The 144,179-nt window shown below is 46.3% G+C and overlaps 2 long non-coding RNA genes across 2 annotated transcripts; both read left to right on the forward strand.

Annotated features, from left to right (window-relative positions):
- Positions 1-13,699: 13,699 nt before the first annotated feature.
- On the forward strand, positions 13,700-72,563 carry LOC115899721. Its single transcript, XR_004059336.1, has 3 exons — positions 13,700-14,160; positions 16,194-16,275; positions 72,099-72,563. It is a non-coding gene; the product is annotated as an uncharacterized LOC115899721 (long non-coding RNA).
- Positions 72,564-79,556: 6,993 nt separating this feature from the next.
- On the forward strand, positions 79,557-97,445 carry LOC115899626. Its single transcript, XR_004059248.1, has 4 exons — positions 79,557-79,712; positions 96,390-96,626; positions 96,956-97,051; positions 97,324-97,445. It is a non-coding gene; the product is annotated as an uncharacterized LOC115899626 (long non-coding RNA).
- The last annotated feature ends 46,734 nt before the right edge of the window (positions 97,446-144,179 follow it).

A 144,179-nucleotide genomic window follows, 5' to 3' on the forward strand; every position in this document is an offset into this window, starting at 1 on the left:
TATACAGTGAGGACACTGCATTTGCTTTGTCTCTGGCCGCTTGATAGCTTTTACGTTGCTACTCTCAAGACCTGGATCCATAACGTCTCAGACAACTTTAAAGGGCCACCAATAGTGTGTATTAGTTTCCTGAGGTTGCTGTAACAAATTAACACACATTTGGTGGCTTCACAGAAGTTCATTCTCTTCCAGTTCTGGAGGCCAGAAGTCTCAAATCAAAGGTGTCCAAGGCTCTAGGGAATTCCTTGCCCCTTCCAGCTTCTGGTGGCTCCAAGCATACCTTGGTTTGTGATGGCATACCTCCAATCTCTATCTCTGTCTTCACAAGGTCATCTTCTCTGCCTCAAGTGTCCCTCTGCCTTTCCCTTACAAGGGAGCTCTTCGCTGGATTTAGGGTCTGCCTAGATGTCAGGATTATCTCACTTTGAGATCCTTAATTACATTTGTAAAGACTCTTTGGCTAAATAATGTAACACTTGCAGGTTGTGGGGGTTAGGGTATGAGCATACCTTTTGGGGGGTCACCATTAAACCTACTACACAGGCCCTGAAGCCCCAGACAGAGGAGCCACTAGTTCCAGGAGGGCTGAACTTCCTCTGTGTTCAGTGCTGTCCTCTCATGGTTGTTGTAGAGTGGGCTGCCTGCCCCAGAACTCTCCCCTGTAACCACTTTGTAAACCTATGAAGAAGAGTGACAGACAGGAGTGAAGAGAAGAAAGTCCAGAGACCCTGGGCTGATGGCTAGGTCCCCATAAGGGTAGTTCAGCTAGGCAAGGTCACGGTGAGCTATCTTGGCACTTTTTAGGAATGCAATAAAAATTCCTCGAGCAGCCTGGAGGCAGCACAGGTGGCAAGGCTCCCTAGGGAGCAGAGAGGGTCATTAGAGGAGCAAGACAGGGAGTAATAGTAATAAGGCTCAGCTTGGATTCCCCTAGCCGCCCTTCTGTGTGGCCATTCTGGAGTCATGTTTTCCTTTACCTTCTCCCAGTACCAGCCTTGTTTTCCAGCTGAAGACTCTGGACCCCCAACTCGCTGGCTCCTTATACCCAGGCTATAGTCCCGGGAACGTGTGATGGTTAATTTTATGTGTTAATTTGGCTGGGCCAAAGTGCCCAGATGAAACATGGTTCTGGACGTTTGGGGGAAGGTTTTTGGGGGGATGAGTTTCACATTAAAATCTACGGACTTTGAGAAAAGCAGACCACCCTCCGTAATGTGTGTGAGCCTCATTCAATGGGTTGAAGGCCTGAATGGAACAGAAGGCTGACCTTCCCTCCTGCCACCAGAAAGAAGAGAATTCTGACTTGAACCGCAACATCGCAACATCTCCCTCCTGGATCTCCAGCCTGCTGGCCAGTCCCACCATTTTGGGTTTGCCAGCCCGCATAATCTCTTAAGTCAATTCCTTAAAATAAATATCTTTCTCTCTCTCTCTCTCTGTACGCATCCTATTGGCCCTGTTTCTCTGGGGAACTCTGACTAATACAGATCGTTTCCACCTTCCCAGTCTAGGCAGCAGCCTTCGCAGGAGCGAGAACAGCCTCTCTTCTGGGCTCTGTACTCACCTTACACACCCTGCCTCTGCCTCTGATCTCTATCCAGACCCCAGCTTCAAGTTCAGAAAATTGACTTTTAACATAGATAAGAAACTCATTTGGGGTCTCTAGTATACTTTTCTTTGTTTCAAACAGCTGATTACAATTTTACCCCAGCCAGGAGCCATCCCACCCACTGGCTCAATAGGATTCATGGAGGGGAAACATTTGCATGATGGGGAATGTCAGGGGAAGAGAATAATGGTACCAGCCCAGCTGGGGGGGCAGAGGGGTCAGCCAGGCTGAGTCAGCCAGGATGGCGGCACCAATGCAAGTGAATACAGAGATGCAGCTGTGGGCGACAGCTAATCAGGTCTTCCAGCAAGCAAGGCACTGAGGCCTGGGCGGAGCAGAGCCCAGGAACATCAGGGTCATGTGAATAAAGACCTGCCTGGCAGGAACCAGAAAGAGGTCATGAACCAGGGAGTGTGAAGAGACAGGACTGACAAATTTTACTGACAAAGGGAATTGTTTCAGCTGCCTTTTAGCCCTGTTTTTGCCACTCACTTAAAGGAAAATCACCATGTGGTGGTAGGAAACCTTGTCGTCAGTGCTGGGAGAAAAGCCCTTTGACAGTCCGGCACAGGGAAATGCAGAAATCGTCTTTCTCACCTGCAGGATGAAGTTATCTTTTCTATAACCCTGGAGGGACACAGCGGCACCCTGCAGGCTAGATAGAGGCGCTCTAGGCAGCACAGCAGAGCCTCATGCTGTGCATTTAAAGCATACCCAGACTTTCGAAATCTAGGAAAAAATTGTGGCTGGTTTTGAAATTTACTGGGTGTCCTGGCTAGCTCCACCCTCTGCCTTTATCTTTAACAAGGCTGTTTTACAACTCTGTAGAGATAGATATATGCCTGTAAGAAACTAATGGTCATAATCCCTGTCCATAGGAATGTAAATTGTGTCCAGTGGAATGCAGCTGATGATCACCCTGTGGACAGTGAACAGTTTTGCCAGTTTTTCAGCCATTTGTCAGTGCATTTCAGCATTCCTCATCTGACTATAAATGTGAGGAATTTTGAGTTCTCTTTTGAACTCTCTTTTGTAATAACTACAGCATTACCGGCTTTAAATGCTGGATTCCCTTGCTAATTAATGAGTTAAATAAAAAATCTTTGACATGTGATCATTTTATATCTGTATGAAAGTAATGATTTTACCTTTTTGTTACATATACTTTTTAAAACTAAGATTCTTTCAGCTAATAATTTTTATTTATTTATTTATTTTTGAGATGGGCTCTTGCTGTGTCACCCAGGCTGCAGTGCAGTGACGCAATCGTAGCTCAGTGTAACCGTTCGCTCCAGGGATGCTCCTGCTTCAGCCTCCCAAGTACGTGGGATTACAAGTGTGTGCCACCACACCTGGCTTAACTTATTATTTATTTATTTATGTATTTATTTTTGAGACGGAGTCTCACTCTGTCATCCAGGCTGGAGTGCAGTGGCACGATCTCGGCTCACTGCAACCTCTGCCTCGGGGATTCAAGTGATTCTCCTGCCCCAGCCTCCCAGCTAGCTGGGATTACAGGCGTGCCACCATGCCCAATTTTTCTTTTCTTTTTTTTTTTTTTAGAGACGGGGTTTCACCGTGTTGGCCAGGCTGATCTTGAACTCCTGACCTCAAGTGATCCGCCCACCTCGGCCTCCCAAAGTGGTGGGATTGCAGGTGTGAGTCACCACACCTAGCCTTTTTCTTTTTTTAAAGTTATCCCTTAACAGAGGCTGATCATTCTCAAACACACTCCCAAAAGGAGACTGCTTTGTCTCGTTTAATTTCCTCCACAACACTGTACATTAACATGTATTAAGATCACAGAATTGAGGTTTATAGGTGCAAAGAATGAGACTAAACCTTGAAAACAAATAGAAATACGTTCAAAATGTCCTCCCCTCCCTTATCTTAAAGGGAGAATATTGAAAAGGCCAAACATGTGAATATAAACTTGCCTTTCCCCTTCTTTAGGCCTAGCTGAACTCTGAGATACATCAGAAGTACTATATAGAATTTTATACTTAGGGCTGGGAATATTATTTATGAAAAAGATTTGAAAGACTTACTGTATTTTAAGAAAGGGCGATGGTAATGTTGACAGTATAAAGATTTTTGGCCGGGCGCAGTGGCTCACACCTGTAATTCCAGCACTTTGGGAGGCCGAGGCGGGTGGATCACGAGGTCAGGAGATCAAGACCATCCTGGCTAACACGGTGAAACCCTGTCTCTACTAAAAACACAAAAAAATTAGCCAGGCGTTGTGGCAGGTGCCTGTAGTCCCAGCTACTAGAGAGGCTGAGGCAGGAGAATGGTGTGAACCCAGGAGGCGGATTTTGCAGTGAGCCACTGCACTCCAGGCTGGGCGATAGAGCGAGACTCCATCTCAAAAAAAAAAAAAAAAAAAAAAAAAAAAAGATTTTTGACTCCCATAATTCTGAAACTACCGACTGCCTCCTTGTCTCCCTAAAGATGACTGCACTGTACTTGCATTCAGCATCAAGGTGCCTGGGCTCAAACTGTCAGTTGCTTTGACTTCACATTGCATCTCCCTTGAAAGGCAGGTCTCAGGTGACCGAGGCCTTAAAAATCTGTACCATTCAGTGACAGTGCCTACACAATACTGAGCAGCTACCCCTTCAATCAAGTTCCAAAGCATTTTCATCATCTATAAAGAAAACCTCGTACCCATTAAGCAGTCGCTCCCCAGTATTCCCTTTCCTGGGAACTACCAACCTGCTTTCTGTCTTTATGCATTTATTCTGGGTATTTTATGTAAATAGAATCATATCCTATGACTCAGCAATTCCACTCCTAGGTTATACTCCAAATAATAGAAAACGGGTATTCAAGCAGATACTTGTACACGGATGTTCACAGTGGCTGTAACTGTTAAGTTTGTCCTGGTTTTCGCTAGGCACTTTGCCTGCTTCTTTTTGCTTCTACAGGTAAATCTTTCTTCCTCTGAGCTGGAAACGCAAAAGCCAAAATGAGGGTGTGGACAGGAGTGGCACCCAGTTACCCTTGTCAGGGTTCTACTTCCTGAGCATGACAGTCCCAGGAATGGGTGAATGCTGTCCACTTAGGGGTACTGACATGAGGCAAACATACCCAAGAAAGGAGGGGCCTGGGAGACACCGTCAGGTGATTTACTGAATTCAGAAGGCTGGAAGTGCCTGCCATGGCGGCCATGGAAGTGGGACTTGTCCAGGGTCCCTCCAGCTCAGAGATGAATGCTACAGGGAAGCTTGTTATATAAGCCAGCTGGATTTCCAGCCTGAGGCAAAAAATGTGTATGAGAACCTTCCTAGGGGTGGGAGGCATGGTTCTTGGGGTCATCCTGGTCACTGCCTGGAATAAGCCGGAGGCTGGCTGACCCACTGGTAAAGCAGATTTGTTTTTAAATCTGAACCCAGAGCATGAATTGTAAAGCATTTTATTCTAACCTTCTGTGGGCTCAGGGGCTTTTGGCATTATAGTCCTTGGTTTGCAAATGAAGAAACTGGAGCTGAGGCCTTTTCCAGTATTTTCTTCCCTGCTCTCATTTCCAGCAATTATTTTAAAGTGCACTCATTATCCTTACAATGGTTTGGAGATTAAAGCTTAATTTGGTTTGTTATTTCTGTGGCTTTGCCTAATAACATTTGTACCTGTACCAGCCCCACTAGGCTGTAAAGCCAACAGCTCCTTAAATCACCAGGGGCTGCAGTTTGCATCCTCAACTTTGTTCCTATTGGTCTGGCCAGAGGCAGTTTTCATGAGAACATTTTAATGGGTCACCAGGGTTTTCTGTGGGGACAGCTGTCTCTGTAACAGGCAAAATGGGACTTTCCTAAGAGAAGAGCTGGCCTGCAGGAAAAATGATCAGGCTCAGATTCTAAAATGCAGTAGTTGAATCATTTGCACCCTTCCTTGAAAGCAAATGAGAATGAAACCACTCTCCTATTCAGGTGAGGTACTCTAGTGTACTGTTGGGAACTAGGCAGATCTGTGTTCAAATCCTGACTCTGCCAGTTTTCTATGTGTTATTAGTACAGGTCTCTAAATTCCCTGAACATCAGTGTACCCAAAGATGGAGTATGGTGATAAAACTAGAGTTACTGTACAATTCAATGAGATAATTTTTGTAAGTAGCTAATACAAGAAAGGTGTTCAAGGATGACAGAATTATTATTCATTTTGTACTAATAGCTGCCTCCAGTCTAAAACTGGCCAAAAAAGATTAGGCAATTTGGGGATTTTTGCAATCTTAGAAGATGTGGCTTATGGGACATCAGGCCTCAGAGAGCTTTCCAGATCTCAACTTGGCAGTGATCTGGGGTTCTCTTCTGTAATAGTGAGCCCTCTACTCATCTAGCCATGTGGTTTATTTAATCATTTGGAGGCTTAGCCAAGTTAAAGCAGTATTTTTAGATCCACAATTTTTGGGGGGACAGTGTCTAGAGAAGCCACAGGGTGAGTAGAATGGGATAGGAGAGTGGGGAAAGAACAATCATTTTCTTTTTCTATATTGCATTTAAAGCTGTTTTGGGTCTATGTGAGTTATCCAGAGACTTTTCTATGTCAGTCATTCAACAGATGTCAACTGGGCACCTGTTATGTGATTGGCTGCTATTCCAGTACCTCCTTATACACACATTCCTACCTCCTTTCTGCCTGCTATCTTAGCAAGATCACTATAAAACACTATTTCCTTCCTAAGAAGAGGAAGGGGTATAGGGAACAGCTGGAGGACAGTGTGAACAAAGAGGGTATCTGAGAGGGGGAAGACTTACAGGTTCAGAAAGGAGATGGGAGAATAAAGAGAGATGGCACCTGTTTAGAAAAATTGCCGGCTGCCATGGGTACCCTTCTCTCCCTACGCCTGGGCTGTGGAAATCACCCCTATGGTAGCTCTGCCATGAAGGCAAAGGTGATGGAAGTCTAGCTGAATAACTCTGGCCAGAATTTCTTAAGGGGTTAGAAAATTGCACATTGCATGTGTGCATGTGCGTGCGTGTTGCAACCTTTCTCCGTCCTCTGGTATAAGAGATGCTTCCCTTAGACCTACTACCCTTAGGTTTCCTTTGCACAAATTGTCCCTTGGTCAGGCTCAGGGGACTCTGGAGAGATGTGGCAGTGCCACAAAAAGCACAGCCAGAGGCCCAAGCAGTCCTGGGACGCACCAGGCAAAGGAAAAGACAAATCTGAGGGAGAGGGGAGTCAGTGCCTTCCTGCCTGGCTTGTTTGTTATTACAGCTTAGGAAGGAGGAATGTGCAAGCTGTTCTGTTATGGCAGAAACCATGCCTTCTCAATTCTTCCCCCCCTTTTCCTTTCTCTCCAGCATTCTCCTGCCTCAATTCCCCAACAGCCGAAGACAAATTCCAGCTACCAACAACGCCCTTATATTTTCAGCATGTGAGAAGAGAATTGCTAATACCCTCTGGGTAATTCGTTTAATTAAAGCTCAGGACATATGTTGGTTCCTGGTATAGGTGAAGACACGGGGAAAAAAAAAAAAGGAGAGTGGTCGAGTGAGTTAATTACCCATGGCCAGATCTGTAAGCTCTCCTGATTTCTCATATCCTTTATTCACCAAAGAAAGGAGTGAAATGGAGAATGGTGGCAAGATTGTCAGTTTTGCTCAGTACCAGACATGCAAAAGTTCTGGATTCATTGTGGTGCACAATGTTAAGCAAAACGTTTGACATATCTTTTTACATGCTAGATTCCTACTTGATTAAAATGGCAATTTAATTTATGCCGCCTTTGTTGTTTTGCAACTTTTTTTTTTTTTTTTGAGACGAGTCTCGCTGTGTTGCCCAGGCTGGAGTGCAGTGGCCTGATCTCTGCTCACCTCAAGCTCCGCCTCCCGGGTTCACGCCATTCTCCTGCCTCAGCCTCCCGAGTAGCTGGGACTACAGGCACCTGCCACCACACCCGGCTAATTTTTTTGTATTTTTAGTAGAGATGGGGTTTCATCGTGTTAGCCAGGATTGTCTCCATCTCCTGACCTCGTGATCTGCCCGCCTCGGCCTCCCAAAGTGCTGGGATTACAGGCCTGAGCCACCGCACTCCGCCTTGTTTTGGCAATTTAATCAGACCCGCTGTCTCACTGCATCAGCCCCTAGAAAATAAGCTTCTAAGACTTTGGAAGCGAGTCCTGCTGTTATACTGCGGTTATTTCTATGGCATCAACCATTAAAGGAAAGGAAGTTGGTCATCCAGTTGGGTACAGTGTTTAGTACTGAGATGTGTTTAATATTATTCATGGATGTCTTCAGACATTGAAGGGAAATGGCTGTGCAAAACAGTACAGTTATGCCCAGTGTAATCCTCCCAACACCCCCGCCTCAAGAACACCTGGAATCTGCCAGTTTTGAAATTTCTGTATACCCATAGATTCAATGTGATGTTTTCTAAATCCCAGAGTATGACTTTTTAAGTGATGAGATATATAGTTGTAGTACTATATCATATTTGTAAATACCCCCCCGCCGCTTTTTTTTTGGTACCGAGTATCGCTCTTGTTGCCCAGGCTGGAGTGCTGGAGTGCAATGGCGCGATCTTGGCTCACTGCAACCTCCGCCTCCTGGTTCAAGTCATTCTCCTGCCTCAGCCTCCCAAGTAGCTGGGATTACAGGTGCCTACCACCATCCCCAGATAATTTTTGTATTTTTAGTAGAGAGGGGATTTCACCATGTTGGTCAGGCTGGTCTCAAACTTCTGACTTCAGATGATCTGCCCGCCTTGGCATCCCAAAGTGCTGGGATTACAGGTGTGAGCCACTGTGCCTGGCCTAAATACACATTTTAAAGCCTTCATTCACTGATTCGCTAAGCAACTGTTGAATGCCTGTTCTATGCAGGTAGTGCTGTTGGTGCAGAAGACACAAACTTTATATCCTTCCAGGTCACTCTCTTCTGCTCTTCCTTAGCCAGTCAGCCGCCCGGTAACACCCTGCAACTTGATAGTCTATCAGAGATACCTGATGAAAAAGTGGCCCCTGGAAACTCTAGGCTTTCATCTATTGGCTTGTCAACCCCATGGAAATAGACTGCCTGCTCTCTAATGGGTCCAGCAAAAGCTTGGGTGTGATTTTTATGGGTTGGCCCAGTTTGGGTCACATGATCACACCTGACCCTGTCTCTGTGGCTAGCGGTTGGTGGGCTCTGCTTGGATATGTTTGGGTTAAATGTCTACTCTGAGAGGTTAAGGGGGTTATTTTCTCACAACTACATGGTTTTCTGAAAGGGTAGCTCTTTCAGAAACAAGATAACAAGATAGGTAGGATGGTCAGGTAAAAAAAACCCAACCAAACACAAAAACCCAGCAGCTGGCTGCTGCCCAGCCCGAACCTCCCTTATGAGGACCAGACCTCCATCTTGCAGTTGCTTACTCGGTGTCTCCACCTGGATGCTCCACACGCACCTCCAGGTTACCATACTGAAATCTGACTTATCTTTCCCTGCAAATGTATATCTTTCCTTGTGTAGCTCATCTTGGTGAAGCATACAGCTATCCTCCCAACTGCCCAAGCCAGGACCTGCTCGTTGACTGATAGGCCTCAAACCTCCTCTCCCCCATGGTCAATCTGTCATCAGGCCTGAAACATTTCTTGTCTCTGTTCTTCTCTAGCCTTACTGCCACCTCCTTGGTGCAGATCGTCACCATTTCTTCCCAGATGGCTGCAGTGGCCTCCTAACCAGCTTTCTTCTCTTTAACCTTACCCCTTTCCAGTCCATGTGGATCTTTCTATAACTTAAATAGGACCATGTCCACTCACCTGTTTTAAACCACTCAATGACTACACCCAGTGCCTTCAGGATAAAATGCAAGCTTTTAAAACTTGGCGTACAAAGCCCTTCCTTTCTTTCTTTCCTTCCTTCCTTCCTTCCATCCTCCCTCCCGCTCCCTCCCTTCCTTCTTTCCTTCTCTGTCTTCTTTCTTTCTTTCTTTCTTTCTTTCTTTCTTTCTTTCTTTCTTTCTTTCTTTCTTTCTTTCTTTCTTTCCTTTCTTTCTTTCTTTCTTTCTCTCCCTCTCTCTCTCTCTCTCTCTCTCCCTTCCTTCCTTCCTTCCTTTCCTCTCTTTCTCTCCTTTCTTTTTCTTTTTCTTTTTTCTTTTGGAGTCTTGCTCTGTTGCCCAGGCTAGAGTGCAATGGCACCATCTCAGCTCACTACAACCTCCACCTCCTGGGTTGAAGCAATTCTCCTGCCTCAGCCTCCTGAGTAGCTAGGATTACAGGCATGTGCCATCACCCTGGCTAATTTTTGTATTTTCAGTAGAGATAGGGTTTTGCCATGTTGGCCAGGCTGGTCTTGAACTCCTGACCTCAGGTGATCCGCCCACCTTGGCCCTCGAAGTACTGGGATTACAGTCGTGAGCCACCACGCCCGGTCTCTCTTTTTTGAGACAGGGCCTGGCTCTGTCGCCCAGGCTTGAGTGCAGTGGCGCAATTTCAGCTCACAGCAATCTCTGCCCCCTGGGCTCAAGCCATCCTCCCCTCAGCCTGCCGAGTTGCTGAGATTACAGGCACATGCACTGCATCCAGATTTTTTTTTCCTTTTTTTTTGTAGAGACAGGGTCTAGCCATGTTACCCATGTATTAATATTAGATACAATAGTTTATTCTATATGTTATGATAATCTAATTTCTTATAAAGCACTTTTATTTTATACCATATTTAAAAACTGGAAAAATCATTTCACTTTCAAAATATTCAACCATGGAAATTGCAAAGCAATTATATGAGTTCACTGTGTCTAACATCTTAATAAATAATCTTTATTTTTTAAAAAAGAAAATAGTCATTTTAAATTTAGAACAATAAAATTAAAATGTAACAACCCCTTTTTAAAAAAAGCAAAATATTTCTTTCTTTTCTTTTTTTTTTTGAGACGGAGTCTCGCTCTGTCACCTAGGCTGGAGTACAGTGGCATAATCTTGGCTCACTGCCACCTCCACCTTCTGGGTTCAAGCGATTCTTCTGCCTCAGCCTCCGGAGTAGCTGGGGCTACAGGCACATGCCACCATGCCTGGCTAATTTTTGTATTTTTAGTAGAGACATGGTTTCACCATGTTGGCCATGCTGGTCTCAAACTCCCGACATCGTGATCCACCCGCCTTGGCCTCCCAAAGTGCTGGGATTACAGGCATGAGCCACCGTGCTTGGCCACAAAATATTTTTTTATCTTTTGTACAAAGCCACCTCATCTGGCTCAGGGGTGCTTCTCTGGCTTTCACAGCCCACCAGTACTATGCTGATAATACAGTGATGATTGTTAACTTGCTTGATTCTCTTGATTCTCTCCCTAGATTGGTGTTCTCTTTAAGAACAAGGATATTGAAGTTTGGCTCATTCGACACCCTTTCCATAGCCTGATGTCCTATCTGAGTTAACAGATAAAAATTGCATTTATGAAACTCCCTTGCAGCTGGGATGTAGAAACGTGATGTAGGATCCATCGTGCAGATGTACCTGCAGGAGACTTCAATTAGAAGCGAGCAATGAAGATGGAATCTTCTGGTAAGCTTGGTGCCAGAATATCTGGTTCTTCTGGACCAGGTACAGTTGGGTTTCTAGGGTCCAGCCCCTAGCATGGGTGGCTATGGTGACGATGCTTCCACTGGAACATCTCCTTGGTGTATTTGGTCATCTTCCTTAGTCCCACCTGCATTGTTTCTGCCTGCATAGACACCATGCCTGGCCCTGGCCATTCTTAAGATTCTGTCAGCTACCCAATTTTTTTAAAATACTGAAATTCTTTCTGCCTAAACTAGTTAGAATGAATGCCATTGTCTGCAACTAAGCACCCATAGATGATGTCTAATGGATCTTTGCATTTGCAGTGCCCAGCACAATACCTGACCCATAATACATGCCACATGCCTGTTTGTTGAATGAATGCTTGAATGGATACATTTTTTCTGTTCTTGGGCTTCTCACTGTATGATAAGGGAAGCCCACATGAGAATAAATAATAAATATTTCTTTTTTTTTTTTTTTTTTTTGAGATGGAGTCTCGCTGTGTCACCCAGGCTGGAGTGCAGTGGCACAATCTTGGCTCACTGCAAGCTCTGCCTCCCAGGTGCACGCCAGTCTCCTGCCTCAGTCTCCCAAGCAACTGGGACTACAGGTGCCCACCACCATGCCCGGTTAATTTTTTGTATTTTTTAGTAGAGACGGGGTTTCACTGTGTTAGCCAGGATGGTCTTGATCTCCTGACCTCGTGATCTGCCCGCCTCAGCCTCCCAAGGTGCTGGGATTACAGGCGTGAGCCACTGCGCCCGGCCCCGAGAATAAATATTTCAAGACAAAAGTTACAATAGAGTTACGTGCAAAATCTATGAAAATGGGAAGATGGGAGCACTAGAGACATTCTAGGGAAGGCAACATTTGAGATGGCCCTTTAGGAATGAGTAGCAATTTACTAGCTAGACAAGGAGATAAAGGCAATTTCAGGTAGGGGAATAGCTATGCAAAGACACAAACATATGTGTGGTAGGACGTGATTTGGGAATGAGTGTGGTTGCCTAGGATATTCCAGATAGTCAAGAGATGACAATGGAAGGGAGGGAAGCCAGGGTTCGAAAAGCAGCAACAGTTACAGAGGTGAGCATTTCTGGTACTTTCTGGACACCTGATACTGAAACTATGTTACTTATATATGTTATCTCATTTAATCCCATAATTGTTATTTTATAGGTAAATAATATAATTTAAGTTTTTCATTTTGCATGTCAAATGTGAAAATCTGTAAGAGTAAGTAACTTTGATTGTACAACACATAAAGATTCTTGAAATTAGTTGTAATTAAAAATATTTTGCTCTTTTAAAAATGGGAATTAAACTTTAATTTTTGTTCTAATTAAAAATGACAATTTTCTTTTTTAAGAATAAAGATATTAGACACTAATGAACTCATATAATTGCTTTGCAGATTCCATGGTTGAATATTTTGAAAGTGAAATAATTTTTCCAGTTTTAAAATACGGTATGAAATAGAAGCATTTTATAAGAAATTAGATTATTTAGAATATATAGAATAAATTATATTGTGTCTTATATTAATCCTTATTCCTGTTAATAATCTCAGTTTATAGGTTAAGTGACTTGGCCAAGGTCATGGAATTGCACATGAAAAAACTTATATTCAAAATATGGGGCAATGATTGTTTGCTTGCCTGATTCTCTCCCTCATCCTTGCTTTAAGAGCAAGGATATTGTAGTTTTGCTCATTTGATACCTGTCTGTGACTAACATGCTGAAGAGTTTAGACTTGATCCTCAAGTTAATAAAACCAGTGAAAACTGGACCATAATACGAATATGATTAGATCATTGTGACCAAAGGATTGGAGAAGGGGAGCTTGATTGGAAGGGCTTGTTAAGAGTCTAGAGGAGATGATATCAGCTTCAACAAGTCGGGGATAGTGAGGATAGGGAGGACTTGGAGACTGTGCACATACTGCAGGGTTAAGGGTAAGGCCAAGGCAGGGGCTTGGGCAGTTGAATAGATTGTGACACCAGTGGTGAAAATCGAGAAAACAGGTGAAGAAGCTGGCTGGGTATTAATGAATGATTTTGGTTTTAGATACCTTAAGATGTGATTCCTTCAGAACAATAGCTTGGAGATCATCAAGATATCCCCTTGCCCAAATCTATAGTCCCCAGGCCCCTGGAGCAAGGCCTGCTGTCCTGGGTGTCTTGGCAGTTGTTCAAGCACGACCGGAATCTGGCTCAGCATTAGGCCAAGTGAGCACAGAGCCTTGCACTGCTGCATATTTAAAATTACTTGTCAGGAAAAGGAGCTACAGAGAAGAAGGACTGTGGTGGGGGAAGGCAAACATCCTCACCGTTCAATAATTCAGCGCAGAGCTGGTCTTGGCTGCTGAGTTACCGTCACAAGGAGCATTGTTAAAGTCAAACCCAATTTCCGTGCGAAGTCATGCCTGAGCAAGCTGGATCGTTGCCAAAAGACAAGAGAAGATTCCAGACCTTTCTATAAACAGGCCCTGAGAGATACGGGGTACTGCATGATAAAGCTGTCAGTCTGGTCGCAGCAGCCTGGCATGTGACTCATTTGCATATGTCACTTCCTTTAGCGTAATCCAGTCCATGGGCCTCTAACTTCCAATCCTGTGGGCAAATAAAGCTGTCCAGCACAACCTGCGACTATCAGATTCAGGCCGTATTTATGGGGGTGGGGTCTGGCCTCATATCCTTCATCTTTATGCTGCTCTGCTCCAGCTCACAGCCCCTCCAGTCGGATGGAACTCTTTGAAGGGAGGGGCATTTCAGAGTAGGGTCCCAGGGATAGCCCGTTTGTGGGGCTGGGCCACCAGGTTGGGGAGAGTGGAGCTGCTGGAACTCTGGAGGCACTGGCTGAGCCAGCTTTCCTAGCGCACCCCTCTGGGAGGGCAGACTCTGGGTGTAGGCTGCCCATCTCCTTGCTCCCCTCTAGCCCTGCTTCTATGCCCCCTTGGTTAGCCTGGGAGCCCATCCTACCCAGTCTTGGGGTCAATAAGCAGAGGACCTGGACCTGTAAGGAGTCCTTGATGAGACGTACAGCCCTGCCCAACCCTGCACAAGGTAGGGTATTGATGTTTGTTGCGTGGTGAGCTGCCTGCTTAGGGCTGGGTTCCGGCCTCCATCTATTTTTATTTTCTTTAAATTGGACTCTGGGCAAAGCTTCTCCCAGCAAGAGGAATCTGGCTTGGGTGCTCCAGCTTCTCTCACCTGCCTGGCCTCCCAAGAGCTAGAGAGCTCCACATTTCAGCTCATCTATAACCCATTTTACAGAGCTAGCAGCTAGCAGAAACTAGGAATAATAAAAATGTGCTGTATTTTTACAAGCTGGGTGCCAGGCTGGGTGGTCATGACACAGACTGCTTTCAGCTCCCACATGCCCCTCCTGCTAGCTGCTTTGTGCAGAGCACTGGCTACATGGCTGCAGGTGAGAGCCCTGCCTGTGAACAGGCTACCAGGTTGCTGGGACATACCAGTTGGTAAGTTTGGCTTTACAGACCCTTCTGCCATCCTCCCTCTGCCCTGCCATTATGTAATTCAAAATAAAAATGATCCTGACTCTTAAAACACAAAACTGATACAGATGCTGAGATTAAAATGATTTCACTTGAGATATTTAGATTGCAAAATTTTAGTTCAGTTCTCACTGAAGCCAAACATTTTTCAGTTTTGTGGGAGATGCCTGCTGAGCTGGGTCTCTAAATCCATATTTCAGCTACCTATTGAGTCATCTAGCTCTACACCCAAGGGCCCCAGACCCCAAGACTGCTTTCCTGCTCCTGCCATCCCCTGTGGCTGGGCCTCCCTGATGCTGCCTGCCTCTTGGGGCCTGCCCATGCCTCCTCGATTCTATCATCCAGCTTAAGGAAACTCCTCAGACCCTAGCTAACAGGGCGTATGTCTGGCTTCTTGCCCTTTCATGCTGGTTCCCTGAGTTTGGAGGAAACGTCTGGACCCCCTCAAGGGCTCCATCCCAGAAGTGACACAGTTTTGCCTGCGCTCTTTTGTGTTTAGATTCCAAATCTTTCCTGATAATGTCTGAATCCTAATTTTAGTCTTGCCAATAACTGGATCCATAGTCATCCATCACACTTGGGGGTGGTCAGGACAATGGAGAAAGTTTAGGAACTCTGGCTTCCTTTGTGCCCTGTGGTGGCTTTAAAATAAGTCCATGCATTGTTTGATACTCTTCCCTTCAAGAGATGGAGCTGAATTCTCCTCTACAGTATGAGCTAGACTTAAGAAGTTGCTTCTTTTAAACAGAATGTGGCTTCTTTCTTGCTCTTTCTCTTGGATCAAACATTCTGGGGGAAGCCAGCTACCATACTCTGAGGACATTCGAATAGCCCTAGGGAGAGGTCCTTATGGTGAGGAACTAAGGCCTCCTGCCAGCAACCAGCAATGGACAGTCATACGAGAAAGCCACCTGGGAGTGGGAACTCCTGTCCCAGTCCAGCCTTCAGATGATTACAGCTCAGTCAACTTTTTTTTTTTTTTTTTTTTTTTTTTTTTGGAGGCAGAGCCTTGCTCTGTTGCCCAGGTTGGAGTAGAGCAGTGGCGTGATCTTGTTTCACTGCAACCTCTGCCTCCCAGGTTCAAGCAATTCTCCTGTTTCAGCCTCCCGAGTAGCTGGGATTACAGGCACATGTCACTATGCCTGGCTAATTTTTGCATTTTTAGTAGAGATGGGGTTTCACCACGTTGGCCAGGTCAAACTCCTGACCTCAAGTGATCCACTCTCCTTGGCCTCCCAAAGTGCTGAGATTACAGGCATGAGCCACTGTACCTGGCCCCCAGTCAACATTTTGAGCACAGCCTAGTGAGGGATCCTGCTCCAGAGCCTGCCAGCTAAGACACTTCCCAAATCCCAACTTTGTGAGATAATAAATGTTAACTGTTTTAAGCTCCCAAATTATGAGGTAATGTTGTTACACAGCAATAGATAACTAATACATGCTCAAAAGGTGGAACTAGAGAGAGGGATGGGAGAAGTCTCACCAAATGCTTCTCTGTACAAGGAGCCTTCATTTGATTTAACCCCCCTTTCCCATGAGAACATCACATCCTAATGGCTTGTTTACTTCTCTGTCTCCCAGATGACCCATGGGCTCCTGAGAGCAGGGATTGTGACTTACTCATCTTTGATGTAGCCAAGTTCCAACAAACCTAAATGTGCAGGTAATGTAAAATTATTTATTTTTCTATTACTTTCAAATATCTATTTTGAGTATCTGCTCTGGGTGGCAGAAACAGCCAATTCTGGGGCCCTTTACCTCTCAGATCTGATTTTGCTCATTCCTTCCATACCCTTTTGAGCCATGGGAAGCACCTGGCTGCCTCTGTACCCTGCAGGATGGGGAAATTCTGCTAGGGGTTCTCAGATCTGCTGGGACTGTATAAGGTCTGCCACTTCCAGGCCTCTTCTCTGGACAGGAGGCTAAAATCCCACTCCCACTGCAACCTTAGGACTTACCACAATGGCTAATTCTCTTGCTTTCACCTTTACTCTTAGTTACTTGCCCCTGACTTCCAAATCTATTGTTTAGGACCAGGGACATTCAGGGCCGTGTGTGTGTGTGTGTGTATGTATGATTTTTAAACTTTTTAACAAATTATAAAAAAAAATTTGATATACAGGCCAGGCATGGTGGCTCACACCTGTAATCCCAGCACTTTGGGAGGCCAAGGTGGGCAGATCACTTGAGCTCAGGAGTTCGAGACCAGCCTGGCCAACATGGTGAAACCCCATCTCCACTAAAAATACAAAAATGAGCCGGGTGTGGTGGTGGGTGCCTGTAGTCGCAGCTACATAGGAGGCCGAGGTGGGAGGATTGCTTGAGCCTGGGAGGCAGAGGTTGCAATGAGCCGAGATCATGCCACTGCACTCTAGCCTGGGTAACAGAGCCAGACCCTGTCTCAAAAAAATTTTTTTTTAATGTACAGAAAGATCAGCAAATAATATGACACTTTTGTATCTACTACCAAAAGTAAACAGATGTTAAAATGTTGTCATGTTTGTTTTAGATCACTCTTTTCTTAAAAATAAAATAAATCACTACAGATAGAGCCAAGTACCTCCACTCTCCTCTGCTCCCTGAAAGTATCGACTATGCTGAAACTGGCGTTTTTCTGTCTCTTGTAGATTTTTGTTCTGTTATTATTTGTTTATGCATTTAAAAATAATATATTTGATTATATACATCTAAAATATTTTCTTATTATATGTATTTGTCACTTTTTTCCTACTCCATATTATGTTTATTTTCCTCATTTTAAGGTAATAATTTACTTATAGCTACTTTTACTCTTTTCAGTGTAGTATACACTTCTATATGTTTTGATACATATGTCCAAACATGTAATTACCACCACAAGTAAGATATAGAACAGATTTGTTACCCCAAAAAGTCGCTACTAGGACCTTGATATTTGACATACATATACTAGGCTCTAGAAAATGGAAAGCCTAGCCTTGAATCTCAAGAGTGCTTTGTCTGCCATTCTGCGGTGTTACTTCCTGCTTGAAGCAATCAGTGCCTGAGAACTGAGGGGGAGATGGTGGCAGAGAGCTATGAAATTCACAAGCAGGAATCTCAGTTAATATGCAGCCATCCTTGCCTGCCCCCAGTCAAAGTCCTAGGGCCTAGCCAAAGCTAGATCCACGAGAAATATTGGTCTTCTAGTGAGTAAATAAATGAATAAATGAAACAACTTACGTAGGAAGGTAGATAGTGATTGTTCTCTTCTCCATCCTTTCTGAGTGCCAGGAGTTACCAAGGAGGCTTCAGGGTTGGGCTTTAGCCCTGTTCCTTTGGTCTCCAATGTTCGGGGAGATGCGGATTGATTTCCGCCCCAGGAGCAAGGTGTCCTGCATTCCTATCTCGGATATTGCTCAATACAGTCTCATAGGCTCTTCTCGGTTATGTGAGTGTCTCCTTATGGGATATCTGAGCTCTTGCTTGCCATCATTCACCCAGTGAACCAGCAGTTCATCGCTTTTTCTCCCCATGAGAAGAATGAATTCACTTGGATTGTTAAGTATAAAAGTGTTAGGGAAAGACTCTTTTAAACTGCTAACCGTAAGGCTTAACCTCCCCGGTAATGGAGATCAGTGCTCCTTTCTACTTTCTTTACAGCCCAAGGATCTTCAGCAACTATGGCTCCCAGGATGGTACGTATTTTCCAAAGGAAAAATGGGTTGTGATTGATTAGTTATGTCTGCACAAGAGATAGACAGACAGAGCAAGAGAGTAAATATAGCTATGCTGTATTTACCAGCCCTGACTCATACCTTTGATGCTGCCATATTACTTCTCTAAAATGTTGGTAAAACAGGCCCTTCTATGGCAAAAAGCCTCCTTGCGCGTCTGGGATGCCCAGTTTCTTTTTCTTTCTTTTTTTTTTTTTTGTTTTTTTGTTTTGTTTTGTTTTTGTTTTTGAGACAGGGTCTCACTTTGTCACTTGTGCTGGAAACCAGTGGTGTGACATAGTTCACTGTAGCCTTGACTTCCTGGGCTCAAGCAATCCTCCCAGCTCAGCCTCCCAAGTAGCTAGCACTACTGGTGCACACCACTGTACATGACTTTTTTTTTTTTTGAGATGGAGTCTTGCTTTGTTGCCCAGGCTAGAGTGCAGTAGCACCATCTCAGCTCACTGCAATCTCCGCCTCCCGGGTTCAAGTGATTCTCATGCCTCAGCCTCCTGAGTAGCTGGGATTACAGGCATGAGCCACCACACCCAGCTAATTTTTGCATTTTTAGTAGAGACGGGATTTCACCATTTGGCCAGGCTGGTCTTGAACTCCTGACCTCAAGTGATACACCTGTCTCAACCTCCCAAAGTGTTGGGATTACAGGCATGAGCCACTGCACCTGGCCAATAACTTCTAAATTTTTTTGTAGAGAGGGTGTCTTGTTCTGTTGCTCAGGCTGGTCTCAAACTCCTGGGCTCAAGTGATCATCCTGCCTTGTCCTCCCAAAGTGTTGGGATTATAGGCGTGAGTCACCATGCCCGCCTGCCCAGTTATCTTATGGTGTCCAAACAGCTAACTGACCCAGACAGACTCTGTCTGGAGGCAGCAATGATGGAGGTGTTCTTCTTGTGGCCAGGCTGAGAAGATGACAGCAATGGAGTTGGCTTAGCACTCCTGCAGACCCTCTGTGCCAGAGACAAACCAATACAGATGCCTGAACTGGGCTTCATTTCTTATGGAAGGTCTTGGCAGGAAGTCCCAGGGTATTTTCATTATTTAGCATCCTGATTGAGGTGTGCGTCTGTGTGAGAGAATGAAGCACACAGGTCCTGCATCTCATTACTTCCTCTGATGAAAGGAAACAGGCAGCCTAGCCTTGGGAATTCTAAGTTGCAATGGAAAAAAGAGCAGTCCCAACTCTTATCCACTTTCCTGTTGCATGTGCTGGCCCTGTTGGGGTGGGCTGTTCACTGGGGGTTTGTTGACTTTTTGCTTCTGCTAACTGTTCACAGGAAAAAATCAAAGCAGAATCTCTGTGTTTTAAAAAGTACTTAGCTAAAGTATGCAGCAAATCTCTTTCTTCTGCCCCATGGGGGACTGGCAAGTCCAGTGCCCAGTGGAAGCAAAGTCTCTGCACAAAGAGGTGATGCCTTCACCCTGCAGGGCTCCTGGGGACCCCCTGGGGGAGGGACAAATTTGGGGAACAGCAGCTGCTGAAGGCCAAGCTCCAGTGATCTTCAGTTCTTGCTCACTGCAGATCAAAGAAGTCTTGCTGTGTCCAGATCACATAAATATTGAATAAGGCTGCTTGGAATCCTTAAAAGAGTTTGGAGAGGAGGAGGAGTCCAGTGCAGAAGATGGTATCAGAAAATGCTGACCCTCAGCTAAGAGCTAATACAAAAGTCAGCAACAAAGGAATGAGAATGGATCCTATCAGGCATGGCTTCTATTTTCGGCTTGGAATTTGCACACGCATTGCTTTTAAGGTATAAGTCATGCAAGAATTTGACTGTCTGGGTCAGAACAATGAGGAGAAAAGCATTTATCTCTTGGTTTGGTTTTCTAAACTTTCTTCCTTTATTTGGAAGTCCAGTATATTAACTTGAGGCTCCTGACCTCACGCTGGCTTTCTACCCTTGTTGCCGGAGAGTTCTCTACCCACTCGTGGGGCAGATGCTCTCAGGGGTCTTTCACAAGTAGGCTACTCTCCAAAGGACCCAATGTTTGCTGGGAAGCCTTTCATGGCACCCCAAATCTGAACCAGGCCCCTCTATCTGCAGCCCCACAGGCCCCGATGCTCTTTCACCAGAACACACGTAACACTGGCTTGTGTGCATGTCCACCTCTCCCACTGCACTAGAGCAGCTGGGGCAGGCCCAGTGCTTTACTCACCAGTACATCCCCAGCCCCTAGCACAGTGCCTGATACACAGCAGTGCTCAACAAACATGTACTGAATGAATACACTAGAAGTGTATGAGGGAAGCTCCCAGGGCGGCCCTCCAGCCAGAAGCTTCCTGAGTTCTTCTAGGTACTTCTCTAGGTAATCACTGGTACCACCCAGGAAGTCAGAATACCAGTCCCCCAGCTTGTCTGCCCTCAAGTGTAGCGCATCCAGTAGGCTACCTTATGAGACATGAAACTCTTTTCCTATGGTGTGGTGAGTCTGGGTGCAAACCTTTTTGGAGCAAATGGTGGGCACATAGGCATGAATTCTACCCTGTGGTTTAGGGTTAAAGCCTCGTTTCATGAGTCTCTTCACAGGCTTTTCAAATTCTCTCGCCATCTCTGGTTGCTCTAAGCCCAGATTCTTGAGGTTTAATGTCTTTCTTCACATTTTACCTTTGTGTTTATTTATTTTGAGACAGGGTCTCATTCTGTCATCCAGGCTGGAGTGCAGTGGTGTGATCATGTCTCACTGCAGCCTCAACCTCCCGGACTCAGGCAATTCTCTTGCCTCAGACTCCCATGTAGCTGGGACCACAAGCACACACCACCATGCCCAGCTAATTTTTTATTTTTGTAGAGATGGGGTCTCACTATGTTGTCCAAGCTGGTCCCAAACTCTTGGTCTCAAGTGATTCGCCCTCCTTGGCCTTCCAAACTGTTGGGATTACAAGTGTGAGCCACCACACCCAGCCATATTTTACCTTATTTTCCTTGCCAAAGGCTGGGACATCTCTCACTCTTTCTCTTCTTTGTGGGTTTTTGGAAGATGAGGGCATTTTGGAGTCAAGGTCCCTTGGTTTCCAGTTGAAATTCCTCTTCTTGTAGCCCCTTGGAAGATTCTGTAGGTCTGGTCTTGAGTCCCCTGTATCCATACTTTGTGTCCTTCCCCGTGCTCTGTTCTCCATCCTCTTGTCCTCTCTGGAAGCTCTGTCCACTGAATGCATGTGCCCAGGCCTCGTGTCCCATTGAGGCTCACCCCCCAAACCCATCCTCCACAGCGCCTGCCCTGCAGAAGATTCCTCATTCAGCCCCATCCTCACCGGGACTGTCATCAGCTCCGCCTCCCACCGGGGGTCTCCCGCTGACCTCCTCCCTCAACTTCCCAAATTCCACCGCTTCAAAGTTGTTTGCCAAGCCTAGGTCTCCCCTCCGTGCACTGTGATTTGGGGAAAGGACTTGAGGTTTCCAATAGTCACTCACCTCTGTCCTCACTTGCTCTTTCTAATGAGAAGGTGCCATAGGCCTTGAGAAAGTGAGCAGGGATTTACCAGGAGGACAAAGGGAAAACCTCATTCCAGGAAGAGGAAATAGCCAATGCAAAGGCCCAAGGAAGAAAAAGAAGTGAAAAACAAAACCAAAAACAAAACAAAAAAACAAACAAAAATGGCCAGCAACCTGGTATGACATGGGGTGGTGGAAGCCTGGGGGACAGGGCTGAAATCCTTGCCTTGAAAATAATTTTACAGAGAATCATCAAAATATCTTTGGGTAAGACTGTTATTGATTAGCTCTGTGTTTATATTGTATTCCTCCATTCACAGACAAAGGGCTAGTCTTGAAATCGATAAAAACATTGATGAGAAAAAATAATAAGAAACTGATTGTTAAAAGTAGCCAAAGACCCATAGAATGAGTAAAAGATATGATTAGAAGTTCACAGAGGCTGAGTGTGGTCGCTCACCCCTGTAATCCCAGCACTTTAGGAAGATCACTTGAGCCCAGGAGTTCGAGACCAGCCTGGGCAACAGAGCAAGACACTGTCTCTACAAAAATATATTTTTTGAGACAGAGTCTCCCTCTATCACTCAGGCTGGAGTGCAGTGCCGTGATCTTGGCTCACTGCAACCTCTGCTTCCCAGGTTCAAGTGATTCTCCTGCCTCAGCCTCCTGAGTACTGGGATTAAAGTCATGCGCCACAATGCTTGACTAATTTTTATATTTTTAGTAGAGACAGGGTTTCACCATGTGGGCCAGGCTGTTCTCGAACTCCTGACCTGAAGTGATTCACAGACTTTGGTCTCCCAAAGTGCTGGGATTACAGGTGTGAGCCACTGTGTTTGGCTTCTCCAAAAAAAAAAGGCATGTGCCCAGGCCTCATGTTCCATTGAGGCTCAGCCCCCAAACCCATCCTCCACAGCGCCTGCCCTGCAGAAGATTCCTCATTCAGCGGCATCCTCACCCGGGCTGCCACCAGCTCTGCCTCCCACCGAGGGTCTCCCGTTGACCTCCTCCCTCAACTTCCCAGCTTCCACCGCTTAGATAGCGTAGACCTGAGTGACCTGTATATATAAAATATATCTCACCTGGGCATGGTCACACACACCTGTAGTCTCAGGTACTCAGGAGGCCAAGGTGGGAGGATTGCTTGAGCTGGGGAGATCGAGGCTGCAGTGAACTGAGATCATGCCACCGCACTACAGCCTGGATGACAGAGCAAGACCCTGTCTCAAATAAATAAATAAATAAATAAATAAATAAATAAATAAATAAAAGTTTTAAAAAGAACTCAGGATGGGTGCAAAAAAACCTAACAGTGGTTGCCCAAGTGCAGGTGGGAGAAGTGTGGGAACTAGGCACATAGGAGTAGGGGCGAGGCACTGTTCACTGTGAACCTTTTAATACACATTTCCTCAGATTTGAATCATGCAACTACATATCCTATTCAAAACCTCACATAAAAAATAAATTGCTTGTTCCCACAGTCTTTTTTTCAGAATAACTCTTCTGTAGCTCAACTGCCCGGGGAGCCCAGCATCCAGCTTTATGACTCACAAACCATCTCCAGTGATCTCAAGTGTTAAAAAATATTTCCCCCAAACAAATTCCTGGACACCTTTAGGGAGCAGCTGCCAGGGGTCACCCATCTGTGAGCTACTACAACTCCTCCCAGGTTGAAGATGACCCCTGGTCTCCCTGGTGGCTTTGAGTTAAGTGCCTGCGTTTCTCTACCTGCTTCTCTCCCACACAATCCATCAGTTTCACGTGGTGTCTCCATGCCCTTTATTTTGGTATCTTTCTTCCCTGAGCATCTCTGCTCTAAGATGGCCTGGCTGAGAAGTTCTGTGAGAAGTTCTCACCCTCTTTGGGCTTTGGGCTCCCTTTTCGAGACCTTGTACTTGGTGCATAGCCAATGTGCTTGCCCAATTTGAACACCTTATAAAAACCTTTGAAATCACGATGTGAAAATTTGCAAACAAGGAGCAACTGAACTGGGGAAAGAGCCAGCCAGTTGCTCACTACTTTCTCAGAAGTCCGGTGGAAAGCACCGTGTCCCAGAGTTCCAGGAGGTGAATGGCAATGTTAACCTTCGCAGCCCTGGGATATGACTGCCTGAGACAACGGCCCTCTCCTCTACCAGTGGTGTTCGTGCAATTGCCCTCCTTAGGACGCACAGTCAGAAATTTCCCAGGAGAGCTTTGGGTCTGAACTTTCCTCCTTTTGGCCTAATTACCCTGTGTCTGTCACATCAGTCACTCAGGTCTAAGCTATCTAAGCTAACTTACTACCCACAATTCCTTAAGCAGATGCTGAATTAAAGATTAATAAGCCTAAGTCCAACCAGGCCGACTCATTTCCCTGCTCTTCTTTTTGAACGCTGACCTTTTTTCAGAAGCATTCTGTTCATTTGTATATCGCTTTTTTCAGTCCCAGAATGAACGGATTCTGTATCTTTGGTTACACATTTGAATTCCCAACCAGTTATAAACTCTTAGCGTGTGCAGGGACCACCTGTTTGCCATCTTTGTTCACCCACAGTCACTAAAACACAGCCGACCCTCTGTAAATACTTGAGTAAATGAATGAATGAGAAGTTGAGTGAATCTCTAACACTATGTATTTAGATCACCTCCGTCCAGTGGAAATGTCTGTGATGACAGAGACATTCTATAGCTGTGCTGCAGGCAGCTACTGAGCTCTTGAAATGTAGCTGATATGGCTGGAGAACCAAATTTTAAATTTTAATTAATTTTATTGAAATGGTCATGCGTGGCTAGTGGTTATCATATAGAATGGTATAGATATAGGTCATTAGCTTTATAATTTGATCATCCATATTGATATACTATGAAACCTTCATAATTAACTCTTCTTATTTCACAAGGCCCAAAAACTTTCAGCAACAGTTTTAGAAGCAGCAAAAAAGCATATAAGCACTTCCCATGATCACCATAGGTGAACAGAGGCCAAAAGGAGAAAGAGTGAATAGAAGTTCATTCCACCTGCTTTTTTTCTGAGAAAGTCTTGGGTCCCCGGGAGTATAAAGAGTCAGCCTCTTGGTTTCTGACTCACCCAAGAGCCACCTCCTAGATTGCTCCAAACCCCCACTAGCAGGCCAGGCACAGAGTCAGGGCTGCGTCTGAGGAAGAGTGCCATTTGCTGAGTCATCGGCACCATTTCTCAGAACAGGTGTTCTTTGGCCATCCTCCTGGGAGGGCGCCCCACCCGTGGTGCCCTCACCTGCAGGGTGACTGCAGCCCATGGACAGGCATGAGGCTCATTCCTGCTCAGGAATGTTGGAGGTGATGTGGAGCTACCAGAAATGTATGCCCAGAGACCCTAGTGGAATGAGATCCAGAAGTTGATTTTATGCTATGGCACAGGGGATCTGCCAGAGGCTGAGTTCCCTGCAGCAACTTTAATGCACACGAGGACATTTTCTTCAGTACTTGGTCCATCTGGCTACACCCAATGTCTCCACTGGCAGAAGGCAGAGTACTTTGTCATGCAGGGTGTGTGGGGCTCAACAGTCACAGCAGGAGGTGGCTGGAGAGGAGGCACTTATGGATGTGTGTGTGTGTGTGTGTGTGTGTGTGTGTGGTAGTGGGGGGATCCCCTAGGTGCTACTGTCCTTGAAGCGCTAAAACAGGACAATCTCTCCACACCCAAGGTGAGCAGTGCTTGTTCCTGTCTGCCAAAGGAAGGCAGTTCCCCTTTGCATTCTGGGTTAGAGAATGTTCACAGAGCAAGTTATCAACACTCCCATGATGCCAGGTCACTAAGCCAGAGTTCCCAGGGCTGCCCGCATCCTCTGCTCTCACCCCTGAGGGATACAAGCAAAAGGTACCTACCGCCTAGCATGTCCCAGTCCTGAGCTATGCCGTCCCCTGTGGGCAGCCCAACCTGCTTACCAGGTCTCATTTGGAAGACAAAAAGATTGCAGCGACGGGTCCCTGACACAGCAGAACTCCCAGGGTGCCTGAGGCCTAGGGTAGTGTCTGGGTGCAGTCTTGTTTTGACATAAGCTACACACCCTACAGGCCCAGCAGGCAGGGCGGGTGCAGCCCAAACTGCACATGACACACAGGAGAAGCTCCGATTCCCAGTTGCACAAACAATGCCTCATTCAGGGGCTCAGGGAAGCGCAGAGGTAGCTGTGACTCCACACTGATGTGCCTCACCCTTCTCTCACTCTGACTCTTCTGCCAACCACATTTTCAAAATCTTCAGGGCAGGGGCAAGTGTAGGTTTGGAGAATAACTTGTGTCCAGGTATCCAATTGCTGCAGGAGTAAGATGCTGGCATAACGGCAGGCTAGTGTCAGCTTGTCATCCGGGCCTTTGCTTCTTGAAATCCCATCCAGCTGTGTCTAATAGTCCTGTGGTTTCAATCGCCCTACTTTTTCAGAGCAACTTATCCCTGCAGACAGTGTGGCTATTTCTGGGTCAGGTGTGACTGAAAAGGCTGGTGTGAGCAGACCAGCCCCGCCATTCCGGAAGGCTCCTTTCGGGTTTCCTGGAGAAGGATTATCTCAGCCTATAGCTGTGGCTTTGTGCATTTCTTGGGATGCTGAAGGTTAATGCCTCCAGAAATTGTTCCCTAAATAAAGAATACTTAATTGAGGGCAAAGCTATCTGTGCAGCATAGTCAGAGAATTTTAGATCTGGATGGCTAAAGAGAACGTCAAGATCACAGCTTCATCTGAAGGGCGAGGAAAACAATATCAAAGAGGTTAGGGAATTTGGCCAACGCCACTCAGCTTATAGGCAGAGCTACCAGAACCTTGAGGAGGCGGTTGGTCAAGACAATGCTTAAGTTCATGAGTAGAGACTGGCTTTGAATGAACACAGGATACTTACTCTGGACTCCTCACTCAGCAGAAGGGGTATGGAGTCAAAATCATTTTGGTGAATGTTTTCCTTTTTCCCCCACTATCAGACCCTGGATTTTATCATCTCTTAAATAGGGTAATAACTTGTCCTCATCATCAAATGTTTTGCTTTTTCTTTTTTCCTAGATTGCACATACTGGATTTATGTAATTTGTGATTCACTCGATTGACTGAATCTGATTGCAGGGGAAGACTCAGATCCACCTTCCCATCTCCAGGGAAGATTGTGCTGGGGTCAAAAGATGCCAAGACCTCTTGGGAGGGTGACCTCCAAGGTTGAACAAGGGGCAAAGCTTAATCTGCCCTTTCTCCCTGATAACCTGCATGTCAACTCTCAGGGAATTTGGACTGGTTCCTACTGAGATGAGAATGAGAGGGTGATACCCTCTTATGCTTTATGTAAACTTTGGTCAGATGAACTCCTTTGGCCGGGGGAGAGATGTGCAGGGCCTCCTTGCCATGGACTGGGATACGCCACAAGATGAGTGAAGCCTCTGCATTTTCTGTGAGCCAGATATTTGCTCTCTTCCCTATCTTGCCCTGGAAATGCAGGGGCCTCTCAAAATAGGGTTTGGTAAAAGGATCAGCTAATGTTTTCCATAAAGTTTTTTTTTTTTTGAGACCGAGTCTTGCCAAGCTGGAGTACAGTGGCACAATCTTGGCTCACTGCAACCTCCACCTCCCGGGTTTAAGTGATTCTCCTGCCTCAGCCTCCTGAGTAGCTGGGACTAAAGGCACGCGCCACCATGCCCAGCTAATTTTTGTATTTTTAGTAGAGACCAACAGGTTTCACTATGTTGGCCAGCATGGTCTCAATCTCTTGACCTCATGATCCACCTGCCTCAGCCTCTCAAAGTGCTGGGATTATAGACATGGGCCACCATGCCCGGCCCATAAGGTTCTTTAAAAAAAGTTTTTTAAAGAAAGTTCTTTAAAGAAAGTTTTTAATTGTTCTGCTGGAGGTCATTCCAGTTCCGTTTCTGAAATAGTTGCTGGTTAAGAATCTGGCGGCCACCCATCCTCCATGGCAGGCCAGTTCTGTGGTGGAAACCCTGCTATTCTGGACATGTCAGGGTTATAAATTGGTTCTGGGGTTGATGGTTGATGTACCCCACCGAGCTAGGAGTGTGTTTGATACTATTTGGTAAAATTCTCTCAACAAGATTTTACATTTCAGGCCAAGTATGGTGTTCATGCCTATAATCCCAGCACTTTGGGAGGATGAGGTAGGCAGATCACTTGAGGCCAGAAGTTCAAGACCAGCCTGACAACATGGTGAAACCTCATCTCTACTAAAAAATACAAAACTTGGCCAGGCATGCTGGAGCATGCCTGTAGTCCCAGCTACTTGGGAGGCTGAGGCACAGGAATTGCTTGAACCTGGGAGGCAGAGGTTACAGTGAGCTGAGATCGTGCCACTGTACTCCAGCCTGAGTGACACAGCAAGAGTCTGTTTCAAAAAATCAAACAAACAAAAAAGATTTCACATTCCTTTAACCCAAATAATGCAGTTTATATTTTCTTTGATTTCCCTTCTAGTACATAGTCTGAACACACTGTAGACAGCAAAATTTAATTTGAGTTTTTAAAGGCTTAAATTAGGCAGAAACATACATGTGAGTAAAATAGCCCAAGTGTTGAAAATAGAGTACAGATTTATAGTAAAAATATAGTGTTACTTATTCAAGTTGACAATGAGAAACAATGATTTTTTTTTTTAATGAAAAGTTATCTCAGTAAAGAACTGATTCAAAAGTCCAAAAGTTTTCAATAATATTCCTCAAAAAATGTGACAGTAAATGTTGCAGAGAGCAATTATTTAGCTTGGAAGGTGTAAACTTTGCATTTATATTCGTGAGGAAGACAAATAACACCTCTGAAAACTTAAAACTAATACGAATAAAAGTGTTGATAGGCCAGGCGCAGTGGCTCATGCCTGTAGTCTCAGCACTTTGGGAGGCTGAGGCAGGTGGATCACTTGAGTTCAAGACCAGCCTGGGCAACATGGTGAAACCCCATCTCTACAAAAATTACAAAGCTCGGTGTGGTAGTGCATGCCTATAGTCCCAGCTACTCAGGAGGCTGAGGTGGGAGGATCACTTGAGTGAGCCCAGGAGTTGGAGGCTGCAGTGAGCTGTGACCACACTACTGCACCCCAGCCTTGTTGACAAGCAAGACTCAGTCTCAAAAAAAAAAAAAAAAAATTGTTGAGAAATGCCACAGATATTGAAGTCATCCTTAAGATGAGATGATTTATTATTCTAGCATGTGTTGAAAGGATAAACTGGGCAAACATGTCAGATATTTGAACAGATCAGGGGAAAGTGTGTCTTGAAAATGCCCTCCCAGAGCTGGAGAGCCGGGGCCACGATGTCACCGAGAGCCACCACGTGTCATCCTTTCAAGGGGCTTTCCCATACCTGGGGCCTGATGCTAGCTTGAGGAAGCTGAGTCCCCGGAGGCATTTGCAGCCTGTGTACACCTAGAAATTAAAGATAGTATCTGGCTCCTGTTCTTTTAGCTGAGTCAAAGGCAGAGTTGGTGCCTGATCATTTACTTTAATTTCTAACAACATGGGGGGCTGATGCAGTCCCTGCTACAATGACTTGATCTCCAGCTGATAGGGGAGAGGGTAGGAGGCAGGGACTCAGGCTCTGGAAAGTAGCACTTTACTGGGAGACAATGAGCAAGAGTAGCTATCATTTTAAAGTCCAAATTGCTCAGCTCTGGAAGGTTCTGTCAGGGCAGGAGGCCGAGGAAGGTTGAAAGCAGGAATTGTTTTACTTTCTTGGGCACGGTAGCAGATTGAATACCAACAATAGCACGCGCACTTAAATCATTCCATTGGGCTGGAGATGTTTTAGCCCAAGGTCACTTATTTTCAGTTTGAAGTAAAATGATCTAAGTTGTTGCCTTAACATTTTCAGATGCATTTTTGAGTTGAACTTTGGCCATGCTGTCAGGCAGGTGCTTGGAGAAATGTTAGCTTTGGAAACTGCTCCTTCTGCAAGGACCTGTGTGGCCTGGAGAGGTTAACCCATTTCCCAAGCCTCCTCTTTGGGCCGGGAGACCTCGGTGCCCCTCTGACCTGCTTTTGTCCTGGTTCCTAGTTCGCGCCCACAGAAGTCTTTCACCTTTGCTTTTCTGAAGGACTTTCAAAAGTCTGGAAAAAAACAACAAACAAAACCCAAACACACACACGTGGGGTCAGATTTCTGCATTTGGACGCTGCTTTGACCTACAATAATGTCTATTCCTTAGAAATGTGTCACTGCCTTTTATTTTCAATAGTCATGGCCAACTTTAACACGAGGAGCTTTGGTGTCTGAAATACTGAATGTTTTCAGGCTGTGATGGTCTCAGCCCAAGAGCGATGGGAGCAGGCCCAGAAGAAGGGGTACTCATGGGCGTGACTCCCTGGCTCACTCTGCACCCCTTGGGAATAAACTTCCATCCTCGTTTCTTTGTTGGGGGCTCCACAAGCAAATGGAAGGTGGTAAAGTTTGAGCCTCCTGTAAAACTATTCTTCCCTCTCCTGGGTGAGACAGGCCTGGAGGGAGGAACTGCTTCATTGCTGAGTTATGCAGCACACACTTGCTGGGCGTCCTGAGCTGAGCTGAGCTATGTAAGATCAAGAGCAGAGTGGGCTTTGTTCTTGGCTATTGGGAGCTCCATGCAGAGATATGGAACCCCAGAGGCCTCAGATGCAGATTGAAGAGGGTTTAACCAAGGCCTGCGACTTTCTGGGGACATCTCTTGCCAGGCTCAGCTATCTGGTGGGCGCTAGGTATGTATTCACTCCAAGAGTGGTACCGAGAACGTCCCCTTTAGGCCCAAAGGTGAACTTTGAACTTTGAAATGAACTTCCAAAATATATATGTTTAATGTGTAACAACCAGCTCTCGGGGTGGGGGAGAAGCCCTGATTTTGTATTGTTTGCCAATTTCTGGGGGATAAATACTCACCACGGCTGATTCGAAGCTAGCAACATCATGTCAACTGGCTTGCAACATTTCTGAAAATTAACAATGGGCTTTTGCAAGTAAAGTCTAGCTGCAGCTCACTACTGGCTCTAGCCCAGCATGGTACTACCGAAACTGACCTGAAGACGCAGAGCTTTGGAGTCGACAGACCTGGAGAGGACTCTAGGCGCTTTCTAATTCTCCTGTGTTTCATCAGACTTGTGAATAAAACCCACCTGCATGTGGGAGACATTTTGATGGAGGGACAGACTCCCTTCACTGAAGATTAATTATTATTTCTTGGTACAGTAGAAGGGAAAGAGGAAAGTGGGAATTCCACCACACACGTCTTTGTGAAGCACTTTCTGTGTATCAGAGTCTGTGCGAGGAGCTGGGAGAGATTCAGGAGGAATATGACCTGCCCTTGTGGAGCTCCCAGTCTGAGTGGAGAGACAGACAGGACAACCAGTAACTGCAGAACAGAGCAACGTGGAAAATGTCCTATAGTATTTGATCTAACAAAGAACTGAGGGAGGGCAAAGGAGAAACGATCAATTCAGATTTATGGAATTGGAAAAAGGCATCGTGTGATTGATGGATGGATGTAAGTCTTCCAGCAGAAGGTCAGATGTGTAGCAGAAGTTCCCTAAACACTGATTCCCATCTAGGGTGCTTTCCACTCTAAGAATTCTGTGTCCTAGTACCAGTGTGCCAAGAAAACTGAGTAGATGCTAGATGAGCTGTGCCTACAATTATCTGCAAAATGAAAGCTAAAAAGCCGAAGGCCTATTTGTAGCTGAATTACCAAATGCTGAGAGGATCTGCCTGGCAGGATCTGGGTTGGCTGTCCTTGCTGCCCAGAAACAGTGCACAGTTTTCTGCTATCCATTTCACTGGAGCTGGGGGCTGGGGCATCCCAATCACAGGTACTAGGGGGCTGGGGGAGGTATTGAGATGGGGAGAACATAGTGGGGGTGGTTATCTCTCCAGGAAAGATCCAGAACACAGTGGCATTTTCAGTACTGGCTTCTGCAGTCTTTGCAGATGTGCTTCCTGCATTCCAGTGCCCTTCTGAAGGGAGGATTGGAGAACGGGCTCCAGCAGGAGGATGCAGACATCACACAGATTGGCGAGGCCCGCTCTCCTATTTATGGGGGAGAGAGTGTGCTGTGGAGCCTGATGGCTGAGAACTTGTTCCTAGGGTGTGCAAAGGGGTGGGGGAAGGAGAGAGGAAAGGGAAACATCTGATTGTTTGAGCCCAAGCCCAGGACCACCAAGTGAAACCTGCCCCCGGAAAGGCAGCGTGAGCCTTCCTTAACTTGAGATTTAGGGGAGCTCTTGCAGCTTGCACCCTGGGAATTCTCCTCAACCCTCCCACATATCAAGGAAGATGCCTGGCAATGTGTGTTTGCCTGCCTGACTGTCTGCTGCCTGGGAGAGGCTCCCGCTCCAGCAACTCTGCCAGAATCTGGAGCCCTGGATGGGTGTGTGGGAGTGGGGCAGGGAGGGGATGCTGGGGAGGGTCTTTGCTGCTCTCACTGGCTGGAAGGGGGAGCATCTGGGGATGAGAAGCAGAGTGAGAAGGTACTTGGGCTATTAGCTGGTTCATCCAGCTCACTCACTCTGAGGGGGCCAGGAAGAGATGATTTGTAAGTTCTTGTGTGTGTGTGTATGTGAGTGAGAGAGAGGAGAGAGAGGGAGAGAGGGAAGTCATGAGAAAGCAACTTGGAGTAAATAGGCAATACTTGTCCTTAGCAATGATTGCCCTAATCCAAAGTAATTTAAATTATTTTACAAATGTATTTATTTGTCAAATAAATATATAAGTATAATTACGTATAAATTGGATTGTTGGTTTTGTTGATGGTTTGTTTAAGGGATTATTGAAGAATGAAAACACTTGCTGGAACATTCAGGCCCTCCCTCCCCATTTTACTCAAAAAACAACAGGAAAAAAATCTTTAGAGAAAAATATTCTGTCTCCCCATTTTTTCCTACTCGTCCATTACCTCTCACCACTGCAATTACTCTCTCTCCTTCCCTTTGATCCCCTTGTCAGTTCACTCTGTTTAACCATTCATTCACTCACTCATTCATTCAATCAATCAGTCAACCAATTAGTCAGTCAACAGACATATCTCGGGCACACGTGCCAGGCATTAGTATCTAGGGGTGGAGGCTGTTACAGAAGCTGATTTTCATTTTCATTTAGTCTCAGAGTTTCCGAACAGTTCATTTCACTCCCAAAAGGAGTGCACTTACACTCTTCTCTCAGGGAAAATGTCTGATTATCTGAGCCAGCAAAGGCAGCTGGGATGCCCTGGAGGATTCCCACACCCTGCCAGGCTTGGCCAACATGACACCAGGGGCTGTCGCCGATGCTGAGATTCCATGGTTTTGTTGTTATAATTTTTAACGTAATTGAATAGACACGAAGGAAGGACTGTGGTCCCTAAATTAGATTTTCCCCCTTAACTCCCAAGTGATTGATTCCAGTGAAGTCAAGGCCAGACGGGCTCCCCAACTCATGCTGAGCTCTGCCTTCTCTCCAGTGTTTGATTACCTGAGAGCTGTCTAGATTGAGCTGAAGGAATTCAGAAAAGGGCAGTATGAATTCTCCAGCGTGGAGGCCGACTTTGTGGAGAGGAGGCAGGGCCTATGTCGATGCTGCTCGCTCTATTTTCAGGGCTTGGCAGCATTCATCCTCAAAAAGGCTACGGAGGCCGGGCACAGTGGCTCACGCCTGTAATCCCAGCACTTTGGGAGGCTGAGGCAGGCGGATCACCAGATCAGGAGATTGAGACCATCCTGGCTAACACGGTGAAACCCTGTCTCTACTAAAGATACAAAAAATTAGCCAGGCGAGGTGGTGGGCGCCTGTAGTCCCAGCTACTCGGGAGGTTGAGGCAGGAGAATGGCGTGAACCTGGGAGGCGGAGCTTGCAGTGAGCTGAGATCGAGCCACTGCACTCCAGCCTGGGTGACAGAGTGAGACTCCACCTAAAAAAAAAAAAAAAAAAAAAGGCTATGGGTCTTCACTCAGAATTAAAGGTAATGATTAAAAATTATGGACAGCACAGGCCGGGTGCGGTGGCTCACGCCACTAAGCACCTTGGGAGGCCAAGGCGGGCAGATCACGAGGTCAGGAGTTCGAGATCAGCCTGGCCAATATGGTGAAACCCCATCTCTATTAAAAATACAAAAATTAGCCAGGCTTGTGGCGTGCGCCTGTAATCCCAGCTACTTGGGAGGCTAAGGCAGAAGAATCACTTGAACCCGGGAGGCAGAGGATGCAATGAACCGAGATTGCACCACTGCACTCCAGCCTGGAGGACAGAGCGAGACTCCATCTCAAAAAAAAACAAACAAACAAACAAAAAAAAAAAACAAAAACAAACAAAAAAAAAAAAAACAAAGAAAGAAAGAAAAGAAAAGAAAATTATGCACAGGACAAAAGGCAGAAATCAAGCACAAGACTATTTTCTCATTGGAGATCTGGCAGCCTCTCTAAGTCACACCGGGCAGAAGGAAGTGGAGTTTCACTTCAGACCACATCAGTTCTCCCTAACAAGCCAGTTTTGGCATCCTCACGAGGCGTGTCTGCACTCTGGGAACCTGCCAGAGTGAGCTCCATGCTGGCTACCCTGAGGACATGAACCCTCTGCCTGCTGCCCTGGCTGCACTGGATGCTGGGGAAAACCTGCATTTTGGGTATGCCTAGGGCCAGGGCTCAGACCGTTATCTCCCTGCAGCCTTGCATGCCTTCCCTTGCCTGGTTACCGTTCTCATCAGAAAAAGCAGGATTCTTGCTTTAAGTCCTGGTGATTTACATGGAGAATAATAAGTTCTGGCTTAATCATACCTCCAAGGAAGAAGAAATTCTCCCCCGAGCCCACCCTTCTCTTGACTTCTGTTCAGAAATCAAGTATTAATATAAATCAAGGCTCTCCCCTTCCTCCCATGCCAGAGGCTGCTCTGCAAACCTGCCATTCATAGGGAGAACTGGCAATGAAGTGTCTGTCAAAAGGACTGTTTTTACAATTGGGACCTGCCTATAGTGGTGATGAGGTAATTTCTTCTTAAGCTTCTGGTATCCAAGGAGAGAAAAAGAACAGCAAAACAAGCTCTGTTAATAAAGGTGAGAGAGTCTTTGGGTGTTTGCTGTTATTAAAGAGACCTTAAGGAAGGCTGCTTCTGAGCTAAAAGCAAACTTTTGTCAAAGATTCATTTTAGAAGGTTCAAAAGACACCAGAGAGAGAGAGAACAAGAGGCAGGAAGAGGCAGGCACAGAGAGAGGGGATGAGAGGAAGAGAGGGAGCAGGCAGGAGAGCCACGCTGTGCTGGGAGTCACGCATGCGGGCTTGGGCAGTTTGATCACTGAAAAAATGTTTTCTGTTAAGGTTGATGCAATGGAAAAGAGAAATCTCTCGATTTTTTTTTAAGATGTGCTTTTGCTGCTGCTGCTCTGTTCGCCTAGAATGCTCTTTTCTGCCCATCTTTAGCCCATCTTTTCTAAATGGCTCAGTTCAAATGGCCCCTCCTCTGTGATGCCTTCTTTGATATCTCCAGTGAGATACATAATTATTTCACCTTCTGTAGGTCAATAGTAGTTTTTTCTTTAAAATTTTTTTATTTTTATTTTATTTAATTAATTTATTTATTTTTGACACAGAATTTTGCCCTCGTCATCCGGGCTGGAGTGCAATGGTGCGATCTTGGCTCACTGCAACCTCTGCCTCGCAGGTTCGAGAATTGTCCCTGCTTCAGCCTCCCAAGTAGCTGGGATTACAGGCGCCCACTACCACGCCCAGCTAATTTTTGTATTTTTTTTTTTTTTAGTAGGGACGGGGTTTCACCATGTTGGCCAGGCTGGTCTCGAACTCCTGACCTCATGTGATTCACCTGCCTTGGCCTTCCAAAGTTCTGGGATTATGGGCGTGAGCCACCGTGCCCGGCCTAGTTTTATTTTTTGAGACGGTCTCTCTCTGTTACCTAGGCTGGAGTGCGTGGCGTGATCCTGGCTCACTGCAACCTCCGCCTCCCAGGCTCAAGTGATTCTCATGCCTCAGCCTCCCAAGTAGCTGGAACTATAGGCACGTGCCACCGTATTTTTGTATTTTTAGTAGAGACAGGATTTCACCATGTTGGCCAGGCTGGTCTTGAACTCCTGACCTCAAGTGATCCATCCGCCTTGGCCTCCCAAAGTGCTGAGATTACAGGCATAAGCCACTATGCCTGGCCAAAAATTTTTATTTTTAATCATGGTAAAATACACATAAGATAAAATTTACCATCTTCAATGTTTCTACGTGCACAGCTCAGCAGTGTTCAGTGTATCCACATTGTTGTGCAACCACTCTCCAGAACTTTCTCATCTTGCAAAACTGAAACTTTATCCATTAAAAACAACTCTCTATTTCCCAATCCCCCAGTCCCCACAACTACCATGTTATTTTCCGTCTCTTGACTACTCTAGGTACCTGGTAAGTGAAGTCACACAATAGTAGTCTTTTTGTGACTGGTTTATTGCACTTAGTATGATGTCCTCAAGGTTTACCCATGTTGTAGCATGTGTCAAAATTTCTGTCCTTTTCAAGGAATAGTAATTTAATTTTTAAATGGCATTTATAACATGCTGTCTTATTTTTAAGCTATGTGTGCATATTATATCTCCCCTGTGGAATTTGAAATTCTGAGTTTCTCTCCCTTTGGAGTACCTATAGCCCAGTGCTTGGCAGGGAGTTTGCGCTAAAGAACATTAGTTGAGAAGATCAAAAGACCAATGCTACCCTATTGCCTTGAGTGGGCACTCCTAGACCTCTCCCTCCCTCCATACCATACCCCCAAAAGGCTCAACAGCAATTTTGTTTGTTTGTTTTCTTACAGACAGGGTCTCACTCTGTCACTCAAGCTGTAATGTAGTGGCGTGATCATAGCTCACGGCAACCTTGAACTCTTGGGCTCAAGCAATCTTCCTCCTCAGCCTCCTGAAGTGCTAGGACTACAGGTGTGCACCACCACACCCAGCTAATTTTTAAAATTTTTTGAGAGATGGGGTCTTGCTATGTTGGCCAGACTGGTCTCAAACTCCTGGCCTCAAGCAATCTTCCTGCCTCAGCCTCCCTAAGTACTGGGATTATAGGCATGAGCCACCATGCCTGGCCTCTATGGCAGTTCAACCTAGTCCGTGTTGTCAAGGAGCGATGAGCAGAAAGGGATTGGTATCAGCAATTTTAGCCTTGTCTTAGCCTTGAACCATGCCCTCATCTTCTCCTGACTTGAGCCTCTGCTTCCTTTTGGGAAATACCTTTGAAACACCTTTCCTGAAACAGGAAAGCTGACCCAATCTTAAAAGAACAGAAAGTCGGGACAGAAAGAGTGAGAAGTGCAGGAGACAAGTCATGCAAGAATGGAAGCTGGTATTTAAATTTGTTATCCTGTTACTTTCTGGGTGTGTGTGTCATCCTTGGTGGGGTTGGTAATGGGGTGGGGGGCAGGGGACTGTGGAGGTCTTGCTATTAATCATACTAAACATCTTTTCTCAGCTTCTCCCCCAAGTCGCCCCTATGGAAGATTTGCCTATTATGCAACTCAGAAACAATAAGGGAAGCCTTGCTAAAATGTGGCTTAGGATCTTGGAGAACTAACTGTAACTTTACGCTTGGTCTGTAATAGCTATTTTTGGAGTTACTTTAGTTAGCTTAGCTCCTAACCCTGCCCTTTCCCTTTGTTCTCCCACAACCATTTGTAAGAGAGGATCATGAAATTAATACAGGCGTTGAGTCAAGCAGTCTGTGTTCCACTGGCGGTGTGACCTGGGGCAGGCCATTTCACCTCACTGAGCCTTAGTTTCCTCACCTGTAAAATGTGAAAAATATCACCTTCCTTACCAGGCTTTTCTGAGGATTTAATGACACCATGTTCAGTGCCCAGTATGGTGTCTGAAACACTGTGGGTGGATAATACCCAGGAGCTTCTTCCTCTTCTCCTCCTAAGTTGACTTGATGCCCCCTTGCTGAAGACTGTGGCTGAACTGACTCAGTTTGGATCCAGGATTCCTGGCTTTGTCTCTTCCCTAGTTGCCCGCCACACCCATGGGCACCCTTAGACAGTTTATCCTTTTGGGACAACTGGACTCATTAGAGAAGGGTATTCTGGGGTGGAATAAAGTCCTCTTCAGTCCTCATGGAGCCTTTTTGAAAGATGAAGTTCTCAAACCCACAAGAGAATTCATAGAAGAGCACACCACCCACAGTTAGATTTCCCTCTCAAGTGCTTTATCTCCACATGGGGCAGATGGCTCTTTGTCTGCATATGTTATTGGAGCTTTTGGAGTCCAACATTCAGAAGAGCTCTAATTTTTGGATTCATATCAGTTTATTAGAGAAGCGTAGTTCTAAGGATTAGCAAATGGGTAGGTGCTCAGACATCCCAGAACAAGCAGAACCATGACAGAAGTTTCTGGAATGATCTCACAGAGTCGGTGCCTTCATGGACCCAGCGGGCCTAAATCCAATAGCCTGGATTTGTCACTTTCCCTTATTCACTTATCAAACTCTTCCCTTTTGGACGTCAGAGAAGGAAAGTGCTTCCTGCAAGGGGGCAATTTGCAAAGCTTCATGGAAGTGGCATTTGAGTGTGACCTTAAAGGATGTGTAGGATTGGAAACCATAGATATTTAGAGGAAGCCTTTCCTGGCAGAAGGAACAGCACCAGCAAAACACAGAAGTGGAAATTAGTAGCAGCATTAATGGAGAATAATTTGGGAAATAAGATACACAAATGGAATAATAAAAATAGCACTGATTAAACATTGTGGGAGTCATTCTGTAAGATGGCCCCTGGTGATCTCTGCCTCCTGTTCTTCATGCCTTATGTAACCCCTCTCCTTGAGTGTGGTCTGGAATTACTGATTCACTTTCAATGCATAGAATGTATCAGAAGTAATGGGATATTCCTTCTGAGAATAGATTATAAAAAAAGAGTGTGACTTCCTTCCTGGCATTTTCACTTGCTCTCTCTTGAACTGTGTGCTCCAAACAAAGCCAGCTGCCATGTTGTGAGGAAGCCCTGTGTGGAGGACAGCATGGTGAGGACGGAGGCCTGCCAACATCCATGTGGTGAGCTTAGATGCACCCCTTTCCAGTTCCAGCCAAGCCTTCAAATGGGACCACTTGACCAGTTGCTTGACTACAATCTCATGAGAGACTTTGAACCAAAAGCTGAGCTGTGTCCAGATTCCTGACCCATATGAATAATGGGGGTAACATGTTTGCAGCAATAGATAACTAACAAACTAACATAAGCACTTAACTATAATGTGCCAGACACTGCAACAGGTCCTTCATAGATCTGATATTTAATCAACAATATTAGGTGGGTATTACTATCCTTTTTTTTTTTTTCAATTGAGAAAACTAAGGTTTAGGCATCTGCCTAATTCCTATTACTATCTAGAAAGTGAAGGATCTGAGATATGAACCTAGGTAGTCTTATTCCTGGGTATATGCCCTGAACATGGACTCTCTACATTCTATAAGCAGTGCCTGCGGTTACAGTTTGGTCCACTTCTGCTGCCCCCTGCATTGCCCCTCCCCACCTTCCCTGAAGTCGCCAGCCACCCAGCCCTCATGTCTCAGCAGAGTCTGAAAGGAGCCCTGGGGATTCCTCTTAAGTGTTTTGAGCAGTCTCACTCTCCATGCTCAGTTGCCTCAGCCCGGCTGTGCCACCCAAATCCAGCTCCGTGCCTCCGTGGACAGCTGTGGCCTGGCCCCTAGGAACCCAGCCTCTTGTCCTTGCCTACTTGCCACCCCTTACCCTTGGCAGTTTCTGGGGTCTTAGAAGCCTGGGATAGTGGTGTAACCCTCGGCTGGGGTAACAGTACCCTTTCCCTGACCCTGGGCTGAAGGTTACTTCCTTGGAGGCCATATCATCTCTTTTAGGACCCCCAAAATACAAATTTTCCATGGATTTAAATCATGGGGCTGGGGGAACCCAAAGGGTCCTGCTCCCACTCTAGGGGACAGAGAACCCTAACCCTGTGGATCTCTCCCTGGTCTGCCCAGCCTTACTCTTCTTCCTCCACAATTTCACTGGATAGGGGGCAGCAGGAGTGGACCAAACTGTAACCGCAGGCACTGCTTATAGAATGTAGAGAGTCCATGTTCAGGGCATATACCCAGGAATAAGACTACCTAGGTTCATATCTCAGATCCTTCACTTTCTAGATAGTAATAGGAATTAGGCAGATGCCTAAACCTTAGTTTTCTCAATTGAAAAAAAAAAAGGATAGTGGTTTGACTGAGGAGTCATGTGAGAGATCCCCTTCTTGGGCCTTTGCAGGGAGGCAGGGGTGGACATGTGTGGGATGCTACGTGCTCAGTCCTGGGAGACTGTGGAATTCCTTCAGATCACAATATCTATTGGCAATGTCATCAAGACCTTTGGCACATTGGCTGAGTCTCAAGAGGTCTATAAATGAATGATTATCTCTGGCTAATATTAAAAACAAAGAAACATACTAATTAAACAGAACCTGAGGAGTTAAAACTGATCCTTCCATCTCTGTTCTCTGTTAACCCTTGGCAGGAATGAGCAGTGCCCTATGGCACAGAATGAGCTTACAATGGGCGGATCAAGGTCCCAAGGCAAGCTTTCCCTGGTGGCAGGAGAACTGGGCACTTGTCCCAGCTCCACCACCTGCTGTCTGGATAATCCTGGAAGGTTCACTTTACTCCCTGAACCTGCTTCCTTTTATATTAAACAGGAGCCTGGAGCAAGTCACCGCCAAGGTCCTTGTAATCTTAACTCTGCGGTTTTATGGGACTTTGTTTAATAATTGTTTCTAGGGCTGGCCGATGAGCAGGGTACTCCCCCTTCCGTTCTGATCCTCTCCTCTGCTCACAGGCTCCCCGGTCCCTCTGCCTCCTCTGGAACCAGTGTTGCTTTATCTGAGCCACGGTTTCATATAGAAGTGCTCTGTGAGTCAGAGGCGGAAGCACTCAAGGCCCAGGAACAAAGTCTTGGGTAAAGGAGCAACATCTGGCTTCCCGAATCATTCTCAACAAGCCAGGAGTTTTCTTTCAGAGGCAAACACAATGTACCAGTCTCTAAACACCTGCAACAGCCCTCCTAATGCCCAATGGGAGGTGGGGAAAGGGGTGGCACAGTGACCACCTAGAAGGAGCCAACTCCCTCCTTCTAGGAATCAGGTGCCACACTGGGGACGATCCTATATGTAGACTCCATTTTATAGAGATGGGAAGTCAGAAAATGCTAGAATCAATACTTAAAACTCAGCTTTTTGATTCCCAAGTTCATGAGAGAAGACATTATTTCATTAATTCACTCCTCACATATTTATTAAAGGAGTCTCAATGGATCATCTGAGTTGGCTTCAGGGTGGTTTATGAAGCAGAGAAGAAAAATGCTTTACTAAGTCACATGGCTAGAGAATGCATTTGACTTGCATTATACATTTAGACACCTTGCTCTGGTAGGACTGACTCAGAGCCCATTTAAAATAAATTCAAGGCCGGGTGTGGTAGCTCATGCCTGTAATCCTAGCATTTTGAGAGGCCAAGGCAGGAAGATAGCTCGAGTCCAGGAGTTTGAGACTAGCCTGGACAAATAGTCAGACCCCCATCTACAAAAAATAAAATAAAATAAAATTAGCTGGGTGTTGTGGCATGTACCTGTGGTCCCAGCTACTCAGGGGGCTGAGGCAGGAAGATCACATGAGTCTGAGAGGTTGAGGCTGCAGTGAGCCTTCATTGCACCACTGCACTCCAGCCTGGGCAACAGAGCAAGACCCATTTTGAAAAATCAAAACTAAAAATAATAACATAAATTCAAGAAAATGACAGTTGGGTTACTCCGTCTTCCTCTGGTTTCTAACAGGACTTCTCCTATTCCAATGGATGTTCTTTGGCCTCCAAAACAGCAGCCCCACCTGGTATTGAAGGGCCGGTGTAGAAACAACCTTCCTTCTATCTTACCCTGGCTGGCTTTATCAGATTTCACTCACTCCCTGGAGCCCCTTGCAAGGACTGGGCTGGGATTGCAGGGCTGAGCAGGAACCGGCTTCTCTATCAACTTCAGGGAAGGGCCTTCTAAACTCCACTCTGCTCCATACCCTCCAGCTAGAAACCCAACCTCCTGCCTTTGGGGAATTTGGCCCCAGTAGGGGCTCAGTGTCTTTTCCACAGGCTCTTTTCCTATGGCCTTTAGGGGGGCACATGACTTTGAGGAAACCAGACAGCTGGGGGGACATGAGAATCAGGGCCGGTGCTTGCAGGAAAGAAAGCAAACGCTCTGAATGTGAACCAGATGGCAGGTCCCCCACGCAAGGCAGGGGACTCAAGAACACTTCCTTTCATGCTAGCAGTACTAGCTGCTCCTACCTTCATGAAATGCATTTTTGAAAGCAGAACAAATGATTGTTCAATTCGAGAAGCCCACAGCCCTTAATACTCATAGTATTTTCACCATCACCCTAGCCCCTGATCAGCTGGAAGAGCAGCAGGGGAGGGGAAGCGCCACTTTGGTTTCTACCTCCCAGCTGGGGCAGGTGCAAGGCAGCACATTCCATCAGCTCCTTGCCCAGAAGGGCAAAATGATGTCTCCTTTCTCCCTCTCTTCCTTTTTCCCTCTCTCCCTCCCTCCTTCCTCCTTCCCTCTTTTCTTTCCTCCCTTCCAACATTTTTTGAGTGAGGATCTTCTGCCAGACATTGTGTAAAATTCGGGGAATCCAAGGTGCAGAGAGGAGGCCTGGCTCTGCCCTCCTGGCCCTTCCAGTCCAGTGGGGAGGAGAGGCCTCCTGCCAAGACATAGCAGCTGAGAGGAACGCTACAAAGAGTTCCTGGGTCCTGCAGGGCGGAGTGACTGAGGTGACCCACCTGGGTGGGGTGGGAACAGGACAGGCTGTCTTGGAAAAGTGATGTTTGGGCTTATACCTGAAGGGGCAAACGCAGGATGGAAGTGAGGGCATCCCAGGTGGAGAAGAGGGCCCGGGCAATGGCTGTGAGGGAGAGCCCAGGAAATGGGAAGGCCACCAGGGTGGCCCAGGGCAGAGAGGTCAGGTGACCAGGCAGGAGACAGGACTGGAGTCAAGTTCGTGTTTATGCTGGGAGCCTGGGGAAGCCGGAGAGAGACTGGAGCGGGAGTGGCCTTCATGGCACACTGGACGGTCTTGGGGCGCCCAGTACAGTGCAAGTGATCGGCTGGGGCCCCTCCGCCCTCCTTGTCAAGCAGTGTCCACGAATAAGGGCGTCCCAGGGGGGCACGTGGGCGAGGAGATGGTGGTGCTGGGGGCAGGGACAGGAACAGAAGGCAGGAGAGTCGCCCTCAGCGTCACCTTCTCTCCCCTCCCCACTCCCGAGGCCAAGCTCCCCAGCAGGAGGCTTCCCTGCCCGCCTCGGCCCCGCTTACACCGCAGGTGCTGTGAGTCACCCACCTGCGTGGTGAGTCAGGGGAGGAGGCGGGGAAGGCAGGTGGGCGGCGCGGCAGGGTGCCCGGCTTCGCGGGGAGGGGAGCGCTCCCTCCCCACGTGCCCCTCCCCCAGGAGCGGCTTCCAGAAACCCGTTTGCCCATCCCCGGCAGGAGGCCTCCGCCCGGCTTCTCGCTCCCTTCCCTCTCCCCGACCCCCTCCCGGGCTGTCAGCCGACTGCCACCGTCACCATGGCTACGCGGCTCCAGCTCAGTTCCACAGTCAGCAGGAGTCGAGCAGGGGAGGCGGCTGTCTCTTCGGTCTTCCTGCTGCACCGGGTTCTTTGAAAATCAGCTCCTAGCTGCATGCTGCGGATTCCAGGCCCAGCCCCTTACCTGGAAGGCTCACCCTGAAAGACGGCAGGATGAGAACCAGGAAACGGGACCACGGGCTTAACAAGGAGGCTTATCTTGCCTGGCTTCCCTTTGTAAGCACGGATGCATACCGGTGTGTTGGACAAGACCGATGAACCAAGATTTGGTGGAAGGCCACCACTGAGTGACTGGAGGTAGATGTGGAAGGCTTTGGTTGCCATAGGCAACTTGAGGCCAGAGAGACCTGGATTCAAATGCGGCTCTTATCAAAGGGATAAACTGGAACAGACAATTTTGCCTTGCTGGGCCTCAGTCTCCTCATCTGTAAAATAGGGATAATCCCCCCTTGGTAGATTGGGATGAGGATTAAAGATAATGTATGAAAAATATTTGGCACCTAGCAGGTGCTACCAAATGCTTATTGTTGTTATTACGGAGTTCAGAGCCCTTTGAGATGCTCCACCAGTGTTTGCTGATTTGAGGGTGGCACAAAAGGCAGTTTTCCCCAACACCAATGGAAAGACACCTTGGAGTGTGAATTTCAAGATGGTGGGGTACAGCAATTCCACCCTCTCGTCCAAAGTCTCATCTCTGCTGGGAGACTATGTGACCCATAACCACACTATAGGAAGATGGTGGAAGGTGAAGGCATAGAGAAGAGGGAGGTCCAAGCTGAGTGCCTACAAACAGGGGTGGCCTACATTGGAGAGGCCAGTTGCTATGGCCCATAGAACCTTGCTAGGTCTCAAGGACTGGAGCATTAGCTGCTGTGGAAGGGAGTAAGGTGAACACAGAGACATTATTTAGAAGTCTTTACAAGTATTTACAACAGGCAGATAGACTTGCAGATCTCAAACCCTACCCTCTCCTGCAGGAGAGGAAGTTTATTTTCTAGAGAAATTGGACCAAAAAGACTTTATGCTAATAACACCAGGTTCAGAGGGAGGGGGTGAGTTTGCATAATGAGTGAGCTCTTCCCCTGACCTAGCCTCAGAACAACAGGGACAGGAAATTGAAGGATTTCTTTTCTGCAAAAACCGGACCCACTCACAAACACACACACAAAAAGCCCATCCCCGGCAGCAGCTGCCCATACATATATTGACGTTTTAAAAATGTTTTATTGTGGGTATATAGTAGGTATATACAGAAAGAGACATTTGGAGGCTCCTAGCAAAAAAGCCCATTATCTATCTGATCACCCTGGAATAAAATCCTATCCATGCACACAGAACTTCCAATCAGCTCTCAGCTCTTCAGGGCCTCCTTAAATTTGAGGGGCAGTCAGGGATCATCACTGAATAAAGTGTCCAACATCACAGAGAATAAAATAATCAAACAGGGAAACAAAAGCATCTAATGAAGGCAGTAGAAATAATGAAAAAGCAGGGGAAGCTGAAGATAAATTATAATAAATATCTTTAGAGGTATAAGGGAAGATGTTACATCCACAGGATGTGATGAAAAAGGAACAAGTAGGACAAGAAGGAGTTCCAGGAAGTTAAAAATACGAGAGCTAACATTTCAAAAATTCCATACAGTGTTGGAAGATAAAGTTTAGGAAATTTCCCTGAAAGTGAAGCAAAGAAGGGCAATAGGAGAAAAAAAAAAAAGATAAGAAATCATAAGAGCAGTTCAGGAAGTTCAATATCCAATAGGTAGTTTTAGAAAGACAGAACAGAGAACATGGTGGTAAGAAAATTATTTAGAAAAAAATACAGGCCGGGCGCGGCGGCTCAAGCCTGTAATCCCAGCACTTTGGGCGGCCGAGACGGGCGGATCATGAGGTCAGGAGATCGAGACCATCCTGGCTAACACGGTGAAACCCCGTCTCTACTAAAAAATACAAAAAACTAGCCGGGTGAGGTGGCGGGCGCCTGTAGTCCCAGCTACTCGGGAGGCTGAGGCAGGAGAATGGCATAAACCCGGGAGGCGGAGCTTGCAGTGAGCTGAGATCCGGCCACTGCACTCCAGCCTGGGCGAGACAGCGAGACTCTGTCTCAAAAAAAAAAAAAAAAAAAGCCATAGAAGAACACAGATCTTCAACTGAAATGCTCCAAATGCCCAAGATAATATCTGATTACAGCCCCATACCAAGATACACAGTTGGGATATTGCATGACTCCTAGAGATGGAAAGAAGATAGTAATAGTTTTCAAAAAGAGAACTAAAACGCTTACACAGAAAGGATCAAGAATTGGAATGACACTGGACTTCCCAATAGCAGCATGGGAAGCTACAGTACATCAGAAAAATGCCTACAATATCCCCAGGGATATTTATTTTTGTCCTAAAATTCTATTTCCAGCCACACTATCAATCAAATATGATTGATAGCATTAGTCACTGCCAATCCATAAAGACATTTGCAAAATACAAAAAAAAATTACATCCAGTGTATCCTTTATTGGGAAGCTACTGGAAGATGCTCTACCAGGAAAAAAGAAGGTTTCTAATTTTTTTTTTTTTTTTGAGACAGAGTCTAGCTCTGTCGCCAGGTTGGAGTATAGTGGCGTGATCTCGGCTCACTACAACGTACTCTGCCTTCCTGGTTCAAGGGATTCTCCTGCCTCAGCCTCCCGAGTAGGTGGGACTACAGGTGCCCGCCACCATGCTGGGCTGATTATTTGTATTTTTAGTAAAGACGTGGTTTCACCATATTGGCCAGTCTGGTCTCAAACTCCTGACCTCATGTGATCTGCCCATCTTGGCCTCCCAAAATGCTGGAATTACAGGTCTGAGCCACCTCACCCAACCAGAAGGCTTCTAATCCAACAAAGGGGAGAGGCACAGGGAGGTTCCAGGATGAAGCTACGGACAGGCTCTAGAACAAGCTAGTCCAGGTCAGAGCAGAGCATTGCAGGGTTCTGGGAAGAATTTCTCCAGGGAAACAATGGAATGATTGTAGCCAGGTTTGAGATGTCAAAAATTGTATAAAATGTTGATTTGCAGGCTTCTCAGAAATATGGAAAGACTCAGATGTTTAGAGAAAACAAAGCAAAAGCAAAACATGGAGGAATTATCAACTCCAGGAAGAAGAAAATGTTGAAATGTACTATCATTTCACTACTTGGCTCAGCAGTAAACAATGTTTACATTATCATAATAATGAAAGTGCTACATGTGGATTTAACAAAAAAATTGATAAACAATTAGAAGGATAGAAAGCAAAGGAAGGGGAGGAGTAAGTAATCCAAAACATTCACTTACTATAGTGGGAAATAAGTGAATCAAGAGAGAGAAGTATTTGCCTGCTATCTAAAAATATAAATGTAAATATATATATAAAAATCTATGAATGTTGCTTCTGAGGAACAAAAGGAAGAGGGGGTAGGAAGGTAGTCAAGGGACTTCTACATGTATTTTGTTCTTTTTTTTTTTTTATTTTTTGAGACAGAGTCTCGCTCTGTCACCCAGGCTGGAGTGCAGTGGCTCAATCTTGGCTCACTGTAACCTCTGCCCCCTGGGTTCAAGCAAATCTCCTGCCTCACTCAGCCTCCCTCGTAGCTGGGATTACAGGCATGCACTACCATGCCCAGCTAATCTTTGTATTTTTAGTAGAGACAGGGTTTTGCCATGTTGGCAAAGTTGGTCTCAAATTCCTGATCTCAAGTGATCCACCCACTATGGCCTCCCAAAGTGCTGAGATTACAGGTGTGAGGCACCGCGCCCTGCCGGATTTTTTTTTTTTTTTTTTTTTTTTTGAGATAAAGTCTCACTCTGTCGCCCAGGCTGGAGTGCTGTGACACGATCTCGGCTCACTGCAAGCTCCGCCTCCTGGGTTCACGCCATTCTTCTGCCTCAGCCTCCCGAGTAGCTGGGACTACAGGCACCCGTCACCACGCCCAGCTAATTTTTTGTATTTTTTAGTAGAGACGGGGTTTCACCTTGTTAGCCAGGATGGTCTTGATCTCCTGACCTCTTGACCACCCGCCTCAGCCCCGCAAAGTGTTGGGATTACAGGCACCTCACCTAATTTTTTTGTATTTTTTGGAGAGATGGGTTTTCACCATGTTGCCCAGGCTAATCGCAAATCCCTGGGCTGAAGTGATCCTCCCACCTTGGCCTCCCAGTGTGCTAGGATTACAGGCGTGAACCATGGAGCCTGGCCAACAGAGAGGTTCTGTTAGCAGGGAAGGATGGAAAGGAAAAGCATGTAGGGTACAATTACCAAAGTTCGACTGCAGGACATCTCCTCTGCCCTCCCTTTGAGATCTAAATTGCTGGTTGAAACCTCTTTGGCTCTCCTCTCTCTAAGCCTGGTGGAAACTGTTGTAACTATGCCCATGGGGGGAAAGGGTGTTGATATGGGAGGAAGCTGGGAGATCATCTAGTCTAACCCCCTCACTTCACTGAGCCAGAGAGAGGATGTGCCAGGACCCCCCAATCCAAGTCCCACATTCTTTCCACCACTTCAACAAGGAAACAACTGTGATTGAGGTTATTTAGGTGGCAAATGGACACATTTACCTTTGGCATACAGAATACAGTTGTCCATGTTGGCCTAGCATGACTGTCGGCTGTGTGAGTTTGCTAGGGCTGCCATAACAATGTACCACACACTGAGTGGCTTAAACAACAGAGATGTATTGTCTCTCAGTTTTGGAGGCTAGGAGTTCATGATCAAGGTGTCAGCAGGGTTGGTTCCTTCTGAGGACTGTGGGAAAGAACCTGTCCCATGCTCTCCCCCAGCTTCTGGTGCCTCGCTGGCAATCTTTGGCATTTCTTGGCTAGTGGATCTCTGCCTTCATCTTCACACGGTGTCCTCCCTGTGTTTTTCTGTGTCCAAATGTCCTCTTTTTATAGAGATAACACCCCTATTGGATTAGGGCCCACCCTGCCTCAGTATTACTTCATCTTTATCTTAACTAAACTAATTGCATCTGCAAAAACTGTTTTCCCTCCCTCCCTCCCTCCCTCCCTCCCTCCCTCCCTCCTTCCCTCCCCTTCCTTCCCTCCTTCCTTCCCTCCTTCCTTCCTTCCTTCCTTCCTTCCTTCCTTCCCTCCCTCCCTCCCTCCCTCCCTCCCTCCCTCCTTCTTTCCTTCCTTCCTTCCTTCCTTTTCTCTCTTTCTTTCTTCCTTTCTTCCTTTTCTTCAGGGTCTCACTCAGTCACCCAGGCTGAAGTGCAGTGGCATGATCATGACTCACTGCAGCCTCAACCTCCTGGGCTCAAGGAATCCTCCTACATCATCTTCCTGAGTAGCTGGGACTACAGGCACACACCACCACACCCAGCTAATGTTTTCATTTTCTATTTTTGTAGAGTTGAGGTGTCTCTATGTTGCTTAGGCTGGGCTCGAACTTCTGGGCTCAAGCGATCCTCCCGCCTCGGTCTCCCAGAGTACTGGAATTACAGACATGAGCCACCGCACCCAGCTGACTATTTTCTTTAAATAAAGTCTTATTCTGAAGCACTGGGGGTTAGAACTTCAACATATAAATTTGGAGATGGGGAGGGATACACAATTCAACTCAAAACACTGATGGGATAAACTCAGGTGCTGTATGTTTCCCATGGGAAGTGTAACCTTGAAGATCTTCCAGTTGCATCTTGCTTTTTGACTCTTGGCTTAAAACTCTGTATAAAGCAGTAGATCCACCTAAAAGATTTTATTGGCCCAGGTGAGACCAGGAATCTGTCTCTTTTTTCCTGAGATGGCATGTTGCAGCCTGAGTTCTGTTATGGCAACTATAGAAAATCTTTGACGGGCCTCTAATCTGCTTCAGTGGACACACCTGTGTCAGCTGTGACCTCTCTGTGAGTCATATTTTGCCTTCAGAAGGATCTGAAAGTGTATTAGCTGGCTGAAAACTCCTAAAAAATGCAGCCACCTGGGGGAATAATGCGTCTTACAGCTTTAGAAGCACAAGGTATTTGTGGACAGATAATGGAATTCAAGAGAATATGGGAAAAGCTTGATGTCATTGCAAGTCTAGGGAGATGTATTCAGTCATTTATTTATTCATACATTTTTTTAGGAAGTTCTTATTGAGCACTCAAGATGAGCCAGACACTGTGAAAATCCAGCGAGAAAGAAAACCATACAAGCGATTTCTAATTGTGATAAATGATGCAAAGGCAATTCACAGTCTGCAATAATAAGGCACAATATGGATATCGAGTTTTAAAGGTGTTCCAGGAGCCCTCTGTAATGAGGCACCATTGAAGCTAAGACCTGAAGGGCTTAGAGATGCATTCCAGGTGGCAGGGCAACTTGTGTACCGGCCGTGAGTTGGGGATGAACTTGGTGTGTTTAAGGAAAAAGTAAATATTCAATGGAGGAGGAAATAGGTGAGTTGGAGAGTGAGGTGTGGGCATGGACAGGGAAATAGGATGCTATGCAATAGATGAAAAGCCCCTGAGAAATTTCAAGCAAGAGAGTGACATGATTTGACTTCTGTTTTGAAAACAATGTCTCCCCACCCATCAGAATGGCAAAGATTAAAGTTTGAAACACACAAAGATGTGGGAAACAGACAGACTCATCTATTGCTGTGGAAGTATAAACTGATGCAGACCCTAAGGGGAGAAATGTGGCAGTATTTATCAGAACAAAAAATGCACATACCCTTCAACCCAGCAACTTTTCTTTCATGAATTTATCCTGCATGCAGTATGTTTTAAAATCAATATATGGAATGTTACTCATTGCAACATTGTGTATAACTACAAAAGACTGGAAAAGACCTAAATATCAATGAAGGACTAAATCTAACAATATCAACCAGTGAGGATTTGGATAAACATACATTGTTTATCCACACAAGGTGCTGCTGGGCAGCTGTAGGGATTGAGTGAGCTCTTTATGTACTGATACTAGTCAGTCTCTGACATATACATATAGTCAGTTCTTAAAACCACATGTATAGTGTATATATCATTTGTATAAGTAGAGGATGTGTGCGTGTGTATGTTTGCTTGTGTGTCCATTGGGTCCTCTAGGAAGCAGATACTAGGTTGGAATTAGAAATGCAAAAGATTTATTGGGGGAAATGACCATGCAGGAAACAGGGGAGAGGGGCAAGCAGTAGGGCAGGAAGAGCTCTTAGATCCCAAGGCTGGTCTGAAGCCTGGAAAAGGATTGGGAGAAAGAAGGAGGATGGGGTAGGAAGAGCCTCAGACTGCAGTGCAACTCTAGAGTATATCTCAGCCATAGAGCCAAGAGTACCATTAAAGGAGTCTTGATCAGGCAGAACTGGCCCTGCTCAAGGCCTTCCGCTGGGCTGTCACTGGCTGGGAGCAACCTGGGGAGAATGTGGCCTCAGTGTGACCACTGTGGTGGGTTTCTAAGTACAGCAGCCAGAGGCTGTCAGCTGACACTCCTCACTGTAGGTTCTTTCTTGAAGACAGGTGTGTGCCGCCACTCCATGGCTGCCACAGATTTATATGTATGGAGCACCTCAGGAAGGATGTAAGGTACAACGTTGCATACCGGCTACTCCGGAAGAGAGGAAATGGGTGGCCGGACCCCAGAAGTGGGAGGCAGACTTTTCACTATGTCCTCCTTCCCACTATTTGAATTTTTTTTCAACATTTAATTGAGTGGCATTTAGTGCGTTCAAAATGTCATGCACCACCACCTCTGTCAGTTCCAAAACATTTTCATCACCCCAAAATGAAACCCTATACCCATTAAGCAGTGACTCCCCATTCCCTCTTCTCCCTCCCTCCCTCAAATGCTGGCAACCACCAATCTGCTTTTCGTCTCTGTGGATTTGCCTATTCTGGATATTTCATATAAATGGAATCATACAATACCTGACCTGTTTCATCTGGCCTTTTTCACTTAGCATAATGCTTTCAAGGTTCATTCATGTTGTGGCATATATTGGTACTTCATTTCTTTTTATGGCTGAATAATATTCCACTGTATGAATACACCCTAATTTGTGCATCCATTAATTCATTGATGGACATCTAAGCTATTTCCACCTTATGGCTACGTGGATTAGCACTGCTAGGAATGTGCCTGTCTGTGTATTTGTTTTTTGGCTATACACCTAGAAGTGGAGTTGCTGGATCATATGGTAATTTCATGCTTGACTTTTGGTGGAAATGCTGAACTATTTTCCAAAGCAGCTGCATTGTTTTACACTCCTATCAAGGTTCTGATTTCTCCACATCCTCACCAGCACTCGCTATTTGTTTGGTTTTTGGATAGTGGATGTCCTAATGGGTAGGAGATGGTATCTCATGGTTCTGAGTTGCATTTCCCTTATGATTAGTGGCTTGAGCATCTTTTCCTATGCTTATTGTACATTTGTATGTCTTCTTTGGAGAAATGTCTACTCAGGTCTTTTGCCCATTTTTTAGTTGGCTTTCTTATCTTTTTGTTGGTAAGCTGTCAGAGCTCTCTATATAATCTGGATACTAGGCCCTTATCATCATTTGAATTTTATTCCATGTAAATTTGTCACCACCTCAAAAAGGAAATAAAATATAAGATGCTAAAGAATAAAGAAGTCTTGACTGTGGACAATAAGTGCGTGTGGAAGCCCGGGGACTAGTCGCTAAGCTAGCTCAGTGTCCAGGCTGGAGACGGTGGTGGCTTAGGCACGGTGGGGACAGTGGGGATGGAGAGAATTGGGAAATGTGAGATGGGAATATGGTTTGGATGTAGGGGTGTGAAGAGAGAAAAGGAGGAATCAGGGTTCTTGTTTGAACTTCTGGGTGGGGGTGCCATTTACCTAGAGGAGGGGCAGGCTTGGGACAGGGTGTAGGAGTAAGGAATGAGGGCTTGGCTTTGGGCATGTTAGGTCTGAAGCGCCTGTGAGTCACCTAAGTTGCGAGGCTGCACCGGGAGTGTGATCTGTGAATGTGCAGTTTAGATTTCCTGCTGATCCTTTCCCCTCAAAATACTGCCAGTATCTGGAGAGGACAACTGGCTGTTTCCAGGTGGGGAGAGGAGGCAGATATGCTCCTGGGAGGGCAGAGAGGAGGAAAAAGGCCTGACGTCAGATCGTGGTTGATTCAGGTGCCCACCCGAGGGGTCTTAAGCTTGAGAATGGCATGACATGGTTTGTGTCATGGAAAGATCTCTCTGGTGGCAACAGAACAGACAAATGGAAGGGAGGTCAGAAGGAGGCACAGGGGAGAGTATGAGAGTGGAAGCAGCGCAGGGCCTGTGGCTGTGGAGATGAGGGTATGGCCTGGATATGGCTGGGATATGGGATGGGGAGGGGTGGGCGGGCTAGAGCCACTCCCAGCTTTCTGGCCTGAGTTTCTGTGCGGGCAATGGCACCAAGTCCCAAAAGCAAATGGAGGAGGAAGGGCAGGCTGTGTTGGAGGAGAAAGAAGGAAGCCAATCCTTAAGTAGCATAAACCTGACTCTGTTCTCACGGACAGGCCTGTTGTGGTGAGAATGCATTTCTCATGCTGGCTCTTGCCACACCACACGGCAGTCTTGTGCCGGGAACGTTAGGAGATCCTCATTCCACCAGGGTCAGCGACTCTTCCCTTCCTGGCCCCCACATCAGTCCTGTCACCTTAAATATCCTGCCGTCACACATCTTGCTTCAGCCACCTTCCTGACCCTGCTGCACACACCCCTGCAATGTCTGTCGACCTGTCCCCACCTTCAGTGCCCCCATCAGTCCTTGACACAGAGGCCAGTCTACATCCTTACATTCTGCCATCAGTTACTGCCTTCTCCCCACCTTCTTGTCAAAATCCAGTAACTTTTGCTGCCTGAGAGTTAAGCTTCGTGGTCCTCACATTCTGAGCTCCCCCTTCTTTTCACCTGTTAATACATTTATCTTCTTTCCAGGCCCAGCCAAAGTCCTTTCCTCCTGCAACCCTCCTCCCTCAAAGCAGCCCTCCAAGAAGCCTTCTCAGGGCACACTGAGCTCCTTTCCCTGAGCTCCGCAGGTCCTGCAGTCTGCTGCAGAATCCACACTTCCTGACATGGGGCCCTGGGCTCTTCCTTGCCTTCCCTACTTGGCTCTTGGAGGTGGACACCAAGACTTGTGTCTAGAGAAGTCTTCACAGAGAAGCCAGGTCACTGAGGGAGACAGTGACCATCTGCCTCTGCTGTCCCCGTGCCACCGCTCTGTGCTCTTGGCTCCCAACCTATCCTCCCTGGATGCTTGTCTTGATAGACAAGAAAGACTGCCCACCATAGCCCTTGGCCTGGCTCTGCTGCTCCCCAGTCCCCATGGCCAGCTGTTCATTCTCAGCAGCCTTGGTGGTGTGCGAGCAGACCTGATGGAGGATCCTACACTGAGATCCCCCAGACCTCACCAGGGAAGTTGGTTGCCACGGGTGGTGCAGAGCTGCGTGGACAGGGATATGGCTGAGATCATCTTTCCCTTTCCCTCCTGCCCCTTCCCATCCTTCCTCACAGCTGCAGCCCCTGGCTGTGAATCACAGGAAGGCAAGCACTGGTTTGTGGAAATACCTAAGAAGGCCGTTCCGTTCCTCTCCTCTCCTCTCCTCTCCTCTCCTCTCCTCTCCTCTCCTCTCCTCTCCTCTCCTCTTCTCTCCTCTGCCCTCCTCTCCCCTCCCCTCCCATCCCTTCCTTCCTTCCTTCTTTCCCTTTCTTTCTTTCCTTCTTTCTTTCTCTTTCTTTCTTTCTTTCTTTCTTTCTTTCTTTCTTTCTTTCTTTCTTTCTTTCTTTCTTTCTTTCTTTCTTTCTTTTTTTCTTTCTTTCTTTCTTTCTTTCTTTCTTTCTTTCTTTCTTTCTTTTCTTTCTCTCTCTTTCTTTCTTTCTTTTCTTTCTCTCTCTCTTTCTTTCTTTCTTTCTCTTTCTTTTCTTCCTTCCTTCCTTTCTTTTTCTCTTTCTTTTCCTTCCTTCCTTCTTTCTCTTTCTTTTCTTTCTCTCTCTCTTTCTCTATTTCTCTTTCTTTCTTTCTTTCTCTCTTTCTCTCTTTCTTTCTTTTCTCTAAATATTAACTGGAAGAGCTTAGGCTCAAGAGTTGGGAGAAAATCATTACTTTCCTCAGTAAAACTAAAGCTCAGACCTTCCAAGTTTAGCTACAATGGAAGATTTTCTACAAAGAGGGCGGGGGCATTTTCACTCGAATCTCTCACTCTTCTTCCCAGCATCAGTTTCCACTGGGCTCTCTCTTTCCAAACTGACCACACAAGAAGTGTGTTTAAACAAGAAGTGGCTGAAAGCTTGGGGATACCTAAGAGTTAGTCTGCTGTTTACACAGTGAGATGGCTCAGCCTGGCTGTGTAGACGTCACCTGCTCATTGGCCCTTAGGCCAAGGCTTACTGGAGCTACCAAGGAGTCTAGAATCCTCCAGTTCCCCGCTTGGATCTCATATGGGCCCCGCACTCCTGCAGGAGGAACCCACAGTGCACCAGCCATTTAGTCCTCACAAGCAGGCAGGGTGGAGTTGGGCAGGATTCAAAATGAGGTGGCCTGAGAGGCACCACCTGAGCTGATTCCCCGCAGACGATGAGGGGCTGCTGTCCTGCTGGTGTGACATGAGGGTCACTGGACAGACCCCCTTGTCCTCAGATCATCTTCTCTCCTCCTTCTCAAGGTGCCTAAAATGGCTCCATTCAGGATTTGCACTGCTGAACTTACTGTGTTTTGGCCTTCAAAAATTCCCTAATAAACGCAAATACTCCATAGTCTGGTAACACTTTCCCTTTGACTGATGAGTCTGGATGAGGCAGAAAAAAAGAGAGTTTTATTTTAACCATTTTAAAGTGCACAATTTAATGACTTCCAGGACATTGACAGTGTTGCACAACCATCACTTCTAACTCCAGAACATTTTCATCACTCCAAAAAGAAACCCTATACCCATTAAGCAGTAACTATCTATACCCACCCCTCCAAAGTTCCTGGCATCCACACATCTAGCTGCTTGCTTTCTCTTTCTTTCTTTTTTTTTTCCTTCCTTCCTTCCTTCCTTCCTTCCTTCCTTCCTTCCTTCCTTCCTTCCTTCCTTCCTTCCTTCCTTCCTTCCTTCTTTCCTCCCTTCCCTCCCTCCCTCCCTCCTTCATTCCTTCCTTCCTTCCTTTCCTTCCTTCCCTCCCTCCCTCCCTCCCTCCCTCCCTCCCTCCCTCCCTTCCTTCCTTCTTTCTTCTTCTTTCTTTCTTCTCTTTCTTTTTTTTGAGACAGAGTTCCACTCTTGTTGCTCAGACTGGAGTGCAATGGCACGATCTCAGCTCACTGCAACCTTCACCTCCCAGGTTCAAGCAATTCTCCTGCCTTAGCCTTCCAAGTAGCTTGGATTACAGGCATGTGCCACCATGCCTGGCTGATTTTATATTTTTAGTAGAGACGGGGTTTATCCATGTTGGTCAGGCTGGTCTCGAATTCCCGACCTCAGGTGATCCACCTGCCTTGGTCTCCCAAAGTGCTGGGATTATAGGCGTGAGCCACTGGGCCCAGCCCACAAATCTGATTTCCGACTCTATGGATTTGCTTATTCTGGCCATTTTGTATAAATGGGACCCTATAATACATGTCCTTTTTCATCTCACTTCGACTTAGCATCTTGCTTTCAAAGTTCGTCCATGCTGTAGCGTGTATAGTACTTCCTTTTTATGGCTGAATAATATTCCATTGTTTGGATATATCACATTTTGTTTATCTGTTCATCAGTTGATGGACATTTGGGTAGTTTCCAAGTTTGGGCTATTAGGAATAGAACTGCTGTGAACTTCCATGTACCAGTTTTTGTTGGAACACCTGTTTTCGATTCTCTTGGATCTATACAGTACCTAGGAGTGGAATTGCTGGGTCATGTGGTAACTCTACCTTTGACCTTTTGAGGAATTGCAGACTGTTTTCCAGGAACAGAGATTTTTAAGAATGATATGTTTTGAGAGGGGAGAGGAAGCCCAGACACCGGTGCTGCCAGGGGGTGAGAAGGTTAAACAAGGAGCTCAAAAGGGGAAGAGGGGAAGGTTCGAGGCAAATTACCCAACTTTCCAGTCTGTCCCAGAAGCTGGATGACTGTGGTAGTCAACAGCCACATTTCTCCCCAGATCCTTCCCATCTCTCTGCCTACCACCCAGTGCCTGGCACAGAGTGCTTGCTGGTAAACACTGGTTGGACACATAGCTATCTACTGAGCACCAGCTCTGACCCTCACTGTAGTGCCACCATCCTCCGTTCCATTTTCTCCCAATGTCTCCATCTTTGCCTCCTCTGGCTTGAAGCAGAGCTTTGTTCCAATGTCCTAGTTGTGTCTCGGGCATACGAGTGCAGCAGTCCTTACCCTTTCCAGAGCATGGTGCATTTGGAGGCTGGGCGCTTACAAGGTGAAGGCAAAGATGCAAGCCAGGGAGCACACATTGAGATGGAGGAAAGAGACTGTGACTGGGAGCATAATTACTCACAGGAGTTAAGGCAAGGGGGCATACCGGGCAGCATGAAAGTTTGGATTGCTTTGCAGTGCTTACCTGTGAGGCTGGGCCATGAGGTGCCCCTTCCTCTTCTGCCTCTCCTCAACCTGGCTGTCTGAAGAAATTGCCAGCTCCCTCTAGGGAAAAGCAACCAGCAGCCTAGGATGGAAGTCAAGGAGAAGACACAGGCCTCAGAGCTGGGGAGTGGGGAAGGGCAAGGGGAGTAGCAGAGTCTGAGAGATTGAGAACCCAGAGGGAAGTAGTAAGGAGAGAGGAAGATCTCAGGTGAGGGTTGGCAAGCTGAGGGTAGGGGCCACACACTGGGACATTTGGAAGGTCTTCCCCCTATTTACTGGGTCATTGTTTCCTACAGCCTACTTTTCTCAGGATATCCAAAGTGACTCTTCTAGAATAGGACCCAGATCATGCCACTCCTGCACCCCAACACTTCTGCGATTTCCCATCTCACTCAGATTAAAAGCTAAAGATTATAAAATGGCCCACCCGGCCCTCCGTAATCTGGCCCCCCATCCAGACCCTCCACTCCTTCTCTGACCTCTTTTCTGCCCTCTCCCCCTCTTTCCCTCAGCTTCCCTACCTCCTGCTGCTCCTGAGACGTGCCTCGGGGCCTTTGCATGCCCTTTTCTCTGCCAGCTAAACCTTCCCCTGATGCCCATGTGGCCAGGAGACTCACTTTCTGCACTTCTCTGCTCAAATGCTACCATGTGGGCGAAGCCTTCCTTTACCACTGCTTATAAAATGGAAACTCTACCCCCACCCTTTGCACCTTCTAATCCCCATTCTCTGCAGTATTTTTTCTCTACAGAATGCACGATCTGGCACACTTTAGATTTCCTTTGCTGTCTTTTTTATTAGGATGTTACTGCAGAAAGGCAAAGAGTCTATTTTGTTCTCTGATATATCCCCAGTCACTAAACCAATATTGGGCACACAGTAGGCCTTCAATATCGTGAAGTGGATGAATAAACAAATAAATTATTGAAAACTTTTTTTTTCTGGAAATCAATATATTTATGTAAGAAAAGTCTTAAAAATCACTTGGATTCTTAGCGCCTTGTTTTGTTTCAAAACTCATCATGGAAAAATAATTTTATTTTCATGGTTGGGAACTACAACGACAGGCAGCGGCCAGAATCTCTGGGTACCTGTCTCTGACCACACTGTGCCTTTCTCCAGTGTCTTAGCAGAGGCGTCGTCCCACAGTAGAGGCTACTGTGCATGAGGTGCTGCTGCTGCAAGCTGCCTGTCGACTCTGTAACCATCACCAGGAGTTTTCCTCCTGCTAGCGTGCTGCCAAGTATTGTCTCTTCTCATAGATCATGCTGGCTAAATCTGAGGTTAGAATTCAGGGGAAATTCTTCTGAAATTTTGGAACCAGGAAAGACCACATGGCTGCCCACCGCAGAGAGGGCCTGACCACAGAACCCAGAACGTCTGACACAGTGAGCCTTCTTTGCTCTGAGAGACCTGCTACCCTCTATGGGCCACAGAGCCAAACTGTAGCTTAGCTCCCTGCTTTGCATTTGGGGAGAGTGTGAGATTTGCACCCAAACTGGCCAAGATACTTAATGTTGAGGTCAGCTAAGAGAAGTGAGAGGAGTGTGTGGAGGGGTGGGGGGGTCAGGGGAGAAGAGAGAGGGAGAGAGAGAAAGATTGCAAGAGCGTCTGTGTTCTTGTGGTCCAGTGGGGGTGGGTGGTGATGGCTCAGGGCTGGGGAGGAAGAGCACATGGGTTTGGGAGTTAGTAGTCAGTGCAATGTGGGTTCAGGTCCTAGCCAGCCCCCTATGATATGTACAACGATGGGAAAGTCATTTCACTTTGGTAAGTGTCCCGTTCATTAGCTGTCAAATGGTAGGGGTTTAGCCAAATAATGCTTCAGATACCTTCTAGTTAAAAAAGAAAAAAAAAAAAAAAAAAAAAAAAAGCACAAAAATTCTATAGTCTCAATATCCAAGGCTGTATTTAGGCCACTACACATTGTCCACTAAAGATTTTTTAAACATGTCTTTGGCCATGTTAAGCTGAATATTTCTACTGTCTCTGGAATGGAGGTTGCACTTTGGAGAACTGGGAGGTTGAGGGGGAGTCTTTTCCCTTCCTGCTCACCCTGTCTGGGTCCACTGACCCCCTGATTATAAAGTAGAGGGTGTGAGTGCGTGAGTGAGTGAGTGTGTGTGTGTGTGGCAGTGGAACATGCCAGAATGACAGGCTCCCAGCCATGGTCTTTGGGTAGGCAGAAAATGTGCAGAAAAGACGATGTCCGTCATCGTGGCCCTGGCAAGGGGAGCTAGCCCGTGCTTCTCACACTCAGTGTGCTGCTGCTCCTCAGGACTGGCTGCATCCTGAGGCTGGGCTGGCGGCCTCTATTGTTTCTCAGGATCCCAGCAAAGCGGCCAGAAGGTGAGGGAAAGAAGTGAGTGAGTCTGCCTCCTCCTCTGTTTGACTCATGGTAACTTGTCAGCACATTGACAGGTTTTTTGTTTTTCAGTCAAATGGCACTTTTGTTGGATGTCTGAGTGAAAAGCATAGTACACTCACATAATCAAAGCCCTGCTGTGTGTGGGGAGCGGGGTGAGGGGCAGTCAGTCTTTATTGTGTGAGCAATTGTATATTCCTGAAAGCCAGAATAATTTGAGGCACAAAATCTAAATAGATTTCTGCTGCTATTAGATTGCTTGAATGCATTTTATGAGAGAGATTGAGAGAGAGAGAGAGAGAGAGAGAGAAGCAGCTGCTTTTGCTGGTCTTCCCCCTGACCTTTGAGATGGTTGGCAGCTCACCTTGCAGGGTACAGTGGTTCGGGCGGGGAGGAGCTGTGTGGTGTGGGCGTGGGACGCTCAATGCTCCTCCAGGACAAAAGCTCTGTCTTCATCTCTGACCTGCAGTGTCCCGCGTCATCTGGGGCTCACCCTGGGCACTCTGGAGGTGCTGGTGAAGGAATAACTGAGAAAGGGCAGGACAAGGAATGAGTGTGTGCATATCTGGGGCCCCAGAAGGCTGTGGGGGCAGCTGTGTGGCTCTGGCCTGTTACCAGTAGGCTTTCTGACCCCTGGGCTGTATCCATCAGGGTCACCAATGATACTTACTGACCTCAGGCTCCCCGAGTTGAAGCTCATGTCCTCAGGCCACATCAAGGTGCAGCCATTCACTGACCCCAGCATCACCCCACTTTGTTTCTGCACTGAATCCCTGCTGCTCTGTCACCCTTTCAACTGTGCCAACTGCAATTCTTTAGCATCCATGGTGATTTCAACAGCCATGGGAGACGGTCCGTTAACATCCTGTCCTCTCATTCCTTGGTACCCTCTCTCACCTAGACCGTAGACCTTCCTGTTACTAAGAACTGCAAAACCTTCATAACTTCTTCACTCATCTCCCAACTTCTCAACTCTGCTCACTCCTTCCAGAACTCCAACTCCCACTATTCCTCAACTGGATCATGACCTAAAATCACCAATCCTACCACATTTCAAGTGTCTCTCATCACTCTCATGTTCCCCATTTCCCACTTACCCAACATCAATTCCATGGTCAACCATCCTTACAATGACTCACATTACACATTAGTCACTGGAATGGTGACTGCAATGTAACTGCATATCAGATCTGTAACCTCACAGGCACATTAACTCCTCAACCCTCCCTTGCCTTGTGGTGCTCACAGAATTGCAGCCCTGGTTGAATCCAACTCTCTGTTTATTCCATAGCTCTCTGACTCCCCCCATCTCAGCAATCCATCCCCACAGTGGAACATGGACAGAGAAAGACATTACAAGCATGCTGATTGGTTTTATTTTAAATTAGAGTGAGTCCTTGGTTCTTACTGAAAATGCAACCATGTTCCCTCATCCATTCATTTTCTCATTTTCCTACATGACTACTTTTTCACTGTCTGTCCTCCACCTCCAGCATCTCCATCTCCATCCTTACTTTCCATTGGTGACATTGCTTCTAATTTCACTTAGGAAATAGGAATATTAAAAGGAATTTCAATCGATCCATGTATCATATCTATTCATCCAATGACAACTAAACCCACACATTCTTCCTTCCCTTCTGTGTCCATGAATGACCACCATGCTCCCTGCTTGTGGTATAATGCCTATGTCCTAATGCCCAGAACCTGTGACTATGTTAGCTGACATGACAAAAGGTTTATGCAGATGTGATTTAAGGTAAGGGTCTTGAGATGGCGGGATTATCCTAGACTTTCTGGGAGGGCCCATTGTAATCAGAAAAGTCATCATTAGAGGGAGGTAGGGTCAAAGTCAGAAAAGGTCAAGTGCAGGTGGAAGCAAAGAGAGAGATTTGAAAATGGCCAGGAGCCAAGGAATGCAGGTGTCTTCTAGAGGATGGAAAAAGCAAGGAACTAGATTCCCCGCTAGAGCTTCCAGAGGAAATGCAGCCATCTGCACACCTTAATTTCTGACCACCAGAAGTTTAAAATAATAAATTTATGTTTGTTTTAACTTACTAAATCTGTGCTAATCTGTTACAGCAGCAATAGGAAATAATATATCATTAAAGTCGCCAGCTTCTCTTGTACTCCAGCCAGCAATTCTGCCCTCTCTCCTACATCATCAAATTTTCCTTCTTTTGGATAATCTGACTAACACATAAATATACTGATTTCTTTAATTTAAAAAAATAAGCACAGAACCTCTCTTGACTCTCCATTCTGCTCTAGCGATGAGTCCATTTCTCTGCTACTTATTGTAGCAAACTTCTGAAGAGTCTGTCCTTCAGTCTCTGTTAAACCCTCACCAATCAGGCTTTATACCTTCCACTCCTGCTCCACTGAAATTGCTCTTGCTGGCCAGGCGCGGTGGCTCACGCCTGTAATCCCAGCACTTTGGGAGGAGGCGGGCAGATCTCGAGGTCAGGAGATCGAGACCATCCTGGCTAACACAGTGAAACTCCATCTCTATTAAAAATACAAAAAATTAGCCGGGTGCAGTGGCAGGCGTCTGTAGTCCCAGCTACTCCGGAGGCTGAGGCAGGAGAATGGCATGAACCTGGGAGGCGGAGCTTGGAGTGAACTGAGATCGCACCACTGCACTCCAGCCTGGGCAACAGAGCAAGACTTAGTCTCAAAAAAAAAAAAAAAAAAGGAATTGCTCTTGCCAAGGTCATGGATGACCTGCAGTTACTACATCTATGGATCCATTCCAGCTTGTCTTTTTTAATTTTTATTTTTTTGAGACATGGTCTCACTCTGTTGCCCAGGCTGGAGTGCAGTGGTGCAATCACAGCTCACTGTAGCCTCAACCTCCCCAGTTCAAGCAATCCTCCCACCTCAACCTCCCATGTAGCTAGGACCATGGCTGTGTGCCATCATGCCCGGCTAATTTCTGTATTTTTTGTAGAGATGGTGTCTTGGTATGCTCCCCAGGCTGGTCTCAACTTCTGAGCTCAAATATCCTCCTACCTTGGCCTTCCAAAGTGCTAGGATTACAGGCATAAGTCATGCACCTGGCCTGACTTGTCTTTTTTTTTTTTTTTTTGAGATGGAGTTTTGCTCTTGTTGCCCAGACTGGAGTGCAATGGCATGACCTCGGCTCACTGCAACCTCCGTCTCCCAGGTTCAAGGGATTCTCCTGCCTCAGCCTCCCAAGTAGCTGGGATTACAGGTGCCTGCCACCACGCCTGGCTCATTTTTGTATTTTACTACAGACAGGGTTTCACCACGTTGGCCAGACTGGTCTCAAACTCCTGACCTCAGGTGATCCGCCCTTCTTGGCCTCCCAAAGTGTTGGGATTACTGGCATGGGCCACCTCACCTGGCCTGACTTGTCTTCTTAATGGACCCATCACAGTATTTGATGTAACTTGTTCTTCACTTCTTGCAGCCCTTGCTCCATTGTGTCTGGGACATCATACTCACTTCGTTCTCCTCTTTCCTCCCTGGCTCCTTTTCTGTCTCATCTGTGTTTTCTCCCATTTCTTGGATCTCTAAATGTTGGGGTGCCCCAGGTTCTATCCTTTGATCCCCCTTCTCTACCTGTCCTCAGTGATTCCATCCAGTCTTACGTCTGCAAATGCCATCCTTAGGCTCCTGATTCCCAACTTTATGTCTCCGGCCGGAACATCTCACTCCAGGCTTGGGCATCCAGCCCCGCGCCTTGTATCTCAACCACAAGTCTGATCCGTGTTTTACACTTCCCTCTCTAAAATGGAACTTAGTCTATGGCTGCTCCTCCCTCAGGCTCTCCCAGATCAGCCCATGCCCCACCGTACCTTTAATTTCTCAGGGGAAACCCCTTGGAGTCAGTAATCCTTCACTGTCACCAGATTCACCCCATCAGCGAAATGCTTGACTCCTCCTTGAAAACACTTTCAATGTTTGACATTTGCATGTCTTCTTCCACTTCCACCACATTTCCAGTTGCCTTTATCTTTTACCTGGACTAAAATGAAGGTCAGACCACATCACATGTCTGGTTCTTTCCATGGGTTTTCCATGGGTTTCCCATCTGAGTAAAGGCCAGAATCCTTTCTAGGCCTGACAGGGCCCCACCTGTCCTGGCCCCCTCCCCCTCTGAGTTCATCCCCTGCCACTCCACCCAGTCGGCTTCACTCCACCAGCCCAGCCCTCGCTGATCCCAGGGCCACCCCTGCTCAGCACACTTCCACTCCCGGCCTGCTCAACTTGCTGTACCCGTCTTAGCCTCCTGGGGCTACTATAACACATGACCACAAACTCGATGCCTTAAAACATCCAGGATGTGTTATCTTATGGTTCTGGAGAGCTGAGGTCCTAAAGCCAAGGTGTCAGAAGTGCTGTGTTTTCTCTGGAGGCTCTGGGGAACAGTCTGTTTCCTTGCCTTTTCCAGCTTATTAGAGGCTGCATTCCGTGGTTCCTGGCCGCTTCCTCCATCAGCAAGGCCAGCAGTGTAGCCTTTTCCAATCTCTCATTCTGTCATCACTTTTTCTGACTTTGACCCTCTTACCTCCCTCTTTTTTTTTGAGATGGAGTCTCTCTGTTGCCCAGGTTGGGAGTGCAGTGGCGCTGTCTCAGCTCACTGCAACCTCCACCTCATGGGTTCAAGCAATTCTCATATCTCAGCCTCCCAAGTAGCTGGGCCTACAGGCGTGAGCCACCACACCCGGCCCCTCACACCTCCCTCTTATAGGGACCCTTGAGTTTACATTAAGAACAGCCAGATAATCCAGGATAATCTCAGCATCTCGAGAACCTTAATTTAATCATGTCTGCAAAGTAAACTGACATATTCACAGGTTCTGGGGATTAGGACATGAACATCTCTGGTAGCCATTACTCAGTCTGCCACACTCCTCTATCTTGAATATTATTTCTTTAATTATGATTATGATTATTATTTTTGAGACAAGGTCTCCCTCTGTTTGCCCAAGTTGGTGTGCAGTGGTGTGATCACAGCTCACTATAGCCTGGACCTCCTAGGCTCAAGTGATCCTCCTGCCTCAGCCTCCTGAGTAGCCTAGCCACCAGCATGCCTGGCTAATTTTTTTATTGTTTGTAGAGACAGGGTCTCACTGTGTTGCCCAGGATGGTCTCAAGCTCCTGGCCTTAAATGATCCTCCCACCTCAGCCTCCCAAAGTGCTAGTATTATAGGTGTGAGCCATCACAATTGGCTCTTCCTCTAATTATTAATACATCTCCCTTGCTTCCTTCAGGTCAACTTAATGTCACCTTCACGTCAAGACCACCCTTGACTATCCCATATAAAACAGCCATTGGCCAGGTGTAGTCGCTCACGCCTGTAATCCCAGCACTTTGGGAGGCAGAGGCAGGTGGGTCACTTGAGGCCAGGAGTTTGAGACCAGCCTGGCCAACATAGTGAAACCCCATCTCTACTAAAAATATAAAAATTAACCAAGCCTGGTGGTGCGTGCCTGTAATCCCAGCTACTCAGGAGGCTGTGGCACTAGAATCACTTGAACCGGGAGGCAGAGGTTGCAGTAAGCAGAGATCGCTGTACTCTAGCCTGGGTGACACAGTGAGACCTTGTCTCAAAAAATAAAAAATAAAAAACCCCCCAGCCACCTCCCACCCCAAACCTATGCTCCCTTTCCTCCCTACCCTGTTATTTTTTCTGTAGCATGCATCACTCCCTGACGGACCATGTATTTCTTGTTTGTTTTCTGTAATGAACGTAAGCTCCACAAGGACAGGGATGTTTTACTGCTAGATGCCCAGCAACCAGACTATGTCTGACACATGTAAGTATTCAATAAATAATTGCTGAAAGAATGAGTGGCTGACAGCAGTGCCAGTCTCCCAGCATTTACGTATTGGGTATTCAGCGGGGCCCTTAGGAGACCAACGAACACCAGCAATGAACCTGTTTAAGGCAAACTCCAAAGCAAAGGGGCCGAACTGTGCAGCCCAGTTTAACCAGGTTCTTCATAACAGTTGCCACGTAATGAACACTTACTCTGTGTGCATCCCTGAGCCCAACACCGTGCTGTGTTGTCTCACTGATTGTCCTACCAGCAAACGTGGGTGGCAGTGGATGCCTGTTTTTCAGAGCAGGTCCCTGGGAGTTCAAGCTCCAAAGGACCTGCCCCATCTCTGCTGAGTCCAGAACTCATGTTCTAAAGCAGATGGCAGTATCCTTCCACTAAAACCAGAAACAGCCTCCCCTCCGCCCTGGACACAAGAGTGGTTGTGCCAACACTCTTAGTTCTTGTTGTAACTCCAAGAAGGCGGACCAGTCAGATGCTCCAGCTCAAATGACATAATAATTTTATTCCGCTCTTTCTGACCTTGTGTAAGAACCTGCCTTCTGTCCACCCTCCAGAGTGCCTGCCCCTCCCCCAGCACACAGGGTTAGTGGCCTTAGCTCCTCCCAGGTTGCCTAAGCTCGTCAGTAAAGGTTTGAGTGACAGATCAAACACCCCACAGGAGTGCTTTATTTCATTTTTAAATAGCTTTGATTTTTCAATCAATTCCCTAAATGCCACCAGAACACAAAGAAATCATGGGATTCCAGGAAGTTCCAATGGTTTATTAAACAACATGCTCTTGTGGCTGGTGGCTTCTTAGATTCTCTGTGAGACATGCCTGGGAGGTGGTGGGTGTATCCTCCTCCTCTCTCTCTCCCAGAGGTCTCAGGCTTGCTGGCCTTCCGCTCTCCTGTCCAGAAAGGCTGCCCCACAGCCTTTAGGCCCAAAGAGGAGCAGAGCATCAAGGCACTCACATGGCTTTGCGTGTACGTTAGACAGAGCCCAGCAACAAAGAGCTCTTAAATTGCGAAGGTCATAAGTTTGAAGAACAAAACCATTTCCTTGTACCTTTTTTTTTTTTTTTTTTTTTTTTTTTTTTGAGGCAGAGTCTCGCTCTGCGGCCCAGGCTGGAGTGCAGTGGCCGGATCTCAGCTCACTGCAAGCTCCGCCTCCCGGGTTTACATCATTCTCCTGACTCAGCCTCCGGAGTAGCTGGGACTACAGGCGCCCGCCACCTTGCCCGGCTAGTTTTTTTTTTTTTTTTTTGTATTTTTTTGGTAGAGACGGGGTTTCACCATGTTAGCCAGGATGGTCTCGATCTCTCGATCTCCTGACCTCGTGATCTGCCCGTCTTGGCCTCCCAAAGTGCTGGGATTACAGGCTTGAGCCACCGCGCCTGGCCTCCTTGTACCCTTTTATATTTTTCTAAATTCATCTTGATTTTTCACTTCATTGTGGTGTTGGGGGGTTTTCTTTCTTTCTTTCTTCATAATGTTTTTATTTCCCATAATCTTAAGAATGAAAGGTATCTCGAGTGCTTGTGTATTTATTTCTCGTTCCTATAAACTTTTTTTTTTTTTTTTTTTTTTTTTTTTTGAGACGGAGTCTCGCTCTGTCACCCAGGCTGGCGTGCAGTGGCGGGATCTCAGCTCACTGCAAGCTCCGCCTCCTGGGTTTTACGCCATTCTCGTGCCTCAGCCTCCCAAGTAGCTGGGACTACAGGCGCCCGCCACCTCGCCCGGCTAGTTTTTTTCAGTAGAGACAGGGTTTCACCCTGTTAGCCAGGATGGTCTTGATCTCCCGACCCTGTGATCCACCCATCTCGGCCTCCCAAAGTGCTGGGATTACAGGCTTGAGCCACCGCGCCCGGCCTCATTCCTATAAACTTGTCTTGCTTCTGACTTAACTCACCTTGAGCCGCAAGCCCAGAACACCAACTATCAACTACAACAGGGGAAGCAGCAGCAGTGGCTGGCGAGCACTGAAACCGGGAAACAGGCTATAAAGGAGCGTCTTCTTTCAGGCTTCAGGCTGTTTCTGTTCCTTCAGGAAGCCTCAAACAATCAGTCACTCCCTCTTTTCCTAAGAGAAAGGGACTCTAGCCTTTTCTTATTAACTCATTCCTCATTACAACGATGGCGTTTCTCTTCACCAGCAAAATTGCTCAAGCTGCAGCTCCAGCCTGTTTCCTTGACAGGCTGTTTTCTGTCTCCCAGGTGAGCCTTTCTTCGGTAGATTTGGATTGTTTTCCCTTTGTTTTTTCTATTTTTTATCATTATAATCCTTTCTTCACACTATTTTTTGGGTACCCCCCTCCATTTTCCCTCTCTTTTCTAATTCTCTTCACTTCACAGAGCACCAAATGTCAATAAATATGTTAATGTCATTAAATGATTTTGACGTACTAAATACTTATTTAATACACTAAAAATATGTGTGTATTAAATAAGTATTTTACATTAATAATCTTTATGTCACACATGCTGTAATTAACAGCTCATGTCTATTGGGGATTTACTATAGGCCAGTTTGGTGCCGAACACGTACAATGTATTTTTCTGCTGAATACTCCAAGCTGCCGTGTAAGCTTGTTGGGGAGGATGTTGGGGGGAAGTAAGGCACTCAGGGCACAAAATTTAAGGAGATACTCATTTTCAGGGTCACACAAGTGCAGCATCAGCACCTGACAGTATCAGACCCTGGTCCCAGCCATGGTCCTAACTATTATCTCCATCTCCATTTTAACATATAAGGAAATGAGGCTTACAGAAGTTGGCTCTCTAGCGCAAGGTAACGGAGCTAGAGGATAAACACGATGAAGACAGGACTAGTTGACTCCAGAGCCCAAGCTATAAGAATTATAATAGCTACACACCCAGAACATCCAAATAGCTTTTTTTTAAGAGTGCCATTCTTAAAGATGAAGAGAATAAAGGACAGCTAAGCCTCTTCAGACGTATGTTAGGCTCAAGGAAAGCCTCTAACACAAATGCCAGTGATCCAACTAACCAAATAGAAAAAGAAACTCGGGAAACCCCAACACTGAAATAATGCAGAAAGCAGAATAAAACTCCAAATAAACTAAAATCAATATCCTTAAGGAATTGGAAGATATTTCATACATGAAACAAGAACAGGATAAAAACAGGAGCATTTATAGAATTAGAAAATGCTTGTAGGCCGGGCGTGGTGGCTCAAGCCTGTAATCCCAGCACTTTGGGAGGCCGAGACGGGTGGATCACGAGGTCAGGAGATCGAGCCCATCCTGGCCTACACGGTGAAACCCCGTCTCTACCAAAAAATACAAAAAACTAGCCAGGCGAGGTGGCGGGAGCCTGTAGTCCCAGCTACTTGGGAGGCTGAGGCAGGAGAATGGCGTAAACCCAGGGGGCAGAGCTTGCAGTGAGCTGAGATCCGGCCACTGCACTCCAGCCTGGGCAACAGAGGGAGACTCCGTCCGTCTCAAAAAAAAAAAAAAAAAAAAGAAAATGCTTGTATAAATTAAGGCGTTCATAAGAGGAATGAATGCTTCAGTAGAAGAGTTGAATAGTAGGGCTGAAAAAATAGAATAAAGGGATAAATGAGCAATAGGAGAAAAGATTAAAAAAAAAAAACCATAACAGAGAATCCATTCAAGAAGTCCAGCCTCAAACTAATAGGAGTTTCAGAAAGAAAGGAGAGCAAAAATGGAGAGTAGAAAATTATTAAAGAAATAATATCATAAAATTTGCACCAAGTGCCTGGAACATTGTAAAACATAGATATCAATGTAAATTTTTAGAACACCAGGGACAAAGAGGTGATCGTAAAACTTCCAGAAAAACATGTAGGATCAGGAATCAAAATGGCATTCAGATGTCTCACCAACACTGTTGGAAACTAGAAGACGACAGAGCAATGCTTTCAGGATTCAGAAGGAAAATGACTTTTGCATCATCAATTAAATGTGAGGATGAATTCAAGGGTTTTTCAGTTAAGAAAAGTCTAAATAAATTCACTTTCTGTGGGCCCTTTCTCAAGAAGTTACTAAGGGTTGTGCTTCAATAAAACAAGGGAGTAAACCAACAAAAAGTGACACATGAAACAGCTAGTTCAGCACAGGAGAGAGGTGAAGGGAATTTCAGGGCAACATAGCGTAGTAGGTCTAGAGCAGCAGTCCCCAACCATTTTGGCACCAGGGACCAGTTTCATGGAAGGCAACTTTTCCATGTGCTGGGATGGGGTTGGACAGGGTTGGGGGATGGTTTTGGGATGAAACTGTTCTACTTCAGATCATCAGGCATTAGATTCTCATAAAGAGCATGAAACCTAGATCCCTTGCATGCACAGTTCACGGTAGGGTTCGAGGTCCATGAGAATCTAATGCCGCTGCTGACCTGACAGGAGGCAGAGCTCAGGCAGTAATGCCCAATTGCTGCTGCTCACTTCCTGCTGTGGGCCGGTTTCCTAACAGGCCGTGAACCGATACCAGTTCATGACTTGGGGGTTGGGGACCCCTGGCCTAGACACCTATTAATTCAGAGTGAAGCAGCAGGATGAAGGATACTAGATATCTGGATTCAATCATAACAAGGACAGAAGACCTGATCACGTACTTCATGTGTTTGCCTATATTAAGATGAGTTTTTAGAAGAGGTTGGAAGAATTCGCGAAAGGTGCCTACAAATTTGAGCAAGCATAAACACTGTGATTATTAACTCCAGGAGAAACAAAACATTGTACCAGAAAGGAAATGCCATTATAGTAAACTCTGAGGCTTATCTATAAACAATACTTCTATTTGCAGAGGCATATCAACATAAATTCTGAGTTTTAATTTATCCAGAAAAGGTGAAATACTATATTGAAGAATGATTGTGAATGTGCATGTATGTATATTATATAAAAGCAAAACTCTTCTCTTCCATAGTAGGAAGTTAATATGTGTGTAAAATGAAAAGAATCAAGAAATATATTACTTAAAACTATGGAGAAAGGCTGAGCACAGTGGCTTATGCTTATAATTCCAGCACTTTGGGAGGTGACGGAGGAGGATCACTTGAGGCCGGGAGTTCCAGACCAGCCTGGGCAACATAGTGAGACCCTGTCCCTACAAAAAATTTTAAAATTAGCCAGGTGTGATGGCATGCACCTGTGGTCCCAGCTACTCAGGAGGCTGAAGCAGGATGATCATTTGAGCCCAGGAGTTCAAGGCTGCAGTGAACTGTGATCCTGCCACTGCATTCTAGCCTAGGTGTCAGACAGAGCAAGATACTGTCTTTACACACACAGACACACACACATACACACCCCTATGGAAGAAAATATCAGAAAAGTGTCTAAAAAGAGTTGAAAGTGCCTGTAAGGAATCTCTGCTTTTCATGATAAACCTTGTAGCATCTATTGATGTTTAAACGAGGTATACATAGTCCTCTGATCAAAATTAATACTAGGCCAGGTGCGATGGCTCAAGTCTGTAATCCCAGCACTTTGAGAGGCCAAGGTGAGAGGATCACTTGAGTCCAGGAGTTTGAGACCAGCCTAGGCAACCAAGTGAGACACTGTCTCTACAATAAAATAAAATAATTAGCTGGACATGGTGTTGCCTACCTGTAGTCCCAGCTGCTTGAGAGGCTGAGGCGGGAGGACTGCTTGAGCCCAGGAGGTCAAGGTTGCAGTGAGCTGAGATCACATTGCTGCCCTCCAGTCTGGGCAACAGAAAAAAGAGAAGAAAAGAAAAAAAGAAAAAGGGAACAAAATTAATAATAAAAGATAATTTTAATATAAGCTTATTTACTTGTCTGATTTTCCCCCGATAAAACTAGAACCTAGAAAGGAAGTGTATTACCTCTTTGAGCCTTTTTGCTCTCTGAACAGAATAGACTCTCTGACTCTTTCCTCTCCTCCTTTACTGTAGAACAGAGCAGTAGTTTTAATAACTCCAAATAGCACATAATCCTCAACCCGATATTTGACTTTGAAATTAATTTTGCAGTTATATTTGACTACATGTGAGTCATAAATTATATTGTGAAAAGCCAGATGGTGACAAACAGAAACACTGTCCACCTTTTCCACTGAGCCTCCTCCAGGTTAAAGGTTTGCATTACCCGTTCTCAGATAAAAAGCATCACTTGCAGCAACACAGTTCCCTCTCTCCACTTTTGTCCTCACTGAGTTTCCACACCCTGCTTGCTACCAGCTGTCAAATTGAGAGGTCCCAACCCTTCAATCACCTTTCAGCCGCTAACTCAAGAAGTGTTTACTATGCATTCCGTGATGCTCAACACTGACTCAGCTCCTAGAGACAGCAAAATACCAGAAATAATCCCTGCCTTCAAGGAACTTAAAATCCAGTTAAGAGAGGAGGCCATGGACAAAACAAAACAACAGCAACAACCAAACAAACATTGCTGCGCAAAGCAAGGCAGAACTGTCTGCAGAATTAAGAGTGCAGCTGTGACATGGAGGACGATGTGCTGTTTGCATCCTAACAGGGGAGACCTGGGATGGTGGGAATGGCCTAATTAAGCTCCAGGGAGGAGGCTAAGCTTGGCCAGTGTGCTAGGAGGCCACGTCCTATTTAAAATGATCTTTCTGGAGTCCCCTTACTCAGCACCCCACAGTACTGCAAAATTAGCCACGCCTTCTCTGGGCTACCGCTGGAGTTTGAATATGTTTCCGATATTGCCATGGCCATATTGCATGACAACTTGTAACTGTTCATTTACTCCACTAACCGCAAGACGCACCAGCTTGCTGGCTGTGTGTTTTGGCAGCCCCAGCCCCCAACTCAGCCCAAGGGCTCATGAATGTGAGCCGAATGAAAGAGTGAATATTGTTTAATGTAGGGAGGAAAATGACGTCTACGGCATAGCATGTGACACCGGAAGTGGGTCCTTCCTGCCCTGCTCTGGCCTGCCTTTCTCATCCCGTTGGGTTTGCATCTGTGGGTGGGAGTGATGTGGAAAGGCTTGTGGAGGAGCAGCTCAGAAAACAGACAGGACAGGGAGTCCTTCCTAAAGGTCATCGGGAGGAGAAGCCGAGGTCCCGCTGGGTCTGGTACATGGGAGACCCCCAGGGTATTCACAGACCTCCCCCCTCCCACCCAGGTCCTGGAGGGTCTGTCACATCGGCCACGTGAAGGCACAACAGGTTGAATGTTCTCTCTTGATTTCTCCAAACCGCAGAGCAACCCGGTGGCGGAGGGAGACCTTCGGCGGCGCGGAGCTCTGTGTGCGGCCAGCATTGGTTGGCTCCCAGCTCTGGGTGTCTCGGGTCACCTGAGTGCAACCCGTGAGAAGAGACAAGACCACCCAGATGATATGGCCAAGCACACCCCCGCTGAGGCTGTGCGCGTCTGTGCCCCGGGCAAAGCTGGCTCGCTTCCTAGTGGTCCGCCCTGCCAGTTATTTCATGGCAGCCTCTTCATTTGTAAAAGGGCCTTAATAATAGCTAATCACGGGTCGTCCACGAGGCCACGCTGAGATGATGCAGGAGTGCAGCCAACACGGTGCCTGGCACGCGATGCCGCTCTCGGTGGCTAAGTGGCCATTGCTGATGCTGCTGTCACTGTGGTCCCATCCCCCTCACAGTACTACTGGCTCTCACATGTAGGGGACGCAGAGCAGAGCAGCGTCCTGAGCACCACAGGAGTTCTAACCATGACTTGCATTTTTTATAATTCTGTTTTTCTCTTGACCCAATTAAAAAAAAAAAAAAAGGAGACTTTTAGTCTGTTTTCTCTTGGGCCTGGAGGCTGTGCTAGTTTGCCCGGCTGCAGGTGGAATGTGTTAACCAGAGAGCATGCAGGGGACCCTCTGGGCAGCTACGGAAGGCCATGCTCTGCCAAGGTCAGGGTGCAAGCCAGCGTCCTGAGGGGGTAGGGTGGAGGGAGGGAGGGGCTTAGCACGGGCAGTCCCTCTCCCCCATGCAGCCTCTGGGGCTCTTCCTGACCACCCATGGCTGTTCTGAAGCCACCTGAGACATTTTTAGAACATATCCAGACAGGTGGCTCGCAGACCCACCTCCCCCTAGGATTCTGAGTCCCTTGGCCTGGGATGCGGCACAGCCATTGGTATTTTTGATCCTGATGTGCCACCAGGGTTGAGGTGCTCTGGCCTAAGGGGACTCAGCTGTCGAGTTAACCCCTTCTTGTAAAGTGCTCCTTGGCCAAGTCACTCTGCACATGGGAGGTGTCTGCACTCAGGTGGCTCGAGTGTGCTCCTGGCTTTGCCACTCCAGGCCATGTGTGACCATGGCAGGTCATCTGGCATGTTTGAACCTTAGTTTCTTTATCTATGAAATGGAGAAGATAACAGTCCCTCTCTGACAGCACTATAATGAGAACTAAATGAGACCGGGCGCGGTGGCTCATGCCTGTAATCCCAGCACTCTGGGAGGCCAAGGCGGACGAATCACCTGAGGTCAGGAGTTTAAGACCTGACCTGGCCAGCATGGTGAAACCCTGTCTCTACTAAAAATACAAAAATTAGCTGGGAGTGGTGGCGGGCACCTGTAATCCCAGCTACTTGGAAGGCTGAGGCAGAAGAATTGCTTGAACCTGGGAGGTGGAGGTTGCAGTGAGCCGAGATCATGCCACTGCACTCCAGCCTGGGTGACAGAGTGAAACTGTATCTCAAAAAAAAGAACTAAATGAGATGAGGCATTGTATTAAGGTTCTCCAGAGAAACAGAACCAACAGCATGTATCTATGATATAGAGAAGGGGTGGGGGAGAAATGTATTATGAAGAATTGGTTCATGCTATTATGAAAACTGACGAGTCCCAAGATCTCCAGTTGGCAAACTGGAGACCCAGGAAAACTGATGGTTTAATTCCGGCTCCAGTCTGAAGGCCTAAGACCCAGGAGGGTCTTGAAGGTGTGAGCTCCCAGCTAAAGGCCGGAAAAGATGATGCCACAGCTCAAAGCAGTCAAGGAGGAAAAGTTCCTTCCTACTCAAGGGAGGGCAAACCCTTTTGTTTTATTCAGGTCTTCGCCTGATTGGATGAGGCCCACCTGTATTAGGGAACATGATCTGCTGTGCCCCGTCTACCAATTCAAATAGGAATCTCATCCAGAAACAGCCTCACAGACACACCCAGAATAATGTTTGGTCAAACACCTGCGTATCCTGTGGCTCAGTGAAGTTGACACATAAAATTAACCATCACAGACATGTGAAGTGGTTAGCACAATGCTTGACAGATAATTACTGTTAATTGCTATTATTAATAATTATTATCACTTGAAGACAGCACTCTAATTTCCTCCCTGATCTTGCAAGTGGAGAAAGCCCTAGGATCATTCAAGGCACTTCTCTAATGGATTCTGCAAATTATCCTACAAATAGTACCACCCTGGATATTTCTTTTCGCTCCTCTTTATTCAGTCCTCCCAGGCAGGCCTCTTTGTCCCCAGTGGACAAAAGTGGTGACAGCAATTTTGCCCCATCATATACTGTTTCCAAAGCATGTTCTAGGAGTTATCTCATTTAACACTGGCCTCTGCCTTCACGAACTTTCCTCAGCTACTTTTCAGACTGAGTGACAAACTGAGCCATGTCAGTGGGCACAACCAGGTTGGACAAGCCAGAAAGGCAGGCGAGTTGGGCACCAGCTCTTGCCTTATGAGATATAAATCTTAGCCACATGTGAACATGCTGTACAATTACTCTTGCACCTGTGCTGTAATTGGGCTTTAAAAAGCAACTCTCATTTCTTCTCGGAGAAGAGTGCAGTGCCTTGGCTACCACCTGCCTCCTGCCCCAGCCTGGAGGCTGAAACTGTCATGTGGCTGCAGACCTGTGCTCACCAGTGCTCTTCCAGACACCTGCCCCTGCAAAGGAAGGGATGGGGCTGAGGTGCCTGGGTTCCAAGAGATACCTGGAAACAGGGCACATGGAGGCTCCAGGTGTAGGCATGCAGGGGTGATGACAGCAGCCGGGGAAACTCAGAGCTAATCCCTACCTAAGGCTGCATCTCTTCACTAGGGCCACTTTTCCCTGGGCGTCTCTACCTGGTGAGCAGCCAGATCCTAACAGCAGGGTGCTGACTGGACAGCTCTCCCTGGGTTCTGGAGAGATGGACACAAAGGGACACACATGATGGGGAGGGAACCAGGAATGGTCAGAGGTCATTTCCTAAGGAAGCAAACCATGACCTGTCAGAAGAAGGCTGGTTAGGCCTTGAGTAGGTGGAGGGAAGTGCAGCAGAGACAAGTTCCTGAGTGCAAGTGTCTTGAGACAGGAAGAGGCTCCCTGAAGAACTGAAGGAAGTCCTTTCCTTGTGGCTGGCACAGGTGAGCAGCAGCAGGAGCGGAGGCCAGGAGGTAGATGGAGTGACTGTGTGGCTTTTCAAGCTCTGGTAGGGGGCCCTTTGCTCCTGAGACCATGGTAAGCCACCAAGGGCCCTGACAGTGGGAGAGGCTGTGACCAGATGTTTTCTGTGTATGATTCTTTATTCTTTCCAATAAAAGCTGCCTCTCCTAACACCCAGCACCACAGGCCAGCATGCACTGAGCACTCACTCTGTGCCAGGCAGTGTGCTAAGTACTCTACTTGCATCAGCCCCCAATTCCATGGGGCTCTGCCACACATCCAGAAAGATGCCAGGGCCCCATTTTGTCCTGGTCCTTTCCGGTCTCCTCCTGCTCCTTTGCAAGGAAGCAAGGGGCGATTTTTAGTTCCCCAGATGTTAGGGTGGGTGAGACAGATGCACCCCCTTATGATCTCGTATCTAACAGACTTAGAATCAAAGATTTTCAGAGCCAGACATTCACCCTAAACAAGCTCTCACCTGCTGCTTGGGCCCACCCTTCTAAAAGCTACTATGGGGTCTGGAGACCAATAGAAAACATCCCCCTGGATTCAGTGCTTAGATGCAGTGGCCACAAGAGATGCCCTAATCCTCCTGCCCTCAATGGCAGACCAGATTCCTCCCCTCATGGGGACAGAGGCTGCCTGGACAGCTGACCCCAAGGGCGCAGGTGTCTAAATAAGGGGGTGGGGGAACTCAGCCAGGGCTGTGCAAACTCATCAGTCAGTCAAGTCGCCCCCCGACTTGGGGAGCAGTGAGTGAGGTGTGAGGAGAAAGTCATGAGCTACTCCTCCCTCACTTCACAGAGTGCAGAAGCACCTACTTCCAAGCCAGGTGGGAAGGCTGGAAGAGCTGGTGAAGGGTGTCCCCTAACAACTACCGATTGTTGAGAAATTACACAGCACTTGGCACTTGATAAACACAGGCCTTATCCTAACGATGATCCACCCTACAGGTGAGGACACTGAGGCTTAGAATGGGCATCTAGTCCCAGTCACATGCCTCTCAAATGGCAGAGCTGGGGTTTGAACCTAGGGTCGTCTGTGTTCCAGAGCCTCTGCTGTATGTGACCATATCATCCCTTCCAGAGATGCAGAGTGGCCTGGAATTCTCTGGGGAAAAGAAACCCAAGCAGAGGTATTGTTTCTATGGTTCAGAGTCGTCTGGTTTCACAGATGACTAGCAGCCTGCCCCAACTGGCTAAATACATGCCAACAACAGACTGCTGAGACAGCACTGTGTGGTAATGTAATGGGTGCTCAGAGCACCCTCTATTCTGTTCACACCCAACTGCAAATTGGTCCTAGCCACCCCCAAGTCCTACCGAGGCTGGCGAGGCGAGCCTTGCTAGTACCAACTTACAGGTTATGCTGGGCCCTAAATGGGAGGTGGTTACAAAAATGGCTTGAATAATATTTTGACTTTCAAAATACTAGTTGAGCATCCCTAATCTGAACACTGAAAATCCAAAATGCAAAACTTTTTGAGTGCCGACATGCTCAGAGTAAATTCTCATGGGAGCATTTCGAACTTCAGATTTTCCAATTAGGGCTGCTCAACCAGTAAGTATAATGCAAATACTCCCAAATCTGAAATCTGAAACATGTCTGATTCCAAGCATTTTGCGTGAGGGATATTCAGCCTATATGACCCTGAAGTGGGTCTTGTAAAGTAGTGAACTGCATGTCATTTGGAAGTATCCAACAGATGCTGGATGTTACCAGGGATATGGCAGAGGGCCTTCCTGTGTATTCAGGTGGGGCAGACTAGATAGCATCTATGGTCTGCACAGAACAAATGTAGGAACTGGCGTGTGTGTGTGTATCTATGTGTGTGCCTATCTGTGTGCTGGACTAGGGGAAGGCTGAGGATCTGGGAGGGTCTTCAGTGCCTTCCCTAACTTCAACTGTTAACAATTCTGCTTTAATTTATTTTATACTGGAGGTCTGATGCCAAAAACCGCCTGAAAATCACTGGTAGAGGGGAATGATGGGTTATTGAAGAATTCTAAGCAGAAAAAGTACATGGTATGGTTTGCATTTAGAAATGTCCCTCTGCATGGTGAGGTGGAGAGTGGATGGGAGGGAAGCAAGAATGGAGGTGGCAAGGGCAACTGGGAGGCAACTCCTGCACCCACAGCAGCCAGAACTAAGGCAGCGGTGCGGAGAAAGGGCAGAGTTGAGAGTTATTTTGTAGGTAAAATGTGGGGGATGTGGTAGTTCCTGGTACATGCCAGATGAGGAAAAGGAGGCATCCTGTTAAGCTGTAGGTGCTTGTTGGGAGGACGGTGGTGTGAGTCGCTGAGCTGGAGGACACAGGCAGGAGCAGTTTCTAAGAGAAGGGGGTGAGCTGTGGTTTGGGCATGTGTGTATGAGGCTCTGTGGGACGCTCCTAGTCAAGACAGCAAACTGGCAGCTGCATTTTCAAGTCCAGACCTCAACAGAGAACTCTGGGATCTAGATACAAATTTGAATTTTCGATATATAAATGGCACTTAAACATGCATGAATGGAAGAGGTCACCAGGGAGGGAAAGTATAGCTAGAAAAGGGCCCAGGAATGAGCCCTGAGAAACTCCAGCATTAGGAGGGGGCTGGCAAAAGAAGCCACAAAGTGAGCATGTATGAGCAGACCACTGGAGCAAAGGGGCTAAAGCCCAGGCAAAAGGAAGGCTTGGTGAGACTCAGATTATGGGACATCAGCGTCTAGGGTGAGATGAAAACAAGGGGAGTGGACAGGAGTGAGAAGAACAGTGGAACCCAGAAACATCAATGTGTCAGGAGAGCAGGAAGAAGAGACCTAGAAACAGATGGTGAAGGATCAGCCAGAGAAGTTTGAGGGGAATAAAGACAGAGTATAGTCTCAGAAGCTGGATCCGTTAGGATACTTTGACTGCATGTAATGGGATAGCTAACTAAAATTGGTTTATCTAATAGGAACATTTATCCTTCTGTAAGACATCTAGAAGGAAGCAGTTCCAGGGCTGGGTCAGTTCCTTATAAGCCAGGCTTCACTTGGGCTTTTTCTCGTGTTTGCAAGATGGCTGCAGCAGCACCCAACATCACACTTTCACCAATAATGTGGCTTTCTCCTTGAGTCCCTTCTTCCCCTTTATCAGGAAAGAAAATATTTCCCAGAAGCTCTCTAAGGTAGACTCTCCCTTAGATCTCATTACCCTGTCCTACTGCAAGGAGGCTGGGAAAGTGAATAATATTTCAGCCTCTGTAGTAGAAACTGAGCTCCCACTGACAGAAGGTAGGAAAAAGGCTGGCATTCGGAGGGCAACTAACAGGACCTGTATCCAGAGCCCTTAGAGCAGAGAGGCTCCAGAAGGAAGAGGCGGTAAACAGCTCCACTAGGGCAGCAGGGGTCAGTGACATGAACACAAGTGATCTAATAACATGGGGTGGAGGGAATGCTGGCTAAGGCAGTTCCAAGAGATTGGAGAAGACATGGAAACTGAATTAAAAGTGAATTGACGAGTGGCCAGGGATAATGAAGTGGAATGGACAGTGTAGACCAGTGGTTCTCAATGGTGGGAGATTTTGTCCTACAGGGGGCATTTGGCAAGGTCTGGAGACATTTTTCGTTGGTTGTCATAACTTGAAGTTGTCAGCAACTGTATCATCTGGGTTGGGGGCACTATAACATCTTAACATCTGTCATTATTGGGGAATGATCACAACTGTCACTACTGGCATCTAGAGTCCTTTGATCTTCTTCTAAATGGAAAGGAATGCATCTCCCCTGGGTAGAGGCCAGAAATGCTGCTAAATGTCCTACAGTGCCCAGGACAGCCCCCACAGCAAAGAACTGTCTGGTGCGAAGTGTCAGGAGTGCTGAGGTTGACAGACCCTGGTGCAGACTTTTTTTTTTCAGTAGGTTAGGCTGAATAGGAAGGCAGAGTAGGCAGGGAAGTCCGGAGGGGTAACAGGGCATGTTCATGGGCGGGAAGGGGCTAGTGATGCTGACGGATCGTGGGTGAATGGGACCCTGGACAGCCAGAAGCAGGTGAGCTGAGGGCTGCATTGAGGGGAGGCCTCGAACAGGAAGAAGAATTCCTGTGGCACTGGGATGGAAGGAGAGAAGACAAGAGTGGGGAGTGTTTGTATGCGTGGAGCTGAAATGTGCTCAATCATCTGGAAGAAGAGGGGGCAAGGCCGACTCGCTGAGTGTCAGAGGAGATATCAGAGGACAGAGGAAACAGTGGGGAAGTGTGTCAAGGGGAATGACGAGAGTGCAGGCCATGCATGGGAAAGAAGTGTGGAGCAAGTAGAGGGCTGAGGCTGGAGGCTGGAGTCTGTGCTGGTCACAGTCCTCATGGCCACATGATTTTCTCAAAACTGCTCAGCACCTGGGGCCCAGTGAGGGGATGGTGCATCATGGGACTGCTGGGTAGGTCAGTGGCTGAGTGTGCAACCCTGAAAGGAGCTGAGAGAAGTGATGGGAAAATGGTTCAGGTGCTCAGCCCTGTGGCCTGGGCCCTGGGTAAGTCATTTAAACTCTCAAGACTTCACTTTCCTTGTCTGAAAAGGGCTTCATGATACCATTTCTCTCTCTACCTCGTGGGGTGGTCATGAGGTTCAAGTGAGAGTTTTTGAAAGGAGTAAACTATGACGCCTTCCCTAAAGGCTAGTTATTATTATTAGTCCTTGGCAGAGTGAATGACCAGGACCTTCATGGTCATTTTCATTAAGCACCTGTTGCCTCCAACCACCTTCTCAGCTTCCATGTGCTCAGAACGAAGAATTTCTGTTATTGTGTGGCAGATAGACAAATGGCATTATGCCAGGACACATGGCAAGTTTGCAAATCTTCACTCTGCATCGTCGGAGTACTTGCTGCATGAGGGGTTCTCCTACTGCGCCATCCCTGTCCCCAGGGGCCAGGCTTCTTTTTACCTCTTGTCCAAGTTTATTGTGCACAACCATTTGATGAGCACTTGCAGGAGAGAAGCTGTCTTCATTGCCACCTGCTAAGGAATGTAATTAGAACTCAACCAAAACCAAAAAGACCCATGGAATGATCAGAGAGAGAAGAGTGAGAAAAGGGGGCGGGGAGTGAAGAGAAGCTGGAGCACCAAGTGGCAGAGTTGAAGCCAGAAGATGAGGACACAGGAAGAGGTGACTGTTTGGCAGAAGTGGTTGGTTAGCAGAGGTGACTGCTTAGCCGAGGTGGCTGCTTAGCAGAGGTGGTTGGTTAGCAGAGGTGGCTGCTTAGCCGAGGTGGCTGCTTAGCAGAAGTGGTTGGTTAGCAGAGGTGGCTGCTTAGCCGAGGTGGCTGCTTAGCAGAGGTGGTTGGTTAGCAGAGGTGGCTGCTTAGCCGAGGTGGCTGCTTAGCAGAGGTGGTTGGTTAGCAGGACTCCTTCCAGCTGGCTTTACCACAGATGCTCTCAATCTCTCAGACTCGACTGAGTCCTGGTGACAGGTAGTGGGAACCCAGGCCAAGGCAGTGGCAGGAGAAGGGATGGAGATAACCAGGAAAGACACTGGCAGAAGAAGCTATTGCCCTTGGAGTATCATGACTGGAGTGTCCAGGAGACCAGAAATAGGATCACCAGTGCAAGCATCACTTTAAGAAGGGGGCTCAGACTGGTGATCATTACTGTCTTGAGTTTTTTGCCTATAATTTGTGTAATAACAATAGCAGCTACCATTTATTGACCATCTATCCTGTGCCAGATGCATTAACTACAATAGCTTATTTAACCATAAGCTGTCAGGTAGGGACCAGCATTTCCCTGGCAGACAGGGCCACTGGAGCTCAGGGAGGCCACATGACTCGCCCCAGGCCCCAAAGCCAGTGAGAGACACACCCAGCTCAGAGGCTTCACAGCCTGTGTTCCTGTCCCTGTGCCACATCATTAATATTACTAGCAGGGTTCTCTGGAGAAACACCCAACTCCTTGTTTCTTTCTCCTCATGTATTAGCTTAAGTTCTTCCCAGAGCTTGGGCCTCCCCTAGACATTCCGGGGGCCACAGAGCATGGCCAATAATTGCCGTCACCCCAATTTCTTAGGAGCATTTTTGAAGAGAATAGCACATTAGTTAAAACTGAATGTACATTTCAATAGCACATTCACAGGCCTTGAAACTGTTAATAGAGGAAATACTTTTGAACAGAGAACTTTCACGTCATTCTCTCTACAAGCCGTTCATTCCTTTCTCCATGTATTCATGTATTATTTACTTATTCAGTACAGAATAATGGCTAATAATTTGGGTTCTGGAGCCAGGCTGCGTGGATTCAAGTCTCCATTTTTGAGCTTTATGAACCTAATCTCTCTGTGTGTCAGTTTCCCTGTCTGAAAAATGGGAATAACACCTCCAAGGGTTGAGGTGGGGATTAAATGGATTAGCATACTTAAAACGCTCCAAACAGCTCAGTAAATGCTAATGTGCCAGGAGATAGCAAGTCCTATGGGGGACAGTTCCTGCCCTTGAGATGCTCACAGTTCAAGGAGGGGGTCAGGGATGCTCTATCCACCCCACTTACCAGCCAGGACAAGGACAGGATAAGGCCAGATCTCCTCAGCCTCTCCAAGGACTTTTCTTTCCCAGGCAGGTGCCACAGCCTTGGAGCTGGAGCCCAGAGTGGCAGAGTGCTGCTTTTACAGATGGGCAGCCTATACCGGTTCCGCCTTGGGCAGTCAGCTCCAGTCCCCAAGCCTGAAGGCCTGTTTGAGGCCATGTAGCAGTATGCATTCCTCTGACTGGATTCTTCTCCCCTGAACCCAGAAACACCTGCCTGGTTGAGGTAGGAGAGGTTTTTAGGATGCTGAGGTGTGGCCCTAATGAGGGCTCATCTCCCCAGGGAGGCTGGCTGATGATCAAGTCCTAGCACTTGCAATGCTGACCCCAGGCACCTCACAGCACAAGGCAGAGCCCAAGAAGAAAAGTCACAGCCGTAAGTAGGGCACTGGCCTGGGCTTTGTCGTTCGCTAGAGACATCCGCTGCCCCCAGTGCTTTGTGCCTTTGGATCTGGCTGTTGCTTCATTGAGGCGACAGCCTGTGATCTCTTCCTTTTGCTGGAGCTCGAACAGAACAAGGCTGGAGTCTCATTTGTCTGTCTGAGACTTTTAGAGTCAGGCAGCCTGAAAAAAATGAAGGGACAAAAGCAGCCGGACAGCCATTAGGTAATGCCAGCCTGCCTGCCAGGCCCCTGCATGGAGCTACCCTGGAGTTCACTGGGGAGAGCAGACATGTGGATTCTGGGGCTGGAGGGGTCCCAGCATGCACTAGAGGAGCAACCAGGGTGTGCTGGGGTGGAGGAACTCTAGGAAGTGGCCAGTGACCTAACTCTCTGAGCCTCACCTGTACAATGGGGTAGAAAATGACAATCACACCAGCGGGTATAAGGCCTTCACCCGATCCTACTGTGATCACAGGTGACATGACAGGTGGTCAGTGATGCCCGGCCCCTTCCCTGTCTAGTGTGCCTCCAGGGCAGCTTGCTCGCAGAGCAGCTCTGACTCCCCTCCTCCTGTACTGTGAGCTGAGGAGGCCTCTCTCCACGGCTCTCCGGGCTGCAGAGAGCCCCTCTCCTGGCAGCAGTGTCCTCTGGAAATGGCAAATGTTCCTCCCCCACAGCTGCTTCCTCCCTCTTAGTTTCCCTCTCAGGTTCTCTGTTGCGGACAAACGAAATACTTTGCTTATTCATCTCTGAATTTTCTCCTAGGCCACTCCTCCTGTCAAAAAAAAATCTTCACTGGCGGGCACAGTGGCTCATGTTTGTGATCCCAGCACTTTGGGGGGCCAAGGCAGGAGGATTGCTTGAGCTCAGGAATTTGAGACCAGCCTAGGCAACATAGTGAGACCTCTAATAAAAAAAAAAAAATTAGTTGGGTATGTGGTGGCATGCGCCTGTGATCCCAGTTACTCAGGAGCCTGAGGTGGGAGGACTGGCTGAGCCCAGGAGGTCGAGGCTGCAGTGAGCTGTGATGGTGCCACTGCACTCCAGCCTGGGTGACAGAGTGAGACCCTGTCACAAAAAAAAAAAAAAAAAAAAAAAAAAAAAAAAAAAAAAAATCTTTACCAAAGTCCTAGCCCTTTCCTCCTGCAAAGTTCAACTCAACAAACTCTCTCTCAGGACAGACCTCAGCCCCAGGTCTGTTCTTCAAATATCTGCATCCCTTCTCTCCAACCACGCATTATTTGAGTGTTTTGGGGTTTTGTTGTTGTTGTTGTTTGTTTGTTCGTTTGTTTGTTTGATGCCCAGGAGCTCTCTGGTCCTGAGTTTAAGTTCTGGCTGCACAATTTATTGATAGACTGTGGGCAAGTCACTTAACCCCTGTAAACTCAATTCCCTCATCAAAAAATCATTTATAGAAGTGTTTCCCCCCTGTTGTCTCAGCAGCTCTTCAGGATAGTTCTATAACCTGGCAATCTTGAGAAAGTCCTGCTTTACAAATGAAGAGATGGAGGCTTTGAGAAGTTATACTGCTGTTCTGGAACACATGGCTAGTGACAGCACCTTGACATGAGTCCAAACTTCCCTTTCTATGGGGTCAAGGGAGAATCCTTTTTCATTTTGCTTCTCAAAGCTGTTGTGAAGATCAAAGGACATCTTCATTTGTTTATTCGACAAACATTGAGGCCACAGTGTGCCAACCTCATCTCTCAGAACAAAGGGTTCCATCAGCTATAAGGATCTGTGCAGACATGAGCTGAGGGTCGGGGCACCATGCCCCAAGCAGGGAGCCCTATAGGTCCTGGCAGAGTGACCCAGGCTGTAGCACAGCACCTAGCACAGGGTGGCTGCAGCCTCAGCCCGGCGATGAGCAGTCCTCTTCCCTCTTTCCAGGCCTCTCTTCCTAGGCCCCTCACACTTCATTCCTACAACCACCCTGTTTGGGAGACATCATCAGCCACATCTTACAGATGAAGGTAATATGGATTCCGGAGGGCAACGGTTACCTGGGAAGCTTTAAAAGCCCAATGCTTAGGCTGAATCTCAGACCATTAAATGAGGAACTGGGAGTGGGGAGAAGGGGTGGGCCCAGGCACTAGTATTCCTTTTACAACTGTCCACCCAGTTCCAAGTGCAGCCCAAGAGGAGAGCACTGGCTTAGTGGCTGGGCATCTGCAGGGACTTCTGACGGATGCAGGGGATGAGTCCAGAAGCTGAGCAGTTAGCTTGCAAATTGTCCAGGTCCCTCGATTTCTCTTTCTTGAAGGCAGTGTCGGGGAGGCAGTGCTGTGGGGGAGGCAGTGTGTTTGGGGTGGTTCTGGAGCTCCCCTCTCACTCGCCTCTGGCCTTTTCTAGCTGGGTGACCTTGGGCAAGTTGCCTTAACAATCCCAGCCTGTGCGTCTCAGGGGTTTACTGGTGGCATTTAAGTAAAGCAATTGGTACCTATCAGAGGCTTCATAAGTATTGGTGGTTGCCTCTCTTCTTTTTTTTTTTTTTTTTTTGAGACAGAGTCTCTCTCTGTCACCCAGGCTGGAGTACAGTGGCATGATCTCAGCTCACTGCAAACTCCACCTCTCGGGTTCAAGAGATTCTCTTGCCTCAGCCTCCCAAGTAGCTATCGCGCCTGGCTAATTTTTGTACATTTTTAGTAGAGACGGGTTTCACCATGTTGCCCAGGTTGCTCTTGAACTCCTGACCTCAGGTGATCTGCCTGCCTGGGCCTCCCAAAGTGCTGGGATTACAGGTGTGAGCCACTGCGCCTGGCCAGTTGCCTTTCTTCTTTTCCTCCACTTCTGCTGCCCAAGTTTGGGCCAATTCTGTTTATTTACATCTGCACCAAAGGAAGTGAAATCCAGCTCATTTTTCCTTCTTATTGGTAGCATTGCCCAAGGGCTGGAGGGACCATGGGAATGGGCAGGGAGGAGCTTTGAGATGTGAGTGGAGTCCTGCTATCTACAATATGCAGCCTCCAGCACTGGCTGGTTCTTTTCCAAGTGTGGTCCAAGTCTGGGTGTGGAGAGTAAAATGAAGTAGAGATAGTCTCCTCTGGGCCATAGGTGCTTGCTAAGTTCTTTAGTGGGGTGAGGGCAGTGGTCATCTTTCTCTGTCCTTGGAAGTAAGTTTGAGAAGCAAGAATTAAGGGCTGCCTGGAGGGTCGGCTGGCCAATACGCACCCAGATATAATAGCTTCACCCCCAGAAGCAGGGTTACTCCAAGGTGAAGCTTAGCACAGAACCTGGTGCACAGTGGAAGGTATGCCAATGCCTGCCTTGAAGGAGTATTCTGTGTGCTTTTCTTCCTGTTTTCCCCCAGCTCTTTGTGCAGGACTTCTTCCCAAGTCTGTTAGAGGCATCCTTATTGTCTCAAGAAGTTCAGAGTTTTACAGGTCTCTGATCATTGTCTTAGTGAGCTTGATCTGCCATAACAAAATATTATAAACATCAGGAAAGGCATTTATTTTTTCATGGATCTGGAGGCTAGACAATCCAAAATCAAGATCAAGATGCCAGGAGATCAGTGTCTGGTGAGAGCTCTCCCCTTGGGTAGCAGATGGCTTCCTTCTCTGAGAGAGAGAAGAGAAAGAAGAGAGACAGGAGAGTAAGAGGAGAGGAGAGGAAGGGAGGGAAGGAAAGGGGAGGGGAGGAAAGGGGAGGGGAGAGAGAGAGAAAGAGTGCCCAAGCTCTGAGATCTATTCTGATAAAGGCACTAATCCCATCATGAGGGCCCCACCCTCATGACCTCACCTACTTTATGAGGGCCCTACCCTCACGACCTTATCTACTCCTAACTACCTCCCAAAGACCCCATCTCCAAACACCATTACACAGAGGTTAGAGCTCAAACATATGAATATGGAGGGAGTAGGGGCCACAATTCACTCCATAGCAAGAATCAAAAGGGAAGGCTTGAGGGATGCGTGGTATGGAGTATTTTTTTTTATCGTAACAATAGACTAGAAAGACAAGAGACAAGAATGAGACTTCACTGCCCTCCCCCACACTACTGCTGCTGCCTCCACAAATACTCCGGCCCCAAAGACAAGGAGGGTTACCTGGAGGGATGGGGTGGGAAGGAGACAGTTTGGAGAAGGTTAGAGACAAGAGACTAGAGTAGAAAGGGGCGGGAGAGGAGAGGGGAGAGAGAAGGGGCAAGGAGGAACAAGTCTGTGTGAGAAGAGTTGCCACACACATGGGCCAGTGTCAGGCTCCCAGCCAGCTACCAGGCCAGTGTGGAGGCTAAACCCAAGTCCTCCGGGAGGAGCCAATGCTTGCAAACCATTCCCCTGCCTCCAGGGGGCGTTGCTTAGCCCCAGGCTGGGGAACCACATTGACTTAATTCAGGTAAAGTGTTTACACTAGTTCATGGCACTTCCCTGGCTCTCAACGTGCCTCTGTGCAAGACTGCCAGCGTGTACCCTGTGGATCAGATACTTCCTTGCACCCAAGGCTTTTCCTAAGCCCCTCTGAACTGCCCCATATAAACACTGATTTTCAAGGGCTAGGAAAACCATAAACTCCCTCAAAAATAAATAGGGCTGGAGGCAGTGTCTCATGCCTATAATCCCAGTACTTTGGGAAGTCAAGGCGAGTGAATTGCTTGGGCCCAGGAGTTCAAGGCCTGTCTGGGCAACACGGCAAAACCTCTTCTCTACATTTTTTTTTTTAATTAGCTGGGCGTGATGGTGCATGCCTGTAATCTGAGCTACTTGGGAGGCTGAGGTAGGAGGATGGCTTGAGCCTAGGAGGAAGAGGTTGCAGTGTGCCAAGATCACGCCACTGTACTCCAGTGTGAGTGACAGAGTGAGACCCTGTCACAAAAAAAGTTAAGTTAAATTAAATTAATAAATAGAAGAAAGCCTTTGCACCAAAAGTCAGGGTGCTAGCAGGAAGGAAAAATCTCAGCCTCACTGCTCTGAGGGGTCAGGAGAGTAGGCAGCCCACCTCCCTTGTTATATAATATTAATGCATGTGATTATATAACATCAGCAGCACAGTAGAGCAGCTAGGTACCCAGGCCCGGGAGCCAGACTGCCACCGTGTAGGTTCTGGCTTTGTCCCTTCCTGGCAGTGTGATCTTGGGTAAGTTTCTCAATATCTCTATGCCTCTGACTGGGCGCGGTGGCTCATGCCTCTAATCCCAGGACTTTGGGAGGCCGAGGTGGGCAGATCACGAGGTCAGGAATTCGAGACCTGCCTGGCCAACATAGTGAAACCCCATCTCTATTAAAAATACAAAAATTAGCTGGGCGAGGTGGCTGGAGCCTGTAATCCCAGCTACTCGGGAGGCTGAGGCAGGAGAATCACTTGAACCCAGGAGGTGGAGGTTGCAGTGAGCAGAGATCATGCCACTACCCTCCAGCCTGGGCGAAAGAGTGAGACTCTGTCTTGGAAAACAAACAGAAAACAAAAACATGTATTATATATATATGCGTCTGTTTCCTCCCCTGAGAGCTGGAGATGAAAGTAATCATTCCCATCTCATGAGGTGATAGCAAAAATTAAATGAACGAATTTAAGTAAAGTGTTTAGCTCATGGCACACATAGTTATTGTTCAAAAAAATGTTAGCCATTCTGAGCGTCCATGGGGGCACTCACGACTCATGCCTGACAGCCAATCAGGAGAGAGGAGGCGTATTCAAGGGCGGGGTGGGGGGCCTCAGCGGGAGAAGGCCTGAACCGAGATGGGGCAACCTTGGTACCTCGCCCCCTGTGCTGCAGTTTCCTCCTTTGTAAAGTGCGAATTACATAAAATAACACCTGCAAATCTCTTCATATAATATCCAACACGTAGTAAGTATAAGACAAATATTTATGTCTACATTTTTTCAGACAGGAAAACCGAGGCACAGAGGTTACAAACTTGCCCAAGTTCACACAGCTCAGGAAGTAGAAATGCTGAGATTTGAGCCAAGGCAGTCTGCCCCCAGAGACATCTGTGCCTGCACTTCAAGCGAATTGTTGAAAATGTAATTTATTTTTTGTTAACTTTTTTCATTGCGGGCTGTTAACAGGATAAGATGACATTTGCCAAGCAAAGGGATAAATCTGTCTTAAATCTAATTTTCAGAGTTTTTTTTTTTCTCTGTCCTCTTTTGATAGACTAGCAGCCTTTAAACTAGAGATTATATAAAAATCCATTCGAGTTGGCTTCCATCTAGACATAATAGACCCTTCTGGGTGTTCATGTTTATTAGTGACTGATAGGCTTAAGTTACAACATATCCAGATCCACATACCATAACATCCCTGTACAATCAAAAGGTAGAAGAGTGTCAGCTGATGCTGCTTATTTCGGGTGGTATTGGATAACACAAAAGTACAAAGGAAGCGTTTAGAAGCTCCTAGGGAACTGCTGTAGAGGTTTGGCCTGTGCTTAGAAACACAGACTTGAGGGCCTGGTGACCCTGGGTTGACTCCCACCTCTGCCAACTGCTAGCTGTGTCTCCTTGAGCAAATTCCTCAACTCACTGTCATTCAGTGGTACCCATATGTGGTTAACACATCTGTGTTCATGCGATCTTCTACAAAAGCAAAACGAAGTGTACCAACCCCCTGCTGAAAAAAACCCCAGGGGCACTTATTAAATGTAGGTTTCATGGCTTTACCCAGTTCTGCTGAATCTCATCCTCTGGGAACAGCACTGCAGAATCTGCATTTCTGACAACGCTTCCAGATGACTGCAGGTCAGCCGACTCAGCCTGAATCTCCATACCTCAGGCAGGTATGGGACTGGGGCAGCAGAGGAACCTTTTGGGCCATGCTGCTACAGGTCTGTCTTGGAGCTTTGCCTCAAGCCCCTGGATGGGTGACTTAAAGCAATGAGTCCCTTGGGGGTGGCATCCTCAGGGCTAGCGGCCGCTAGCTGGCTTTCTGCATGAGTGCCTGGGTGACCATCGTGACGGGCTCGCACTGGGTGAGGGAGGCCTGACTTCCCTCTTCCCTAAAGGGCTTTGTAGAATAGAAGCCACCTTCCCCTGGCTTTTGTCCCTGCCACCGCATCTGACTCGCCAGCTTCAGGAAAAGGCCGCATCCTTCCGGGCGGGGCAGTGTGGCCGCCCGCGGGCTCTGCAGCCGTGACTCAGCTCGGGAAGGCTAGCGCTCAGGCCAGGGGCCCGGGGCTGTGCGCGCACCAAACAAAGGAGCGCTCGCACGCGCCCTCCCAGGGCCGCGCCACACCTGGGAGCCGCCTCGCTCCTTTCCCTCCCGGAGCCGCACAGGCTGTTGCGGCGCAGGCTGGGCCAGCTGCTGCTGCAGTTGGCTCCGCGGTCGCCCCCAGCCGCCCCCGCCCTGTGAGTCACCCGCTCCCGGCCACGCCGCCGCCCAGCCTGCTCTCACGCCTCTGAGCCTGCGCGCACCGCTCGCCGAACCGGCTTCCCTCGGCAAGGGGCGCTCGAAGAGGGCAGGGACCCCCAGAGGTCGCGGCCTTCCCTGGCTGCAGGACAGCCCGAGTTCCCAAGGAGGAAACCCCTGTCCCTCCGCCCCCTCGCGCGCACCTGCGGAAAGGACACCCAAACTGTCACCGTCCTGTCACTGTGTCTCCCCGCCTCCCTGATGCTCGTCACACCCTCCTCCGCTGGCTCTGTTTCGGGAGGGGTGGCAAGTCGCTGGTGGCCACCTCCCCCCACCCCGCCCCGCCCACTGCCTTCAGGATTTCCCCTTCTCCTGCCTGGCGCTTCTCAGAGGTGGCTGTCCATTAGAATCACTGGGAGATGTAAAAATTCCTGATGTCCAGACCAATGAACTCGGAGCCACGGGGGTGGAGTCCGGGCACCACTTGCATTTTGTAAAGTTCCCCAGCTGACTCCACTGTTCAGCCAGAGTGGCGAACTACGGACCCAGACCTAGGCTTCCCAAGCTTTGATGGGCTTTGAAATCCCCTGGGATCTTGTTTAAACACAGGCTCCCACTCAGTAGGTCTAGGGAGGGACCTGAGAGTCCGTATTTCTAACAAGCTCCCTGGTGATGCCACCGCTGCTGGGCTAGGGGTGACATTTGGAGCCACTCAACACTCGCTGGCCCTTTACCTCTCCTCTTGTGTGGAAATAGAGAGGGTGTGGGCGCTGCAGCAGATGGACAGGGGTTTGAATTCCCCCTCTGCCACTCGCTAGTTAGGCGGAATTGGGCACTGTTCTTTGTGTATAAAATGGGGTGGGGGTGGGGAGCAACACTCACTGCAATTTCTGGTGAGGAGGAGGGGAGATTTTTGCCTGGAAGGTTTTTGGTGCCCTGAGTCCTCGGTGAAGGTCAGCTGTACTGGATGCTTTTGCTCTCTAGTGGCCCTCTTGGCTGAGTTGGCCAGGACAGAAGCAAAGGAAGGAACCTTCCATGCCCCCTCCTCTCCTCTCTCCTAGGAAAACCGGGCTGAAAACCATCACACTCCACTGCCTCCCCGGGGGCTGGAAGGGAAGGGCGGTATTGCTGGGGTGTGGGAGCTGAAGGATGGGGGATCAAGAGCCTTGAGCTGCCCTGAGGAGGTTAGTGGGACTCTGGGGGCTCTGAAGCCCTGAGAAAACAGGTCTCCTGGGGCAGACGCTGAGGGTTACAGGGGGACCTGGCAGATGCTAAGAGCCACAGAAGGCCAGAGAGTAGGAGGCCACCTGGTCAGGAACCCAGGAGACACAAGGAAAGAGGGCGGAAGCAAGAGAGGGGACTGACTGTGTGTAGAGAGTCTCAGTTCCTCCTCGGAAATGTTGTAGCAGACCGTTAATTGTGCCGATTTCCTGGAGGCCATATGAGGCTGAATCTCACCCCTCCTGCTCACTAGTTGGGTGGCCTTGGGCAAGGAGTCTTAAGCTCTCCAGTCCTCAATTTCTCCATCTGTAAAATGGAGTCATTATCACTGGTAACTCACAGGATGCTGTGAGGACTAAACAAGCCCTCAAGTCAGCAGCTGACACACATTTGGCCTCCTCTAGGTGAAGATGATGATTCCCATTGCACAGATGGGCAACCTAAGGCTCAGAGGACTTAAGTAACACCCAGGTCTGTGCTCGCTTCTCTATCATGCAGGTGGAAAGGTGCCTCTTAGGCTCTCATTAGATCTGGACACACCTTTTAACCAGTATTCTGAGTTGGCATAGGGCCAATTGTGAATGCTGGTGGCGAAGTCCATTCTTGGTCTGGTTCTCCAGAGGCTCCAGCCAGAATATGTCTCATTTACTGGCTCAGTGAAGCTGTTGGAAGTCAGAGGCTCTGGATGAAAGGTGGCTGCCTTCCTCAGGACTGGTGGTGGGGCCATGTGTCATGAGATTGTGTGTGATGTGAGATGTGTGAAGGCTCTGTTGGGATCTGCCCAAATGCCAGGCGCAGTTAGGATTTTTTCTTATTAATGCACATAAGATTGTAAGACTACGCTTTCTTTTAAATCACAATGTAGCTCTGATGAACAGCTCAGTAGGCAGGGTTTTTTTTTTGTTGTTGTTAAAACAAACTTTCTTCCACTCAGAGCTCATAGACATGAAGCAAGGGACCTGGAGCTGAGTGAGAAGTGGAGCTCTGGTCCTAGGGCCACCACTCTGGGTTCCCACAGTCCCCTCAGAATGCTGTAACTCCACATTGTTCTGGAATCATTGCTTTTCATGTCCTTCTCCCCACCCTCAGACAGTCAGCTCTTTGAAGGCAAGGATTATGTCCTATTCCACCTTGAATTCTCATCACCAAAGAGAACACCTAATCTAGTCAGTGCTTACTAAGTGCTCATTATCAATGCAATACTAACAGAGCTGTGGCACCTGGCAGGCCCCTCATTTCTCTGGATCTCAGTCTTCTCATGCAGAACTTGGGATTGGACTAAATTGGATCTCCTAGGCTGCCTCTGACTCTAACAGTTCTCTGCTTTAAATTATTCTTCATCTGGATGTAATCCACCTTGCTTTTCCACCCCAGGTACACATTTTTACATTTGACCTTGAATTTGTGGTTTGCTCTTTGCTCAGGTGGGTGGACAAGCTTGATAAAATGATTATAAATGCTCTGCTAGTTGAGGCCTGAGATTCCTTTATCACTAAATTCTTCTTGACGAGGCCATTGGTCCGTTTTTCACTAGCGGTAGATTGGGCTGATCATTTTAGGTGGATGGAGCCAGTTTTCTCTTCCCCACTCACTTTGGCAGCCTCTGTAACATCCTTGGCCACATTGCCTCTGTGTCCTCAGTGGAGTGACCACCCTCTGCCGCCTTTTCTTTGCCTGGGCTTCTCTCTTGGCAAAGAGAATATGCAGGCTGTTTAGATTAAGGGAAGGTGTCCCCTGCCCCCAACTGGCCTCGACAGGTCACATAGGCCTATGAGACTCTCACCTCCCACAGGAAAAGATGAGTGATGCCAGCCCCTGTCCCTGCTAAAATACCTCCCACGTTTAATTGTTAGGCTGAGAGAGTCAAAACACAGCATAATGTCTAAAGGGAATCTTTTCCCTTCCAGGAAAGCAGCCAGAGTGGGATTTTCTGTAATATTAGCTTAACACTTGGCTATCTGCCACTACAAGTCACTGTGTGTGACAGTCTGCAGAGATGGCAATGAACAGGCCATCCCTGTGTTCACATGCTATTCCTCTCATCACTGGGTAGAGTCAGTGTCCCTCCCCTTGAGACTACACTGCTCATAACTGGCTTCGACCCAAAGAATGAGACAGAAAGGGTGCTATTCCAGTTCTAGGCCTAGACTTACTGGCTTGGCAGCTTCTATTTTCCCTCTCTTGCCACCCTGTGCCACCATATAAAGTCCAGGTTGTCCTGCTGGGCAGAAGGCCTGTAGCCAACCCCAGGGCCCCAAGTACAAGGGAGGCCCTAGTCATAGAGAGATGCCCTAGTCATAATCAGGCAAGCCTGGCCCATGCCACATGGAATCATCCCCAAATGGTACTTCTGGGCTCTGCGCAAAGTCTTGCCCCACAGAATTGGGAGCAGTACAAATGGTTTTGTGGTTTAAGCCACCAAATTTTAGGGTGGTTTGCTACACAGCAATAGTTAACAGAAACACCATACTCTAATTTCTTCATTTGCAAAATGTTGGGTCTACCTTGCATGTTTAAGGTCAGGCCAGTGCCTCCATAACTTATGCCCAACTCTCTTTCCATAAATGAGCATTTTAACATCTGGCCCCAAACAAGAGTTTGAAATTAGGAAAAAACTCCCCTGAAGCCCAGAGACCACCACTAATACAACTAGAATTCATTAGGGAAAATAGAAGAATCTGCCATCTCATCGCGCTGGCTTTGGAGTGGAGCTCTCTGGCTTGGAGTTGCAGTTCTGCCACATCCTGGCCATCTGATCTTGGACACCAAGTTTCTTTCTACAAGTCTCGGTCTCCTTATCTGTAAAACAGGGTAATAATAGTACTTACTTACAGCATTAATTTGAGGATTTAATAAGATAATGTCAGTACATTGTTTAGCATGGCACTTGCATGTTGAGGGCATTTAATGAATGGTAGCCCCTCTTTTTGTTGGAGCCTATAATATTTTTTGCTTTTACGTCTGTCAAGAGAGGGAGTAAAAAATAACCAAAACACAATAGCCCAACCCTGCCCCCCAGCCAAGAAGAAAATGAAATCACACATCACCAGGGCACTCATAGCAATGGTAAATATCATCTCTGTAGGTTCAGAGAAATTTAAAGCATTTTTTCAGTGTTAAAAAAAAATTGCGTGGGAGGGGCAGAGGGAAGAGGCTGGATAATGACTTACTTTTGTTTCTAAAAGATAATAATGCTCCTTGAATTGATGACTAAAGGAAGGTCAGATAAAAATGATTAAAAATTAATTTGTGGCTTTGTCCAAATAAAGCACAAGAAAGCGGGCCGTTGATGAGCACATTTCTCAAGAAAAATAATAGTAGAATAAGAAAAATCAGAACCTAACCTTCTACCATCTGCCACAGATGATTTTGTAGCTTTCTACAAGAATCCTATTACCATCTTCTAAGAGGCTGATTGTAGTCACCAGCACAACGATAAAGACAGGGGCACCGCCACCCACACATGCCCACAGCGTCTGCCTCCTCTGGCAGCGAGGTGGCTGCATGGAAACTTGGTCCTCTCTCCCAATTTCCTCATTCCTATACAGGAATGCAATAGTCAGACGAAAGCTCTGTTTCAGCAAGGAGAGAGTTACTTTTTAGAAAACAGCTGTTTCAGGCAGTGAGAACAATGAGGAGAGACTGGCCTAGAGGAGACGAGAATAACACTTCAAACCCACATTTGCTTCTAGTTCTGGGCCTCCTGGGTCTCCTCTCTCCCAGGCTAATCAAGTGCTACATTTTCTGTAGCTTCTAAAACCTGGGACTGCCAGATCTGAGGTACAGGAAAAATGTACCCTCTCTTCTTCCAGCTCCTCAAATCACCTGCCCACCTTGCTTTCCAAACGAAAGCAAGACAATACAAGACTGTTCTCAAGTGGCCGTCACCTACTCAGGGGCTATGAAAAGAATTTAGAGCTTTGAGATGAAAATGTCACAAGAGATAATAAGGTGAAGGCCAGGAGATGATTTTCGAAGAAGTTTTAAGAAATTCTGATTTTTTTTTTTACCGTCTCTTTAATTCAATTTTTCTGAATAAGTGTGTGAGGCTGGAACGTGTGTGTGTGTGTGTGCGCGCGCATATACATACACTGCATACACATACACACACATGCATTTATATACCACATGTATGCACACACACATATATATACATATGTACATGCATGTGAATGAAACAAATGCCACCCAGTGATTTACTCTGTCCAGGAAGGCTTGAATTCATGAGAGTCTAGAAATGCACTAAACCCTTCAAGCACTCATGATTCAAGTGGACCTTTTCACTGGGTCTAGAATTGTAAAGACTCAAGCCCAAAGGGTAGCTTGATCTAGTCCAGTGTGATTTTAATTCGGAGTCTTTGGTCTCCTTGTCTACAGATGTTCTAGCTCCCCAAGCAAAATGCTGCCCATCTGGTGTCTCCTTGACTCTAAACACCCTGGCCACATGAGCTGGGGCTTTTTCTTTAAAGGAATCTTTAAAAGACACGGGAGCCAATAGGTACCCTACACGGAGGGTGATAAAGTAAAAATAGACCACATAAGATCAGGTAGTCAGTTTATTTAAATGCCACGAGATCTTGCATTGGAACTTTTTTTTTTTTTGAGACTCAGTCTTGTTCTGGTGCCCAGGCTGAAGCCGGGTTCAAGCAATTCTCCTGCCTCAGCCTCCCAAGTAGCTGGGACTACAGGCATGCGCCGCCATGCCTGGCTAATTTTTTGTATGTTTAGTAGAGATAGGGTTTCACCATGTTAGCCAGGATGGTCTCGATCTCCTGACCTCATGATCTGCCCACCTTGGCCTCCCAAAGTGCTGGGATTACAGGTGTGAGCCACTGAGCCTGGCCGCATTGGAGCTTTTAACCTGCTAGGTTCATCATTTGTAAAGCTAACTGACAATACTGAATTACTTTTAGGGGAGTCTTAGCTAAGGCTGTGACAATTACCAGTAGCGGAAACTAATATGAATCTTAAAAAGTTGGCCGGGCGCGGTGGCTCAAGCCTGTAATCTCAGCACTTTGGGAGGCCGAGACGGGCGGATCACGAGGTCAGGAGATCGAGACCATCCTGGCTAACACGGTGAAACCCCGTCTCTACTAAAAAAATACATAAAAAAACTAGCCGGGTGAGGTGGCAGGCGCCTGTAGTCCCAGCTACTCGGGAGGCTGAGGCAGGAGAATGGCGTAAACCCGGGAGGCGGAGCTTGCAGTGAGCTGAGATCCGGCCACTGCACTCCAGCCTGGGCGACAGAGCGAGACTCCGTCTCAAAAAAAAACTAAAACAAAAACAAAAAAGTTTAATAATGGGTGGGCCCAGACAACAGTGAACAGCGACTGAGGGGCTCAAATGAAGCTACCGGAGCTCTCCATGTCTTGGTTTTTACCTCTCTCTGCAGGCTCTGTTCTCACTCGTGGCTGATGGGCAAAGGCCGCTACGGAGGCACAGCTACGTGCAGATGTCCTTACAGCTTTGCAACCCCCAAGGAAAAAGAGATTGTTTTCCTGGTATCTACTGTAAAACCCACGGGGAAAATTTTGGGTTGCTGCAGCTTGAATCATGCATTTATCATTTGGACAACCTCTGAGGACAGGGAGTTGTAGTCTGTGAGCCACATAGGGAGTGGGTCGGGCAGTAACTTTAAGGAAGTGGGGGCAAAAGAAACTGTGCTCACGAAAAACAGGTGTTTGCCTCATGTGCATAAACTACATTCAATATTGACTAGATCTTTCTCTTCTCTTCTTTCAGATGTGGATTTTATGGAATAGGTGCTACGTGGAGGAATCCTGAGTCATGGCCAAACAGCAAATGCCAGCAAGAGTAGAGTAGGAGGCATTTCTGTGTACACTTTGGGAAAAAGTCCATTCCTCACTTGGTTTCATTCCTGGCCTGAGCCACTGTGTCCTCCACCTGAAGCCTTAACCTCTCCATTACTGACTGGATCCCAAAGTGCCACAGTTCACCTGCGTGAGGACGGGGTCAAAGGTATGTCCACACCCTGCGACCAATTGTTGCTGTGGCCGCAGGTGTAAGAGTTCCTATCTGAGACAGACCTACTCTCTTCAGCCACTGGTTGATGCCACAGATCCCTTACTGTGACATCTGGAGCCAGCTCACCTGGTTGTGTAGATTCAGAAATTTTTATTCTTTTTCCCTCTGAGGCCTGCATGCTCTGACCCTGTGGCTTATGTAACAATACTAGCTAATATCACTGTGAGCCATGTATTGTCCTGAGCACTTAAATTATATTAATTTATTTTATGCTCACATTGCCCTATGTGGAATGTATAATTATTGTTATCCCCACTTTATAGACAAGAAAACTGAAAGTGAGAGGCTAAGTCATTTGCTGAGGTCATATGACATCTAAATGGCAGAGCTCGGAAACCTCAGGGATTAGAGTGAAGTGGGTAAGTATACAGACCCTGGAGTCAGACCAGCTTCATCAGACTGTTTGACCTTGGGTGATGGTGTAATTTCTCTGAGCCTTGTCTCCTCATCTGCAAAATGGAACTTCACATTCTCAGCATATTCCAGGCATTCTCTGTCCTCTTCTTGGCCTACTTTCTCCTCCTAGGTGATCTCCTTCCACCTTGTAGCTTTAAAGGCTGCCTATATACTGATGATTTGCAATGTTGGATCTTCGGGCTCACTCTGTCTCATGAACCCCTAATTCTTTTAGCCACTTGATAATTTCTGCTGGAACATCCATTTGCATTATACAGCTGGTGAAAAGGAACTACTGCTTTTCCTTACCCAAGTCCTTCCTCCTCATCATCCCAATCTCAGTGCGTGGTACCAGCATCTACCCAGTTGCTCAGGTGAAGAGCCTAGAATTATAATTGAATTTCTCTTTTTGCTCACCCCGTAATCAATCTTTTATTAAATCCTCTTGGCTAACCTCTAAAATATTCCTGAGTGCAGATCATCTTCACTGTTTCCAGTCACAGTGGTCATCCCAGCCTATGATCTCCAGTCTTAATCACTACATGACCTTCTAATGGGTTTCCCTGCCTCCATCCTTGCTGTCAGTTACATCATCGTCACATCTCTGCTTAAAATCCCTCCATGGCTTCCTGATGCTCCAGGCGAAAATCCAAACTCCTTTCCGTGGTCAACATGGTCCTACTTCACCTGGCCTCTTCTTCCTCCTCCCTGCCCTCCTACCTGCTCTCTCCTTGTTCCCTGACGGCAGGATGTTTGTGTATTTTGTTCACTGCTGGATCCTCAGAGCCTAGAATGGTGCCTGACACAGAGCAAAACTCCTTACATATTATTTGTTGAAGGAGTGAATGAATGACTTGTGTGCCTGGCTCGGGTGGTACCTTCTTTCTCTCCTCCAAACCATAGTTTGTTGTTGTTTTTGTTTAAGACAGTGTTTTGCTCTTGTTGCCCAGGCTGGAGTGCAGTGGCGTGATCTTGGCTCACCACAGCCTCCACCTCCTGGATTCAAGTGATTCTCACACCTCAGTCTCCCAAGTAGCTGGGATTGCAGGCACACACCACCACACCTGGCTAATTTTTTTGTATTTTTAGCAGAAACGGGGTTTCACCATGTTGGCCAGGCTGGTCTCAAACTCCTGACCTCAGGTGATCCACCTGCCTTGACTTTTCAAAGTACTGGGATTACAGGCGTGAGCCACCGCACCTGGCCACCACCACACTTTTTCGTGTCCCAGGGCAGTTGCAGCTACTGTTCCTTCTGCCTCTAGTCTCTTCCCGAAGCTCTGCAGGGCCACATCTTCCCTGTCTCTCAGGTCTTAACTCAGTTGTGAGCTCCTCAAAGAGACCATCCCTGAACACTGAAGTAGAATAGCACCCTTCCACAGTGCTCCAGCATGTCACTCCGTTTCCCATAGCACCACATACAAGCACCTGAAATAATCTTCAGGTTTTTTTGTTTTTATTTATTTATTTTGGAGACAAGGGACTCGTCCTGTCACCCAGGCTGGAGTGCAGTGGTACAATCTCAGCTCACTGCAACCTCTGCCCCTCACGCTTCCACCTCAGCTTCCTGCGTAGCTGGGACTACAGGTGGGCACCACCATGCCTAACTCTTTGTATTTTTGGTAGAGATGAGGTGCAATGTTGCCCAGGCTGGTCTCAAACTCCTGAGCTCTAGTGATCCACCTGCCTCGGCCTCCCAAAGTGCTGGGATTACAGGCGTGAGCAAAAGTGCCTGGTTTAATCGTCAGTATTTATTTAGGTTGAATTGCCCATCTTCCCCCATGAGAATGTGTCTTACTGACAGGGACCTTGCCTGTCTTATTCATTGCTCTATCCTAGCACCCAGAATAGTGCATGGCACTTAATAGGTGCTTAATAAGCAATTGTGAGCTGACTGTTGTTGTTAAGATTAAATGTATATTAAAACACCGTTTTGGAAAACTAGCTGTTTCTTTTTCTTCTTTCTTTTTTTTTTTTTTTTTTTTTTTGAGATGAAGTCTTGCTGTATTGCCCAGGCTGGAGTGCAGTGGTGTAATCTTGGCTCACTGCAACCTCCACCTCCTGAGTTCAAGCGATTCTCCTGCCTCAGCCTCCAAGGAGCTGGGACTGCAGGCTTGTACCACCACTCCTGGCTAATTTTTGTATTTTTAGTTGAGACAGGGTTTCACCATGCTGGCTAGTCTGGTCTCGAACTCCTGACCTCAAGTGACCTGCCCACCTCAGTCTTACAAAGTACTGGGATTACAGACGTGAACCACCATGCCCAGCCAAAACTGGCTGTTTCTAATAAAGTGAAGCATACACTTACAGGGAAAGCATTCTACTCCTAGGAATATACACAAGATAAATGAGCACACACATCCAGAAGAGGCCTTGCACAAGAATGGTCATAGTTACCTGATTCAAAATAGTAAAAAACTGGAAATAATCCAAGCATTCATCGATAAGGAGATAAACAAACTGGTCTGTTTGTAAGTGAAATATTGCTGACCATATTTAAGAATGACCACATTTAATAATGACTTAAATGATACATACAATCACATGGGTGAATTTCACAGACAATATGTTGGCCAAACACAGTCACACAGAAAAGGACATACTGTGTGATTCTATTTCTATGAAATTCCAGAATAGAGGAAGTTAATCCCGGCTGTGCCCAGTGACCCCTTTCCAGTGCTACTCGCGGGCCAAGAGTGACGCACACAGCTTTTTTGATACCCGGAAGTGAGACAAACTCTTAAGATGGGGTAAGGATTTGCATTCACAAACGGTGGAGGGGTCAGTGCGGATACTGCGGGTGGAAAGAATGTCTATAGCCTCAGTAATTTTGGAAAGCTATGTGCAAGGCAGCCCGGGCCAACAAAGGTTTGTGGAACAGCTGGAAAAACACAGAGCTTTCAAAGAACACCAAGGAGGATGCTGCGGCTTCACGCAGAAATCAGATCTGGAAATGTAATGCACAAGAAGAGTGTGACCCCAGCAGTGACCGTTGCTGGGGCAGGTGGCTTCCTGCCCAGCTGGAGGGAGGAGGGTTGCTGGGGGGAAGTGTGGTAAATCTTTTCCTGTGCTGCGGGCCCTTGTCCTCTAGGCAGCATGGGCCTGGGGTGTTCCTCCCTCTAGTGGTAAGCAAAGCTCCTTCGGGGGCCCTTTTTCGCTTCATCTGAAACTATCCAAAGAGTGAACAAAACAGGAAGAGGCCTGTCAGGTGTCTGCGTAAGAACCAACCAAAAGATCAAGACTCGGCCGGGCGCGGTGGCTCAAGCCTGTAATCCCAGCACTTTGGGAGGCCGAGACGGGCGGATCACGGGGTCAGGAGATCGAGACCATCCTGGCTAACACGGTGAAACCCCGTCTCTACTAAAAAATACAGAAAACTAGCCGGGCGAGGTGGCGGGCGCCTGTAGTCCCAGCTACTCGGGAGGCTGAGGCAGTTGAATGGGGTAAACCCGGGAGGCGGAGCTTGCAGTGAGCTGAGATCCGGCCACTGCACTCCAGCCTGGGCGACAGAGCGAAACTCCGTCTCAAAAAAAAAAAAAAAAAAAGATCAAGACTCCTCCCCACTCCAAGCTGCCGGCCGCAGTGCACAGCATGGCAAAGGCCCTCTGTGACCCTCTTGCCGCAGCGTCTCCCCAGCTTGCCCTTCGGCCCTCCGTCGTGCCGCAGCAGTGGCTTTCACCAGTTGGGAAACCCAGAGATCCAAATTCACTACTCAGTGTGCAACTACAGTCTTGTGAAACCTACAGTATGCTGAATTCAGAAAATGCGTGATGACAAAGCCACAGAGACAGAGCGAAGGGAACAGGCTCCTTGGGGACAGGGATATGCTCCACAGGGGCCATTTGATTCCACTGGGAATTATGGTAATCCTGTGCAGATATTTACTGTGGCTTCTCTCCTCAAATGCACTTCCCTCCAACTGATCAAAAAGTCCCCACTTTCTGGAGGGTTGGGAATGTGTTTTATTGTTCTCAACAATATCCAGTTTTGGATGTAAGGGCGATCTGGCTGCGACATCTGTCACCCCACTGATTGCCAGGGTTGATTCAGCTGCTCTGGCTGGCTAGGCGGGTGTCTCCTTCCTCCCTTGCTGCTCCTCGTGTGCCCCTCCTGAAGCTGCATGCTCAGTGGAAGAGGACAACCATCCCCAATAGAAGAGGACTGGTCTTCCGTCGAGGATATAGAGTAGCTGCGCTCCCCTGCTAGAACCTCCAAACAAGCTCTCGATAATATCCAGTCTTAAAAAAAGGATCTGTTATGTGTGCTTCAGAACAAGTGGATACGTACAATTGAAGATTCCATGTATAATTTCAATCATCTTTTAGTTAAAAAAAAAAATTTAACCCAAAGCATTTTCACAAGGGCTACTCCAACCTGGAGATCACCAAGTAAAATGGAGGAGAAGGACTGAAAGTTTGAGAAAATGGGCTTCAGTTTGAGCCGAAATAGAGATTTAAGTAGCCGAAATTTAAGTAGAGTCCTACCTAAAGTTGACTTTATCCCCAAGTGAAATGGATTATCCCCAAGTGAAATGGAGAGAAATCAAGAGGGTAACATATGAGATCAGTCATCCATGGCCGTGACAGGGAGTCAGTGAATAAACAGTTTCAGAGAATCAACAGCCTGCAATTCCATCAAGATAGTTGAGAGACAGACCCAGGCATCATCCTAGCAAAGTGATAGCCTCTGTCACTTGCAGTGGTTAAACGATGTGAAGACAAGACACCATCAAGCCCACATCTTATTGGTTACAAAAATGGCTGAAGCTAATTATGCTGACAATACATTATATTGACCAAGATGAAGTCTAACTGGTTTTACTTTATTTAGATGATGTATCTGGATTTTTCCTGTTCAATTTTCTTAGATCTTTGAGGGAATTGCTCTGTGTCCATTCCAAGTATTTCTGGTGAGTTATCAAGTTTCCTGGCTGCAGGGGTGTGTTCAGTCCCCATGCCCCAGCAACAGTGATCAGAATAAAGAGGGTGAACGCAAGATGTAATAGGCCAAATCCATTGATACATGGATGGTGGCATGAAAACGTGCTTTTTTTGTTTGTTTTTTTCTATTGAGATAGACATCTGAGGCTGTAGTGGGAAGAGCTTTCTGTAGAATGAAAGGAAGCAAAGAGAGGCAGAGAGGAGAGGCAGACAAAGAGATTCAACAGCAGTGGCTTCCAGCCTTGGCTAAACATTGGAATCAACTGGAGAGCTTGAAAAAATACTGGTGCCTGGATCCCAGCCCCAGAAATTTTCATTTGGTTGGTTTTCAGTGCTGCCTAGGCCTTGGGACTTTTAAAAGCTGTCTTGGTGATTCTTACAAGCAGCTGAGGATAGAAATCACTTGTCTTGCAGCACCAGGTTACATTTGATCCCAGGGCACAAATTCCAGCCATTCTTCCTTGTTCTGTAACCCATCTTGGTATCCTCGGTTACCAATAACTTCTCTCTCTCTCTTTTTTTTTTTTTTTTTTGCTTAATTTAGTTTGAGTTAAATTTCTGTTATTTGCGGCCAAAAGAAGTCTAACTAAGAAACTAAAAATACTCTGTAATCACAGCTAACATTGATTTAGCCTCAGTGATGTGCAAGGCACTGTTTGAAGTGCTTACTTGCATTAACTTGTTTAATTTAATCCTTACAGCATCCCTATAATTTGAAAGCCATTATTGTCCCTATTTTACAGGTGAGGAAATGAGACATCAAAAGATTAAGTGACTTGCTAAAATTTACACTGCCTACGAAAGCTGACCTGGAATGTGAACCAGAAATTGTCCTTAACCAAATCACCTCACTGTCTCTCAAGGTAAAACTAAGTAAGGAGGCAGATTCTCTGCATTAAACCCCAAAATGGGGTCTTCAAACAGCCATAATATAAGTGCTTTATAAAAATAATTTAAATTTTTTTCTCTTTTATAGAGACAGGGTCTCACTTTGTTGCCTAGGCTGGGTCTCAAATTCCTGGCCTCAAAAGACCCTCTTGCCTTGGCCTCCCAAAGTGCTGGGATTACAGTCATGAGCCAACACGCCCAGCCGTGAGTAATTTTTATCAGGAAGAAGCTTTTGGCTGTAAGAACAGAAAGTTCCAACTCTACCAACTTGCGCACACATTTAATATCTGGAGGTAGGGCAGTTCTGGGACTGGCTGCTGCAGCGGCTCATTTGAAGCCATCGGGTCTCCAGCTTCCTTCCCCCTTTCTGCTCTGCCCTGCCCAGTGTGCTGGCCTCTTTCTCAGGCTGGTTGCCCCCAGCTGGCAAGGGGGCTGCAGACCCCAGACATCGCATTCTCATTCAACAACCACAGGCAGAGAAAGCTGCTGTTTATTCACCTGTGTCTCTTCTTGCCAGGTATTAAGGAAACATCTTGTGCAAAAAGCCTCCTGTGGAATTCCCCTTGTGTTTCATTATAGGAAAGGGGGGATGGGAGCACCAGGATTCACTTGGGTCCATGGGGCATTGTGAAAATGTGAAGGGGGTCATTTTTGGCTGACACAATAATTCAAGGAGGGCTATGACCATGTGGTGGGCCGAGGCTAGTGATGGTAGACAACCTGCAATGTGTGAGATGGTCACACTCTGTGACCTGCATGATTTTTGAATGTCCCATTGAACATTTGCACAAGTGAAAAATCTTCAAAATGATCTGAGCTAAAATCAAACTCTCTCTCATATATAAACCCAAAGCATTTAAAAAACACACTGTATTTTCCAGGAAAGCAATTACTGTGCACATCGAGAGAAGACCTTGCTTTGTTTTGTTTAGAACTTTTCCAGGAGTTGTTCACTGTTTTGGAAAATCACATTAGCAATGTCAATATTACTCATGGAATTTGAGCCTCCAGTACAATATACCCAGTGGGCCTGCCCCAGTGACTGCCACATTTGCTGTGATGCTAGGTATGGATCCAGACACCTGCAATGTTATTTCTTTTAGTGCAATCCTGCCAAGCATTTGCATTTTGAGATACATGTTGTTTTATTGTACATTATTTCTCTTTTTTAATTCTACTTCATAATAGTTATTTAATTTTTAAAATTATGTGTACAGATAGTTTATGTTGTATACAAATTTTATTTCAGTGTAGTAAAAGGGACATTATAAAATATTTGTAGGGCTGGGTGCAGTGGCTCATGCCTATAATCCCAACACTTTGGGAGGCTGAGGTGGTAGGATTGCTTGAGCCCAGGAGCTCAAGACTAGCCTGGGCAACATACCAAGACCCTGTCCTTACAAAAAAATTTTTAAAAAAACAAACAAAAAAAATTAGCTGAGCCTGGTGGTATGTGGCTATAGCCCCAGCTACTCAGGAGGCTGAGCTGGGAGGATCATTTGAGCCCAGGAGTTTGAGGCAAAAAAATCTAAAAATATTTGTTATAAAATGAGGGTACTGGGTCCAACAGGGAGGAGAGTCACTGTTTGGACCAGTGAAGATTGTCTCCTGGGACCTCGGATGGGACTAACCTCCCTGCAGCCTATACCTAGGCCGAGGAGGCTAAGTACCAGGACAGGCAGGGTTCTTTGGGGAAGCAAGAAGTGGGAATTGGCCAGGAGGTAGCAAGAACATTGTCTGCTCCAGGCAGGTTCTATTCAGCGCCATCTGGGAGCTACCTGGATTCGGTAGCTGCAGCTTTCCAGGCAGGAGAGAGGAGTTTGTTGTTAAGAAAGGCACAAATCCTCAGGTCCACCATGGCCTGGATAAAATGCCACTGACTGATCCACCTTCCTTGCATTTTATTCCAGCTCCACTGAACAGTCTTCTGATTACTAATGTGGCATCCTGGCTGCAATTTTTTTTTGTTTTGTTTTTTAGACAGAGTGTTGCCCAGGTTGGAGCGTAGTAGCACAATCTCAGCTCACTGCAACCTCTGCCTCCCGGGTTCAAGATATTTTCCTGCCTCAGCCTCCCAAGTAGCTGAGAGTACAGGTGTGTGCCACCACACCCAGCTAATTTTTGTATTTGAGGTAGAGATGGGGTTTCACCGTGCTGGCCAGGCTGGTCTCGAACTCCTGACCTCAAGTGATTTGCCAACCTCGGCCTCACCTAGTGGTGGGATTACAGGCATGAGCCACCACACCTGGCCCTGGCTACTTTGATACTAGGAAGAATTAGCCAGGTGGCTCCCAATGCTGGTCACTGATGTTCTGATCCCTGAGAAGGGGCATTCTCCGTTGTGAACAGATGTACTGGTGCTCTGATCAATGCATTATTCTCTATGGATCTGGTTAAGTCAGCAGCTCAGAATTGACCTATTCTGGGTGTCCTGACAAAGTGGAGTTCTGGGACTTGCAAAGCTGAAGGGGAAAAAGACCACCTCCAGGTGCTGCCACCTGAAAAGGCCCTTCCTGGGTAACAGCTGGCTTCTCTGGATGGCAGGGGCTTTCAAACTTCTGGCTGTGCAACCTCTCAAAAGAAAATGAAATGTCATACAAATGCCCACTCTGCAGAGCCAGTTAAAGGGGAACTCTGCTACCTGGGGGCTGGGGATGGGAGGCCTGGAGACAGCTCCCATATACAGGATATGGCTTTTCAGGAAAAGCCTCTCCCTGTGATGGGTGAGGGCTTCTTGAGGATGGACAGGCTCTGACCGCTTTTGTCCTCTCTCTGAGTTACAGGATGCAATCTTGGCCGCGGCCATCTCCCAGTTCCTCCCTGGGGGTGGTAGAGGGAGCCACCCACACAGAAACTCCTACTCAGGGACTTGATTCTCCTCAGTGCCACCCCTGGGGGTGCACCCAGGTGGGGTCCCTGTATTCACTGCAGAGGTAGAAGGGCTGTGAGCAGACTTTCCTGGTTAGGCTCTGTGTTAGTCCGTGTGCGTTGCTGTAAAAGAGTGCCTGAGACTGGGTAATTTACAAAGAAAGGAGGCTTATTTGGCTCGTGGTTCTGCAGGCTGTGCACAAAGAATAGGCCCAGCACCTGCTTCTGGTGAGGCCTCAGGAAGTTTCCAATCACAGCAGAAGGCAAAAGGAAACCAGAGTATTACATGGAGAGACTGAAAGCAAGAGAAGCAGGAGGTACCAGGCTCTTCTTAAACAACCAGATCTCGTGTGAACTCAAGAGTGAGCGCTCACTCATCATCATGAGGACAGCACTAAGATATTCATAAGGGTTATGCCCCTGCAACCCTAACACCTCCTGCTAGGCCCACCTCCAACGCTGGAAGGCACATTCCAGCAAGAGATTTGGAGGGGACAAACTTCCAAACCATGTCAGGCTCTTTCCTAATCATTTTTCTTTTGCATTTTAAAAGTGAAGAGGAACGAAGTCTTCAGGCTAAGCCACAGTTAAATGGTCTGTGGAGGAACAGTTAAAGCAAGCATCAAGGCCGGGCGCGGTGGCTCAAGCCTGTAATCCCAGCACTTTGGGAGGCCGAGGCGGGCGGATCACGAGGTTAGGAGATCGAGACCATCCTGGCTAACACGGTGAAACCCCGTCTCTACTAAAAATACAAAAAATTAGCCGGACGTGGCGGCGGGCGCCTGTAGTCCCAGCTACTCAGAGGCTGAGGCGGGAGAATGGCGTGAACCCGGGAGGCGGAGCTTGCAGTGAGCTGAGATCCGGCCACCGCACTCCAGCCTGGGCGACACAGCGAGACTCCGTCTCAAAAAAAAAAAAAAAAAAAAAAAAAAAAAAAAAAAAAAAAAAAAAAAAAAAAAGCATCAAAATATTAAAGACATAAAGAGCTTTCACTAATACCAGGTCATCAGTAGGTCAGGCCACCGGCTTTCCAACCTTCATAAAAAAGGGAGGGGGCGATTTCCTGTCCAGTTCTGAAGCGAGCATGGTGCAGCCTCACTGCATGGAGAATGCGGGAAAACCAGGCCTCTTAAGCTCAGAAACAGTCTGTGGCCCCAGCAAGGCCCAGGGCCTGGGACCCCAAATGCGGAAGAAACGCCTGATAGCCACAGGGCCCAGAGGGGCCCGCAGCACTGGGAGACAGAGATGGCACTAATTCCCAGGGCAGTGGCGACCACCAGGGCATGCCCAGGAGCTCAGGGATCTTGGCGGTACCAGGGAAGCTCCTTCCTTCACCCAGCAAGCAGCTGAGGCTACAGAGACCTGGTACCTGCTCACGAACATGCATCTGACAAATACTTATCATTGGACACCTATAGTATGCTGAGCTGTTCCAAGTGCTCTAGATGGGGCTGGCTGTGGTTAGAACAGAAAGCCTTGCCCTGAAGGACTGGGTGGACCTCAGAAATACCTCTTATAAGTGTGAGAGTTCGCTTTATGCTTTTCTATGTACAAATGGGCTTGCATTGCTTTGAAAATTAGGAAAAAAGTTATTAAAGAAAGTTATTAGAAATTGTTTTTGAATAAATATCCACAAGGAAATAGAAACATGAAAAGGAAATACCAGCTAACTACACGTCCGCAAGCGCAGTGGACTCTGTACTCTGATGAGGCCTCAGGAGGTGTGGTCAGAGAATCAACACCAGATGGTCCTAGAAGAATTGATTGTGAACTGTTATTGTCAAAAGAAATCATAGGAGAACTGTAACTGTTGGTCAATCTGGTGATGTTTTATTCATGCACTTCATTATTCATTCAAGAAACTTTTTGTGTATTGGATTCTGAGATGTGGGCAAGTTACCATCCTGTCCTCTAGGACCACACATTTCTGTTGCAGGGCAGATACGTTAATGATTACAAACAGCAGAATGTTGTAGGTGGCATGGTAGAGTTGGGGACTGGGTGTGGAAGGGACCACAGGAGAGAGATGACCATTTTATCTTGGCCCACAACACAGAGTCTGTTACACAGTAGGCTCTTACTCCATTACTGAACAAATAGTGTTCGGACAAAGCTTCATGGATTTGAGAACCTGGTAATTACTCATCTTTCATCATAGATGAAAGATGATAGCTTTGCTTCTTGCATCTATTCCAGTTGCTTTTGCTCTTTTCTTGGCAACATCAATAACTTTTAGATGTTCTGTGACCAATGCTGGTCTTGTTTTCATCACATCATCATGTGTCCTTGCATTCCTCACAATAGTTATTTATTTCATTTTGCTCTCATTCGATTGCTACCTGCTCTTTCTTCATAATTTTTCACTCCTACTTCATAAAAGCCGTGTCTTCTTATGTCCTAAGGAAGACGCAAAACAGTATTTTAGAATTCTTTTCTGGTTCATGGAGTACATCACTTTCAGAAATAGGACTTTCCTCTAGACTTCTGAATGACATTCCATTTTCTTTAATCTGCAGTACTGCAGAGCTCATCCTGCAAGAAGGGAAATCTGTTCAGATCTGCTGGTTGCTAAAAGACACAGTGTGACTTTCTCTTGACTCCACTCACTGTCCATGTGGACGTTGGTGGAATCTCATTCTTAGATACACAACTGGAAGATAGTGTAGTGTGCAGAGCTTGGTGCAATTTCCAGTGACTACAGAGTATGTATTCCTTTTGTGTAGTTTTGTAGGATTGAGGCAGAATCTTCTCCTACAACTAATATCTGTCTAGTTGACATTCTGAATAAATAAAACGTGCATGCACACACACACATACACACACACACACAACTGGTCCCCAGAATATACTGTTCCCAGGGCTTTTCCTGGTTCTGTCATCACCCAAAACCTCACTTTTGTTGGAAATATGCTTCCCCCAGCAATTGACCTATTGCCAGCCTATGTCTGACCACCTCTACCACCATGCACATATGTACCCAACTTTCTGCACTTTTGTTTTCTTAGAATTTATTTATTAAATGGGGACTTGCAATTTCTAAATAAATGCAGAAAGAGGGGAATTGTTGGTAAGGTCAAGAGGAGGAGAATGGAGTGCTGCTTTGAAACACACAATCCAAGCAACTGAGGGATGGATTCCCAATTTTTTTGGTTGATCCAGACCCTGGGCTTCTAAGCCAGAGATTAAAAAAAAAAAAAAAAAATCTAGAAAGAAATAAGATGTCTTCCTTCTTGGCATTATCAGCCTCTTCTTTTGAGATGATGGAACATGTACTGTTTCTGAGTTTGATTTTGAAGTTTGCCTTATAGAACTTAGAATCTGTCTACATTTCTTCCATATTTAGGCAGTGGATTTTCCAGTTGTTTTAACTTCTGGTGGGGTTACGTGCTTTTACTCTTTGTGCATTCTAAATAGGTATTTTAGTAGAAAGTTGACAAAGGTTATATTAGGTACTGATAAGCAGATTCAGTTTAAAACCAGAATCCCTGATCTATTACATATTTCTTCATCCATTGATTCAACCAACTAATATACATACATACATGTATGTATGTATATATACACATACATATATACGTACACATGTATATACATATATGTATGTATATACATGTGTACGTATATATGTATGTGTATATATACATATATGCATATATATATGTATATATATTTTGAAGGTCTTGCTCTGTCAGCCAGGCTAGGGTACAGTGGAACGATCATAACTCACTGTAGCCTTGAAAACTCCTGAACTCAACCTATCCTCCCGCCTCAGCCTCCTGAGTAGCTGGGACTACAGGCATATGCCTCCACACCCAGCTAATTATTTTATTTTATTTTATTTTGTAGAGTTAGGGCCTCACTACTTTGACCAGGTGGCTTTTGAACTCCTGGCCTCAAGTGATCCTCCTGCGCTGGCCTCCTAAAGTGCCGTGATTATAGGTGTGAGCCACCACTCCCAGCCTTCCAACTAATGTTTATTGAGTTCCAATTATTTGCCTGGTCCTGTGGTAGACACCAGTAGTAAAAACCCCACCCTGTCTTCATGAAGCTTATAGTCTAGTGGGTGTTTCAGGCTCCAGGTAATGCCATACAATATGATAAATGGTTCCAGATTAAGTACAAGGAGTACCTTCTCTGCCCTACACTCTGGGCTATGAACCAGACGTCATGGGAGAAAACACTTGGGATGATAGGTTGAAGGGCCAACAGTATTGAAGGTTCTTGATAACATGTTCATAGGTTTAGCCTTTGAAGCTGTGAACCTTTAGATGGGGGAGCCCCTGAGGAATTTAGTGCAAGGAAGTGAGTGACTTGTTGAAAGCTGTGATTTAGGAAATTACTCCAGTAGCCCAGTAAGGGGTGAACTGAGATGGGAAGAGAGGGGGAAGCAGTAAGGCCAGCCAAGGAGGCTATCTCAGGAGGCCAGTGGGGATGCAGTGAGAACTTGAATTAAGAAGAGTAGAAACAGAGAGGGCAAGGCATTTAAAGGATCTGGCAATCAACTGCATGTGGATGGCAAGGAGCAGGAATACTGGCGGTGACACCAAGATTCCAGGTGCCTGGGGAAATGCTGGTGCCGTGCACCCAGAAGGGACAGCTCACAGCAGACGCAGCACTGGGAAGAGATGGCGATGGTGGTTTTAAACATGTTGAGAAGGTAATCCCTACCTGTCTGCTCTTTCCTTCACTTTTTTATTCAGCTTATTAACTCCAATCTTAGGTTATAATACTTGAGGCATTGAAAGTTTCTACAAAGAAAAATCTAAATAAACCCCCTTGAAGAAGATACCAAGACTGAATCAACACTAATTATGCTAACTCATCACTTGATTCCATATGCTCTGGGTTCACATGTGGCTAGCTGGTGCTTTTCATCATCAATATGCCCACCCACCCCAAGCAATTAACTTACTTTGCCTTCCCAAAGGGTAGGTCTCAGCTGTAATTTTCCATATGGAGACAGTGGGCCAGATATGTAGGGGCCTCTGCCCAAACCACAAGGAGTATCAACTGTCAGGACAGAAACAGTATTCCAGAAATCTGATCATTCAGTCTTAAATATTCAAAAACTCACTTATTTGAAGAGGGAGGGCAAGCATAAACTTGGCGCCGCTTTAAAGTTACTAAAATCTGGTTCGATTCTTCAGTGTGTGGATTCCCAGGAAAATTCCACTCTGATTGGCCAACCCCTTAGGTCTGTGGGTTATAGTAAAAGAGAAGCTGCAGATTAGTTCCGATTAATTTCCATCATGAGAGTCAATTCTTGCTTTTCAGGGAGAGATTAGGGAAGGAATGACATGGATAATTAAAATCCACAGATAGCACAAACACCCAATGTAACTAGCAATTTTAAATCCTCCTCCACTGAATTTTTCTTATTAGAGGTGTCAAGTAGCTAGGCTCAGCCCACCTTTGGGGGCTGGATCTAACAAAATGTGAACACATCTGCAGGCAAGCAGGTGGGAGCAAGAAGATGAACAATGAGAAGCTGGGGGTTGTTGGCCTTCTGAGATTGAAAATCGGCCAATCTTGCCCACTCTCTGATGGTGTCATTTAGAAAATCACATCAGCACTGTTAGTTTACGTTGTGGGCTGCCAGGCAAGATTTTTAGAAAGGCCGGCTTACTCTTTGTTCATCATAGAAGAGCAGCTCACTGATCAAGAGCCCCACCCTTGTGGAGAATGGGTTTGCAGGAATTGCAGGCAGAAGGAGGTGACATGGCAGAAGCTGACCTCCAAGAGCACAGGCCTTTCTTATTTGCCTCTGACCTAAAGCTCTGCCAGTTTCAGCTATTGATGTGACATGGGCCCAGCCCAGCTTGCAGCTGCTACCACTTTAGATTTTCTTAGATGCAGCCTTACGCAGCCTTCATAGGGCCTCCCATTTGCCTGGCATTCGAGGCTGCACGTTGTCTAACCCAAATCACACCTTTATTCTCACTACTGTCCAAACCATACACCACCTTTGGCCAGGTTCACCCCCTGGTGGGTAACATATCTGTATTTCTCACTATCTTGTCTTTGCTCCTGTCATTCCCTAACCAAATCCCCCCACCCCTGAATTCTCCACCCACTCGTCTTGCTGGAAATGGAACTACTCTTCAAGGTCCAGCCCTTCCTTCAAACCTTCCCTGTTTCCCCCAACTTGAAGTGATCATTCCCTCCTATGACAGCACTTCGTGGTATGTCTTTGATGACACCACATTATGCTTTCTATTATATCACAGTAGCTTATATACCTTATGACTTTAATGTTCTCTGAAATGTGGGTCATGACCCATTAGTGAGCTTTGAAATCACTTTAGTGGGTTGTGACCTGAATTTTAAAAAATGAAATAGAATAGAGTAGAATAGAACATTTTAGAGTACATTACACATAAACATATTTCCCTCTTTGGTTTATGATCAAAAAGCTTGAAAGTCACTGCCTCAAGTAGTAGCGATTTTTTCAGCTTTTATATAAGAGAAAGCCTTGATCCAACCAGCTTAAATAACAAAGAATGTATTATCTTACATAATGCAAAGTCTGGAGATAAGACAGCTCTAAGTTTGGTTTATTAGCAATTTTTTTTTCTTAGATCTACCTCATTTGTCCTATTAGCAATTTATCAGCAGCATCAAGGACCCAGACTTTTGCCATCTCTGTCGTCTTTCTAGCTACCTCCTCTCCTGTTTGCCAAATGGCTGTAGGGCTTCCTTGCATCATAACAACATCCACAGAAAAAAGAAGCTCTGTATTCTTTGGGTCTCTATTTATCAGCAAAGAAATCTTTCCTAGAACTCTCGCTACCCCCAGATCTTCTATATTGCTCTTTGATACAAAGTGAAATCAAATGAATTACATGCCTAGTCAGGAGTGGCAAATCAAAATTAGCCTAAAGCAAAATTAGTTTAGACCACTCTAAGAGCACTGTCCATGAGCATCTCTCTGGTTCTACTGGTCAGGGAGAAGGGGTGATTGATGGATCTGGATTTGGGGTAGGCAAGCAAAAGTATCTTCCAGCCACACACAAGGTGCATCTCAGGAGGGCCAGGGTCCCTTTCTCTGCAATGCTTCTCACGTAGCAAGTCTAGACAGTCACCTCCACTTCCAGTGATAAATGAAATCAATCACTTTGCCTCAAAGTATGAATATTCATGGGATGCAGGGACCAAATATCCAATTTGAGATACTAGAGGCATTCTGCAGACATAGTTCACGATTTTTGTTCCTATATAATTCACCAGAGGTTAGCATTTTTTTCCAGGTCTTAATTTTTCTACTGAATTATCAGGCATAAAGGGCTAGATTAACAACATTGTACATTGTAATACAATTTGAATAATAAGATACATATTTGTCACAATGCAGATGGCAACTGAAGGTTCACAGATGGAATTGTGGCTCTCGAGATGAGATGGTGAGCGTGTGGCGGTGGGTGTGGGGAGAGGCGGTATCAGAGGTGGAGAGACATTACGTCATCCCAGATATGGGGTTTCTTTGGGAACTCTGGCAGGGTTATTGCTGAATCATTCCGTGAGGCAAATTACTGGTGTGTTAGCTGGACAAAGCTCACTGTAATTATGCCCTTGTGTGTTCCACCACTCCCCTTGACATTTCTCTGCTTATGCTGCCATTTAAGGCCAGACTTAACATGAACACGTAAAATCATATCTGCAAGAGTCAGTGGCAGAGAGGATAAAGGCAGTGCTGTTTTTCCTTTCTTGAATACACGCACGTGTGCATGTGTACATGCACATATACAGACACACACATATCCCTTATCAGAAAAACCACAGGTTCAGAGGACTTTGAACTGTGGAAAAGCTTTTGCTTCTGAGATAGTTAGAATCTTTTTGTTTTCTCCATTAAAATGCAAGACCCTCCCCTCTGCCCAGTAGATAAAACACGACTGTGAGTGCCTTGCAATTCCTTGAAGGCTGCCTTGCGCTCAGGAGTACCAGACAGACCTCATCTCACTGCCAGACACTGGGTGCTGTCGATGCACCTGGTCGGCCAGTCAGGCTCAGGATCGGAAGGCAGCAGGCTCGGATCACTCTTGCTTAGATTGCTAACTTACGACCCAGTTGTTAGGCTGTGTTGGGTCAGTGGGCCCTAGGCACAGTCCCAACTCTGCTGGAGCTTGCTTAAATTTCCATGTTCAGTTTCAGGGGCTTCACTTTTAAGAAGGTCCTTGGCGGCCGGGCGCGGTGGCTCAAGCCTGTAATCCCAGCACTTTGAGAGGCTGAGATGGGCGGATCATGAGGTCAGGAGATGGAGACCATCCTGGCTAACACGGTGAAACCCCGTCTCTACTAAAAAATACAAAAAACTAGCCGGGCGAGGTGGCGGGCGCCTGTAGTCCCAGCTACTTGGGAGGCTGAGGCAGGAGAATGGCGTAAACCCAGGAGGCGGAGTTTGCAGTGAGCTGAGATCTGGCCACTGCACTCCAGCCTGGGCGACAGAGCGAGACTCCGTCTCAAAAAAAAAAAAAAAAAGAAGGTCCTTGGCAAACTGGGCAGGATGCTGGCTAGAACAGGCAGCATGTGAGATGTCCGGAAACCATGAAGAAACAACAGGAGTAATAATTATAATTGTATAAGACTTTCCATTGCATCATCCCATTGGATTTACTCAATCTTTTTTTAATTTTTATTTTTAAACAGGGTCTCACTCTGTCACCCAGGCTGGAGTACAGTGGTGCAATCATAGCTTACTGCAGCCTTGACCTCCTAGGCTCAAGCGATCCTCCTGCCTCAGCTCCTGAGCAGCTGGAACTACAGGTGTGTGCCACCATGCCTGGCTTGATGTGCTAAATCTTGCAAGGTATTTACACTTATTCTAAAGAGATTCTAGAGACATTAGATGGGAGAGACTGAGGTTGGTGCCCAGGAACCTTCTCCAGTAGATTATTTAACAGATGGCTTGGGACAGATTAGAGAAGGAAGTAGTCACTACAGAGGACTGCCATGGCTTCACTCTCATTTCCTTTCTCCAGCATGACCCTGTAACTGATTATAAGAGCTAATATATGAAGTGCTTTCTATGTGCCCAGCACTATGCTAAGTGTTTCAAAGCATTTAAGCTTCATAACAAACTGTGAAGTGGATGCTGTTATTGTTTCTATTTATAGATGAAGAAACTAAGCCTTGGAAGCAGAAGCACCTGCATTTCTGTTTGTCCCTGTTCCTTCTGTTCCTTAAAAGCCTGGCTCGTTCTCATTCTTCAGGACTCACTTCCAGGTCATCGGTGAGGCTTTCCCTGCCCACCTATCTAGTAGCCCACTGCTGACTCCACGGCCCTGGCAACACTCACCCATGTCCATCTCCTTCATAAGACATATTAGAATCTGCAGATATCTTAAAAAATTTTTTTTTTTTTTTTTTTTTTTTTTTTTTTTTTTTTTTGAGACGGAGTCTCGCTCTGTCACCCAGGCTGGAGTGCAGTGGCCGGACCTCAGCTCACTGCAAGCTCCGCCTCCTGGGTTTACGCCGTTCTCCTGCCTCAGCCTCCGAAGTAGCTGGGACTACAGGCGCCTGCCACCTCGCCCGGCTAGTTTTTTGTATTTTTAGTAGAGACGGGGTTTCACCATGTTAGCCAGGATGGTCTCGATCTCCTGACCTCGTGATCCACCCGTCTCGGCCTCCCAAAGTGCTGGGATTACAGGCTTGAGCCACCGCGCCCGGCCAAAAAAATTTTTTTTTAAGAGATGGGGTCTTGCTCTGTTGCCCAGGCTGGAATTCAGTGGCACAATCACAGCTTACTGCAGCCTCGAACTCTGGGGTTGAAGCAGTCCTCCCACCTCAGCATCCCAAGTAGCTAGGACCACAGGTGTGAGCCATCATGCCCTGCTAATTAAAAAAAAAAACTGTAGAGACAAGGTTTTACTATATTGCCCATACTGGTCTCAAATTCCTGAGCTCCAATTTTCCTACCTTGGCCTCCCAAGGTGCTGGAATTACAGGCTTGAACCAAGGTATTTTATTTACTTATTCCCTGGCCTGTTTTCAGTCTCTACTATTCAGACATAAGTTCGGTGAGGACAGGGACCTTGTCCCTCCTGTGTATCCTATGTTGGTGTCTAGCAGGGTGTCCAGAATATAATAGGAACTAGATAAAATATTTGAATGGATGAAGGAGTGCATGCAGGAATGAATGTAATTCAATAATGGGATTTGGGCCCAAGCTTGTCTCATGACAGAGACCAAGGGCTCAGTGCCCCTCTGTTCTGCTCCTGTGTTTTACTCACTCATCCATTCAACAAGCTTCGTTAAATTATCAACAAACGCCAGGCACTGAAGTAAGTGCTGGAGAATCCAATGAGTAAGATACAGTCTCTGGCCTTGACAAACTCACTTCTGAAGGATAGAGGTAGTGGTTGGAAGTAGAAAGTTGACACACCTTGTAATAGAGTTAAGTACAAAGTGACATAGCAACAAAAAGAAGGGACTACCTAACTGCCCCTGCCAGACTGGGAGGACTTCTGCAGAGCTGGTTACTTTGAACCTGACCTTGAAAGAGGATTCTGGGCTGTTGGGAAAGGAGCCCATGTAACTAGAGACAGGAAGGAGAACACATGAGTGTCTAAGGGCCGTCGTGGGACTCTTCCCATCCTATACTGTTGAGTCACATTTTGATCTCTGTACCCAGTTGTTAGGAGGGTCACTGACTAACTGACCATTTAGGGGAACATCATGAACAGGAATTTTACCTGGGGTGGGGGTAGAGTGCACTGGGAGTGGTGTCTGGATGACCCCTAATTATCCTCCAACTCTAAGAGTGGTGTGACTGGAAGGACTGTCTCATGGAGAAAGGCACCAAAAGACAGAACCAGACTACAGGTACATATTCTTCAAGACGGAATTCGCGCGTGTGTGTGTGTGTGTGTATGAATATGAATATATATATATTCTTGCCCTAAATTTAAAGAATTTCCTAATGAGAAGGATAACTACAACCAAAGTGTACATATTGTAGTTTCCAAAACATCTTCCCAAACATGATCTCATTTGATCCACCACTAGCCTTCTGGGTATTCTGAAACTCAGAAAGACCATTTATTGCTCATTTATTCAGTCAATGTGTAACGAGAACGAAGCCCCGGCCCAGACCTGGGCAGTGCACAGGGGTATAGTCCCAAAAGTGCTTAGGTGCAAAGAGGAAATGAAGGGTCATGACTCCATCCAGCATGTAGGAAAGAAATTCCACCCAGGGACGCCTGAATCGTGCTGAATGTGGGGGCCAGCATCCTGGGCTCCTGAGTCAGTCTTGCCCTGCACTCACTCTCCAGGCATTGGGTAATTAAATGAGATCATTCCTTCATGTGTCCTGGTTAGGTTATAGGTTGGCTGCTAAGACAAAGACCCTTAAATAGGTAGGACTGCACCAAGATGAAAATTTATTTCTCTCTCATGCAGCCCTCCAGCCAGGTATTGTGGCTGTGCTCCAGGAAGTCATGCAATGCCAGGCTCTGTCCACTTCATTGCTCTGCCAGTTCTAGGGGGCTGACCCCATCCAGACGGTCCAAGATGACCTCTCATCATGACTCATGCTGTGTTCAGATGCCAATTGATACAGACGCTTAAATGATATCTCCAGGACCTGGTCCTCTCTCAGCACGGCTCCCTCATCCTCTGAATGAAAATCTCCTCTGCACCCTCAGACAGGCTCTTCCACTGTGATTGCAAGAGGTTCATGTGCTCTCAGCTTTATGTCCACCATCTCCCCTTTAAGAGTCAAATGCAAGTCCTGTGCTGTCTTTCAGTGACCTGCACCAATCCCAGTGGTGGGACAGGAGAATTTGTTCACTAAGACTATTAGAAGCTCCCCTCAGCCCACCCCCACAACTGTGTGACTGAGAGTGAGGGGAAGGATGAGTCCCTACAGAAAAATCTCTATACTGTTTGACCAGGAGAAGGATGAATGACTGTAAGTTTGTTTAAAAAAAACAACAACTCATATTTCTTCTCTCAATCAATAATATGTACTCCTAGAGTCTATGATCCATAGCAGCTGTCTTTAAATTCCCCAATTTTGACTATGCCCCCAATGAACACATTTATTTCTTTGTAAGTATGCACATGTGCTATTCTACTAATGTATTTCCATGCCACAGACAACTAGTTGTGCCCAGAGGTCCATCCTTTCCTGCTTCCTTAGTCTAGCCTTCCCTAATGGGCACAGGGCATCTTAGAATATACTACATTTCCCAGGACCCCTTGCAGCTAGGTGTGGCCATGTGACTAAATTTTATCCAATGAAATGTCAGAAGTAGGGGGCAGGGTGCATTTCCAGGAAGTGTGCTTAATGAGAGAGCATGCAGTTCTTCCCTCCTTTTTTCCTTCCTGCTGCCTAGAATGTGAACGTGATGGCTGGATCATGAACAACAATAAAGAAGTGGAAGCCACATGTTGAACATCTTGGAGCAACCAGAAAAGACATCTTGCTAGCTCTGGGCAGTATACCACTGGACTCCTTTTATTTTATTTTATTTTATTTTATTTTTTGAGATGAAGTTTCACTCTTGTTGCTCAGGCTGGAGTGCAATGGGACAATCTTGGCTTACTGCAACCTCTACCTCCCAGGTTCAAGTGAATATCCTGCCTCAGCCTCCCGAGTAACTGGGATTACAGGCATGTGCCACCATGCCTAGCTAATTTTGTATTTTTAGTAGAGATGGGGTTTCTCCATATTGGCCAGGCTGGTCTCAAACTCCCGACCTCAGGTGATCCGCCCGCCTTGGCCTCCCAAAGTGGTGGGCTGGGTGTCAGCCCTTGCTCTGTGGTGCCCAATAGGGTTAACGACATTGGTAGTGTGGCTGTGCATCTCCTCTCCTCCGAATACACTGTGCTCTTTGAGGCAGGGGCCCTGAAGGAAGTTCTCTGAATCACCTAGCACATCTAGGGCAGAATCCCCCTCATTCCTTGCCTTTTGCTTACTCTTCTGGGTCTTTTTCTGTCATCCAGATCTTGCTTTTGCTGTGGAGGAAGAAGACAAGAAACTCTAAAGGAATTGAAAAGATGAGATAGGATCTGAACTTGAAGAAGTGGGCAATCTGTAATTGTCAGAAAAACAGATGTGCACTTCCAGCCCGTGCTGCTGCCACTAAGGTGCACCCACTCACAAACCCACTTATCTGAGCACATGACTCTGCTAGCTCCGTGGGGCTCTGCAGGGAAGGAGTGAGGGAGGGGGAAGAGGCAGAGAGCTGGATTGTCTGAAAGCTTTCTCCAGGTCTTGCCTTTCTCTTCCCTGGAAGGCAATGCCTATGAGGTCATATCCATCACACTTCCTCAGAGATTGTCAGGATGGACCCAGTTCCATCACTCTGAGGCTGAGGGTCTGCTGACCCCCACTGAGGCTGTACCTGGGAAACCAGACCTGCCTGGTCTCTTTAGGATCTGGGCGAGTCCATCCTCCCTCCCTTCTCCCCGTGAGGCACCAGTGTCCTGATTGTATCACAGCTTCAAAATTCCCTGACTCATGCCATCCTGGATTTTAGAAAAGAGCTTATTCAAGTGGTGTAGGCTGCACACTCCACCCCCTCCCACTCAATCCAGTGATTGAATTACAGCACCTGTGTGTGGCAGAGGGGCCAGGGAAGGAAGGGGCTGGGAAGGGGGAGAGGGGCTCCTGGAACCAGAGGGAGAGGCCTTTGATGAAGACTTGTAATAATCTTGTTATGAAAGGAATCTCTTGGTGCCCAAAGAATGGCTGGCCCTTAACCCCAGGTGTGGGGTGGTTGGAAATGAGGAAGACCTCTGAGGTCATCCAAGTCTGCTAGGGAAAAGCAGCCGAGCTGGGAAGGAAGGTATCCCCTACCCCCATCACAGTCTGATCTGGGCTGTTCTCCCACACTTTTAGGTAGCCAGGCTATCATGTGATTTGCTAGTAACCATGGCAACAAACCTTGTTTCACGAAGTATATGGAGAGCAATCCCACAGAAAGAGATCCGTGTTGTGCTTTACCCAAGGGCAGCTTGCCTCCAACCCAGTCTGTTCTCCATTACTGCTGCGGCAATTGTTGTTGAGGAAATGGCAGTGATTTGCTCTTTCTGAGCTGGAGACATTGTGGATATTGTTTTGTTCTGTTCTCCTCCTGCTACTCGTCTCCCCTATTTTGGAGCACAGTCTCTGAAGATGAAAGACAAAAATAGCTCTCTCCAAGGGAGAGGATGCTAATGCACTTTCTGTGCTTTCAAAGACTGGTTTTTTGATTGTAAAAACCTCCACCTCCAGTAACTTAAACCTGGTAGCAAGTTCTGCTCTCTGACCACAAGAGAAAGCACTTGTGACAGCCACTGGGGTTCACACACTGCTGTCTGCCATGAGAAGCCACAGAGAAGTGGTCTGCGCTGGGAAGACTGAACAGCAGTGAGCGGGGGTGCACGCCCACCCAACTGCGGGCACCGCCACTCTCTGGCTCTCAGGCAGAGCTAAAGGAAGTGGCTCAGATATTCTTTGTTGCAAGCGAAGGGCATAATTATAATTTGGCGAAACACCCATTGTTAAGTGATCCAGCAGCCAGCAGACAAATGACTGCTGCGGAATAACGTCTGAGCACGCACAGCGGGCCCTCTGAGCTGCCCGTCAATCTGCCTTTACAGAGACAAGCCAGTCAGGTGCTGCCTTTTTAGGAGAATGCCATTCCTGACTCAGCCACGTGCCGTCTGTGTGACATTGAACAAGTCACTTAGTCTCATTGGGTATCAGTTTCCCCATCTTTAAAAAAGGGAAAGTGATTTTTGGGTAGCCATTCTCTCTGGGTTTTGATAATATGGAGAAAGTACTTCAAAATAGAAATTAAAAGGAAAGTACTTCAAAACTATAATCACTACAAAATATCATTATCCTTCTTTTAGCTGTGGAAGTATCCATCTCTAAAGGATTCAAAAAGTCGGAACAAATAAGCAATTAGGTCAAAAAGTTATGGTAGTGCCAAGCTACAGAAGTTACCACTCTGTGGTTTTTAGCTAATATTTAATGAGTGCAAAGCCAATTGTGTATTTCATTTCATCTTCACAACACTTCCATGGGTGTCATTGATTTGCATTTTGCAGTTGACACTCAAGTTCACATAGCCAGTGATAGAATCAGAATCCAGCTCCTGGCTAGTCTGATTTCCAAGTCTAGGTTGTTAACCTGCTGCTGGAACATTGTGCTGGGGCCATTTCATTTGAAGTATTCTCTGTGCTGTTGGAGAGCAGTTGCCTGGTGGTTTCCTGGGAGCTCATAGAGCAACATGGTGTGTGTGTGTGTGTGTGTGTGTGCGTGTGTGTGTATTTACGTTTATAAACAGGAGGCTGCTTTGCTTCCTTATTTTGGGGCCACTGATTTGTCTCATGCTTACATGACCATCTCTTAGGGTCTTCATGGAAAACTTCTAGCTCAGCCAAGAATGTTGTGTCTGACCTCGTTTCGATGGTGAGAACAGAAGTGCTTTTAGTGAGTGTGCAAAGCCAGAGAAACGGAGTCTTGTGACACCATTGTAGAGGCATAGAAGCAGAGTCAGCAGGCAAAAAGCTGGGCCACCCTGGTTCCATGCCCTCGGATTGTCTAATCTCACTCTACTGGTCACATGTGCCCTTCCAGAGTCACTCTAGACTGTTCTTGTCCTTTATGGCCTGGTGGGCTCATCTCCTGGACCACATCAATGGGCCTCCTTGCCCTTTGTTTTCTGGTTGCATTTGGGTGATGGGGAGCCTTGGCAGGAGAAAAGAAAAATGCCAGGGCATTATTCTCCCAGTTCCCTCCCTCCTGGGTGGCTGGGGTTGGCTGCCCTTCAGTGATAAGGACTTCCAGCTGTTGCTAGCCCTGGGGTATCATGTATCCCTTGCAAAGTTTCTTACCTTGCTTATACTTCTATAAATGTCCCCTTACTAAACTCTCCTCCATTACCTAGCTGAAGTGTGCTCGTCGGCTACCTGATGATGGGACCCTGCCTGATACAGTAGGACATACGACCTGCTTCCTAGGACTATTGTGACAATGAAATGAGTGAATATGTGTAAGGCAGGTGCTCCACGTAGCTAGCACATGGAAGTGGGATTAGCCCCCTATCTCAGTGCATTTGCAAACGCCCTCTGCAGGGCTACAGTGTGACCAGCACACACTCTGTTTGGCAGGGTAGTTTGTCCAGTAGCCCCACCTCCATTCTCTCCCCAGTTTTGGCTGCCTTCCAAAGGGAAATGATGCATATTCAATAAATTTAAGTCGGTGATTTGTATAATGGGAAAAAGAGAAAAAAAATCCATTAAGTTCACTGAAGGTGCAAATGAAGGGTCAAGAAGCATACACAGAAGTTATGTATTTATTTATCCTAAGAAAATATATTAAGCACTTGCCATGTGCAAATGATTTGGCAATGAATAATATAGATGTGGCCCCATTCTCTCGCAGAGCTCCAAGAGGAAAGACTCACAGTGAAACAGAGGATACTGAGCAATCTTATCCCTCAGGGAGGTGAGGTGTCCACTGAGTTTGAAAGGTGAGTTGGTAACAGCCAGATTGGGGATAGGATGGTAGGGAGGCAGGGGGGCCTCTTGGGCTGAGGGGATCCCATAGCAAAGAAGAACATAGCTTCAGAACAACCAGCAGGGCAGCGAGTGTGACTGTGAGTTGCAGGCAGGGACTGGACCCTGGCAGAATTTGTCTCTTGTAGCAAGAAACCTGGACTTCAGTGACCAGTTTACACAGGGGAGAAACACGGTCAGATCTGGGTTTTAGATGGATCCCTCCAGCTATTACATGAAGGACAAATTTAAAGTAGGCAAGACTTCCAGCTTCTGGGGAGGCTTACTAGTCATCAAACAGTTGACAAGAAAGTCCCCAACAAGGTCACGGGTCCAAGTGATAGGGAAGAGACAACTGCTTGAAGAAATACTCTAAGGGGTAAAATCTCAGGACTTAATAATTGATTGGCTTTGGGATATGAAAGAAAGAGAATAATACTCCCCACCTGCCCCTAGTGTAGGCAGATGATGGATGGATGGCAGAGCCACCAACTGAGATGGAGAATGGAGAAGAAAAAGCAGATTTGGAAGGTGTGGTGGCTCTTGTCTTGTCTATCTGGGACCTTGTGCACTTCTGGCCCTACTTTACTTTGATAACAGACCCCAAAAAGTGGAGCCATGATCCAAGTCAGGCCTGTCAAATTCACTCCTGGAGCTTGAATCTATACAGCGACCTGGTTCTCACCCAGCAGTCACCAGGTTATTCAGTGATACCCTTGATTCTAGGAACCACCCTGCAGTCCTTCCAATAATCTGGTTGGGATCACTCCCGTTGCTTGCAACCAAAGACTCCTAGAGGACAGATGAATAGTTCAGTTCTGGACCTGATGAGTTTCAGGCCCATGTGACATCCCTGTGATGACCAGCAGCTCCAGGAAGTATGAATCAGAGAGGAAAGGTCTGGGCTGGAGTTATCAGCATATGAATCATGGTTGAAACTAGGAAAGCATCAGACCGCCAAGAGAGAGAATAGCAGTGGTCAGAGGGTGGAGTCCAGGAGAACAAGTAAAAGCTGAGGGGAAGAAAACAGGAGAAACAGGAAATTAAATGACCTGAGAGGCCAAGGAGAACCAGGAGAGCAGGATTTCCTAAAAACCAAGAAAGTAAGAGTTTGAAGAATGAATAGTTGAAGATTTTACATACGGCCGAGAGGCTAAAGTAAACTAGGGGCTGAACTTTGGACTTGAAAAGTAGACTGTTGATGACTCATGGGGCAATCTCACCAAAGGGAGGAAGACGGAAGCCAGGCTGTGTGAGGTGGCAACGTGCACAGGAGGTGGGAGGTGAGGAATTGGAGGGAGTGGGTCTGGGCAGTTTTAAATGAGAGATGAAAGAGACAAGACAGTCCTGGGGAGAGGTGGGGTCAAGGGAGGGCTTATGTTAGTAACTGCAGTCAGAATTAGCCAGATGCAGAAGCCTTCCACCCAAAACCTACTACCATGTGGTCTGAGTGAATCAAGACTTGAATGGTAACAATAACCCCAACCACACAGAGCACTCTTTCCCAGGTGGGAATTTTGCTTGCTGTCAGAGGCATCATGACTAAATGTTGCAGGGTGGGAGGGGGCTGATGAGAATTTTGGAAGTATATAAGCTGGTAGATTTCTTGTGCTACTCGTGCCTGACCTAGTTTCTAGACAGGACAAAAGCAGAACAATAACAATAACTAAGTGAAGAAAAAGAGGACAAATTATGTTTGTTCTTTCGTATTCAAGTTAAAAATCCCCTCCCCACCCCAAAATTCAGGAAAAAAAAAAAGTCTCAGAAATTGTATTAAAAAGGACAATAATTGCTCTTAGGTTAGAATATGAGAATAAATTCCTGGCTGGGCATGGTAGCTCATGCCTGTAATCTCAACACTTTGGGATTATGGGCGGGGCAGATTGCTTGAGTCCGTGAGTATGAGACCAGCCTGGGCAACATGGCCAGACCCTGTCTTGACAAAAACGTAAAAAATTAGCCAGGCATGGTGGCTCGTGGTTGTAGTCTCAGCTAGTCGGGAGGCTGAGGTGGGAGGATCACCTGAGTCCAGGATGTCGAGGTTGCAGTGAGCTGTGAATGCACCACTGCGCTCCAGTCTGGGCGATGGAGCAAGACCTTGTCTCAAAAAAAGGAAGGCTTGGCTTGGCTGCTTCCTTGTGCTGATTAATGTTTCAGAGATATATTTATTGGCAAAGGATGGATGAAAATACAGTTGAACTAAGACAAGTTTTTAAAAAAATTATTAAAAATTTATTGATATTATAAAATGTATATTTGCTTATTGCAGAAAGTTTGGAAAATACAGGAAGACATAAAAATAGCTTGAAGTCCCACTACTAGTAGTAACATTTTGGAATATTTCCTTCTAGGCTTTTCATCAAGTAGCATATCCAATTTTGACAGCTGTTTTCATGGCAGCACCACTAAGGTCAGTTGCAAGGCTGGCCTCAGGAGCTACTGTACAACAGGAGCCTCGCGTACTGTGCGAAGGGAAGGGCAGAGGGTGACAGAAGAAGAAGAAAAATCAATCTGAATGGTCTAGTTTTGTTGTATTTATTTATTTATTTATTTATTTATTTACTTATTTGAGACAGAGTCTTGCTCTGTCACCCAGGCTGGAGTACAGTGGCTCAATCTCAGCTCACTGCAACCTCTGCCTCTTGGGTTCAAGCAATTCTCCCTGCGTCAGCCTCCCGAGTAACTGGGATTACAGGAGCCTGCCATCATGCCCGGCTAATTTTTTGTATTTTTTAGGAGAGATGGGGTTTTGCCATGTTGGCCAGGCTGGTCTTGAACTCCTGACCTCAGGTGATCTGCCCGCTTCATCCTCCCAAAGTGCTGATGGTCTAGTTTTAACATCTGTGGCAGAAAATAGCAACAAGAGAAAGCCTGAATATGCCCCAGAGTTAGATCTGGAACCCAGATCTCCTGATCCTAGGATCAGAACTCTTTGCATCATCAGACAGGTGTCTGTCATATTACAAGTGTAGGTATTTAAGAAACCTGATATCCTAGTCCATTCCACCCTACATTTCCATGTCTAGGCTATCACTCTTATATGAGTAGCTGTGGTAGATTGGATTATTGTTCGCTATTCTTTGCTCCTTCCTTTATGTGATTTTGCAATGTCTTCCAGTAGAGTTGGCCAATACTTTTTTGCCCCTTTGTCTTTGGACTTAACCATGTGTGATACTGTGAAATATACATATTTGGTATATTTGGTCTTGGTCCCATTTCCTGGCACACAACTCCTAAAATACTTGGAATTTCCAAAGTGATGCATCTTCGTGTATGCTAATAAGCTGATTACAGCTAGCAGCCCCTAGGTAGCTTTGGGATGGGGGCTGGTCACTGGAGAGATCAAGGCAGGATTACAGGGGTGGAACTTTCAGCCCCACCCCACAACCTCCTGAGAGAGGAGAGGAGCTGAAGGTTAAGTTAAGTTGATCACCAATAGCCAATTAATTGTGCCTATGTAATAAAGCCTCCGTAACAACCCCATAGGACAGGGTTTTTCTCTCTCTCTCTGCTTTCCCGCTTTCTCTCTTTCTTTCTGGAGTTTTGCTGTATCACCCACGCTGGAGTGCAGTGGTGTGATCTCGGCTCACAGCAACCTCCACCTCCTGGGTTCAAGTGATTCTCCTGCCTCAGCCTCCTGAATAGCTGGGATTACAGGTGCCCGCCACCATGCCTGGCTAATTTTTGTATTTTTAGTAAAGACAGGGTTTCACCATGTTGGCCAGGCTGGTCTGTTTCACGCGTCCATGTGAAGAGACCACCAAACAGGATTTGTGTGAGCAACAAGGCTGTTTATTTCACCTGGGTGCAGGCGGGCTGAGTCTGAAAAGAGAGTCAGCAAAGGGTGGTGGATTATCATTAGTTCTTATAGGTTTTGGGATAGGAGGTGGAGTTAAGAGCAAGGGGTGGATCTCACAAAGTACATCCTCAAGGGTGGGGAGAATGATAAAGAACCTTCTTAAGGGTGGGGGAGATTACAAAGTGCATTGATCAGTTAGGGTGGGGCAGAAACAAATCACAATGGTGGAAGGTCATCAGTTAAGGCTATTTTCACTTGTTTTGTGGATCATCAGTTGCTTCAGGCCATCTGGATGTATACGTGCAGGTCACTGGGGATATGATGGCTTAGCTTGGGCTCAGAGGCCTGACAGTCTCAAACTCCTGACTGTCATGCGCGTCTGTGTGAAGAGACCACCAAACAGGCTTTGTGTGAGCAGTAAAGCTTTTTAATCACTGGGGTGCAGGTGGGCTGAGTCCAAAATGAGAGTCAGTGAAGGGAGATAAGGGTGAGGCCATTTTATAGGATTTGGGTAGGTAAAGGAAAATTACAGTCAAAGGGAGTTTGTTCTCTGGCGGGCAGGAGTGGGGGTCGCAAGGTGCTCAGTGGGGGAGCTCTTTGAACCAGGATGAGCCAGGAAAAGGAATTTCACAAGGTAATGTCATCACTTAAGGCAAGGACCGGCCATTTTCACTTCTTTTGTGGTGGAATGTCATCAGTTAAGGCGGGGCAGGGCATTTTCACTTCTTTTGTGATTCTTCAGTGACTTCAGGCCATCTGGTCGTATGAGGCAAGTCACAGGGGATGCGATGGCTTGGCTTGGGCTCAGAGGCCTGACATTGACCTCAGGTGATCCACCCACCTTGACTTCCCAAAGTGCTGGGATTACAGGTGTGAGCCACCACGCCTGGCCAGGACAGGGTTTCTGGGGAGCTTCCAGATAGCTGAACACGTGGAGGTTCGTGGAGGGTGGTACACCCAGAGAGGGCATGGAAGCTCGGTGCCCCTTCCCACATACTTGCTTTATATATCACTTTCATCTGGGTGTTCATCTGTCTCTTTTGTGATATCCTTTATAATAAACCAGTGTTGACCAAAAGAGTCAAACTCTATGAAATATTTGAAGAGATTTATTCTGTGTCAGGCCTCTGAGCCCAAGCTAAGCCATCATATCCCCAGTGACCTGCAGTATACATCCAGATGGCCTGAAGCAACTGAAAATCCACAAAACAAGTGGAAATAGCCTTAACTGATGACATTCCACCATTGTGATTTGTTTCTGCCCCACCCTAACTGATCAATGCACTTTGTAATCTCCCCACCCTAAGGGTTCTTTGTAATTCTCCCCACCCTTGAGAATGTACTTTGTGAGATCCACTCCCTGCCCCCAAAACATTGCTCCTGACTCCACTGCCTATCCCAAAACCCATAAGAACTAATGATAATCCACCACTCTTTGCTGACTCTCTTTTCGGACTCAGTCAGCCTGCACCCAGGTGAAATGAACAGCCATGTTGCTCACACAAAGCCTGTTTGGGGGTCTCTTCACATGGATGTGCATGAGACATTCTGAGCCAAATGTGAGTGACCAATGGCCCATGACAAAGCCCTCTGGAGACCCTGAGAACCCACGTGTCCGTGGAGGTCGGGGTGCAGCTTAATTTTTTATACATTTCAGGGAGACATGAAACATCAGTCAAATACATTTAAGATTATATATTGGTCCAGTTCAGAAAGGAGAGACAACTCATAGGAGGTGGGGTTTGAGGTTATAGGTAGATTTAAAATTTTTCTGATTGGAAAGAGTTGAAAGAGTTATTACCAAAAAAAAAAAAAAAAAAAAAAAAGGAATATCTGGCTTAAGATGAGAGGTCATAGAGACTAAAGTTATATCATGGAGATGAAGGCTCCAGGTAGCCGGCTTTAAGGAGAATAGACTGTAAATATTTCTTATCAGACTTAAGGTCTGTGTTGATGTTAATGCTGGTTGGCTTTTCCTGAATTCCAAAAGGGAGAAGGTCATAATGATGCATGTTTGACCCCCACTCCAGTCATGGCTTGAACCAGTCTTTCAGGTTAAATTTGGAGTGCTCTGGCCTAGAGAAGGAGGCCCATTCAGATGGTTGAGGGGCCTTCGAATTTTATTTTTGGTTTACAGCAGTAACTACAAGAATTTTTCCCAAGTTCTGTGAGCAATACTAACAAATTAATCAAGCGCAAGGAGGGGGTCATGGAAGCCTTGATTTATAGCCAATTGGACAGAAGTATAGGAGACGACTTACTACTTGTGACTGGTGTCTGAAACATGGGGTAATTATCAGGCCTCTGAGCCAAAGCTAAGCCATCATATCCCTGTGACCTGCACATACACATCCAGATGGCCGGTTCCTGCCTTAACTGATGACATTCCACCACAAAAGAAGTGGAAATGGCCTGTTCCTGCCTTAACTGATGACATTACCTTGTGAAATTCCTTTTCCTGGCTCATCCTGGCTCAGAAGCTCCTTCCCTAAGCACCTTGTGACCCCCCCACTCCTGCCCGCCAGACTACAACCCCCTTTGACTGTAATTTTCCTTTACCTACCCAAATCCTATAAAATGGCCCCACCCCTATCTCCCTTCACTGACTCTTTTCAGACTCAGCCCACCTGCACCCAGGTGAAATAAACAGCCTTGTTGCTCACACAAAGCCTGTTTGGTGATCTCTTCACACGGCGTGAGTGACAGTAGTCTTGTGGGGCTGAGGCCTCACCCTGTGGCATCTGACGCTATCTCCATGTAGATAGGATCAGAACTGAATTGAATTAGAAAACTCCGCTGGTGTCTGCTGCAGAACTGATACATTGGTTGCTGGTGGGGAGAAATCCCCACATACTTCTTAGTGACCACAGGTAACAGAAGTCTGTGTTGATTGTTGAATGAGAGTACAGGAACAACTGATTTTGTTGATCCCTATATTCTCAAACCATGTAACTCACTTCAACTCATAGAAACATTAGTAGAAGTGATGTGAGCAGAGGCTTTAAATGTGCTTTTGGGGCTTGACTTTGCCTCTTGCACTTCTGCCATCTGCCACAAGATGAATCTACCTGAATAGCCTCTAGTCCCAGAATGAGGCGACACTTGGAATAAACCTAAACACAACTAGCAGCCTGGAGTCAAGTCTATCTGGTTCCAACCACCCAAGACAGTCACAGCCAACCTGCACACCCATAAGCAATAAATATTTATTGTAGTAATGGACTGAGATTATGTGATTGTTTGTTACACAGCATTATAGTAGTGGACATCTGACTGTGATAATTGCTCACATGTGAAACTGTAATCATTTTTTACGTTTGCATTTCCTTTATCCCCATCGCTAATCCTTGTCAGGTCCTCTGAAGCTCCTTTGAATTATCTTCCATATCTGTTCCCTGATTTCCATTCCACCATCAGGACCCTTCGTCACTTCTTAGTTGGGTTCTTGCAATGGCTTCCTTAATGGACTCTTATTTCTTCCCCATCCAATCTTTTCTACACAGAAGTGCTAGCGTGAACTGCCTTACAGAGTCCTTGCACAACAGGAAACCTCTGCTTGAAAGCCTGAAAATGCTTCCATCTTTTTAGAGCCAAAACAGCCAAGCAATTCAGAGCTCTCTCTCTCTCTCTCTCTCTCTCTCTCTCTCTCTCTCTCTCTCTCTCTCTATATATATATATATATATATATTTTTTTTTTTTTTTTTTGAGATGGAGTTTCAAAAAAAGAGTTTCAGCTCTTGTTGCCCAGGCTGGAGTGCAATGGTGTTAGCTCACAGCAACCTCTGCCTCCTGGGTTCAAGTGATTCTCCTGCCTCAGCCTCCTGAGTAGCTGGGATTACAGGTACACGCCACCATGCCTGATTAATTTTGTAGTTTTAGTAGAGATGAGGTTTCTCCATGTTGGTCAGGCTGGTCTTGAACTCCCAACCTCAGGTGATCTGCCCACCTCGGCCTCCCAAAATGCGGGGATTACAGGCGTGAGCCACTGTGCCCAGCCCAGAGCTATATTTTATGCACAATTTTAATAACTATTCTTAGCCTAGGGTCTGGTAAAATTATTTCCCCTGCTTTCCATAGCTCTTGCCTTTTATCTTTTTGGGATGGTCCTAGTGATTATGGCTCACTTTAATTCTTTTTAAATCATATTTTAGAAGTAACAGATATAAGCTTCGCCTTGCATCAAGGGCAAACTTTTCTCCTTGATTTGCAAGCCCTCCTATAATTTGGCTTCACCTTATCCGTTATTTGACACAAAATAACAACACTTATCCAACACTTAACGGAATTGCTTATTGTATGCCAGCCATGACTTTAAGTGTTCTGCACAGGAGCCCAAATAACAGTGGCTTAAGTAAGATAGCTATTTTCTTTCTCTCATGTAAAACTACAGAAATAAGCAGCCAAGGACTGGTATAGTGGCTTTGCTCACAGTCTTCAGGGACACAGGCTCCTTCTAGCTCACAGTTCCTCATTCTTAGGGTGTTGTCCTCATCCCCACAGGCCAAAAAAGCAACTAGAATATCAGACATCACATCCACATTCCAGGCAGCAGACTAGATGGTGCAAAGAAAAAAAAGGGCATAAGAGTATATGCCAAACTGGTGTGGCGGCTCACTCCTGTAATCCCAGCACTTTGGGAGGCCAAGGTGGGCAGATCACTTGAGGTCAGGAGTTTGAAACCAGCCTGGCCAAGATGGCGAAACCCTGTCTCTACTGAAAATACAAAAATTAGCAGGGCGTGGTGGCACATGCATGTAAGCCCAGCTATTCAGGAGACTGAGGCACGAGAATCACTTGAACCAAGGAGGCAGAGGTTGCAGTGAGCCGAGATTGTGCCACTGCACTCTAGCCTGAGTGACAAGCAAGACTGTCTCAAAAAAAAAAAAAAAAAAAAAAAAATAGTACATGTCAACTGCCCTTCCCAGGTAGCTGCCAGATAGCATCTGCTTATAATTCATTGGCCAGGCACAGTTATACAGCCACACATAGTTTCAAGGGAGGCTGGGAAGTAGAGTCTTTATCCTGGGCAGCCATGAACACAGCTGAAAACTGGGAGTCTATTATTACTATAGAAAAAGAAGGAAGAGGGTAGTGTAGGATTACTGACAGTCTCTGTCTCAGATATATCCAGTCACTTAATCCTCCAGACAATGCCTGCAGATAGATACTATTCTGACGCTCATTTTGAATATAGGGAAACTGAGGCACAGAAAGGCTAACAACCTTGACCAAGGTCATACAGCTAGAGTGAACTCAGGGGATCTGCCTCCGGAACCTGTGTTCTTTGCTCCCCGCCACACGGCTTCCATGGGCACGAGTCTGGCCCACTTGAGGCCCAGGAACTGCATGCCTATTCCCTAGCTGTGCCTTCAGCCTCTTCTCTCTCTCCAGAAAGCTGTATTCTGTTCCCTCCGCCTTCCTTCAGGGCTGGGGTTCAGGCTCTGCCTGCTCCTGGTTCTCACTGATGTCCTCAGCATCTTCCACACTGTCACATCATTTTGTGGCTTACAAGGCCTGAGAGGAAGGGCCAAAGCTTTTATGCAGCATCCAGGCATTCAAGGAGTGTATCGGAGGGATGCGGGCGAGGGCGCCACCACTGGAGGCCCACCAGTCATGCCTCCTCCTGTTTACCCCCAACCAAGGGATCCGCCTGACAAACATGGCTGCCTATGACTCTGTTCTTTAGATAGGACCCTGAATGGATGTTAGGAGTTAGAAGCTTCAACTCCCTTGGTCTGGAACACAAACTGGTCCCCTGTAGAATCTGCTTAGCGGGGGCAATGCTACTACGGAACAGATGTGAAATATCATTCTTAGAACACAAAGCAACAACAGTATTCATCAAAGGAAATGATTTTTATTGTTACACAAAACATTTCTTATCAGAGCACACATCAATCTAGAGAGCAGCTGCAATTTCAGAACAAACAGATGAAGTATCTGTGGTGAACTGTGGAGTTGGGGAAAACAAGTCACCTTATTTTAAAATTTGGTAATGTGTTTACTGAATTTAAACAGCAATCAAAATCAGGTCAGAGTGAGAAAAAACATTTCTGCAGAAACAAAATGTTTTCTCATGAGCACAGCCTATTGTGATGCTCATTATTTTACACAGAAAGAAAAAGAACTGGGTTCCATTTCCTGGGCTTGGGAAAATGCAGCAAACTCCATGCCTGACCAAGGCAAAAAAAGGGCTTCCTGGGTCTGCCTCCCAGTCTCTGAGCTAATGTGCTCCCCAGCTGCCTTCTGAGAGACACATATACCAGCTGACACGCCCGGGAGCAAACAGCTCACCTGTGCATGCACAGGGCAGAGCCAAGCCGGGTTTATTCTCATCACACTGTCGCTCCCACAGCCGCTCCTTCCAGTACATTCTCACTGCTTCCATCGGGGCTGCTGTGGTAGTCTGCCAGTCTTCGGGCCCTCCTCCCCCACCCCACCTAAAATCACACTGCCCTTGAGGCTTAAAGGCTGAACTTTACCATCCACCCTTGAGGTGTACATTCTTACCATTTTTCTTGATCATTTTCAGAAGCAGAGGACACTCTCAAGTCCGCCCATTCCATTGTTCAAAGTTTTTCTATTAAATCCAAATCTATGTTTCTCATAACATCCTCTTGGCTGAGATATAATTAATTAATCAGTTCCCTCTTCTAGAGCTTTTTCCTCACATAGAATTCTCTTTCTCCTTGTGGCAGACTAGTAATTCTCTTCCACATTGTCTGTTTCACCCTTCTTCAAAGCAAGCTTTAGCTGAGCTTGGGGATACCTAGCATAAGACCGCATTTCTGCTGGGTGCGGCCATGTGACTAAGCTCAGGCAGATGTTATAGGAATAGAAGACATGTAAGCAACTTTCTGGCTATGTTTTTTTGTTGTTTTTAAAGAGATGGGGTCTCACTATGTTGCCCAGGCTGGAGTGCAGTGGTGCAATCATGGCTCACTGTATCCTCCAACTTCTGTGCTCAAGTGATCCTCCCACCTCAGCCTCCCAAATAGCTGGGATTATAGGTGCACACCACCACACATGGTTAATTTTTAATTTTTTTGTAGAGACAGGGTCTCGCTTTCTTGTCCACGCTGGTCTCAAACTCCTGGCTTCAGGCTATCCTCCAGCCTCAACCTCCCAAAGTGCTGGGATTACAGATGTGAGTCACTGCACCTGGCCTGGCTATGTCCTTAAAATGACTAGGTGGTACGTCTAGTTCTCTTTCTCCTGTTTTTCCGCCTGGGAGATGATGAGAACTGAAGTGGTCATCCTGAGCTCACAAGTGGAAGCCTTGTGTTGAGGAGGGCTGATAACTGGACTTGGACCACCTGCCTACCTCGACCGTTGTGAGAAAAGTTAACTGCATTGTGGTAAATCCTTTGCATTTTGGACTCTTTCTTACAGCAGCTTAGCCTGTACCTCACCTCCACTTACAAGCCTACTCATTCTGCAAAGATTTCACCAGCCTAGAAACAGCCTCTCCATCCTCTGAATCCAAAGCCCTTTGACCTGCCTCTTGTGTTTGGCCTCACAATTTACCTGGTACTACATTTGTCTGTGCACAAGTACACGAGTGTTACCTGCTCTTTGCAGGCCAAAGAGGACAGGGGTAAAATCTTAATGGCTTTCTATTATGTAATGCCTAGCATATTGCCTTGGATAATGATTGGTTCTCAATAAATGTGTTGAATGAAGAGGATTCTTCATTGTCTGTATACATGAATGAATTATAACAAAATTAGGGGCTAGTGATATTTGATTAAATAACCATATCTAAAAACTACTAGATAAGAGATTACTGTCAAGCTAGAGAATGAGGTGCCAAGTTGGCAAGCTACTGGTTTTTCTCCTGTTCAACATTCGTATCAGTGAACGATAGTCAATATACCCATTGTGCCTGTGGATAACACAATGGGAAGCCAAAAAAACAAAAAACAAAAACAAACAAAAAAACCCCACAAAAAACTAGATAAGAGAGTCAAAAATCAAAAAGATCTGTACAGACAAGAATAATGGATAAAAATTAAACATTAACAGAAAAGTTCCGAATATCAGTTCAAAAGTAAGCAAAGGGAAATAATGGAAGAGAAGTAGTTTAATTAAAGACTACGAAAAAGGCTTAAGGATTTTATTTCATTGGAAGTCCAGTATCAGTCAAGAATACAATGTGTTGGCCAAAAAATCCTAGTGCAATTCCAGGCTGAATACATTCATTCAGCAACTATTTATTGGGTGTCTACTAAGTGCTTGGTGTTGTTTGGAAAACAAGGATGAAGGTGTGGCCCCTGCTTTCAAGCAGCTTACAAAGGTGACGTGTTCCTTCTAGACTACAAAGTAGAAAGCACTTGGTGCTGCAGAGTAAAAGAGACCGGAAAGGTTAGCACATGTATGATGAATGGGAACAGCTGAGTTTGGCATGAGAGTGGGCTTGTGGAGAAGCACAAGGAATGATAAGGTAGGAAAGATATTTCAGTGCCAATCTGTAGTAGGTCCTTCGTGTCAGGCCAAGAAGATTGGAAGTTATGTGAAGGGATGAGGAAATGAAAGATTTTGCAGCCAACAACAACAACAACAACAAAAAAAGATGGTCAGTGTTTTAGGAAGATCTTTGGAAGCAGTCTGTTGGACAAACTGGAGTGGGGAGACACACACACACAGACTTGGACTTGGTATCATTTTAGAGATTGATGTTCTTGTTCATCATCTTCATTTTATAAGTGGAGAAAGTGAAGCAGTAGGTTTAAGTGATGTCCCTAAAGACACAGAGCTGACAGGGGTATGCAGAGGCAGAATCCAGGATGATGCTTCTGGGTCCAGTGGGTGACAAACCAATGGCAATTAGACCTTGCACAGTTGTTGGAGTTTAGAAAAGCTTTTCTGGAGGGACTTAAGGAAACCAGTTAAGAGACCATTTCCAGCCAGGCGCGGTGGCTCAAGCCTGTAATCCCAGCACTTTGGGAGGCCGAAGACAGGCGGATCACGAGGTCAGGAGATCGAGACCATCCTGGCTAACCCGGTGAAACCCCCGTCTCTACTAAAAAATACCAAAAAAAAAAACTAGCCAGGCGAGGTGGCGGGCGACTGTAATCCCAGCTACTCGGGAGGCTGAGGCAGGAGAATGACGGGACGCGGAGCTTGCAGTGAGCTGAGATCCGGCCACTGCACTCCAGCCTGAAGACAGAGCGAGACTCCGTCTCAAAAAAAAAAAAAAAAAAAAAAAAGAGACCATTTCCACAGGCAAGGTAAAAAATATTGAGCACTGGAAGTGGAAAGAGGGTCAGCTGGGGGAGAAACTGCTCCGATGCTGTGGGTTGAAAGGGAAGGAAGCAAGGCAACGAGGACTCGGAGACAGGAGGTACAGCAGTGGGATGAATGGCCATGGGGAATACGAGGATGAAAAGCAACTTGGAGGAGTACCATTTTGAGTGGGGCCAATTGCTTTTTTTTTTGAGATGGAGTTTCGCTCTTGCCCAGGCTAGAGTGCAATGAAGCGATCCTGGCTCACCGCAACCTCAGCCTTCCGGGTTCAAGCGATTCTCCTGCCTTAGCCTCCCAAGTAGTTGGGATTACAGGCACGCACCACCACGTCTGCCTAATTTTGTATTTTTTTTTTTTTTTTTTTTTTTTGAGACAGAGTCTCGCTGTCTCCCAGGCTGGAGTGCAGTGGTGTGATTTTGGCTCACTGCAAGCTCCGCCTCCCGGGTTCACGCCATTCTCCTGCCTCAACCTCCCAAGTAGCTGGGACTATAGGTGCCCACCACCATGTCCGGCTAATTTTTTGTATTTTTAGTAAAGAGGGGGTTTCACCGTGTTAGCCAGGATGGTCTCGATCTCCTGACCTTGTGATCTGCCCGCCTCGGCCTCCCAAAGTGCTGGGATTACAGGCTTGAGCCACCGCTCCCGGCCCTAATTTTGTATTTTTAGTAGAGACGTGGTTTCTCCATGGTGGTCAGGCTGGTCTCGAACTCCCCACCTCAGGTGATCCGCCCACCTCAGCCTCCCAAAGTGCTGGGATTATAAGCGTGAGCCACTACGCCCGGTAACAGAGATTCTAGTGGGGCCCATTTTAATAGAAGGGGCACTGGAAATGAATGTGTCCAGAAGAAGGTAACTGGAAAGCAAACTGCAAGAAGGAGAGAAGGAACTGCTTAGTCTGGGAAAGCCTAAGTTATTTGCAGAATAGAGTTGAAAAGATTTCCAGAGAGAACAGATAGCTAGCGTCCTACATCTGTAGACCTTTTACAGAACAATCTTAAGCTGCCTCCTAAGGAGCTTTAGCATGGCACCAGTGGAAGGCACTGTTAGATGGCAGCAACGGCAGAGTTGTGGAAAGGCCAAGGGGCAGAGGATTTGAGGCAGATCAGCTCCTATCTGTGAAGCAGTGTAGTGGGAGGAGCACAGACTTTGGAGTCACACAGACCTGGGTTCTAGTCCCAGCCTACCTCTATCAGCTGTGTGACCTTGGGGAAGTTGCTGAACCTCTTTGTGCCTCAGTTTCCATATGTACAAAATAAAGAGGCTAAATTGGAAGACTTCCAAGATCTTGTCTAGATATAAATTCCTTCGTTCTAAAAGGGTGGCTTATGTGCATAAAATAAATAGATGGAAATACAGTATTATTTTCTTTGGATTTTGCTCTTGAATCTGTACTAATATTGGTTATCAAGTATGCACAGCCAGCCTGCTTCTATTGCACTGCATGATGGCATGTAATGATGGAACAGAGCTGACATGTTCACAAAAGCACTTTTCTCTGTGGGTAGGAGTGGAAAATAGTTCCATTTAGCTGATATCACTAATTTTTAAAGAAAACCATATGAGCTAAAGAGAACTGAAGATGAATGTGGGAGCTATGAGTCAACCATTGAATCTCAGCTGCATTAATTTTACATTATAAATGACACAGTTTTAAAGTTTCTTGGATTTTATAATACTTGAAATTTTTCTTTAAAAGAGTACATCCTATACATGCCAATACATGTTAAAAAGATTGAACATTTCTTCCCATTCTAAAGCATCTTTAAAACAATGATTGTGCTCTTAGCGATTTTTAATATAAAATACATTTCTAACAGTGTTATAAACTGCTAATAGCACTTTTTGTGAAAATTGGCTACTTCATATAAAAAAAAATCCCACAGTTTTTGTTATCTTGGTGGGATATTTTTCCCCCTTTTTGAATTGTTTTATAATGGATAATGTTGCTTAAAAACATCCAGCGTTTCCATGAGAAATGAAATATTCAGAAGACTTCTGGATAAGTGATATTTATATACAGTTTCTTTAATCTTAAATATCTAACTCTTAAATAGCATATATGAGAAACTGTTTTCCTTTACTGTCGTAGATTCAAAGTGGCATCAAAAATTTTCAAGTAGGAAACTAAAATATAAGACCTAGAGATTATATAAGAAAGATCCACGCTGGCGATCCTTACCTCAAAGCAAACCAAGACCCAGAGGCAGAGAAGAATTTCAAAGCCTGACTTAGAGGATTGTAGAAAATAATTATATCAAATCAAAGCTTAGGACAATCTTGGACCATGGAAAGAAGAAAAGAACATTTAGCACATTGTTAAAAATAGATACTCATTCTCTTTTAACCGTAAAGTTCTTTAACATCTTATATTAGCAACACAGACTGGACCCAGTTTCAGTTCACTCTCTGCCACTTAACCATTCCAGGCCTCAATTTTTTCATCACCAAAATGGGGGCGATGTTATTTCCTGGCAGGCTAAGTGTGCAGCTGACATGAGACAATGCGTGTGCAGTCCTTTGTAAATCATACACCACTTCAAACACAGAGGTCTGCTGTTACGGGTCAAGACTGTCAGGAAAGCTCACGGTTAATGTGAATGACCCGGAAACGACTCGTAGCTGTTTCGACTCGTAGCTGTTTTAACACACGTTTTCGGTATCAAAACTGCAAGCGCGATTCAGTTTGAAAGAGCATTATTGAGAGAAAAAAAATTGGCTCTGCAGATTCCAACTGTGATGTGGTGCCTGTTTCTTGGCGCAGACCTCTCACTTAAGCTAATTAAAGTTCTACACAGGTAGAAAATGAATGCTTGACTTGAGATCTGCCATGTGGACCTAAAAGATGGAATTATCTATGGCTCTTTTATTTTGGTTAAAAGAAAGCAGCATTTGCTGTGTTTAAAAAAGAAAAGTGGGGGGAGGGGAATGTATGTGGGTTTGTTTAAATGCTGAAGAAAATTGTTCTAAGCAGCTGGAGGAATAAAAGGGAGGAGCACTAAAGAAAGAATGTGCTAAATCTAAAGATATAAGAACAACACCCAGGAACTGATTGAAAATGCTTTGGTGACAAGTGAGGCATGTAATGACAAGAAAGCAGCATGTGTGCATACTGAGGAGGTGCATGTGGAAAACAGGTTTCTCCTTTTAATTAGCTTTGCCGCTGGGATGACCTCCCTCCACTTTCTGTCCAGCTCTTCCATCCCAGAATTCCACTCTGGGTTCTTGTGATGTGCTAACGAGGCTGCAGCGCAGCTCTGATTGAGTGGGTCAATAACACTGGCTCAAGGCCACCTAGAGAAGCGTTCTCCCCAGCCTGACAGATGCCCTCTAAAGAAAAACCTGGAAGAGCACCAGCCTTTTTGATGGTGGCTTAGATACTTGAAGCTCGATGTCATTCTTTGGGTGAAACAGTTGATTCTTCCCTGCCTGGCCAACCTACAGCCCCTTCTGAAATTTAAATTTTTTCAGGAATATGTTGGAAAGTCTACTTGTTTTTCTCCAATGTCTGTCCTCCTCCTCTCTTGATAGAATCTCAGTTTTTACTGATTGTACAAAATACAGACATTTTCCAGCCTTCCTTGCAGCTGGTGTGTGTGTGTGTGTGTGTGTGTGTGTGTGTGTGTAAGGGGAAGTGCTGGGTGCAGCCTGTGGGGTGCGGTTATTGCCATCCTACTCTTTCCTGCCTGGACCATGCAGATGAGGGCCATCCTGCAGAGATAATAAGCAATAAGATGGGAGATACCTGGGGGTCCTTGACACCATGGACCCGCCATACTCGTCTTTAGCTGCAAACTCTCACACTGTCATGGAAGATAAATAAACCTCAATGTTGCTTAAGCCATTGAAACTTTAGATCTCTGTTGCATACAGCTGAACCCATAGTCCAACAAATATATCTTCTTGACTAAATCTTACCTTCTTACTCTGAGGATTTATACTCAGAGAATAAATTTAACTTTGTCTATATCTGGGGTAAAAAACAAAAAACCAGCTCTTCAATAAATCTGGTTCTCTCCAAAAATATTTCAGAAAATTCATGTGATTGGAAAACTGGGCTACTTAGTAGAAGTAAAAAAAAAATTTTTTTTTTTTTCAGGGCATTGTTCGGAAAGCAAAGATCTCCAAAATTTAGTCTTCCGTTATGTCTGCAGAATGCACTTAGTACATGTTTGGTCAATTTAACGTTCGTTGGTGAACCTGGCCAGCAAAGCTTGCGAAACAGAGAATGTGAATGCACAGTGCACGACAGTGGGCTGAGCTTTGGACATCAACAGGGGAATAAAAATCAGTTCAGCTCTTGCTAAAATAGTTTTCCATTGTCTGAATCAGAACTGAGCACAAATGAGTCACCAAAGTTGAAGCTGCAAAACAACTAACTTGGACTAAGAGTCCAATAAGCCAAAGCCAAGTCTGTTATATATTATTTTATGGAATTATGGGGATGAAGAGGTTTTAGAAAAGAGTAATGTGGAAGAATCTATGTTGGGCTTGTGTGTATATCTCAAGAAGTTTTCAAAAGTTCATGGATAATGTATATTATGCATGTATTTCAATTTTTTTTTTTTTTTTTTTTTTTTGCCAATAAACTCATACTACCTTGTTATATAACATGTCTGAATAGTCTAGGTTGAGGCTCTCGGAAGGGTAAAACATCAGCTTGAAAACAGCCCCTATGAGAGCAACATGAATTTTGCTAAAATTGAAGCAAGAACAAAGATGTCAAATTTATGGTGACACTTGAAAGAACAGTGAAATCACTGATGCTTTATGAAAACTTTAGGAGTATAATATCCCAAAGAAATCAGCAGTTTACAAATGGGTAACTCGTTTTAAGAAGGGATGAGATGATGTTGAAGATGAAACCCATAGTGTCAAGTCATCCATATCAATTTGTGAGGAAAAAATTCATCTTGTTCATGCCCTAATTAAAAAGGACTGATAATTAACAACAGAAACAACAGTCAACACCACAGACAACTTAATTGATTCAGCTTATACAACTCTGACTGAAAAAAATCAAAGTTGAGCAAACTTTCCACTCAATGTATGCCAAAACCATTGCTCCCAGAATCATCTGCAGGCAAAAACAGAGCTTTCAATGAAAATTGGAAACAAGTAACATTAAGATCCTGAAGCATTTCTTTGAAGTAACAAGAGATGAAATATGGCTTTACCAGCACAATCCTGAAGACAAAGCACAATCAAAGAAATGGCTACCAAGAGGCGTAAGTGCTCCAGTCAAAGTAAAAGTATACTAGTCAAGAGCAAAGGTCATGGCAATAGTTTTTTGGAGTGATCAAGGCATTTTGCTTGTTTATTTTCCGTAGGGCCAACGAATGATAACATCTGCTTATTATGAGAGTGTTTTGAAAACATTAGCCAAAGACTTAGCAGAAAAACACCCAGGAAACCTTCACCTGAGAATCCTCCTCCACCATGACAATGCTTCTGTTCATTCCTCTCAACAAACAAGAGCAATTTTATGAGAGTTTTCATGTTAGGCCCACCTTATAGTCCTGATTCGGCTCCTTCTGACTTCTTTTTATTTCTTAACAAATCTTTAAAGGGCGCCCATTTTTCTTCAGTAATAATGCAAAAAAAAAGGTTGCACTGACATGGTTAAATTCCCAGGTCCCTCAGTTCTTTAGAGATGGAATAAATGATGGTTAGTATCATTGCTCACCAGAGTGTCTTGAATTTGATGGAGCTTATGTTGAGAAATCAAGTTTTATTTTGTATTTTTATCTTTTATTTCCATTTTTCTACAAACTTTTTGAAGTCCCCTGTGTGTTTGTATATGTACATACCTAAGCTGGAGTATAACATCACTTTGGACAAAATTCTTTACATTAAAATTCACTCCAGAATAAAGAGGTTCACAACTATAGGTTTCAAAGAATATCAGAACAAGAAACTAGAGATCTCTCTCCAGGTTAAACATCATTCCCTTATCAATAAGGTTTGGATGTGGTTGCTCAAGCAGCTGTAAATTCTATATTTCTCCACTGATTTTGGAGTGATTTTGTCAGATGTAGGGTTAAACTCCATTGCCAGCACCCCTCAATGAACCCAAACAGGAATAGTCTACTTTTCCTGATTTCTTTTTAAAGTCTCACAAATTATCTTTTTAATTAAACATTCTATAATTTTTCCCAGGAAACAGCTTCAATTTTATTAGCTGGTATTGCCCATGAGTCACCTTTTGGACAACTGGGTTGACATTTCCTTGATTCCTGTCTTTTGGCCACTCTCATTTACCATAAACTTTAAGAACTTAGGGCTATGCAATTTTATCTGCATATCTTTTCAGTGCCCCAAAAGCAAATTTTTAGGGCTGAGAGACATATTTTGTATAGCTACTATATTGTGTTCTCTTTTAGCCATGTTTGTTTTATCCCTTCTAATTTTGAGAAATGAGAACACTATCTTTCATGAAGAAGAAATGGAAAGTAGAGGTTATTTGTTGATGTGAAAGGATAAGAGGTATCACATGGAATAGAACCTTTTAAAAGTGTTACGCTTCTCTAAAGTTTCAACAGCAGTAGTTCTCAACCCTGGCCACACATCAGAACCACCTGGAAAGCTTAAAACAAGACAAAAACAAACAAGCAAACGATCATGCCCGATCCCCACTCCAGAGTTCCTGATTTAATTGGTCTGGGGTGGGGCATGCGCATGTGTGTTTTTAAAAGTTCTCCAGGAGATTCTAATATGCAGAGTTGAGAATTACTGCAAATCTAACCATTAGAAAAGTATAACCTTTTTTTTTAAAGGCCTGATTTCCATAGGCAATCTTGTCTGTTGTCCCATGAGTTAGGATGCAGCAAAGCTTTGATAAAAAGGGATTTTCAGGCTGTAAGTCCATATACTGATGGAAGTTCTGAGCAACAAGAGGTGTTGGCTAACTTAGCTCAGTGGTTCTGAAAGTCTGATTTTGGATAGCATCACTTGAGGAATGTATTGAAAACACTGATTTCTGAAGCTCCCTTGCTGTCCTCCTTAAAGTTCTAAATTGCTTGGGAACTGAGGTAATGGGAGGGGTACCAGCACCTGCATTTGTAACAGGCAGGCAGGCCAAGCAGTTCTAATGCTGCTGTCCCACTCTGAAGACCACAGCCTTACCCAATGGGACACACAGCCTTGAGAAGCATGGGAGACTACACCTTGAGCAAGATTTAGTATATTCAAAGTAAAGCTTTCCAGTCTTAGGCATGAATGGCAAGAACCTCACAGACCAGGACTGGCTTACAGTTCAGCTCTGTCCCTTGACCAGCAGATCTAAAAGGAAGATCTTATCCTGGGTCAGAAAAACAGATGCTGACAAAGCTGTGTTTTCTGAGGTTCCCAGCATTTCTGAGGTCTTTCTTTACCAATCCCTCCCAAACGCATTATTTTGTTCATTTCTTGTCAGCTGTCTTTACATTACTCCTTTTTAAATTTTTGATCTCCAAACATAATTTCTCTTTATATTGACCAGTACTCATTTGAAAGCCTCAGTTTTTCAGGAGTTGGCCTTCCAGCCAATTCCCAGCAGTTTGTGCTGTTCAGGTACCCTGCGAGGGCCTCTTGTCTGCTGGAGAACTCAATAAGGTACCTGAGCTACTTCTTTCTCATAACAATTACATGTGATTGTGTGACAGAACCGTTCTTTAGGGTTCCATTCCTCTTGCACCATATTCCCTTCTAGTTTCTGGCCATAGAATCGTAACTATAATTCTCTGAACTTTTCACTATCAATCTCATTAAAGTTAAGTCTCCTGGACCCCAGTGCCTGACTCCATTCTACCTTGGAGTGAGTTGCCTGATTACCCAGGGTCTCCCTGCTAGAACCTGGGTATACCTTTTGCTCTGTTTTGAGTTTTCACACCACTTTTTTACTAGTCACAATACCTCTTTTACATGTAATTGTAAACTCTACAATGATATAATTTTCCTTCTTGGTGAAAATTAGATAGTAGACCCTCATTTTTTTTCATTCATTTTCTTAGATATGAAGTTGTCAAGTCAATAATTTACCAAATGCACTCAGCAGACTGAACATTCTAGTAAAGGCCTAGAGAGCTGAAAAACATTTTTACTACATCTTGCCTCTCTCAGTTTGAAACTGGGGTTAGGAAACATGGCCCATGGATGGTAGTGGCTTGTGGTCCCTGGTTTTAAACTGTTCCCACGGTAGAATCACTTGAGTCTCTCTCTTTTCATCTCCATACAAATATTCTCCATCCCACTTCTTCATGCAGGCTTCTGGCTTTCTGTGCACTTTCAGATATTTTGCACATATACTGCTCCTCTGCTATCCTTTCTCTCAGGGCTTCCATATTCCATATTCCAATTTAGAACCTCCTTAAGGTTCTAAATTGCTTGGGAACAGAGGTAATGGGAGGGGTGCCAGCACCTGCTGTACACAGTCCTGAGCCCTGTGTTTCATGGTATCCAGGAAATCTTGATTTCTTCCAGGTGTTAACATCTCAAGTTCCTTTGCTTCATATTCACACTTGAAATCAGATATAACATTCCTTACTTTTTCCTCCTGTTATTTTTGCATGCAAAGTAAGAGATTCGCCAATTACTCTGTGTCACACGTTTTCTTACCAATAACAGGGCTTATAGTTTCACTGGAGTAATTTTTCCACCCTCTTAAACTGCAGTTTAAGGTCTTCTTGGTGAGGTTACCGAATCTCTGACAAGCATATATTCTTTCCACAGTCTTCACAGGGCATGCTTCAGCCCTTGCTAGGAGTCCATCATTTTGCCATAACATTTGCTCCCAGGTCATCTGCTTGCAAGAGGCAATCAAGACTTTGGGAAACCCTTACAAAAGAAATGACAATAGTTTATTTTTGGCTCCTGACATTTTGT

The sequence above is a fragment of the Rhinopithecus roxellana genome, chromosome 9, assembly GCF_007565055.1.
Source record: "Rhinopithecus roxellana isolate Shanxi Qingling chromosome 9, ASM756505v1, whole genome shotgun sequence".
Lineage (NCBI taxonomy): Eukaryota > Metazoa > Chordata > Mammalia > Primates > Cercopithecidae > Rhinopithecus > Rhinopithecus roxellana.